The sequence below is a fragment of the Anarhichas minor genome, unplaced genomic scaffold, assembly GCF_050575085.1.
Source record: "Anarhichas minor isolate MPS153535 unplaced genomic scaffold, ASM5057508v1 ptg000073l, whole genome shotgun sequence".
Taxonomy (NCBI): domain Eukaryota; kingdom Metazoa; phylum Chordata; class Actinopteri; order Perciformes; family Anarhichadidae; genus Anarhichas; species Anarhichas minor.
The window spans coordinates 4773459-4895354 of NW_027466519.1; the positions used below are offsets into that span (position 1 = coordinate 4773459).

The following is a 121896-nucleotide window of genomic DNA, read 5'->3' on the forward strand; positions in this document are numbered from 1 at the left end:
AGACGGTCGATACATATCAGAGGGAAAAAGTGAGATTGCATTTATATTACATGTATAGGTGACAGCCGGTGTTGCTGAGTGTCTTGGTGATCGACAGTAAAGCGGAGTGTTACTGAGAGCCCGGTGAGAGTTTCTGCAGAGCTGTAACATGGACAAGTGTCTGTCACGCTGGGCTCTCTCAGCTTAACTCCCACCCTGCGTCTTCTTAAACAGCCTCTCTCCCACAGCTCCGGGCCAATTCAATATGACAGTCCATTGTGTGGCCAGTGTGGCCCCGAGGTTTAGTGCGTTAAGGCCCTTTGTGATTCGTGTTTACAGACGCTTTACGTTCCCGGCAGAATTCAAAAAGCTCTCGCTCGCCCCACACCTTTTGCACAAAACCAAACGGCCTAATTCGCCTAATGCCCCGGCTATTATCCGTTAGAATGAACGGAGGCGCGCTGCTTTATCAAATGATCCCGTCACGTATTTCACACACAGTCGGTTCCATTTCGGGGAAGTCGTGGTTTTTACACAGCGAGCATGGATTGACTCCTGTCTGTGTGAGGAAAGAGTTGCTCTGCATCAGTATTTTCTCTAAGTGTCAGACGTCAAATATCCTCCGTCTGACTTGATGGTAAAATGAGTAGTCAGAGACAGTCAGACAGACAGATACAGTGATCAACAACACTTTTCCCCATTTTTAATCATATCATTGGAAATTGAACATCTTTATCTCGTTTGTCAAGCAATTTGAAGATGCCGCCTTGGGCTCTGCGGAAAAGTGATGTTATTTGATGGACTAAACACATGATCAACTGATCATAAAGACAATCAAGGCATTAATCAACAAAGAAATGATTTGGATTCTGAAGCTGTTCAGTCTGACAACATGAGAACACGCGGTTCAAATACTTATACGTCACACTATGACCATTATAATTGTAATATATATTTTATTATATACTCCATTCAATAGGTAAAAAATATCCTGTAAAGAATGAATGTATTCATTTACAAATATAATTCATCTATTAACAAAAACTACTTGAATACACAGAATACACACGTTATGTTACTCTGTATATAACGTAATATATATTCTTGACCTGTATGTATAAATAGAGAGGTCTACTTTCCAGCTTTTCTGAGCTTTCAACTGAATATTACGGTCTTCTTGATCAAATGGATATTATATGTAATATGCAGTATATTGCAAATATTTTATATATTTACTCATTCAAATATGGAATGTTTGCTTATATGTGCATTCTGCTAGCGTTTATAAATTATTATAATAATATGCATCTTCATTATTATTCAATTATTCTTCTATTGTCATTAATTAGGCATACTAGATAGTTTTTGAATATTAATGATAATCATTATATTATTAATATAAAGGTCCATTTTGTGGAGCTTTGAATCCTGTCATGTGATTTTCATCAGCAGGAATTTTGTCAGGTTGGAAGTTTGTCATTGATTCATACATGTTGAAAGCTCGTTTACGTACCTGCAAGTTGATTATTAATTACAGTTGGTATAATATTGGGTAGAAAACATCCTTGACCGGCAGGTCACCCCACTGCGCCCAGAAAAAGTACCAGATGCAATAACAAAAGTCAGCACATAGTTTTCTGTAACATGACACCTTTCAGGTTGCCCTGATGGAGCACATGCAGTCTGCAGCTTTTATCGGTACAGTTCTGTTCAGAGTTCAGCCTAACTGCCAGCTACCAGTATCACCCTCCCTCCTCCTTCCCTTTCCTTCCCTCTCCCACAGTCCCTCTAATTTGCTCTCCGTACACAACCTTTGCTGTTTATTGAGATGCTAACTCTCTTTATGAGCACCTAATCCCGGGGCAGGGGGGATAATTTATGAAGCATTTACATGAAGAAGCCCAGCTAATTGGAAGCATGTGTCTGGGTAAGCCTCTCCAACGCAGACACACCGCAGATGAGCAGGCCAGGATTCTCGCCGCCAGTAACGTAACGTCTTAATCACCGCTTCATCTCAAAATCGAAATTATTCCGAGACCGCGCTAGCCGGCCTGGTCCTGAAGCGCGTGTTACAGAGGCGCCATATGTCAAAGAAGCCAAGCTACCGGCGCAGAGGGTCTGGAAAGCTGTCTTTTGTTTGCCTGGACACGTACGGAGGCAGCATTTTTCTCAGGCTAACTGACCCATCAGCAGAGAAGCGAGCCGGTCAGAGAAGCACTCTGTGCTGCCTCTGGAGGCCTGACCCCCAGTCCGCTGCGTCCAGGGGGAGAGGTCAGAGGTCAGGGAGGGCAGGTCTTTGCCAGCCAGCCAAGAGGGCACTGGCCATTTTGATGGCGGATGACACCTTGGTTATTTATTTACTGCACCCCAGCATGCGTGGGCCTATTCTCTCCGAAAACCCCGCCTCCCTCAAAACACCCCCATCCTCATTTACATCAGGTCGTTTGTTATGACTTTATGATTATATATGGGGCTTTGTCTGGCTGTGCATGTACCTTCACCACTCCCAGCTGGTCCCCATTAATAACAGGGCCCCGGTGTAGACGGAGCTGGAGAGACGGAGGAGCTTGTTAGCGTCATAGCCGAGCGCAGGGGCTCAGCATGTGAGAGTGGAAGGGCCGACAGAACAGGAGGGAGATATACAGTACACACACACACACACACACACACACACACAGTCACCTGGAGTATCCTCTCACACTCCAACCACAAATTTGAAGTACATGACATGGTGTCCGGCATTTGTCCTAGCAATTGCACAAAGCCATCATGGCGTATTTATGTGAAACTACATGTGTAAATATGTCAGTCTGCTGCTGTTTGTGTGTGTGTGTGTGTGTGTGTGTGTGTGTGTGTGTGTGTGTGTGTGTGTGTGTGTGTGTGTTTGTGGGCCACTGGGCATGTGTTGGGGTGAAAGCATAATGAGGCCGACTGGACGGAGTGGGCTGCCATGCAGACGGGCTCCATTGTGGGCCCCAAACGGTGGCAGAAGCCCCTAAAAATCTGCGTCCCGTGATCTGCGCTCCAGGAGTCGGTTTGGGAATAAAGGCGTGGAAATAGGATTTATTTAGCACGCCTCATCAAAAGGGAATTAGCAGGGGTTTGGGGAGGGAAGACGGGGCTCTGTGTAGAGCTAGGATGAATGGCAGGATCATCTCTGTAATCCTCCCCCCCCACCCACCCACCCCCCCACCTCCTCTCCCCCTGCACCCAAGAAAAAGAAGAGAATCACCCACATTAGCTCTAAAGGTGCCTTCTGTAGCCGCACCCCGAAACCTCAAACCAGTGATCCTAAAAAGAGAATCAGTTTTGTAAGATCTTAGCAGGTGAGCACCTGGATCCTTTCTTCCTCTCCCCCACCCATCTCCATCTTTTAATTCCTTCCCCTCCCTTCAAAACATGGCCGCGGAGCTGTCAGACTCGATGATGGCGAAGCTGACGGCAGAGAGCTGGCGCGTCAACATGCAACAAACAACGAGCGAGCGTGTAAACTAAAGCAAACAAAGCCCCTCTCCGCTCCTCCAAAGGCAGGATCCCTCCCACCTGCCACCCCGCGCCGCTGATGAAACATACAGTAACACAGAACAGCCATTAAATGGGCGAGCGGTAAAAGCGAGTTGTACAATGTGAGGGGGGGTGCTTGTTGTGGCACATCCCGCTCTCAGCCACACACACACACACAAGCTTGTTCATTATCATCCCTGCTCGTGTTTGTGTTTTCCGACTCCTCAGCCCCAGACATGGCGGCTGGGTGCATCGTGGGGGATTTGTTACCTGAGGAAACGGTGACAGGCTAAAGGGCGCTTGACTGGCAAATCTCTGTCAAATGAGGCAATAAGAAAAAGTTTTGCTCAAGTTCCAGCAAATCTCATCAACATTCCTCCCGGCATTTATATAATCCGATTTGGTTGTGTGGGGGGGGGGGGGAGGGAATCAATAATTGACAGGGAGCTCACTTTTGGAACAAAATAAGGTGTAACTATCCATTTTTGAAATGTCACAGAAGAAAAAGCAGCAACTGAAGTCATTTTTCCGTACGTGTTTTCTGGTCAATCTCTCAATTTCTCCTGTTAAAAAAAACTACCAAGCCGCCAAGGCTTAAATGAGGCTAAAGTCCACACATTTAGACAAATGAAGTTTTAATTGTGCTAAAATATGCAACGGTATTAATCTACATTTTCTGCTCCCATGGGCTCATCTCGCTCCTGCTCTGCATCTCCCTCCTCCTCCTCCTCCTCCTCTTCGTCTCAGGAGCAGGGCTGATATAATGGGCTTGGCCAGAATAAGCAATTCTGCCGTGCCCGTATATACATCTCAGCGGCCGGGTAATTCCAGCTCAGTTTATGTGTCCTGGAGGCTGCGCCGGGCCCCGGCAGACCCATAGCTCCTTTATGTAACACCCAGGAGAATCTGCCCCCCCCTGCACAGGTACAGGCCTGGGAGAAACAAACACCATCAGTAACCTGTCTGCTGTACACAAGGATGCTGGGCCCACCTTCACCCCTCCTCCTCCTCCTCCTCCTCCAATACATCCATCCCCTTCTTTTCTCTTCTCTCTCTCTCTCTGCACCCCGCAACCTAATCATCGCCGGCCCCCATTCCCATGATTTATCGTCTCCCGCGCTGCTGAAAACCAATAGATCAGGCTTGCGGCGGGGGGCCCGTGAGGCAGAGAGGTACATAGGATGGGAATGGTGGCGGAGGGGGGGGCGGATGGGAGGGGAGGGGACCTGGAGAAAAACCCACCTATGATGAAGTGCTCTGTGACGCAGAGGAAAAGCAACAGCAACATTACAGCTCGCAGTCGGCGTTCTGCTGTCCCCCTGAGCGCATTCCTCTTCCTGCCTTTACTCCATCTCTCTGCAGCCCTCCCTCCAGTGTCCTGCTCTGTGTCTCTGTTGCTCTCATCTCTTTTCTTTATGAATAGCCTCCTCCCTTGTTGCAGCTTTTCCCCGTTACTTCACGAGGACTGAATTTCAACATTAGCACAGTGATCATTTCCACAATTAGCTTGGATCAGCTGGCCTGTGCTCGGTGAATCGTTGAAATGGAACAGGGCCGTAGCCGGGATTTGAGAAGCCATGAGTATAAGTTCCCCCGATCACTCTCGTCTGTCGGGAGCAAAGGAGGACGTAGTTTGACGTTGTAGGAGGGAGGAGGCCGGGGTAGTTTGACGGGTCAGCAAAACGTCGACCACTAATCACCGTAGACAACTGTTGACTTCCTGTTTCCTACAGTGAAACCTAGAATGAAACCTTCCTTCTTTTAACCACTACCACCACCGTTTCCTTACCTCAACCAAGTCCTTTCATGTGCCCAATCCTAACCAAACCTCAACCATACTGGTGTCAGATCAGACAACGGTGTAGTTGCACTGCAGCAAGTTAACAACGGTCATTGTTGTCAGGAGGACAAACAACGTATGTTGGAAGACATGTTGGACCATCGTCTGGAAACTTTGCTAACTTTAGACTTCATAATATTAAGGGTATGTTTTTAACTTAACACTGATTGAGCAGATACATTTTGTTAGATTTTGTTAAGTGCCTCTCAGCCAAAACTTTGGACATTTGGAAAAAAATTGGAAATGTCATAAACTAGGTTCTACGTTTAAATCAAATTGCTATGGAAACACACTTTGCGAATAAATTATGGCACAAGCGAAGCATGTGAATTAAATGACCACTGAGACTTCCGTTTCCTCTGAGGAGACGAGGAATGTTGGCAGACAAAAGCCTCCATGAAACAAACAGAAATGTGTTAATTTACTCGCTTTCTCTTCGGGGTTTCACGCCATTTGAGGTTTGGCTGTCACTCTTTTTATAAACATCACATCGTGGCACCTTGTTCTTCTGAAATGGTTGAAAGGCACTCAACTGGAGAATTGACAGCACCAGCTTTTTAGCAGCTCAATGTGTCCAGCTCTTAATATTTGCATTACAGTAGTGGTTGGAAACTCATGTTCATTTTCTTTTGATTGATGTTTAAATTGTAGAAGCTAAAACCCCAGTATTTGGACCTATTTATTGAGATTAGCTGTTCGATGTAAACCTTCACCGTCGAGCTGTGTGACCATTGACCCGGACACAAGCTCACCAAGTAACTTTCAATGAGAAAACAAAGACATTGCGTCCACAGAATATTGTGTACAGAACAAGTCAGTCACAACATTAATTGTAAATGTGTTAATTAACAATATATTGCATGACGGGAATGTGACCGTGTGCATTGGAGGTTGAATGATTCAAAGAAAATTGGAATCCCACAAGGTTCATATTCATGTTTGCATACATTAGATGCACATGGCACATTTAATTACCCTCCCAGCGATCACATTGGCCATCCATTAACACTGTCAAAAGCCCTTCTCCAGAAATGTAAATCAGTTTGCATGAAGATGCTTAAATTGCCCTCTGTTACTGCGAGCAAGTTCAGACCTTTATGATGATTCTATTATTTGAATTTTGGACCAAGAATGGTGTAAAAGTACGACCAACAGTCCAAAAATCCCAATTTATTGAATTCACAGTGAGTCAAAAAAAAAACTTCACACTTCAGGTGCTACAACTAGTTAATGATTGGCATTGTTGCTTGAAAAATGACTTAAAGTATTAATGAATTATGTTGAATTAAGGTGAAAAAACGTCTGCATGCTGTCATCATTAGGTTATTGTTGTTACATTTATTTCCAACATTTCAGATTGAATGACTTTCATTCGGTAAAGACGCTGGGTAAACTATCCAATCAGACACAGCGTCAGACAAAGTTTTATCAATATTCATCACAATGGTTGTTTCCTTTAAATCAACTCATTGATTCACAGACTAATTGTTTCAACGCGACCGTAACTTTAAACTGCAGTTTTTGCCGATTTTGCGCCACAATAAGACTAAATAATGTTGGCCTATTATAGACCATCACAGGTTGTTTTCATTCCAACTTTGTCAAAAATACGATGTTTGTGTGTGTGTGCGTATTGACCTGTTGTCTCCACAGCAGACCTCTGCATCCAAAGGTGGAGGTGCAGCACAACAGAATAATCCCCGGCTTTGGAGAAGCGCTCGGACTGGTGCAGGTACGGCCCAACACTTGACCTACTGGCCACCTGGTCTCATGCGCTCTACGACGGCCACATGGAGCCGGTCCTCAGAGAGAACACTTCATTACAAACATAGATTGGATTATGTCTTCCCAAACAGACTGACCGTGTCCAATCACTCTAGTGCGCCTTTGAATGAAGAATATTCACCTTATGTCTGGACTGGTGGGTTGGGGAAGGTTGACTCATACGCACACACACACACACACACACTGTGAGCGTGGCCCTCCTGGGGACTGGTACATGGGGCTGACGGGGAACAGAGGGGCATAAAAGGGGAGGGGGGGGTGAGCGAAGGAGCGAGCGAGAAAGAGAAATGTCTTATAAATGACATCCCCATTGTGAGCCCGAGCAGGACGATGGCACTTTGCAAAACTGCTAACAATGAGCACAGGAGAAATCCCTTATCCTACAGGGGCCCGGCAGCATGCTCCCCATTACCATAGTCATTTAAATACAGTAATCTCATTTTCTGCCTCAGCCGAGGGGGCATGCTAAATTTCCCAGTGTGACGGGAGGAGGGAGGGAGGCAGGGAAGGGAGCGCACGGCGGCGTCCAGGGCATGCAGGATTAGTGACTTCTGTCAATCTGTGTTCGTGGCTGAGTTTGTGGGCTGTAGTGGTGGCACACTGCAGAAACAATATCCATTTTAACAAGTGATTCCTGTCTCGTATTAGAATCGAATCCTGCTTTATTACAATTTTTGTACTTATGGCCATCATGCTTTGGTTATAATTGTACTCGCATAATGAATTGCTAAGATATGGGAATGCAATGACACAACTGAAAAGGAATCCGACGGGTTCTAAAGAGATTTCTAGTCAAACTTTTAAGGGAGAGAAAATGAAGGCTAACTTATTTTTAGTTAAATACTACTTTCCATGCAATGAGATACTATTTCTGGTGTGCTCTCTTTCAGTTTTACGTCCAAATGGCTGCCATGTTTCTTGCCCAGTCACTTTTTTCCCAACATTTCAACAATCGACGGAGTGATTACGGTGCTGTCATGACAAACACAAAAGATGGACAAAGCCTACAAAATGAGTCCAGACTTGTCATAAACCAGAATAATCCTTTAAATCAAGAGACCAAAACATCGTTCAGTCTATAAAAAATAAGTTACCTCAGCCCCCGGTGGCCTTCCTCACATGTCTCGTCTTGTCCAACCAAAGACCCACAACCCAAAGATACTCAATTTACAACCATGTAGACCAGAGAAAAGCAGCAAATCCTCACAGTGGGGAAGCTAGATCCACTGTTGTCAAATAAAGAACCACTACAGCGGTTCACAACATGGCTTTTAGTCTCGAGGATGGATCAAACTCCAAAAACCACGGATATCCCGTAATGCAACGCAATAGTATCTTTTCATGAGACAATCTCTTTTCTTTTTTTAGTCTCTCTTGATGTGAAATATTGTTGAAGTTCCCCATTAATATTGTGATGATTGAATGTTGCATTAATCATTTCAGCACCGACATCAAGCGTTAAGTATCGAGTGTCTTGTTTCAACAGACTCAAACACACAGAGTCTGGGAACAAGTTGATGTGCACCGGCAGATTTGTTCAAGAAAACACAACTTTTAGCAGTGTCTATGCATGTGCAAAAGTGTGTGTGTATGTGTGTGTGTGTGTGTGTGTGTGTGTGTGTGTGTGTGTGGGCGCGTGGGTTGGGGTTGCAGCAGCAGCTTTGGGGATATCATTTCAGATCGAACAACAGAAAAGAGGAGCGGGGGAGAAAAAGCTGTTTCCACATAAGCTGTTTTCATTCTTCTCCGCTTCCGGTCCAGTGGAACAGTTGATGAAGTTTAAATGAAGCAGAATTAGGAGATCAAGCAGACACAGGAGCCGGTGCTGATGGTATCCGCGAGGGCCCCCCGTGCGTGGCGAAATCGAAACCGGGGGGGGGGGGGGGGGACAGCTGACCTGGATGAAATCAAGGGAAAGAGAACTGCGGAGAGAGAGAAAAAAGAAAGAGTGAAGGCGAGGGAGGCGGGGGGGCTGAGTGAGATAAGGGGATGAAGTATCCCCTAAATGTGATAATCTCCAATCACCTCTAACATCAATTCTGCCAAGGCCGGGGTTAATGAGCTCACAGCCGATCAAGCGTTATGCACCGGCACCCCCACCGTGCCCCTCCCCCCCCTCGATTCTCCCTTTCTCCCCCCTCGCTGTCGCTCTCATCATCATTGTTGTTCTTTTGATTTAATCCCTCTTACTTCAGCTGATTTGAGCAAGATGGGAGAGAGGGATGGAGGGAAGGGGAAAGCCTATTACCCAAGCTCCTCTGCTCTCAACTATCTAAATGCTAACGATGTGAGGGGGCGAGAGGGAGAGGAGGGGAAGGATACGAGAAGGAGGAAAATGATGATGGGAGGAAGACAACCGGGGGGAAATGGGAAAAGAGAGCGCGAGCGTGTTGGCAGGAGAGGACGAGATGCAGCGGAGGGGGGCTAATCTGTTGCTGCTCGGGGTCTCCGGGAGCAGTTTGGTTATTTTGAAAGCAGGTTAGCCGAGGAGAAAGCCCGGCGTCCCGTGCGCTGACCCTCCGTCCCCGGGGGTCAAAGCACCTGCTCTTGCCTCTTTACTTCCGCTCGAGCAGTCATGACACACCAACACAAGCATCTCCTGTCCTTGTCCGTGCTTATTCTCTCCTTTTTTTTTAAACCTGCTTTCACTTCTCTATTGATCAAAACACGAGGCGTGCGCGTCCGCCTGCTGCAAAGAATTAGGTGTTGTGGATGTGATTCGGCCTGGCTGGTGTAGTCGGTCGGAAGAGACTGGGGTAAAAGCTGCGGGTCACCTTGAACTGAGAGTAATGTCTGTTTCGATCTGGTTTCTCGGCGGCAGCGCCGAGAGGCCCGGGGATTGTTTCGTTATGAGTTCTCGCTCTGCCTCCTGAACAATTGTTTTCTTAGTTAGGCTTCTAGATACAGTACCCAGAGGCCCTAAAAACAACTGAGTAAATATTTGGCAATTGCTCGAGCTGAAAATGATGATTATGAGCCACGGTTTGGCACGACCACGGGATGCCGTGTCTGCGCCACCACAATTCAAACCCGCCGCTTTAATTGGAACTACAAACTCTCCGAAGAGAGCAGGCGCGATCCATTGTTTCCCCTTGTTTAATTTAGCTCTTTTGTGAACTTTGCAATTACGCGGCGGTAGGTAGCGAGGCACCTGTGTGTGTCGCGGATTAATTGCCTCGCAAGTTCACACGGCGGCTCGGCTGATTTACATGGCGATATGAGGGAGGGGAACACGCTCGCGATGTGCCACTCTTTCAACTGCAACAATCATTTTGATTTGTTTTTTTTTTTACTTTCACCGCCTGGCACTCAGCATTTCAATTCATCTTGAATAACACAAGAACAATGAGGGGGAATTTGCTCGAAAACACGCACGCACGCGTTTGGGCTCGTTCGCGTCCGCCCCGGGAAGCACAGTCACTTATTCTTGTGCATAACAACTCTACCCCTCAGATTCTCCTCTTTCAAGAGTCCCATTTGATTTCATATTGGCCAATGAAACAGTGGAGGGTGAGAGGCAAGTGAACAATCAATCTTTGTAATGTGATCCACGGATTGAGCGCGGCGAGTAAATGTTTGCACAGGCAGCCATCCAAGCCTGCAGTCAAACGAATTCTGCAGAAAAAGGAATCTATCCAGGGCAGGCCTCTCTCTTTATCTCTCGCCTGCCCGACGGCAGCAGGGTATCAAGCACATTATATTCCAGCGCTCTGTGCATTTTTCATATAGGCTCGCCTTTTATGTTTTATGTACGCCAGCTCAGGGGAGAACAGCTGTGTGGGCGCCGCATCCTCTGCAAGTTTAGAGGGAGAGGGAGAACTCATTTCAGTGGGAGAAGTGGAGCAGAATGCCAAACGCAGCGAGCGCGGTACCTGCGAACAAACAGGAGCTGCAGACCAAGGCCTGCCTCAGCTATCACATTACCATAATACACGGAAACAACACCTCGCATGCTGTTACCGCAGTAATTTGAAAACAGATTGACAGGATTTACAAGTTCTCAGCTTGTCTTCGCTGTGACCTCTGTGACCTCAATCTTCACTGTCAACTTTTGGAGTAAAATCATACGTCGGAAGCTTATTCGCAGTTGTTGCAGACGTTTCCAGGATAATCTGGTATTATATATAATAATGGAAATTGATTTTTCTTTTTTTTTTCACGTTGCATTTGGTTTTTGTGGAACTGTGTTTCGATCAAAATGGAAAAGAATATATATATATATTTATATATATATATATATATATATATATATATAGTGTGATTTTATAATTGACCCTACTTGCTCCTTCATACAGAGTTGATAAATCCCTCAGGCCTGTTGGATTATAAAACAGCGTATATGGAAGATACTGTGAACAGATCAACAGCAACATTGTGAATTATAAGTATGTGCCATCTATATGTTGAAACCTTTGCTTGTTGCTGCTGATGCCTTCAGTAAAAACACATGAATACAAAAGTAACAGACACAAAGTCGAGTTAGATTTAAGGATCAAATGTTAAAATGTGAAAGTGTTTGCTGCGGATGCAGTTTAAATGAATTCAAACTGTTTTTTTTTGGTTGTACAACATCAGATTATATTTAGATAACAAAATCTAGAAAGTGCAGAATATGAACTCTTTCAGGACGAAAGATTTAGTCGATATGACCGTATTTTAAATTAATTAACTAGACCCGCTGTAGCTTTATAAAAAGAATATCTATATTTCATACAGAATGAGTGCATCCCTTACAAATATTACCAAATCATTTAGATTAAAGCTAAACAAAACAATATAGTGCCTGACTTTAAATGTTGTTTGTACAGTAATCATTATGGCCTCAGGCATTTATTTAAAAATGCATAGCACTTTATTTTATTTCTTGCACCTGTCTGAGTCTACATGGCAAGTTTATGTAGATGCATACTTCCTATTTGATTGATAAAAGTAAACGATAATACCCAGTGCTTTAGGTATAGAGGTGAAGTCATTTTTAGGAGTAATCTATTAATCTTTAGCTGATCACACCGCCTCAGAGACTCACTCCTCACAGACTGAGCTCCTCTGCTGGAGGTGAAAGATTTCTGTTGAGAGGGACACACTGCCACCCAGTGTTACAGGCTGAGAGGCAGGAAGAGCTGAACTTTGACTAAAGCGTGTCCACTTGACACCAGCCACTTCTCCTCACCTTCCTCAGCATTAATGATCCTGTCTGATATTGGTGTAGTCCAGAGAATCGGATGCTGAGAAGCACCCACCGCTGTGAGCGATACATCTACAGTGAAATAAAATACACTGCTCAGGGAGCTTCTTTTCCTCAACAGCCGTATGACCCCAGGCCCCCAGTCCATATAATAAGCCTATCAGGCATATACAGTCCGGACCAACATAGCCAGAGGATCCATATTGGCCTGTGATACACTTATGTGCAGCGCTACTGTCTGCCACCGTGTCTTTTACAAACTAGCAGTGGGGAGCGCTCAGGAGGAACATGGGGAGGAAGTTCACCAGTATGCAGCAATCGTGATTGTTTAAAATAGTCTTTTTCTTCATAATAGAGAGGAACAACGTGGCTCTGTAGTTACTGAAGTATCTAGAATGGAGTGATTGTTTCCATCCATTACAGTTTTATTTTCATCCTGATTATCCAGAGAGAGCGAATTACTTTTTAAAGAACAACTTAAAGAAAGAGTTTGACATTTTGGGAAAAGGAATTTTAATTAAATGAGAATATTATTATGTCTGTCAACTGGATTATATGCGTCTATGGATTAAACAAATGAGATTCTGAGAGACCAGTCTCCAGTCTTTATGCTAAGCTAAGCTAACTGCGTGCCGGTTCTAGCTGCATTCAAGCGTACGCACATGAAAAAAAAAGATAAAATCAAAAATGAATTAATGATATCATGTTCATAATACATTGTGTAAATAATCCAGCGCCTCTTAAATCACACTTTTGTACAGTGATGTACAGTTTACAGACTTTCTCTCCATATACGCTCTTATTTTTTAGTGAAATTCGTTTGTCAAAAAGAGACAAAATGCACAATGAACAAAGTTAAAGATGAATTTTATTTACAGCATTGTTATTTTTTTGGGTCACACTTTCTATAGATCTCACGATAATATCGTTATCAGGATTTTTAGTATCGTGACAGCAAGTTTTGAAATGTATGCAGAAGATAATGTTGTATGTCTGGTGGAAGAACCACTAAGACTAATATTATCCCTAAATAACTATATTAGAAATAATATGATCTGTTTATATATGGGACGCTTTCATACTTGAGCTCAGTTTCCCATGTTGGGAATCCTTCTCTCATAAAATACTACAAGTAATTTTTATGTGTTTCTTAATCTTCTTAAATATGACTAATACTATCTCAATAATTGCTATCCTGCTATCTTATCTGAGTAAGAGATATAAAAATCTGAGAAAAGAAAGTTTGTACTATTTTTGTGTGGATCTGATTGCTGATGTCAGTGAGACATACAGTGGGTCCTGAAGGCTACAGTCAGATGTTTGCCCCCTTCAACAGGCATCCAACCTGCCTACCACAATGAAACCGTGACCGTCTCAGAGCAGGTGTGTCACAGGTGCTAAATGTCTCCCGTGAAGCCTGATTGGCTCCGGTACAGCCTTCCATCTGTTAGTCGAGATTCCTCTAGTTGTATTTTGACAGACTTTTGAAATTGTTTGGCTGCTTTACAGCCGGCATTTTCACATGTTCTGTGATTTATCCAACAGGTCATAACTTCGGTACATTGCGCACAATAGCTCACGATAAACGATCATTACAACACATGGAAGTTACACTATGTGGTCAAAGTCATTGTTCCACCGTGCATGTGCCATTTATATATATACATATATATATATATATATATATATATATATATATATATATAAATAAATAAATATACAGCATTCAAACATTCAGAATGGCAACTGTTGGCTCTGCAGGGGAAATAAACAGCTGGGAACAAGGTGATGTACTTTATGCGGATTGTCTTGGACAGTTGTTGTTCATGGAGAAATTATGAATTCATATGTCAACCCCCATCTAGTCACACTAGCGAATCCACAAACCCTTTCACTGCACCAACTGCAGAAAGGATATCTGACACCATTTGTTTATTAATATTATTTGAATACATTATGAATACATAATATTGCTGGGGTGATAGTTGAATGAAACCCAGAGCAATGACCCTGGACTCTGTATGAAACAAACAGCAGTGTTCCTGCTCCCAGTCTGTTCCTGTTTTCCATAGAGTTCTATTTGTTGACTCCTTATAGGCTCTGATATAACACACTAGACTACTCAATGTTCATAAAGGAAATTATTTTTTCAATATAGTAAAAGCAATGCTCTTTTTTTCATTCTTAGATTAGACTAGATCGGTTCAATTGACTCATTGGCCACTGCTGTAGTCTGCTGATAGTTGCACTATGAAACTCACTGGAACCACCCCAGTGACCCCCAGTGGTCACTTAACCGATCACTTTTCAAACATCTATAGGGCCGAGATATGGCTCAGTTCTTTAAGCAAATCTGTGAATACAAAATATGTCCAGTGGTGTGTCTCCATTTACCTAAAATCCTCCTGAAGATACAGCAAAAACATCTGGGATGTAAAGATATTTTTAAACAATTACTGTAAATGAAATATATCATTTGCACTGCATTGATTCATTTTTTCACGTGCTACTTTGCATGTAGACCTGAAGCACTATAATAATTGTAATCGATTGCATGACTTTCTTTGTGTCGTGAAACATTAAACCAGCTGGTGTAATCCCTATCTGTACATGTTCAAAGATCTGAGTGGGCAGCGCAGACTATTTGGCCGTTAATCGATTCTTTTGTTCACCTCAATCCTCATCAGCATGAGGCTGAGCCTCCATTATTGACCACGAAAAGAAGGAGGGATGGAGAAATGGACAGACAGAGCATGAAGAGAGATAGTTAGGGATGGAGAGAGATAACGAGGAGGGCAAAGTACCCTGTAGGATTAGCAAAAAGGGTGGATAATAGGGAGCAAGTGTGACTGCAGATACAGTGGCCTATCAAGTGAGAGGGAAAAGGGGGGGGGGGGGGGGGGGGATGAGCGAATCATACGCTGTAACTTATCCTCCCAGTTCACCAGAGACCAAAGACACTTTGGTTTATGGAGGCAGGGAGGCCAGACTCCAGGTAGCCGCTGGGAAATAAGAGGGCATTTGTTCACGCCTGAGAGGGTCTTCCCTCTACCTAACTGGCCACACTGGCCACCAGACCTGTACACTGGTCCCAGCTTGGTGCTTTGTCAATGTGCTGTGACTAATCCAGGAGGGGTCCCGCGTTTTCTCTCACCCTAATTAAAAGAGGATTAGATGGGATGGAGCTCTGGGCCACTCCAACATGCACGAACCACCATCACTTCACTTTCCCAGGATAATCACACTTGCTGGAATTGCCTGGATTTTCTGTGCAGGCCACCACCTGAACTCCGCCTCTGAAATAGTAGCTGAGACTAAATGAGGCTTACCGATATGGATTGGTCCACAAAAAAGGGCACTGAAGCAATTCCCAAATACACACTGCAAATCTGCTTTATTGCATAGCTTGTGATTATAAGATTTAATGCTGATGGTCATAATATCTGCATATGCTGTGAGGATATATAAAGGGCTTTTAATTACAGTGAGCCGCTTATTTTATTTTTGAAAAAAATGTGCACCAGTCTACTAATTCATTGTAATTTAGGGCAACTCTTCGCAGTTAATTTAATTGAACAGCAACGTCAGCTCCATTAGAAAATAGTGTAAACTTAAGGAATCAATACAAAGTGAACTGAAGAACCACATCACTTGAGGATTAACTGAATAAACAGACTAATCAACCTGCAGGCATGACTCCAGCATCATGTTACAAAAGGCCTGGCTTGTGTGTTCATGGGCAGTGTTTGCCCAGCACACAGACCTATAGGCAGCTCGAGCTGGACCAGTCCTCAGGCAGGCACATAAGGACTATACTGACACCAGTGGTCACTATAGCTGGATTTCCATCCAAATAATACTTACTGACCTCATTCTCAACTATGTGTTCATTTACGATGAGTCGAAAGAAACTCAAAAGGAAAAAGCTAATATTCTTAAAGGTTTCTCAAACTAATTGTGGTGTTGTGTTTTTCATAAACACGGAAATTACACAATAACGAAGATAAATGGGATAGTAATGGAAATGTAGGTTTGAAATTGATAATGACAACAACACACACATATACCACCAGGAAAGGTCATGCCCATTGTCACTCCCATGACTATATGCTCATTGTGTTGCTCTTAAGGTTATTTGTTTTATGTCAAAGTGTGTGTTTGCTTTTGTTATCCACCGACAACATATGTAAGCAGTCATCTTCATTTTTCTTCTTCCCCATTTGTTATGTAGCCACTATAGATGTTTTTATTCACTTATCCCCTTATATGCTTGATCTGGTGACTTGGATTTATTTCTCAAACTTGCTCTGCAGCTCTATAGAAACAGGCATGGCTAACGGTTGCAGGCACCCTGTGCCCGTAGACATGTCTGATTTGCATTGCAATAGGTTTGCACTTATGGACAGCATTTCACACGATTAATCTTCGTATAACTGGAGTGACAATAACCATCTTCATTGTTGAATCCTACCACTGACAGTTAGTTTGGAAAGGTTATTATTGGGAGCTGCTTTCAGCTGTTAAGTCATTCTGCACAGTGGCCTATAAATAGCTATCTCATATTAGCCAGTTTAAAGTGCTGGTGCATTTAGATCCCAGCTGCCACAGAGAATACGGCCCCGCTGGTATGTGGGTGGACCTCTGAGGCCCAGACCTCATCCCAGAACATTGTGTTAGTGCCTGATATTTGGACGTCACCTATTTCCAGCTCAAACTAAACTGTAAACTTAACTGTTGCTTTTTGATTGGCGAATCAAGATGTTTTGGAAATGTAGCCTACACAGAAGAAAAGTAACAGTACCAGGATGGTTTAATTAAGACTGCATTTGATGTAAGACTTAGTACGACTTTACTGCTTCTGCAGCAAAGACGGACCATTCAAATGAATTGTGTGTATGAATGTGGTCTGCTCTGTTGAAGGCTGAACCGCCTGCAGAACGTGCCTCCCTTTCTGCGTCACTGCACCTACAAGTCACCCATAAGGGGAAAAAACCCAAATAAGAGGGCACCACCCCCCCCTCAGCAGCAGCTCACAGGGACACGGCCACTCCGTGTAAACACAGGGCTGCAACCGCTCGCCTGCACCGTTACATATTATATCTGTCGTATGTTATGGATACCGACAACGAAGAAGTTGCAATGAAAGACTCCAGAAGACGAGAACGTCAATCGGGTAACGCTCGCTTAACGTTACTTCTTAAATGTGCTATTTCGGAAAGCTTGGCCTCAGAGGCCATCGCAGCTAGCGTTGAATGCAGACACTTAACGTTAACGGCTGTGCAGCCATTGTCTTTGTTCTTAAGGAATGATGTTATTCCGTGAAGATAGCTGGGTTAAACCCCTGACACCCACTGTAGCATGTGTAGCTTGTGCAGCTAGCCTAGTTAGCTTAATCAACCTAAATGACTCTTCGTCACAGGGTGGGTTCAGCTGGTGAAGCCTCGCGCTAATCACTATTGATTATGTCAGTGACGTAACGTCAGGGATGATCCGCAGCATCAGCACCCGGGCCGCTCATTGACATGTATTGTTCTCACACCATGCATCCGTTATTCAGCCGTGCCTCACCAGTGCAACGTTACTGTGAGTCGTGCAATGGCGTTCTGACTTATCACTTTGTCTGTAGGTCACATCACTTTACATGACGTTCAAGGTAGGGATCGCATTCATCGCATGTCCGTATCTCACTTTGACTGATCTAGTGGAATGCTGCAGACAGGGTGGTGTGTGTGTGTGTGTGTGTGTGTGTGTCTCTGTGTCTCTGTGTGTGCGCGCGTGCGCATAGCTGATGAGACTAACCATAACACATTTACAATAAGCGGGTGTTTAGAGATGGATGAAAGCTGCTCTGAGGCATGATTGGATTAGAAGTGTGTGCTTTTAGTAAGAGCTCACATCTGAATGAACTTGCTTCTCTTTAACAGCTGTTTGCACATGCATCAGATTGGGTGTATATTAAGATATTCCCACGCATGCGTTTGTCTTCTTTCCCCCTCAGCTTTGGAGAATTCAGACTATGACATCGGCTTGTGTGGCTGGCTGTTGGTGGCGCTCTCCATTCTCCTCATGCTGGTCACTCTGCCCATCTCCGTATGGATGTGCCTTAAGGTCAGCTGCTGGTCAACTCCAGTTCAATTTCCACTTTACAAGCAAAGCTAGCTGGTATTATATATCTATATTATATCTGTTTTTATTACATTTAAATTTTATATTATGTGTATTTATTTAGGTCATCAGAGCTGGTGAATCATTGTTTAGCATTGACTTTACTAAAAGTATCCCCAGTGAGCAGTGTGATTTGTGCTTTTTATTAAAATGAGTACCTATCAGCATCTCTCACTCACTAACTACATGTAGAATGTCAAATAAGAGAAGGAACAGACTGTATACAAGCCTGTGGTTTGTCTCTGTACACAGATTGTGAAGGAGTACGAGCGAGCCATTATCTTTCGCCTGGGGCGCATTTTGCGAGGAGGAGCCAAAGGTCCAGGTCAGTCCTTTTTTTTTAATTATTTTTTTTTATACACACCAGCAAATCAAATATTGTGATATTTTTGACCAAATACCTCTGTCAATACTGTGATGATAGTGAAGGGTTGGCACATATTTACACAATGAGATTTTGAATCATCAGTAACATGGATATAATGACCATTAAAATAATAGAACAGTCCAGTAAGGTCAGAATCATAATAAGGCCTTAAAAACCAAAGACAACACTGAGGTAATATCTCCTCTGATATCACGATATGATATGATATTGACGTATTGCCCTGTCCTACTTCAAACATGGTTCACGTGTCTGTGTGTCCCCTCTGGATTATGTTACACTAAGATGCTTTTTTTTAGCGCTGATGGCCGACTAAGATCTAAACCAGGCAGCACAAACCACAATAAACAATATGACGGAGCCCAGATATGATGCCAGAGCTGTAGACAGTGTAGAGTTCCTGTTTGTTTATGGGGTACAGTGCATCAGTCACTCAGGGTCCACAGCAAGCTGATGTCACAGAAGTGAGCAAATGATCACATGATCAAATATTCTGCTCATCTTGTTGGTCCTTTTTCTACAGTCCATTCACGTAGGCCCTGGTCAGACCACCTCCTGCTCAACCGACGTGTGTCACGCTGAATGTGATCCACAGCACCTTGTGTAGCTGAGGTTTACGTTGTGCCTATAGCCTACTTCATGGTAGTCTAGACTAGAGCTCATCCCTGGTGCTCTGAAGCTCTTGTGCGCTGCCGTCGCTTCACAAAAGTGCTGTGTCGGTGGAACGGAGGTCCTCGGGGACCACCGGAAGACAATAACTCTATTATATCTATCTAAATACGTAAACTTCTGTTCTTTGACAGCAAGTTTCGGGGCTTTTTCCTCAGGAAGAACATGTTCACTTCAGCCTGATGGATGCTGTGTTTTTAAGGCTGATACCGATAACCAATATTTTGTATTATCCGATATTTGTCGTCGTCTGTGACTCTTGATTGTCACCAGCCCTAAAATCTCATAGTGTAACCTTTAAACCCCAAATTATAGTGGTTGGTGCTTGCAAGTAATCCCCAAAAGTTTCATACATAATGTTTCACATATCAATGCTCATCAGATATTGTTTGTATACAATCCAAATTCTGTTACCGTCTGTATTTTCAGTATGCAGTTCTATTTCATGAAAGACATGTTTGCTTTATGAAAGAGTAAAACAAGACTTAAGAGTCTCCCACCATGCGAGCAGCTCTGTGAGGCTGTACTATAATGCACTGCAAGGCCTAACATCAGCACGTGAAGCAGTTGTGACCATGTACACATTCTTAGTGTGACACTTAACTCTAACAACAGCTGAGACTAATGAAAACGTTGTTAGTTCTGCAGGTGTTTGAGCTTTAATCGAGCTATTGGGCAAATAAAAACCTAATGACGGAGCAAGAGGAACAGTCGGGGAATCGCCAGAATCTTTACAATTCAACCAGAGGGAGACATGAATGTCTGCACTACACGTCATCCATTCAGTAGCAGTTGAGACATTTCACTCAGAACCACAAATGTCAAGCTGCTGGTGGACATTTTCATCCCGAGAGCCAGGCGGCTAAAAAGGCTGAAAGACTCCGAGCATGGGAAGAATCACACTCGAGAGGGGGGGTTACAAAACACAAGTCAAATACAGATTACAATTACAAATTAAAAACGGAGAAATATGAAGGCCTAATAATAACAACAAGCAGAAGCTCCACCTCAAAGTTCTCCACAAGTTTAGAAGGGCTCCCGGTCCACAGAGCCTTATTTCTGCTGCTGCATACGTTTCTGTTCACGGTCTGAGTGATTTAATCTATTCTCAGCGACGTGACTTCTGTTGTGAGAGCCGCTGGATTTGTTTAAGTAAAACAAAAAATAAATAAAAAATACAGACTCCCACGAGGAATAATTTGCATGCATCTCATAACTGGCTGTCTTTTCATCTTTGATTTCTTGTTTTACGGGATCTAAAAAACCCAGGCAAGTGTCCTCTCAAAATGCTGAAATGTGACTCCTCGGAGTGCCAGGGGACCCCTGTTTATGACAGTGTGGAGTAATTATAGCTCTCCGCCAGCAAACTTCACGTTCCTGAGGAGCTGGAGGAACCGATGCCGGAGCTGAAATCAGCATTTAGTTCCCCGTAATGCCCCTCGCCCTCCCGCTCATAATCTGGCTCCCTCTCTCCCATCTACAACGCCTCTTATACAATTGTGACTTGGAGCGCTTCCCTGAATATTTACTGCAGTTTAAAGCAGGCTTGCTGGGATAGTTTGTCATGAAATGAAAAGGCTGTGTTTGTGGAACATTTTGCATCTGTATATCCACTTCCCCTCTGCCATAAACAGAGGTGTTTATTGGAAACGGGGTTTTTTTCCAGGATGCTTATTTGTGGAATTTTCCACTGCACCACAAGATGGTTTACAGGAGTCTCTCGTGTGAGGGCAACCGAGGCCTCTCCTCTCGTCTGACGGGAACCGTGATCGTCGAGAATGCTGGAAACGCCACGAGGAGACTGCCGTTGTCTTCCTCTCCCGCTCCTGAACAGATGGCTGTGATCTCACCATTTAAAAACACAATATCCTGACGGGAACCGCCCCCCCCCCCCGCTAGTATTTTTTACCGGTGTGGCGTTAATGTTTGCTAAATGATCGCACACCTAGCACATGTCTGTTCCACTCAGGCACATGCCACGTGTTGTCTAATGCACTAATTCAATCATTTGCGACTTGAAAACCCGGCTCATGAAAGCTGCGAGTATCTGCAGCTTTGCCTCGCTGTCGGCACAGCTGCAGTCTTACAAAGAGAAGCTCGACGTGGCCTCCTGCCAGAATTCCATTCATCCCGGTGTTTTCAAACATTTGTGAAGACGCTTCCTCATTATTGTGTTTACCGGGGCTTTAGTCTTTGTTAAAAACTGTTTGCGTTCTCGTGATTCCGCAGGGCTGTTCTTCATCTTGCCGTGCACTGACAGCTTCATCAATGTGGACATGCGCACCATCACCTTCGACATCCCCCCCCAGGAGGTATGACTCGCACACTTCCAATTACATGAAACAAACACTTTGTCACACTCGCAGACACTCAAAGGACATCAAATTCATTGTGATCACTAAACAATTTCTCCCTTTTTATTGCCTAACGTGCGTGTTGAATCCCCGCCCCGCTCTCAGGTTCTGACCAAAGACTCTGTGACGGTGAGTGTGGACGGCGTGGTGTACTACCGGGTCCAGAATGCCACTCTGGCTGTGGCCAATATCACTAATGCGGATGCCGCTACCCGGCTGTTGGCCCAGACCACCCTGAGGAACGTCCTGGGCACTAAGAACCTGGCGGAGATCCTGTCCGACCGGGAAGAAATCGCACACAGCATGCAGGTAGAGTCCAGTAGCTGTTAGCGTTGTGATCCAACACAACACGCTAGTGCTCACATGCTGCCGTAGCTGTGGGGAGGAAGACATGTGTGTGAGTTGGGGAGTTTGTTGAGCATTAACCTCAGAGCCAAAGACTTACAAATTTATTTTCACTCGTTTTAATTAGTTCAAACTTGACTTTTTGAAAAACGTGACGGATCGAATATGTATATTTGTTGGTAGTTTTGGTAATTAAACCTTTTAAATACTGTATGCTGGTAAAAGTAGTTTATCTAATCTGCCATATAAGGCGTTTTCTCCTTTTTGGTCAGCTCTTGTGTGACCCTTAGACATTTGGCTTCACCCGCGTTGTCCACATTCAGCCTCCTCTCTTATGTTGCTTGCTGCTTTTCCTCCAGTCGACACTTCTTAGGACACTCTCTGTGTTCATGTCAACATCGGAATGCAGAAAAAGAAAATAATTCATTATGATGGGAAAGCTGCACTGATGAATATTCTTTGCAATAATGCACCCTGAACGTGTTCATATAAACATGTTACGTAGTCAGTAAAAATAGATGCGACACTATGAGCCTCCTGACTGGCTGGTGGAGAAAACAGAATGCAGGATTACGGTGGCACCTTGCCTTGGAGCCAGTTTGCCTGAACTCGGTGTCAGTTAAACTAACAAACTGCAGTTAAAGTGTGTATCCGCTGTAAACCAGGAAAACCTGAGGTAATCCTGTGCTCCGTGTCGAGCACAGCTGTTAGTTTGCCTTCTGACTTCAATTATTTATTGATTCATGAAACTTTTACTTCCAGTTTATGTCGAGCTTCTGTCACTGATTTAATATTTATTGCTGATGCACGCACACTCGGACGGTTTGTCAGCAATCAGTCGGTAGTTCATTTACATTACAATACAATATCATTTAAAATACTGACGGTTTTAGTTTTGCTGCGTTTTCAGCCCATGTACATAGTTTACAAAGCGCTCTAATGTGACTCTAAACGGCATAACTGTGTGAGACACTGATAAGGTCACAGTTATAAATGACACAGGCAGGGATGTACAGTCTGCAGCTTACAGCAGGACAATATAAACACTCTGCAGTCTGAGGTTTACTCTCGTCACTCTTATTCCCTTCCTCCCTTCCTTCCTTCCTTCCTTCCTTCCTTCCTCCGTCAACATCCTCTTCGGCCTCTTCTCCTCTGCCATGATGGCCGTACTGAGAATATGGAGCTAGCTTCTTCTTCTAGTCTCTTCTCCCGGGAGATTGTACCAGCTCACCATTCTCCCTGTATTAAGTTGATTATGTGTCAAATGGGGGGTTCTCCAAACCAGCACTCCCAGTTCACCGTCCCCGCTGAAGACCGGTTCTCCTCTTCCTCCTCCTCCTCTAGTATACTGTGCTGGGGGTTTGCCGCCATCGTCTGGCACAGGATTGAATTAATAAACCATTTAGACGTCAACATCTGTTTGAAGATGTAATCACACAGATGAAGTCTCTGGTTCAGTGTTCAGACGACTATGAGCGTGTAATGTAGTGATGATTGCTTAAATCGAAGCAGAAGCTGTGAACTAAGAGTGAATCTGCTGCTGCTGCTTTAAGAGCCTTGAATCACTGTTCACTAAATAACATTTAAACACAGTGGTCTTCATAGAGCGGTAGCTTTAGACCTTATAATAATGTTTTCACAGTAGGAGTCTTTGTCTGATTTTTAATTAAATACAACAAGAACGAAGCTCCTTTCTCCAGCAGCTCCACTGTACAGACACCAGACTGTCTTTATGGTTTCAAGGCTCCCAATATACAGGTGCTCATCTGCATGAAATACTTGATGCATAAAAGGGAAAATAAGTAAACAGTAGTTGCAACAGTTTTGCATGTGTCGTTTTAGCTGTGCGCTAATTTCTGTCTGCAGGAGAGCAACATGTGCTCAGGGGGAGCTCCATCTGCTGGACAAATTGAAAAGAGCCCGATGGTTGGCTTTGAAAGAGGAGAGAGTTTTGGGCGGATCTTGGTCTTTGATCTTTAACTTTTTTTTTTTTTTCCTCTAATCGCACAAGAAAGTGTTGACATGTAGCCAGTGTTTGTCAAATGCTGACAAAATGAGATATTCCGACAGACGCTCCGGAAACTTAAGCAAACGCGTTGAACGCTCTGTCTCCTCAGTCCACTCTGGATGACGCCACAGACGACTGGGGGATCAAGGTGGAGCGGGTGGAGATCAAAGACGTCAAGCTGCCCCTCCAGCTCCAGAGAGCCATGGCGGCTGAAGCTGAGGCCAGCCGTGAGGCCAGAGCCAAGGTAAGGTGGTTCTGTTCAAACCGGTTTCTATATTCACACCAGTATTCATTCATCATTTGTAAATATCGGTTTTGATTTCGTGCATGCAGGCATCCCTCACCCTCTGTGTTGTTTTTCCCTCTCAAAGGTGATCGCAGCGGAGGGAGAGATGAACGCGTCGCGGGCGCTGAAGGAGGCCTCCCTGGTGATTGCAGAGTCTCCGTCAGCCCTGCAGCTGCGCTACCTTCAGACCCTCAGCACCATCGCCGCCGAGAAGAACTCCACCATCATCTTCCCGCTGCCCCTGGAGATGATGCAGGGCTTCATGAAACGCTGAGGAGGGAGTCTCGAAACACTACTGTTCACATTAGCGATGTCAGTTTCGGTTCATTTTGCTTTCGATAGGCCGAGTAACTAACCGGTTCATTTTTAAGAAAAACAAACCCGACATGAATTACTAAAGGTGCTGTCCTTTTACTCCGACGCTCTGTTGACTCAAAGAGCTTTGTCGCCGCATTTCAAAGCGCTACATCCGATTTTAATGTTTTGTATTGTAAATGCCTTTTATTCCATCTGCTGTTGGCTTTGCAGACGTTTATTATTATTCAGGACACAGATGCTCCGATCGATCGTTATGAGCTGATATTCATTCTATACAGTTTGATCGGTGGCCTCTATAAAAGCTAACCGTTCACATGCACACACACACAACATGCATCACTTACGCACACATATTTAGGCCTCTGTGTCTATTAAGCATGTCTCTTTGAACCAGCAGTGCTAAGATGAAGTTGTGTTTGTGGCTCCTGATGCACCAAGACCGTTTGGCAAATAACAACCCAATGTTAGTTGCCACAACAGCTCACCCTTCAAAGACCACAGCTGACAGCCGGGCGCGTGAGAGGAAGTAACTCTACACCAGGAGGGAGCAGCAGTCTGCCCATTGAAAGTTTTTTTTTTTTTTTTACTGAATTTTAGGATAAAACTCATTCTAACCTCGGCACCAAACACGGGCATGCTGGCATGAAGATCTGCTGTTGCTCTTCTAGAGGCACCGGATGGATCCACGCAAAAGCTACAGTGGCGTAATCCTGGTGGATTGCCTTTTGTTTGCTGTATCACAATACTAACCTACACGAGAGGTTGGCACTTATCTTAAAGTAGCCCCTTCAGAGAGCAGGGTTTGGACAAAGTGACATGCAAATAATAACACAGACACACACTACACCTTTTCTCCAGTTGCCAATACTTTTGTAGCAGATTACATAAAACTTGGCAGTCAGGCTGGATATTACATATGTTTACAGTATGCTTTCTATTCATACGTAGTATACAATATATTTAGAAGGGTGGACGAAATGTTAGGAACGCATCAGATAACCGTAGAGTTGTCTATGGCTAAAGTGAACACGTATCAGCTGTACAGGTGGTACTGTGTGTTTTGTAGGTTCCTATTATTTCGTCCACCAGACGGTTTCACTGCTTAGGAGAAGCCGTTCTCCAACCGTTCTGCCTAAAGCCTTAACTTACTGCCATCGATTCATTTTACAGCCTAATATCACGTTTCTATGCACTACGTAATTAACAGTAAGGGACAGTATTTTATCACACGAGCTCTTTCTAGGTGCAAACAAGCCAAATAGTTCAACCTCTTTGTATTTATCTCATTTAAAACTGACATGTAGTTGTTCCATTTGTCCTCCTTTTGACATAGAAAGGACAAAGTGTAAATGTACGTTTAGAGTATTTATTTAGTGTCTGTCTGACTCGGTAGTGTTAATATGTACGTGTATCTATACAGAATAAGTAGAACTGCAGTCGTGAGAAGTTTGCTGTAGTTTTGCTGTGACTAGACCGGGTTTCAGGTTTAAAGTAGGCGCTGTAGATTTATTCTTTTTTGTAAAATACAAAGGCTGTTACATCATTATAACTCCTGTTTATTTGAGAAGCCACAACAGAGCGAGAGTAGTATTATTGCGACAGCTTGATAGCAGAGAATCTGGAGTAAAGATGGTGACATACATACGACCACATCGTGCTGCTGATCGCCGAGCAGCCACTCGGTCGTGTTGCATCATTCTTGTGTCTTTTAGCTCTTATGATTTGGCTTTCACTTTCAGAAGAAACCCTGTTCATTGTAGCATGTTATGTTAATGTTCAACACATCACTTTTATTTTTTTAAGTTTTATTCAGAATTTATGGTTGTGTTTCTGCAGCTAACACTATTTGTTTTGTACAGTTTGCTAATGTTTGATATAGTTTTACCCTGACACAATACGAATATACAAAGACTAAATAAAGACATGCTCAAAAAACATTTTTTGTTTCTGGATTTTATTCTTTTCAGATCAGTGTACGTGTTTGTACAAGCAGAGCCATCAAACACTTAACACGTTTTATTGAAACTATAACAAGGGAAACCTTTAGAAAGGGTCACAGAAGACGTATCTGATTGTGAAGCAGCAAAGCGTTGGTTTCCAATTTAAAGTTGGCTACTGTAGCATCACACAAGCTTTCCTGGACATGAATCCAGTTATATCTAAAAAATAATAAATATGGTAAGAGGCATCTTAACTGAAGGTGCAAACAACTTCTCTATAAAGGCGTCCTTAAACTGGAACAGTGCCTTTAAAAAAAAAAAAAAAAGCAGGTTTTCTGTAAACTAGAGGAAGAAATATTTAAGGCATCGGTTGCATTTTCTTGGCAGGTGTCTTTTTTGATGTTGCAGCACACCAAGACTTTGTTTTTATTACATTTCACGAGTGGATAGGTTCTGTTATCAATATATAAAACAAATGTGAAAAAGTTGGCTTTAATAAAAGAAGCATACTGTGTTTAGTGCAAAACCTACAGGAAGCCTGAGTATCTGTTAAAGCTCTATTGCTATTGGTTGAGACAAAGTGAATTAAAACATCATCGACCAGCATCCCGCTCAAAAACAACCAAAAGTTAAGAGTTTTCTGGGTGCATTGGCGGCTAAAAGAAGTCTCATGATTGGAGCTCAGTGCTTGCGGCGGAGCAGGGGGGGGGGGGGTCAAAGGTCAGGGCTGATGGGGTTGGTGAGATCTCACAGGGCCAGTTCGGCCATGGCGCGCTCCAGGGGGTCGCTGGTCCAGTACTCGTGGTCCCAGCCCAGGAACCAGCCGGTGAAGGTGGGCGGCTCGAAGCTCTGCTTGATCTTGACGATGGGCGTCCTGCGGTCCCTGTTGGCCGGATCCGTCTCGATGTAACGGACAGCTGAGCAAGATGAGGAAAAGCCAGAATTAGCGCTTGAATCACAAACGCACGCCAGAATAATGTGTGTTTGCTGAACGAGCAGAATCAAAATAGGATTGTATCAAAAATGTTCTTACCGGATGCCATCGCCTCAGTCTTCTCCTCCTCTTGGGCCTCGTTTCCGATCCAGACGAACACCTAAAAATGGGAGAGTTTTATATATATTTGTTCCTTTCATTGCGGTGACTCTGCTCTGCATCTGTATGGCACATTTAAAAGCTATTTACCTGGTCCCAGGAGTCCAAGATCATGACATCATCAGTGGCGAGGTCCTCCTGGGTCATCTCCCCGGGTACCTCCTCAATCTGAGAGGAGGAGAAGGATTCAGTGGAGCTGTATATTATTTCTCCTTTAAAAGGCGTGCAGCAGCACTCACAGCTCACACCAAAGACTTACGATGAAGTTTCCAGTCTTATTGGAGCAGGCGAAGAGTCGGGGTGGGTGAGCGTCCATCTTGTCCTTGAGTCTGGTAGAAGTGCGGTATTCCGTCTTTCCTCCCAGAGCCTCCCAGAACTGATCTGTAAAGAGGACAAACACACTTCAAGTTATTATAGTTTTTATATTAACTAGGGATGGGCAGATCGATACTCGCAAGCCCTGTGTCACATGACTGTAGAAACCATGTGACATCAGAAACTTGCAGGAAGTCACACACATTCACAGCAGACGTGAGAGAAAGGAAAAAAGGAAACGTCTGTGTGGCTGCTCTTCACCAGATAAGAAATACAGCAAGACGCACTATTTGTGACAAGAAAGTGACACACAGCAGCAACAAAAGTAACTTCTTCAAACTTTAAAAATATGATAATATATATTTTTTAAATAATGTATTGTTTATTTATTCATAACTTTATATAATTTCTGTAAAATATGTTTTACATATATTAGCACAGTAATGTGCCCTACGTGTCATGTGATTTGTTTTTAAGGGCTTAATTGCGCTGCTTTTTTTCCCCTCTTTTCTAAAAATGACCATTATTTTGAAAAATGAAATACCCATTTAACAAATGACTAAAGGGACAGCAGAACTAACTGAAACTGACAAAGTGCCACCTTGTTAAGTTGTTACAGCTAACTCACTAGCATACGGTTGCCTATTTACACGGCAGCAACGCAGCAGCATTTTTTTGGAGTCACGTCTGATGAATATACTATAATACTAATATAATACTATATTCACTCTTCTGTTAGCTCTGGTTTAAACCCCTGAGAAAACTGTCTCTTTAGCCGCTAAATGCTGGACTCTATGTTCACTAGCTGGTAGCTAACTGTGTCTGGCTGGTAGTGTACTAAAAACCCCTGTGACCTAAAAGATGCTGAAGTCTCTTTGTCACTACGAGCAACTCCTTTCACACTACATCATGTGATCCATTGTTGATGTATTACATATTGATAAGTGCAGCTTTAAAGATGTACAAAGAAAGTTATTATTATGAATTTTGATTTCTGATGTTTAAAAGTGCCAATAATAATCATTATAATACACACTTTGCCTGTGACAAATCCAACATTTTTTTCGGTCCCAGTTAAAAAAATGTACTCTGTTGTGTTTTAGCCTCAGGTCTTCTGTTTCAAATTGTGAGCAGAGAATCCAGTTTCTTCTTGAGCTGATAACATCTAAAGGAGTGATGCAACCAAGCCTCCTTTGTTTTAATATAGATGAACACAAGCACCTACTTTAGCTGAGATACAAAAAGAAAACTATCGAGCGGCACACTAAAGCGCTATTTTAACAGCTCGAGCGCAGTTTGTAACTGACACAGGAGTATATTAACTGGTAGTGGGTTTCAAAAGGAGAGAACTTGTTATTCCGTGTTCATCGCTCTTCCTCACCAGCCTCTCCTCCCTCAGACAGCTCAGAGGTCGACACTCCCAGGATGTCACACAGCTGCTGGGCTCCCTGCTTCTCGGTGTCACTGGCACCCACGCCCACCCACAGGAAGGAGCCTCCGGCGGTCACCAGAATAAAAGCGTCGTTGGAGTTCAGGTTGGATGACACTGCGTCAAGCTGCAGGGAATGTTGAGATATCATTGGGTTAACATGCAGAACAAATGCAGCTTTTAATTTCCAAATTCTTGCACTTGTATTGTAAGTCTGTTAAATAGACTGTTAGTTAGGCAGCAACTAGATTTGATTGTGGACCTTTATATGGTTGTAATGGTAAAAAGAAAATCTACTTATGGAGTGAGATGAAGTTTTTCTATATTTTCCTTATTGTTAGAATTATCCCATTTCTAAAAATAATTCAATAAAGGCTCATTGATTTCCTAGAACAGCTGGTTGCTGTTGACTTTAGCAAAAGTTACTGAAACAGGAATAAACAATGCCTTTGTTGCGGACTATTTTTCTAAGCTGCGGATTAAACTAGTGAGTATTTCAAGCAGCAGGAAGGTGCTTGTTGGAATGAGTTAAAACTACAGTGTGTGTGTGTGTGTGTGTGTGTGTGTGTTCATCATAATGAAGGAACATGTGGCTCACTGATGTGATTTTAATAGTCGCTGGACAACAAAGGAGCTCGATGGCACAGAGGAAGAAGATCTAATCATGACGTGTGTCCTCTTACCTCCACAGCTCTGGTGTGTCCTGCGGAGTTGGAGCGCACCTGGAACAGTCGCGTCTCTGCAGGAATGGACTGACCTCCGTCTCTGGACGTTCCTCCCTTGTACACCACCATGGGCTGTCCTCCAAACAGACTCATCAGATGAGCCGGCTCCTTGCCCTGCACCACCCTCACCTGGTGCACAAACGGCAAAGTTAAAACACAAGAATGATAAGATGCTTTTCAAACAGTACGTCATGCGTTTTGACGAACCACATCACATCAGACAGATCGTCCCTTGTTGTGTCTCGTGAAGTACGTGTCAACAATATGTCAGACGTGTCTGCTGCAGTCCCGACTACGGACACAAGATGGCAGCATGGGGCTGAGCCACAGTCTGTGCCACGAGATGGTGAGAGTTTGTGGAATCAGGACACAGCGATGACGCAGGTTGTGTCTAACACAGTATTATACACAGTATAGTCTCTCTGGTCTGCAGCTTCTCTCAGAAATATCTGTGGCTGCCAGCTCTCCTCCCTAACAAATCAGCGAAATATACTTATCCTGAGAGAATGGAGAAATGATCAAATAATCATAGATGATTCTTCCAAACTACACGCTCTTTGTGCATCCTCTGGTATGATATGAAGCTGTCTCTCAGTCAGCAGGATTTATTGTCAGGCAGTTTTTCTCATCTCTAAATAGCACAAAAGTTGTATTTTAGTTTTGTTATCTTACTTTAAATTTCCGACAACTTGTTTTGGTTGCTAAAAGTCGGCGACCATTCGCATTCCCCCACAAAGCCACAAAACACATTGTGCCTTTACCACAAAAAAAAATGTCAAATTCCAAAAGTTAAAGTTCGAGCGAAGGGAAACATCTGCAACACGCAAAGGTGACATCTGCAGATGTTTCCACGCTGGATGTACTCTGTATAAGAACATGCTTCAAAGTTTGACTGAACACACACACAGTCGTGCCACAGCACGCACACACACACACACAACATGAACATGAAGGTTGTGCGTGCAGAGTTAAGACACACATAAGAAGTGAAGTGCGAATGCAGACCACAGAAATGAATGAAGACTCACATGAGTACAGAGCCAGGGCTAAATAGCTCAAAGCTAACCCAATGATCCCCACAGTGCTTCCCACATTCTTAACATGAGCTCTCATCGACAGGTTAAGTCACGATGCTGCACTGAGATCACGTCAGGGCAGAGTTTGGAAACAGGGCTGTTATTTATGTGGATTCGACAGAGTTGGCGACAGAGGAGGGGGGGGGGGTAAACTCCTGCTAACATCCACATCGGAATGTCCTGTTTGTGTTTGACCGAGATGGTTTCACTGTAAATCCGATTGGACTCATGATCACATTAATTAAGTCAGAAAACTGAGGACAACAGGCCCTTTTTTACTTGTGAGGAAAAGAAGAAAATATGAACTGGCTCTGGACAAAATCATATGAGTCCTTTTGTGAAGATGAGGAGCAGGGAAGGGAGGAAGAATACCTGAGTGGTTATAGGAGCACCAACAACCTGGAGACAGAAAAGGTCGGAAACCAAGGAGGAAGCAGCAGTGGGGGGGGGGGGGGGACGGTTAGAGGATGTAAAGATCAGAATAGATTGAATAGAATAGACTAGAATAGACTGAGCTGAGTAAGCCAGAGGACGACAGAGACTGTAATAACATGACGGATGAGATGAAGATTAAAAGCCTCTAAAGGAGCCGCGTGTTTCACCTGCACAGGACCACCGCCGAGCTCGTCATCCAGCTGGGCCCCGAGGATCGCAGAGGCCCCGATTTCATCGTGACTGGAGTCCGCCCCCTGCCTGTGAGACATTTTAAACATATCGTCATCACACCGAAGAGAATAAGAGGCTCAAACTGGCCTCTGTTCACAGCTCTTGTTTGGTTCAGGCAAACTTGTATTTTGTTCTTATAATTCGAAGACACCCTACTTTGTAATTCGGCCAGTTACGACAGGCTTTACTTTTCTACAGATAAAGCTTGCCTATAATGCAGCTTTATCTGAACCGTTTCTCTTTCGTATTCTCACCACATGTAGATAATGTGTCCCTGCCGGCCCCCATGACTGTAGTTATAAAGGATGATGTAGCTGTCTCCCCCGTAGAACTGTCCGTGTGTGGACGGATCCACCGCCACCTTGTCGGACGCCTCAATACGCCAGATCTGTCAAGAGAAAACTAGAATTACTGCCTCCGCCAACCAGTCCAGTTGCAGTTTACATACATGTCTGTCCAAAAATGTCATCACTTCATTTTATCTTATTCCACAATTTTTTGCAATTGTCAAAATTAGCACATGAATTCTTGAAAGTTGAAAACTTGAGCCCCCCCACAGGATGGGAAAGTAAAAGCAGTCCTCTCACCTGCTTCTCTCCGCTGCCGTCATCCACCATGCCGTGCTGGGCGGCCATGGCGGGCGAGTCGTGCAGGCCGGCAGCGTCGAAGGGCACCTTCTCGATCCTGGCGATGCTGTTGGCGATGTAGGCCTGGCCCAGGCCCACCGTCTGCTCCTTGTCCCGCCAGTTTTTGAAGAACTGCTTGAAGAGCGGCGTCTCGCCCATCTCCGGCAGGATCTGGACTTGTGTGTGTTTGGGGTAGCCCATCTTCTTGATGAACTCGTCCGCTGCTTTCATCGATTCCTTTCGCTCGTCCATGTTGGCGTCTTTGCCTGTAAGAAAAGATAGCGGAGGTAAGGATTGTTGAATCAAGTGAGAGTATATGTAAAAGAAATTAGTAATTACATTTTAAATGTCAGCAAGAATAGTCTCTAAGTTGTATGACAAGCTAACTTTGGGAGTGACTTCTATGACTGTAAATAAGCAGCAATATCTAATTTTTCTCATGAATGAAGTGGAGTTAAAATGAATGGGGATATTTCGATACCCCTCTGATATCTGTATGGTAAATATGAAGCTACAGCCAGCAGCTGGTTAGCTTAGCTTAGCATAAACACTGGAAGCAGTGGGAAACAGCTGGCCTGTCTCTCTTCAAAGGTGAATAAAATCTGCCTAACAGCACTTATTAGCACAGCTGTATCTTGTTTGTTTAATCTGTACAAAAACCTTTTACAAAGTGTAAAAAAAAAAAGAAGACTTTTTTGCAATTAGTCCACATTTAACAGAAAATATACTTGGACTGAAACTCTTTACATGTCCAATGTGCTACACTACAGCTCAAATCCTAAATTAGAGTTTTTCAGAGACCTGGCTATGAGATCTAATTCAATGACTGCTCAGAATTGACTACCCAATAAGTTCTTTAATGGAGGCATGATCTGCACTGCACCGACCTTTCCAGACGAAGATCTTGCCATCGGAGCCGTGGTCCAGAATGAAGCAGTCGCCGGACTCCAGGGCGCTCTGGGCGAACGGGTTCTCCGCTGCCACCAGCGCGATGGTCATGCCTCCACTGGCATTGGACACCTGCATCGGGGCAAAAGAAGAGCGAGGTTGATTCGAGGCACCAGGTGTCCGAGCAGGTTGTCCTGGGCTTTTCAACCTGGTAAATATCAGCTGCCATGAAATCACTGACAATGATCAATAAGTGGAGATGTGAAGTTCTGCCATGTTTTGTATTTCGAGACTATGTTTCATAGTTTGTCAGTAAAATGATAAAGTTGAATTGAACAGATTTTTGGCCTGATCTGATATTCAAAACAAAACCACACACATTTACTGACTTAAAATAGAGAATGAGAGAAATGAAAGAGAAAAAGACAGCGTGTGTGTCTGGGTTGTTGCCACACTCGTCTCACCTTGTAGAGTTTGGCCATCTTCCTGTTTGAAGCGTCGGCTTTGATGTCATCAGAGGCTCCGGGAGGCAGATCTGGTTTTGCTCCCAACACCTGAGGACAGAAGCGGCTCGAGTTTGAACTCAGACCTCGGTTTGAGACTTCATTTGTTCTGGCGACTCACTGATCTCACCTCTACCATCTTCTCTCTCTCCATCCCCTCGTCGCAGACATAAACCCGGGCCCTCCCGCTGCGCTCGTTGTCACGGATACCCTTGGCAACCTGCGTAGCCTTCAGCTTCTCGAAGCGGTTGCTCTGGGAGCCGCACCACTGGTAGAGCTCCTGTAGAGCGACAAGGAGAGCAGATTGCAAAGACGGTGAAGAGAGCTGAACTGCAGAAACCACTTTTCCCACAACCCTCAAACAAACACGCCATGTGTACTTTCGGCCATGTAGTGAATGTCTACTAGTGACAATAGCACCGTATGATTATGTATCCCTAAGATCGATCTGCTGTGTGTGACTCACAGCTCCCAGGTCCAGGATGAAGCAGTCTCCCTGGTTGAAGCTGTCCCAGCTGACCGCCACCTCCGTTGCCCGGACAGAACGGCGACCTTTGACCTGGAGCAGCCGCTGCATGACCACCTCGTTGGTGACCACGTGCTTGAAGCCAGACGCCACGCCGCCTTTCTGTAAGATAAGAGTTGCATTTCAAAACAAAATACTCGCCTTTTAAGAAAAGTGGCTCCAAGTTCAATTTTAAAAATGCTTTGTATACATTTTTGGACGGATAATGGCAAAATTTATGAAATAATAGTGTCATAACAGACTGGCTCTTTTATCTTTTATGGATACTAACTGATAAAATGCAGTTTAGGTGTAAAATATGACAAAATATAACCTTACAAATGTCAGTAAACAGATCACACTTCCCATATAACTTTATGTTTCGGTTTAAAATGCACCAAAACAAAAGAAAACAAATCCCACAAACCATCTTATTCCATGAATGCGGATGTTTTGCAGCTACAAACATGCCATCTTACCATGTATTTGATTCCAGACTTGAAGTAGCCAAGAAAGGTTTTGGACTCGTGTCCCTGGACCTCGCGGTACTGGATGGGTTTCCCCCCCAGGAAGTCGTCCATTTGGACAGTAAAGATGGCCGCCGAGCCGCGCTCATCCTGGGAGCAGAAATCCCCTGAACCAGAAGAACCACAGACGTGCCCCACGTTAATCCCCCCGTCCTCATTCTGTCTCAGCAGACATATACCCAGAGAGCTACATTATGTGTTTGACGGATTCCCTCACTGAGGACTCAGTGAGTCAGGAGATCGATGTGTGGGAGCAGCAGCAGACACATTAATACATGCAACATTATTCTATTTCTGGTCGCACACAGTAGCTCAGCCGCATGTGGGAATGTTGCATCAAATCCGGTTTATTGGTAAATGCTGTTTCCATGATCAATGAAGCTAAATAACAGGACATGAAATCAATAAAAAAAGACACGACTCAGCTTCTCGCTTTCCTGTTTGCTTTAAGTGAAATCCTCAAAAAACAACCCAGTCAGGCAAACTGTCTTCTTCCAATACTCAGCTACAGGACCAGTCTGTAGGTTCCGGCTGCTCTAAATACCAGTCTGACCAATTTGGATTTTATTTTGAAAGTGACAATGACATTTATGCTGATCGTCAAACATTTATATGATCCTTCGTACAGCTGGATGTCGCTTTTATGGTTCTAAACTTTGCGTTTTACTGATATATTTTATATTTTTGTCTGTCCAGTGAAAACCATGTATGATAACATGGCTGAAAGATTAAATTCACGTTAATGATCCTACTTCTTAGGTAATAAAAACAAAACACATCTCACTGAAGTTTACCTTATCTCTTATTGCATTATAAAGGGGCCATTCTGTATGAGTAGTTGTACTTTTTTATACCATTTTGCAGATAACATGTCATTTTAAGTTAAATATTGATTCCAGAACTTTAACTTGTTGCTTTTACTTAAAGATCTGAATACTTAATCCACAAATGACAATTTGTTTGTGTATGCCGAATGGTGCCAAATGTTCCGGACAGAACCCCTTGTACCGACACAAACGCATCATTTAGATCGTTGGAATAAAAAATGTCTGCTATGAAATTCCGCTGCGTCCTTGTCGGCCTTTCAAGTTCGATCACAAAGCACATCTGTCCCAGGAAATAAGGCTTGTCACAATTACAGACGCTGATCTAAAGCGGGAACATGAAAACACAACGGCAGCAGTAAACACAGCTTTGTCTGTTAATGACAGTGCCGTCTGTTATTCTAAATTAAAGGACGGAAGGCGACGGAAGGCTTTTGCCAACATGTTTTTCAGTTCTCATCCCACCAGATTCAACACGTCACATGCAAAACATTCTTGCTTCAAACATAGATTTGTTTTGTGCTGCCTTGAAGTAGACATTTTTTTCATTCTCCCAAGGATCTTATCTGTGTTTTTCATTGTTTGGTGGAGATGACATAAGTGAATTCCCTATTTACTTAGAGTTCACTTTTTAGAGTACAGTCGTCATTTGATTTTACAAAAAGACGATAATCACAGAAGGAAAAATGCTGCAAATTCAATCTAATGTCCTCTTTTAGAAAAACAAATGCATATTTAATGTTTCCTTTCCCTCTGCTTGTTTCTCTGTAGTAACGCATCATAACGTCCGTCTCACTGCACTCACCCAACCAGAAGTGGAGGTCGTACTGCAGGTTCCCGGAGCGTTGTTTGATGGTGTTGAGGATGAGGTAGGCGTCTCCCGTGTAAAATCCCCCGTACAGGTTCTCGGGGACGGGCACCAGGTCGAAGTTCTCCACCCTCCACACCTGGAGGCCCGGCTTCTGTCCGGCCAGCTCGAACTGTGGGTGGTGCGCTGCCATCCTGCCTGCAGGGGGAAATAAACACACACCTGATGTTTATTGCTTTTCTGCTGACCGGGCCTAAACATACAAGTGTTCCCGTAGCAACACGCTGTGACTTTACCCTCCGGATCAGCACTCAAAGACGAGACGGATGAGAGTCGTGGAGCTTTGGAATAAACTTTTAAAAAAGGGAGACTGGGACTTCCCATTTGTGAGATGTTTGCTCTGGAAAGCCGCTCCCCTTAAGGCTGAGTTGTTTCCATGGATACAAAGATAAAGTTTATGGTTATAGTTAGATATTAGTGGTACAGCAGGGTGAGTCACTGTTTTCCTCCAGAACAGGAAGAGGAAGTCCTGGCAGTTATGACTCAGATGTAGTCATAACTGGCGAAAGAAACCCTGTGTATGATTATAGATAGGAGACTGGTGTGTAACCAGACATTTTACTCTTCAACCCGTCATAACTTTGTCCCCCATGTCACATAGCACAGCCCTAATGAACACATCAGCGGTCAGACATTGGTCCAATCGCAACCAAATTCATAAACATTTATGCACACACACACCACACACTTCAGCTGTGTCTGAGAGCATTTCTAGGACATGAAGCGCCCCAATCAAGAGTTCAGTGTGGGCGTCTGACTGTGCTGCATTGGCTTACAACCCGCTGGCCTCTCAGTAGCATGTGTGGATGTTTAGGATTGTTAAAATGGGAGTTGAGCAACCTGTTAATTCCTCTAGTTATGGGAGCGTCTGGGAGCTGTTTGCAGAACAACAGTTTATGAATCGACAACGAGGCCATCAGCTGATTCTGTTGGTTTGGACGTGTTTCACACGGCGATCTTAGATCGTTGACAAAGAAGTGATTGTTTGACATGAGTTTCAAAAATGTGTGTTACGCTTCATATTTGCACAATTTCTATTAAAGACAGCATAATAAAGAAAGTTTCAGTGGTGAAAAGGAACTCCGGACTCTGAACCACACTGACCCCACACCGCGTATTAATTGCTCGCACAGCAAACAGAGAGAGAGAGAGCAAACAGTTTCTCTGAAGTGAAGCAGTGTTCCCAAATCAGAACCCGACCTGAAAAGGGCTTCTGTGGTGCATTTCTATCCTTTATTTCACTCGTGTATTTTGAATGACGACGTTGTTTATAAGACATTCAACCCCTCAATGTTCTTAACTTAAGGAGGTCGTGCAGTTCAGAATGAACACAGCACCCAGTTTTCCACAGGAATGCAGTTTGGACCGGCTGCCTTTCAATCTGCATGACTAACGGCCACACTGGAGCAAGAATTGCTCATTCTTCTATGGCGTCCGTCTGCCCACAAACATGGCAGGAGTGGCTCAGCATTCATGGAACCAGCCCAACAAATGTGGGGTTCCTTTTTCCCTGCTATTTTGGCTCTCCTCTTATGTAACAGACTCACTGCGCAGTGCTTTGTCAGCCATGGAATGTTTCAGCCTGGAAAAATGAAGTGGATCCTTTCGGAAAGAACCATTTTCCCAGTTGGCTTTCCTGATTTTTAGAACGGCACGTGGGGACAGCTGGCTGGAGGATTTGAAGATGAATTATTTGGATAGACATTTGACTTTGTAAGGAAAGGAAAGAAATGCATTCAGGTGTCGGACTATAGAGTTTATGCTTTCTGCGTCCGTGAGGGACAGGTACCCCACATCGTGTTACAACAACAACTTACTTATTCCAGGCACAGGAGCTCCTCATCATCAACATCCAAGGCCATTAAAAGTAAGAAAAGGATGATAAAACCACAATGGGCCACAGTGCTATGTATGCCTGGCGTGCATGAGAGGTGCCCACACCGGTCTGCACAGAACGCACAGCCACAGGAGTTTAAATCAGTTGGCAGTGCACTCAGTCAAAACAGCAAATAAAAGTAGCCAAAACAAATGGGTACCCTTGAGTCATGCGAGGTCATGCACCGGTTGAACCACGCGTCACGCGTCCAGGTTTGGCCAGACAGAGAGAAACTGAGGCAGCGGGGCGATTCCACTGGGATCATCGTATAACCTGACGGATGATGTGGAAAGCTGAGTTTTCCTACAGTGGCTCTAAAGAAGTCTGGTGGAGTTTCCAGACTGGAGAAGCAAATCTGCAGCCTCTGTGGCCACACAGCAAGGTTTAACTAAGCCTTAAGCGAGCTCTAAAAATGTGCGATCCCGAACTTGTCAAGCCTGAAAACAAGGATGCCAACAGATAAATAGCAGTTTTAAGGGAAGTAGGTTTACACTCATAAATTCAAAGGATTTTCACAAGGAAAACACTGAGCGCTGATGTGGAAACTTTGAACACCGACACATACAGTTTTCAACTGTGGATCATCTGGCTTAAATGAGATCAATCTAAAGAATCAGCAAAAGTTCCTGTCGGTTATTGGACATAGTGGACTGGATGATCAAGATGCGATGGTTCAGCCCTTTAGGTAACCAGAATCTGTGTGTTTAACGCTGAAGTTCGCAATGCTACACCGGAGCACTTCATCGTAGGTTGCTCAACGTAGGTGTGGAGTCTGTTGAAGAAAACGCGCCCCGTTATCGCCATTTTTAAATTCAGGTAAAGAGTTTAAGATTTGGGAGAGTTGGATGAGAAGATTGAGACCACTCTGAGCTGTCAGTGCTGGAGCCAGGAAGCGATTAGCCTAGCTTAGCATCAAGCCTGAAAGCCGGGGGAAATGGTTTGAACATCTCAAATGCTGAAACGCTTCTAAAGTGGGACAGCTAACCGCATCCCCCAAACTGCTACTTCCTCAATATCTGAGGAACCATCTGAAACGACAGCGGCGAGAAGAGACAATAACTTCATGTTCCCTGACAACCGGAAAAAAGATCAGTAACTTCTGCTTGAGTTGATATACAGCCGTCCATTAACTTAAACTGACACACCCAGCTATATGAGAACAGCTTGCGTGCAGAGATCTGAGCTGAGCATGGGGATCCTCATTGATGCTTCAGTTTGAAACCCTGAAGTTGACATCGGGCGTATTAACGCCTGAAACTTTACTCATGACGCAAACATACAGTACGGGAAAACCTGTCGCAAACAGATCCTGAAAGCAGATCCTAAAAAGTTGACTGATTTAAGAAGTCTATTTCATGCAGCAGCAGCCAAACACCTTTTACTCAGAAGCATTTCACACATTGAACGATATCGCTTCATATTCTGGAGGCCTTTGTTTCTGTGGCACTAAATAAATATGACCGCCTTTGACTGTGATCTTCTCGTCTGATGGAGAGGAATGTTCCGTCAGCCTTTGCGCATCAAAGCCGCCTTTTTCTCCCACAGTTAGATGCCCCCACTTCATAACGCAAACATCAGAGGGGATACGCAGCATCCCGTTCACCTCACACGCTGAAAAATCAAAGCCCATATTTAAAAATGTGATAACAACTGTGACAAAAGGTAGATAACAAGAAAAAACAATCTATCAGGAGTGAGGGAGAAGGTTAGAGGATGATTTTTTTTATTGTTTTTTACAAATTAAATCATTTTGTGCAAAGTTTTATTGAATGAATAAAGCAGCATTTGGCGAAAACAAGCAAACATTAACTGTTAAATGTTCGAGGTTGGATTAAGTGACTCAGGGAGGGGCGGTTTGTTTGACTCAACACACACACACACAGCTTAAATAGAACTGGTCACATGACCACTGGATAGTGCTTCTTCTCTGGCATGCTGGGAAAAGCAGATGGTGTCTGCAGGCCGCCCTGCTGCACCTCTGCCGAGCCGGAGCTATTCGTCCAGTTCCGGCCCCCTTCACTGCAGTCTCTTTGCCCCCCCCCCAGACAAACACGGAGTGAGTGTGTCATTCCAACCTCAGTTACTCGCTCCCCTCCCCCATATTCACCAGCCTCTCTCTGTGTGTCTGCCTTCCCCTGAGGCTTCGGCACTTGAACCGTGGAGTCATATGATAATGATATCTAAGCCCTTAGGATTTGTCTGCTTCAAACAAACAAAACAAACAAGCACATGTGAGTTTTATCTGTGAAATCTGCGTCTCATGGGCCCTCGTTTGTGCATCCATTTTCTTTGTGGTGTTATCTGTCCCAGTTTGTACTCGTATATTAAACTTTTTACTTGCTGCCCATCCTGACCCTGCCTCCCTGACGGAGGAGATCACAATGGGAACTTTTTGGTCAAGAAAAAGGATACATTTTCTGAGTTTCTACCGCCCCCCCCAAAAAAAGAGATTCCTCCTGGAGGAGCAGGAATTCTTGATGACTCATTTTCTCCACGTATGCTACTCTCAGCCTCTCGGGGGCTGAGCAGCTGTCCTCTACCTCGCTCAGGACCGATTGCGCTCTGCTTCCCTTTCATCTGTTTACACAGTGTCAGGCTAAGACAATCAAAATGGCTGCTTATGGCTTAGTAAATAACCGACCTGATATATGGACGGTTATTAAAGGAGAGGGTTGATTAGGGGAGGATTTATCTGAAACCAGCATATAAACTCGTATTTTTCAACAAAACATCAGTGTTTGATTTAAATGTACGATACGATAGACTCTTATTAACAGAAATGTATGCGTATAACAATTTGCAAAGTGGTACAATTAATAGGATACAAAGTTTCTACCGTTGCCCTACACGTATAAACCCAAAGCAGCTAGCAGTAGATGTGTGTTTTGAGTGAGAGGCGTGGCCTTTTTCTTCCTCGGCTGGAAAAACATTGACTATTGAAGTCAATGGGAGAAACCCACAACTTCCGTCCTTAATTACGGTGTCTGTAAATATTTTCCACAACAACTCATGGTCTCGGTCGCTAACTTCATCTATTTTTGAAAACTGCTGTCTCATGTAGAAGGGAATGTCTGAGCCACGTAACTGTCCAACACATGACTCCTATGAGTGCCACCCTGATGGTTAACATCTGACATCAATTGAAACTATGTGGGTAAGGTGTGTCATGTGCTATGTTTCAATATGTAGTTATGACGTGATATACACTAAAATACAGTGATTTAAATGCTGGAACACAGTTAAAGGTAACCTCGACAGCCCCAGTTTTAAACCAATCTTTACTGGGTGTGTAAGCCAAAACATCCACCCGACCTCCTCCCTGATGCTTTTCCAGTCACGCCACCTCCACCTTTGCTACCGAGAGAGGAAATGGAGCACTGTCATCGCATGACAGCATAAGCCGCACGAGGCTGCCTGTCAAGAGATGTAAATATAACGTGTTTACAATTAAATATAGTTTAAAGACCTATGCTGTCATTTTCCGTGTGAGGACAGTCTCACAAATTTGGATTTTCTGGCTCCAGCAGCTGACAAACAAAACGGTGAGCGGGAGCCTTAAAGCGCAGGCTTCAAAATTTCCCCATTACGTTACGATGTTTTTCTAATTTCATTTGAGACCTAAAGGTAAATATGGAGAATATGTTCACACACAAACACTCAAACCCTTGGACAGAAAGCGTGCACACGGCTGTTTGAGGCTCATATCTAAATCTGAAGAGGGGTGCGGTACAGTCGGTGTGTTCGGGCCTCCTGTAATCGCTGTCCGGCTGAGTGTGGATGTGACACAAACTTTCTGATTGGCCAACAAAGATCTGCCTGTATCTCTAACACACACACTCGTCACAGCTGCTTTAACTCATAACCACATAGGGGATGTACTGACTAACTTCCTCAGTGGACAGTTCTGCTGTTTGGTTGTGTGTTTCTATGGCAACCACAGATGTCCCGAAATAGAGAGGAGCATGTTTACAGCTGCTGAGGAAAATCTTAGTTTTTAACTGAGATTTTTTTTTTCTACTGTAATGCAGCAAAACACAGGATGCTGCATTGGGTTTGGGGGTCACCTCATGTCCGCATGAACTCACTCCAAACTGTCCAGGAAGAGTGTTGCCAAGCCTGAGGCCACAAGTGCAAGTGGAGGCACACACACAGCATTTTTGAGTCATCATGCAGGGTTTTCCACTGCCTGTCCATATATGGCAGCAGCTGCGTTGCACTTTTGACAATAAAAGCTGTTTACACTTCTTTGAATGAGCGCGAGACCCCAAGTAAAGCGTTTTACATGGAGAGAGAAGCGCAGCATTTCACCATTACAGTCTATTATTCAAACCTTTGCTCCAGTCCGGATAGAAAGTAACGGTACATTTCGTTGCTGATTAAGGCATCACATTACCGCCCCGCAATCTGTGCAACAGCTCATTGTCTCATTGAAGAGAGCGGCTTTTAACGTACCTGAACGCGTAGTAGCTTGTGATAGGTGACGGACGGACGGACGGGTGTACGGTAGACCTGGCTGAGCCGCGGTAGGCGCTTCGAGCTGCAGCGGGAGCAGAGAGGCGTCGAGTCGGCGGGGCGGCGGAGTGCGGAGAGCTGCTGTTTATGCTTCTGGCCCGGGACACTCCCCGTTTGTGACACTCCTCCTCCGGTCCGGCTGCTGCACCACGCGCAGCGGAGGAGCGGCCGACGCATGGGCGCGCACACGCACACTGATGTCTATATTAATTTAATCTAATCTAATCCATTTTCAAACTTTTTAAACAACGACCGGTAAACCTGCCGGTGTTCATCTTTTGATGCAATGATCATCATTTTTAGATGGATTTACAAAAGGGAGCGTGTTGTTCTCTGTACTGGATTGGATGCCAACGTGTTCATGTTGGATATTTAATAAAGGAAATTAAAATAAACTAACAAATTAGAGATTTAGCTGAGATTGTCTGTCTCAATAAATACAATTATACATGGTGTTTTTTCTTTCAGAGTCGATACTTCCGGTTTTTAACAGAGCGTGCATCCAGACCAACACCGCCCCTGCCTGGTCCTGGTAGCACTAGATGCTTACAAGGCACACCTCGTTAGCACACTACTGTAATGCAGACTGTACACGTTATTTTCCATGATCTCGCAGAGGGTCAAAGGTTGGATGTCCTTATCAATGGGCAAAGTGTGTGAGATTCAAACTTGTTTAAGAAAAGGAGATTACTACACACTGTGAAGACATTTACTGATTACATCATGAGAAATTATTTTTGCAAGTTCATAATCTGTTTCCTTTTTTCTGTTTAATTTAACACTATTTAACAATAAATTGCCAGAGAGCAGAAAAGGCTAGTAGTATAAATTCTGAGTACTTTTTACAAATATTACAGAGATGCTAAGCTTATTCAAGCTGTCATCTTTGTTCCACATTTATGTGCAAAGCAAATTCACTTATTGTGCTTGTGATTATGCATAATACCAGCCAACAAAATCAGGAAGTGACGTGTGCATGTCATTTCGACAGAAATACTCTGAAAGCATATTGCAAACACTCGTTTTTTAGGCCTTGAAACACATCCAATGATTACCAAAGTTAAGAAGGAAACAGTGTGTATGGACTTTGTAAGAACATGTTAATTATCATTTTAAGATGTTTTTCCGTCTTCTAAAAACAAAGATGTGTCTTTTTGAAAACCTGCCCAGTAGGAAACCCAGCACTGGCTTAAATGTCTTTAAACTGGCCAAAGCTGTCAAGCAGACTCTGGTTTCATCTTGTTAATGTTCCATTTCATTGTCCATGTGCTTACTGCTTACAGTAATGACACAATTTGTGATAGTTAAGGTCTACATGCAGTCCAAATGAACAGCATTTAAGTTAATTGTATCAAGATGTCTGAGAACTGAGCCAGACATTGAGGATGCTGGTTGGCCCTGAGTGGTATTACAGTAATACGTGACATATAGTCATATTTTGACCGTTTTACCAGGTTTGCAAGGTCACATTCAAATATTTCTAAGCGCATTTAGAATTTCCCTGGACATTACATTTGTTTAGCCGACACTTTTATCCAAAGTCACTTACAATAAGTGTCACGGGACATAATGAGGACTCAAATGCAGATAGTCAGAGTAGTGAATAAAAAGGGTTTTAATAACTCACGAAACAAAAACAGGTAATCCAAGGACGAGACAAGGGGGGAAATCCGGCAGGACAAGGCAGGGCAAAAACAGGGCAGACAGACTGGGAAACCGGGAACAGGAAGAGCAAAACGGGCGGTAGGTAGGAAACAAAAGCAATGATCTGGCAGTGAGTGAGTGAAAGACAGGGGTTTAAATAGTGACTAGAACAGGTGAGGAGAGTTGTGCTGATGAGGGAGAGTGACTGGCAGGTGCACTGAATGAACTGATTAGGGAGAGGTGAAGGAAGTGAGGAGCTACAGAAAACCACACACAAAACACCCAAGGCAAAGCCTGATTGTGACAATAAGTGCATTCAGCCGTTTGGATACAAGCCAAAAAATGCAGGTATCATTCATCAACGTATGAAACATGCAGAACTGCTTCTAGTGCTACTTTTAGAAACATAACAGAGAAAGAGGTTATTTTTTTTAATGGGCCATGGTGCGGTCCGAACATGAGTTTTCACGACCTGCATATCTGACAACAGAAACCCACCAGTGCTCCCACTGGTCTCGCAGGTTGATCTGAATTGGTTTAGTTCGGTTTGTTTTTTACAGTGAATTGATTTGTAAATCACATTTTTAATCCATCATTGTGATATTCAACATAACAGAACATCTATTGCATAACGATTTGCCAATCACAAATTCAGACATCATCCTTAAATTGTGTTCTTTTTATGTTTTTTTTAGATGAAAATAATATACTAACATTTAAAGTATGACAGGGAGGGGAATTGATTGACCCCCAACATTGTCCAGGTGGCGCACACCTTACTGTAAACTGTAAACACACATTTTTAAATCTTGGTGGCCCTCTGGTGGACAATAATAAAAACAGAATAACAGAGGAGAATGTGTGTTCATCCTCACTGGCACATTTACTGGACAAATATGAGATCATTGACAAGACAAGTAAAACAAGGTTACATTATCAGCTTATTGCTATAATGTAACTTAACAGGATGTAGAAAAGTAGCAATCAACTGTCAGTGGCGTTTCCCCTTTTACGTCCTCTATGTTATTAACCTACCATTAAACCATATAAATGTATGTCGTGGTAACGAGCAGCTGTAAAGAAGGTAGAATGTTCTCCTAACTATATCTGATCACGGTGCATGATAACATGTTGCCTCAGGGCGCAGCAGAGACACTTTTTTACTCCCCATGAGAGCAAAATGTTGATAACATCAGATTTAAGGATATCACATGTTGCCTCGCTGTTACAGATGTCAAACTGCTCTCACTCATGAACATCGTCCAGGTCATTCAGTTTCTAAAAATGAGGAGCTGTAATTTATGCACACATTGAAAGGCTTCAGTCATGGATGAACACATCATAACAAGAAAGTCTTGTTTTTTGGGGCCTCGCTGTTTCAGACAGCAACACAAGCTGCATTCAGCCTGGCAGGAAGTCCGGCGAGCCTCAATAGGCCGAGCTGTACTCTTGAGATTCGAGCATTGGACATGAGTTGGACAGCTCAACCAAATAAAAAAAAAAAAAACATATTTTCCCAAGAACGCAGATTGGGAGCCTTGAGGATAGTCTTATCTTTATTTGGCAGAACACCATTAGCCAGCCCACAGCAGCGTTATAATTCGTTTGTAAGCTTTGCAACAGCCTGTTACTTTTTTCTAATAATTGATGCTTTCTTCTTTGTTGTTGGCCATGCTAGCAGCGTTGCTGTGGGGATGGCAGTGTCGGTCAGACCAGAACAACTAGATTGATTGCCATGACATTATATTCATGGTCCCCAGAGGATACAGATTTAGATTTATTGTCCCAGAGGGAGATCTGTTTCCCAGCCAGTGCAACACAGAAACAGATATAGACGATGCATAAAGTCTACATGAATGCTTTCATGATCCTTCCAGTATCCCAGCTCACAACAGTGTCAGCGAGGCAGTTTGTTCAGGGCTGCTATGGCAGAGGGCAGAGACGGGGACTTACATTACAATACACTCTAAATTATTTCACCGTAAATTAACAGTAACTTACTGGCAGCAGGGACGCCAGTAAGTTACTGTTTTTTTACGGTACACTACCGTAATTTACTTTTACTGTATCATACCGTATACTGGATTACGGTACGTGATAGTAGGATAATTGGGTTTTACCGTGATTTTACGGTATATGCCAGAATGTTACCGTTTATTTACAAAGGGTAATACAACCCGCTACTTTTGCATTTAATTCCCAAAAATTGAAAGAACAACAATAGACATTCAATACATAATAGTTGCAGTTTATTACATGTTCTCAAATAATAAAGGGACATTTGTATTACATCACAAAACTCACAATGTACTGCATGTTTAGAAGAAAACTGTTATGGTCGGTTTATCCTGGACCCAAACGCAGACACCGGGACAGCAGAGTAGGTGAAAAAAGAGTTTTATTTTGCTTGTCTGTGGAGCTGGTGGAACATGCAGGTGAAGCATGCAGGTGGAGCAGCGAGGCGGTGTGTGCGGTGGCGTCTGGGCGGCGACGTGGCACGGGACTTGCTGAGGCAGAGGGAAAACACAAGTTAGTTAAAAATGTCAAAAAGGCCAACTTTCACTAAGAGAAGACTTAAACTCAAAGGGGCCGAGGTGTAGCTACCACTGAGTTGAAGGAACAATCTGACGATGAGACTGCAGGAAGCCGGGGTATTTAAGCTGAAGGTGATGATGGTGTAATTGTTGTCAGGTGAGGAGATGAGCCCAGGTGCCGGATGATTGCAGCCACACTCAAGCCACACACACACACACACACAGACAGACAGACAGAGAGACAACAGAGGGGAGACAAGCTGAGGTCACAGCGGAGCCGTGACAAAAACTAATAAACCAATAAAATCGTTAATGACCAGCTTAACTGAACTCATTAGCATCAACAGTATAACATTGAATTAAAATAGTATCAAGAACAGTGTAATAGAACTGCTTCACAGTCTAGCTTGATAACAAGTCTTATACACATTTATAGTTAATTTGAACAGCATGAACTCACATGAATGAAACAATAAGGAGAGAGAACACCTTAAAGAGGACTTGACTGCAGCGTCTGGCTGGTTTCCTCAATCTCTGATGACGAGTGACTGTAAACAAACAAAATAAAAACTTTAGAAACACAATGTTCTGAACTTCTGGAAAGTTCTATGACATCCAGGATAAACAAAAGAAGCTTTGGGTGTGCAGCTGTGGGTTTGCCTGTGCCTCACACATGTTAACATATCAATGTAAGTCTTTGTAAAAAGCTAATAGGCCTACAAGAATAGCATACAGTTTAAATGAACAGACTATGTGATGAGCTGATTACGTTAGGTGAAGTAATAAAGCTAAGACAATGGACCACAATGGACTAACGTTCAACACTAAAATGAGTTTGATCTGGTGTTAATGTTGCTCCTGGAATAACACACACACGGGTAACGTTACTGTTAGCGTTACCTCAACTGTTCATCGTCTTGAACACGTCGGTGATTTCTGTTCTCTCCCTTTTGATAATCGTCCTGTTTGCGGTCCTACAGTTCAATAAGAGCACAAGTAAACACAAGTTAGGTTACTAACGTTACATCTTAACACTGTAATTGGTGATTCACTTTATTTATGTTAACTTAACTTGCTATGCTGTTAGCTAGCTAACCTTTCTAAGGCTAATTGAGCTTGAGCTAGCTAACGTCACAGAGCTAACGTTAGCTCCACCAACATTAGCAACCTAATGTAATGAAACAGACCAAGTGAAACATTATCTGAGATGTCAACAATTCAATAATCATGAAGACAAAACAATACTAGAGACTTTGAATTTGAATTTCGGATGATAAGTTACCTCGGCTCCTCGGTTGATCTCCACATGGCTGTCGCTCAGAAGGATGAACTGAAGCTGTTGTGTCCAAAGTCACGTTCAGGAGCAGTCGGTCACGTCTTGTCACTCAAAAATGACTTTTAGGCAATGAGCAGTTTGAATAATAAAAATATTCTATCGTCATTACAGACACATTAACCTACAATAGACAGTACGATGTAGATGGATCGTGATTCACTCAACTTGTATAGAGAAGCGTGTATCCACCTCTTCACAAAAAATACTGTATCATGCTGTTAAATTACGGTAGTCTGCTATTATTGTTAATTGACGGCATTAACTGTTAATTTACAGCATTGACTGTTAATTTACATGTGAGGATGAACATTTAACTGTATGTTACAGTTATTATGAAATACTGTAAGATACCGTTGAAAATCCACCGTAAATTTACAGTAATTCGTTACAGTGTAGATTATAAATTGGAGACCCACTGTAAACAAGGTTGCACTCTCACTGTTGTTGAAAAATAAGTTCTGGTAATTATTACATGCCTTATAATGTTAGCTATATTTTCCTGTTACTCTGAGTAACGTTAGTCCAGATCGATTTTTGGCGGCAAAATACAGTTATTTACTTTCAAGGAAAGTTTTCAGCTTTTCTTTTTTTTAATTGATAAAGGAGTGATGATACAGTGCATGCTTTGAATTCCTTATAGCTTTGCAGTCTTCTAAGCAGACCGGGTGGCATGCAGCAGATGACAGAAAGTACATTACAACTGTGAGAGACTTAAGACTTGACTTTGGACTTGCAAAAAATGACTTGTGAGCATCTCTGGCAGAAGGGACAAGACTCCCGCTGAAGCGAGCCCTTCTCCATTTTAACCTCTCATACCTCCGACCAGGTGATAGTAATGTAAAGTCTTAAGGGGGGTGAATACCTATCTGTTCTCTTTTCAGCAGGTTAACATTTTTGCCTATTAGTGACATTTAGTGACAATGCCAACAGATGGGCAACATCTTCACTTATCTTGAAATGAAATGAACTATCATAATATCTCCTCAATGGATTAGCAACACATTTTATACATTCATGGTTACCAGATAGCAAACCCTAGTGACTGTGATCTTGACCTTTCCTCTTGTGCCAACATGAGGTTGACATGTGTGGGATTTTGAGTGAAATGTGTGCCACGACATTTGGTCCAAACATTCACATCCTCCGCAGGATGAATTGTTATGGTGATTCCTTAACTTTTCATCTGGTGCTGTCATCAGGTCAAAAAATACTTCGGTTTATGACAAAATACCTGCAAGAACTAATGACATCCCCATCAGCCACAACTGTGCTTTAGCACTGAGTAGCAAAATGTTAGCATGCTAACACGCTAATCTAAGATGGTGACCATGGTACCTGCTAAACGTCAGCATGTTAGCATTGTCATGATGGTGTGCTAGCGCTGGCATTTAGCCCAAAGCATGACTGTGCCTACTAAGTGGAATTTGATTTGTGAATCTAAAAGCATTTAAAAAAAAGACATTTAATTAAAGAAAGACTGTGTTTTTCAGGAATAATCCACAGACCTCCCTGTGAACAACTGTCTTTACAAAACTAACAAAGACATATAGCAGCCCCAGTGAAAACCGCTGACAGCAAGCTTTGTGGCTCATCCTTCAGGATGGATGCATGAAACTCAGGCTGCCAGCTGGTCGTCACAACATCTGAGCCTTTTGACGGGGGGGGGGGGTGCCCATTACCCCCCCCGCATTCCTTTTATTTCTTTAGCTGGAAGTATTTTGTGCTGTCCCAGCAGAGGGGCCCACTGCTGCTGGTGTTTGAAGAAGACTTGGGGGGGGGGTGGGTCTTGTCTTTGGAAACGTCAATTACAGGATGCCAAATCATTGACAGGTGAAGTGGGTCAGAAAGGATTGGCAGTGAATTGACAGCTTCACTGAGTCTAATCAGATATTGCAGTTGGCAGTTTTGAAAGTTCCCCTCCAACTGCACAAGCTCCTGGCAAAGGAAATATTCATCCTCTTTTCTTTTGGGCTTGTCATTTATTCCTCACATTTTTCCTTTTTTTACAGCAAGGAATGCTGGATTTCTCTTTACTTCAGTGGGCTGACTTCTTCTGAACGAGATGAAGGATCTGAAGTGTCCACGTGGGCGGTGCAACTATCACTTGCACATCTGAAGGCCTCCGTATTTGTGGTGCTGGGACATATTGCAAGCTCTTAAATCCCCCCCCCCCCCAGAGGCCACCAACAGACTAATGTGAGGACGTGAGAGATATCTTGTTTGGAAATTCTGACAGCCAATTATAGACAGAGCAGAGATCCATTTTGGATTGCAATAGTCATGCATATATACACCGCTATTATATGACAGGCATGCACAATGAGTGATGTGTCAGATAACTTTATTATCAGATTTTAGTTCAAGTGTGCAGCCACAGCCTTGCAATGTGTAATTTCTCCTCTTTTTCTAGCTTTAGGTCAATAGTCTTGCTACAAAGCTATTGTTGCAAAAATGATAAGCTGGATCTCACTTTTGGGGAAAAGCATGAAGCCAACAATTCACATTTTATGTTTTTTTGTATTGTCATTTACTGCAAGTACAAAAATGTTTAGTTAGAATGGAGTCATTCTCTTATTGCTCTGCTTTCCCTTGAAACTTTAAAGGTAACGTTCCTTGGAAGGCCTCATTTATACAAATGTCATTATGGCTCAGAATCGATACGGGACTTCCAGCGTGTGATTTTAGTAGGTGTGGAGAAGAAGAAGAAGATAAGGATGATGATTAAGAATGGGCTCATGTTTGTGTATCGCGGATGAAAAGTAACTGACTGCATACACTAATTTTGCTGAGTATGTTTTTTCCTGGATTTATACTGTTTCAGTTACAATCTGACATCAGGTAATCTCTTTAGTTATTCAAGTCAAGAAGATTCTCGTTTTTTTAAATTGTTTTAATACTGTGCTCTTTCCTGTTATGAGGAAATATTTCAGAACCAGGGTAAACTGACGTGTGTTGGCACATGCAAGGAATTTCTCTCACATTTTAAAGAGCATGCAAACGCAGATTTACAGCGATGATAACAACATTTCATTTGTTAAATATAAAGAAATAAGTTGGGCAAACATACATAAAGGCCAGTATATACTATAGTGTTATGGTAGTGCAAGAGTGCATGGCGGTGCAAAGGAAACGAATAAATATGTATAGTTAGTTACTGTATAGACAGAGGTGATTTATGTGCACACATTAGTGGAGAGAGTATAAGTGCCATATACAGTCTGCTTAGCCGTAATATATTCATTCATTTTGAGAAAGCTTTCGTACGAAAAATACGACCACAACTTTAGAAAGCATCCCTGAATTGGAGAAGGTTGGTTGATAAGTTGTAGTGTTAGTCTCATTTAAATAGATACTTAGAGATGCCACATCGGTCCTTTCACTGTGACCAAATGTGCAACAAATACGTACTACATTGTATTTTGTCTTGAGTGCTTTTCATCACAAGAAATATGAATACTTCCGTAAAAACGTTGCTCAAGCGGCAGTATTAGGCTACTGCTTCAGTAGGACAGTCTGACACACTCCATCCGTTCTAGCTAAGTGTTTCTTCATCTACGTGCACGCGCGTGCCTGTAAATCTGCCATTATGTGTGCGCGTGCATTCTAAAAACCCTTTGGTTCACGTGCGGAAGGAGAGGGGTGGGGAAGAAGTGACTTGTGGGATGCGGCAAGAGAGAGAGAGGGAGAGAGTGTGTGTGTGTGTGTGTGTGTGTGTGTGTGAGAGACTGACACATAGAGTGAAACAACAGCGAGGGGAGCGGGAAAGAGAAGGAGGAGAGCAATAAAATAAATCGTTTGCCGTTAATTTAGCGCCTGACATTCAGGTTTGCGCAGACAAACGGCGGAAGAAAAAGTTCAGACCCCACTAACCAGCGCGTGGGAGTGGGAAGCAGGATCGTGACTGACTGAGACAAGCTCCACTGTCTGTCTCGTCATGGCAGGTAATTCATTCTACCAGTACACACACAAACACACGTAAACACCACGAACAGGGCGGTGTTTTTACAACAATTTGCTCCAACGAGCTCTCTGTCCGGACGGCTGCAAGATTTCGCTAACCCAGCCTAGTGTTAGTTAAGCTAACGGTTGCTAGCTAACACAATTTAGCAGCTAGTGCTAATGTTAGCCAGTCAGGAAACTCGAGTGTCATCGCCCATATATCTGGCCTGTCTTTGCCGGCTACAGCTAGCTAGCTAGCTAGCTAGCTAGCTAGCCAGCTGCTGCTAGCTAACGATAGCTTGTTTACCACCGGCCCGGGACCAGTCTAGGGCCAGCCCTAAACAGCTAACTTGTGTTTCTCAGACATGTACACGGGCTTTACAAACTACTATTAAGTATCCTGATCTGCTGTTGATGTTGACGCAAATAGCTCTGCGGTTTTACGCTCCAGTCCACACATTTCTCAGACATGCCATGACTGGTTTGACAAGCCAGGCTAGCTAACGTTAGCTCAAACTTTGACATTGCCCACATGCAGGCTAGTTCTCCAGGCCTGCTGCAGACTGAACGAGCTGTTAAATATTCTGTGCAATGTCTGACTAAAGGGACGGAAGAGTCAAGTGAGCCACTATTGGGGGCATAAATATGCATAAGTGGAAATGTTCTCCTCTCAAGTAAGATTCAGATAGTCGAGATTTTTGGTTGCCTAACATAACGTTAGCATTTCAAATTTCATTCATCAGCTGATACTTGTGCAGTGAGTGTAGAGTTGTTAAAAATGATATGCGGTTTAACTCCACTGTATCCAATTGAGATTGTTGGCTATTTATTAATTCAGCAAATAACTGGTCACTACTGACGTGCATTTGGTACATTTGGGCGGGGAAATGACACTGGTTTTAGGGCAGAGGCATTGCACATCATCCTTTTGTTGAAACTGACTGACTGGGATGATTTGAACATTAACACATCTGTTTACTGTGTGCATTTTCTTCTGCAAGGAATGCAGGCAATCTATGAGAGTGCTACATTCAGTCCCGACCAGCACCAACCCTGTCCTGGCTGTTTGCTTTAACATCATGATTCATCTCAGAATACTGTGTATGATGAAGCCACGGTGACTCATAAATGCCCTTGATTATTCTGCAGAGCTGTTCCACTATGTGTTATCGACAAACCAGACCAGTTTACATTGTTATAACAAATGATCACGTGTTAAAAAAATAAAAAAAAATGCTGAATTTATCTAGGTATGTTGTGCAATGAGCTGTGTTGTGGGATAACCTGTTGATGCTAATGATGGAGGTCATCAAACAAGCCAGCATGTTTATTCTTGTTGATGTATTTTTATCTTAAGAGTCTGGTGTAAGAGCATCTCCTGCCGGTATAACAGTGGCCCAGCCTTAAAATGAGAGCTGTTTCAAGACTGCCTTCACCTTTTATTACTATGATCTGGAGCCAAGTACATGATTTGCAATCAACTTGTCTCTCAAAGCGATAAAACCACCGTGCTAAGGCTCAAATTTAGTTTCTCATATAGTAGATGCATTCATTCTTATTAAGTTAAAGATCTTTGACATCCAAGTTGCATGTTTCTTAATATTATAAATGGTCTTTTGTCTCTTGATGTGCCCATAGCATAGCTGGCCTTGCAGGTATCATGTGTGGAACACTTGAGGAAATATCTACATCTTGAGTTTAGTTTGAGAGAGAGAGAGTGCGCACATATATACGACCGCACATATTTCACAACAGGTCTACCATCTCTCCGCAGTTCCAACATCATTTCAATGATCCCATACTTATAGATGTGCAACTATTTACAAGTATCAATGAGGTAAAACATTGTGTAGTTAATTACTGCCGAGCCACTCTGTTCCATACATTGCGCGCTAGCGGGAGTCTCGCGATGTCACAAGATCACGTGAGAATTGCAGGATCACATATCCCATATGAATGTTTATTTATTTTGTGTCTCTGCAGGACCTGGAGGTGACATGCAGTGGTGCTTCTCTCAGGTGAAAGGAGCCATCGATGATGACGTAGCTGAAGGTATGAGCTTTGCCAAGAGCTAGTATTTGTAAAGCACGGACAGGCAGAGTGTGTAACAGCAGCTCAACGTCTTCCACATTTGTTCCTTTCTCACCGGCTAGATGTCGCTCAATTTACCTGTGACGAGCCGTGATGCAACGCACTTCAACTGTGCACTCCCTGCTTTTATTGACTGGCTCGCCATGTGCTGTCATCATGTAGATGACTAGAGAGTAGGTGCCTTTTTTTTAAAAAAAAGGCTCATTATGTTAAACTCCCACGTAACATAATTCTCTGTGGTGCCACTTCTGTCTTTACTCGTATCATACAGCAACCTTTTTTTATTGGAGCTGTGTGTGTTCAAGTAGTGTTATGGCAAACCGATCTCCTCTTCCTGCTTCACATTAACAACTTTACCACTGGAAGGTTCTTATTTCTACAGGAAGTGCAGCCTTGTTTATTACTGCGGTTAGTGACCAACTGCTAAGTCTTTTGTCGATCAATTTGGAATCAAACGGCAAAATATGGACTTTTTTTTTTCTTTTTCTTTTTCAGAGGATGCTTTAGTATTTCAGGAATGAATGGTGAAAGAGTCAGCAGCCACAGTGAGCTGGGTAGATGAAGAGCATCAGATGACAGGTGCCACTTTGGCTTTTCCTGCATGATGGACTCTTTCCCGACTACAAGGAAGTTCTGCAGCAGAGCCGTCAGCAGGCCAGATGGCTGCTGACGGACAGAGGTTCAGAGATTCTGAATAATATGTCCATGAGTGTGAAGGCTTATTAGACACAGTGGGTAATAATCCTAATAGACGGCAGCAATGATTTCCCACTTCTTCTCTTAATTCAAGGTAAACGGTAGAATTGTTATTAAACACAACACTTCACTGTATTTTACCTCCAATGTGTGCGTACACACGTATCTGGCCAGTGCTGTGTGTTTCCTGATAATGTTGCACTGAGTTGCCAATTTGTTATTTTGCCTACCCTCGTTGATGTAAATGGGGTGGACAAAGTGATACAAACACCACAAACAACTGCCTCCAAAACGCAGCGCTGTTGTTGGTCTTTCTGCGTAACTGTGGGCCCCCCCCCGAAACCCGTTTCCAAACGAGAACTGGTTCTAAATTAGTAAAACCCGGCGTATTGATATGATCCGGGGTTAAGGGTTCTGCTTTCGGTATTTTAGAAGTTACAAAATGAGAAAATAGCAGCGTCGCCAACCTCCCCGCTCTCTCTGTGCCTGTCTTTGCACAAGGGGCGGAGCTGTGCTTTACTCTGAGACACACACACACACACACACCCCGAATCCGGCTCACTACAGCGCGAGACACACATCATGGCAGCGAGACCAAAAATATCCAAAGTGTGGCTAGCAGGGAGGTAAGAGAGGTAACACCAGCAGTTTATCAAAACATTTGGCCAACAAGCGGAACATAAATGTGCAGAAATGCTCAGTTTGTCGAGCAGCCGTCCATCCTCGTCCACTGCAGGTAACGTTGGCGATGCCATGCGGAGTTTGCAGATAAGAACAGGTTAATGAATGAAAGCTAATCGCTTAGCTAATTTTTTAACCGTGAAAGATTTTGGAACTTTTTGTGTTGCTGCTCAAAAAAGACTAATTGTTTACGTACAAGAATAATAAAGCATGTTGATTCTTTTGTTAATTGTCTATTTTTTTTTTTCACTAAATAATAAGAGTATCGAAAAGAAACCGAACCGATGAGCAGTATCAGTAAGCGTACAGGGATAGGATACCCATCCCTACTGACAGTAGAGGGACAGTAAAATGGTACATTATCCGTGGCCAACATTTTCACTCTCACTGTTCTTGATTTATGCAGCGTCCACATACAAAGAGGGACTTCCTCTATCATTAATATGTAATGCATCTTAGTGATGCGGGCAGTTGCTTTGCTGTGGCTGCGAGTTTTGTTTTTTTTAAACTTGTGATGGACATTCCTCTTCAATAATAATAATAATAATAATAATAATAATGTATTTGCTTCCCTAGTAGAAGAGCAGTTTTAAGTATGTATAGTCTAAATATATTGCCCCCTATGTTTGGCCTCAGGGTACAACGTTCACAAAGACCTCCTCCTACAACCTTTTGCAGCATTGTCCTTCTGCTCCAGCGGGTAACAAAGGGTCAAATAAGTGTGTACGTGTGTGTGAGCAAGGTTCTGTTTACAAAGCAACATACTACTGCTGGGGGAAGCGTGTGATGCTGGGTGGGGAAGTAGGTTACTGATCATTTTCCGTCTGCTCTACATGCTCTGGCACCTCTGGCCTACACACTTGTCTATCTAGTGCACTCAGATTCTAGCAGAGATGCATCCCGGGTTAGTTGGCACTAAGTGAGTGGCTCCTCATTGTCTTAAGTATTTGCTCCCTCTTCACCAATTTAAAGGTCCATATTATAGGTGCAAGTTTAAATGTCCATGTTTTCTTTTGTTGTTTTTTACAGCGGACATCATATCAACAGTGGAGTTTAACCACACAGGGGAGCTGCTAGCCACAGGAGACAAGGGTGGCCGTGTAGTCATCTTCCAGCAGGAAATAGAGGTACAAGTTTGTCTTTTGTTGAGTTTTATTCCCACACATGATTCATTTTAGAAAAGCTCAGCCCCTGACAAACAAAAAGATTATTCTAGAAACTATTCTGAAAGCAAAAACTGACAGAGGGACTTCATTTTCTGCTCAGGGAGACATTACTTCACTAGATCTTTACACAGGAGATAGTTGTTGGTTGCTATATTAGTGTTACGAATGCTAAATACAGCTACTTTAAATTAGTTGCATGCCTTTTGTCCGAAAGTAGTGGTCAGTTCTTATTTAAAAGATGGTTATGTCTTTTTCAAATGCAAAATAAAAAAGCAAGAGAGAGTTGTGTTTAAGACGAGGACGCTGTGTCGGCGTATCTCTACTGTCGTAGACTATATGAATGGAAACACATCCAACATCTGCAACAAACAATCGGCCCAGATGTGCAGATCACCCGGATGAGGAAAAAACGAACCCTGAGCCAAACTCCTTATCCTCGCTGCTTTCTTAGTGAAACATCTTTGTCCCCATTTTCCCCCTTGATGAGTTTGCATGCCTGAATTTAGAACAGAAGTGGTCATCACTGGCTTCTTCTTGTCGAACGTCTGCTCCTTTCATCTTTTTGTCTGATATTTTGCCCATCTCTCTCTCTCTCTCGGGCAGAATAAGAATCAGCCTCAGTTCCGGAGCGAATACAACGTTTACAGCACTTTCCAGAGCCATGAGCCAGAGTTTGACTACTTGAAGAGTTTGGAAATAGAAGAGAAGATCAACAAGATTCGTTGGCTTCCTCAGAAGAATGCTGCTCAGTTCCTGTTGTCAACTAACGGTACGTTAGTCATTTCTAATTGAGCACACGTGCCCACATATTTAACGGCAATCTGTCGCGACTTTTCATTTCAAATTCATACCGGTGACATTAAAACCATGATTAACAGAGAAACTAAAAATAGCCCCTTTCACACTTGACAGTCAAATGTGAGCAACAACTAGAATTATGTCGTAAGGAGAGTTTTCTCTGCAAGACGGCACAGAATTCCCGGGAATCTTCCTGGTAGTTTTGAGTATTGATGAGTAGTGTTTTCTGCCGTCTACCTCAAACACAATATCCAGGCTCTCTCCTCTCTTTTTCCATCACATCACAGTGACGCAGTCATCTCATAGAGGACACGTTACTGGTTCTGTGTGTGGCAGCGGCTTATGGGCAGATCTAATGGCTTTATATCGTCTGTGGCTGTAGACCAGCTACTCGAAGACCTTAAGTGCCATTTTTATTTTATTTTTAAATCAATGCCAAAAAGCACTAATTAACCAACAGCTCTCAATTGTCACTGGAGATTCAAAGTTCTCAGAAATATGCAAACTAAAAACATCACGTCCTGAAAAATTCCTTTTAACTGTTCTAGGCAAAGAGTGTTCATCTGTCCTGGGTGCTATATTGTTATTTATATTTATTCTTGTCTTTGACAGATAAGACAATCAAGTTGTGGAAAATCAGTGAACGAGACAAGAGACCAGAGGGTTACAATCTCAAAGAGGAGGATGGACGCTACAAAGACCCCAACGCTATCACGGGACTGCGGGTCAGTCCCTGAACCAAACACAGCCAGACCAGCTTCCACCTAGAACTGAAAATAATCTCTGCACAATGTATTGGATGCTTGGTATATTGAGAGAGCGGTGCTGCCCAATTTAGAAGGTTTGCTTCGGGAGGTAATGCAGACTGCATTTCATCAAGCGTCAGTATAACCACGTGGGCGGGGTCATCTGAGCAAACAGGTTATGTGGTTACGGTTATTCTGGCTCTTTTGTAGGCTCAACCTGGGTGCTGGCAGTTTGCTGAGATTACCAAATTATAGATTTCAAAGAATCTTATAGGAGTACGTTTTCCTGTCTTAACTGGAACAGGTGTGACAAAAAGGAACTGAGTCATCTAATAGGACAAGCTAACTGTTACCCAAGCGCCGTCTTTATGCTGACATTCCTGAGATCAGCCGAAATACCAATAACTCAACACCTTTTGTGGGTGTGACATGGGTGTGTGGTGGCTTTAACTGTGGCTACCTATCAACGTGCATCTACACAGGTAATAGTTTAGTAGGATCTACAAAATATTAATGGTTGGGCCGCTAACTTGGAAGGTAAGCTAAATTTACACTGACTCTGCAGCCAGTGAGTGCAGCACATCTGTAATCTTCTTATGACCTGCTGTGGAAGCAAATCTCTTCATCAGACTTAAGATTAGAGCGTGTGTCAGTGCTATCTTAGTTAATTAAATACATAGACTACTGCGTGACACACTACATGCTCTGGTAATGAAAGTCTATGAAGAGCTTTGAGACGGACTAGAAGTTTGTGCCACAAGGAGCTTTAAGGGCTTCACAACGTCTTCCTGTCTTTATTACGGGTTTCAGATCATGTGCCGTCTGTTCTCTCAGGTACCGGTTTTAATACCCATGGACCTCATGGTGGAGGCCAGTCCTCGGAGGGTGTTCGCCAACGCTCACACCTACCATATCAACTCTATCTCGGTCAACAGTGACGAGGAGACTTACCTGTCTGCAGACGACCTCCGCATCAACCTCTGGAACCTCGAGATCACAGACCGCAGCTTCAGTATCCTTTAAATACTCGTCGCCCTTTTTAATCCGTGAAACTCTTCTCTGAATTTGAGATTGTCTAACGCCGGGCTGATCTAGGCACCGTCCCAACCACCCAACAGGTTTCTTCCCTAACCCCGCGCTCTTTTAAGACATTGTTGACATCAAACCGGCCAACATGGAGGAGCTGACGGAGGTGATCACAGCAGCGGAGTTCCATCCTCTCCAGTGCAACACCTTCGTCTACAGCAGCAGCAAAGGAACCATCCGTCTGTGTGACATGAGGGCGTCAGCGCTGTGCGACAAGCACTCCAAGTGTGAGTGCCCACTTTGGTCCCTTTTTAAATCACCATTCCTCGACAGGTGGCTTAAGTGTGGGATGTGGCTCTCTGGAGTACATGAAAACTAGACATGAAACCGCTGGTCTGTGGAGTCAGACCTGCGGGTTGTTGCCCCTCTCTCCCCTCACCATCATCATCATCATCAGGCCCACATGCCCATTGACATGTTTGTCATTGTACTCAACTATAAGCCCCATTTTATTTTGTGGATATTACATATCAAACTGATCAGCAAAGTATTGATCACAGAGCCTCACAAACATTTGGACAACTGTCATTGCTAGTTTCAAGCCCAGTGCCCACATTGTGCAATTAGTTAATATACTTGCACCCATGAGGGTGTTTGTTTTAAGATGAGGTGTGATCGGCTGCATCGCCATCTTGAAACGGCAGAATGAATTGTGCCATTGACCAAACAATACCTGGTCTAAGTTCAATGGTCTGGGATTTTCCTGCTATTTAAATGCTGCAAAATCCTCTGTCACACATTCAGAGGCTTCCCCCACATGGTTTTTTTCTGATAAATTGTGTCATGAGTGCTGTTTTTACACCTTCTCCCCCTAAAGTGCAGCGTTTTAAGGCTGATCTCTTCAGAAATCATGCTCTGCCTCTACGGCATCGCCCGGCTGAATCCCACGTGTAACGCAGCCTCCGGATTCAGCGCCGGCTTGTTCGTGTTTAGCCTTTTCAAAAACAACATTTTCTGCCAGGAGCAGGCCCACATGATAATGCACTGTGGAGAAACCTGTCTATGCTGCATTCAGACTGCATTTCATCTTCATGTTTGTGTCGTGTTCCTTCCTCTTGTCCAGTATTTGAGGAGCCGGAAGATCCCAGCAATCGTTCCTTCTTCTCCGAGATCATATCCTCCATCTCGGATGTAAAGTTCAGCCACAACGGACGCTACATGATGACCAGGGACTACTTGTCCGTTAAGATCTGGGATCTGAACATGGAGAGCAGGCCGGTGGAGACCTATCAGGTAAGACTGACAGAAGCACAGTAACTATGTGTCGGGTGAGCAATTGATCGTTAGCACTTAGCTCTGCTCTTTGAGAGTCTGGTCAGTGATACTGTAATAACAGCAGCATTAGAGACCGGTTCTTTATTTTTAGTGCTGCACAACAAATGTTGTTACCACACCGATAAAGATGTGAGTTTAAAGTCAGCGTCATGCATCACTTGAATTGAACCTACACAAAATGTGATACAAATAATTTCACTTAATATATTTATCTAAAATTCACCTGGGCTTGTAATGTTTTCTTAAAGTTTTAACAGAAACTACACTAAGTTAGTATTTATTATGAATTGTCTATGTGATTGTTACACACTGAACATAATGTTATTCTTATTTCAAATGTAATGACCAATGTGTATTTATAATGTATAAACATTATACATTATAAATACACATTGGTCATTTTTGGTCATTTTTCCCCTCTTTACAAATAGTGGCCACACCTTGTTTTTTTTAATCTTACTTGTAATTCCACATAGTGACCACTTGGTGGCACCATAAATTCATGGTGTTGCTGCTCTCTGGGCTTTGCACAGACTGCAGTCTGTTCCGATGTGATAAGCTTCTAGATTATGCGATAAGCACATTGATGTCTAACGTGCACAGCGCGATGCTCACAGCGATGTGCGAGTCTCTTGGTGGCCCCTTCACACCTGCCTCTGATCCCTCCAGGTCCATGAGTACCTGAGGAGCAAGCTGTGCTCGCTGTACGAGAATGACTGCATCTTTGACAAGTTTGAGTGCTGCTGGAATGGCAATGACAGGTGAGGACGTGCAGGAGGGCAGACCAACCAACGCCTCATAAAAAAGGCTTTTAGGAATATCTTTGAAGTTGGACTGTGTTTCTTTGCTTTGTTGGTGCTGTGTTTGAAATATGTCACAATTTTTATTTTTATTTTTACAGACTGTGCCTGCAAATTAGTCATAGTCTTGTAACTATTAACTGAGAGTTAAATGTGCTGCTTGCAAGACCTACTTTTAGTAGTCTGTCTGAGTTAAAAAAAAAAAAAAAAAATCTGTCTCATGCCTCCTCCCCATCAGTGTGGTGATGACCGGCTCGTACAACAACTTCTTCCGGATGTTCGACCGCGGCCAGCGGCGGGATGTGACCTTGGAGGCCTCGCGAGAAAACAGCAAGCCCATGCAGGTCCTAAAGCCCCGCAAAGTGTGCGCGGGCGGCAAGCGCAAGAAGGACGAAATCAGCGTGGACAGTTTGGACTTCAACAAGAAGATCCTTCACACTGCCTGGCACCCCCAGGACAACATCATCGCAGTGGCGACGACCAACAACCTCTACATATTCCAGGACAAAGTGAACTAACGACGCGGTGAGCTGAACGTGAGATCTGGCGCGGGTAACGTCATGTGTACCCCCACCCCCCCCACCCCTCCCAGCCTCATCCAGGGTGATCTGCTGTAACGTCAACAACCAGCATCCCTGTCCGTCACTACTGGGTAACCAGCCTTTGCCACTTTGTTCTAGATGTGGACAGAGGAAGCCTCGCTCTTGCCCATCATCAGCTTGTTCGTGGCAGAGTAACACCTGCCTTGTTGTTTAAGTGATGTTGTGCCAATTCCCCCCCCCCTCCCCACTTTGGTATGGCTTTTTTTGGGGGCCAGCCCACCTGCCCTTTTCTTCCCCTGGGGTAACATGGGTAAACAAGTTTAAGTTCCGTAAAATTCTGAATACAGACACCTTTATTTTTATAACTTTCCCCCCATGGCCCTGTGGTAGAAAATGAAAAATACTTAATTAGTATGTCTCCTTCTTGTCCTGTGCCATTGTAGTGTTTATTTTTCTAAGAAAAAAGATGCCACTTTTTTTTTTTTTTTTTTTTTTTTTTGTATACATCTTTTTATTAATTCATCTGTTGTACTGTCATAGTATTCTTTAAGTCTCTTCACATGTCTCCCCTCATTCATTAAACCATGCGTACTCAACAGTCACAGTCCCTGACTCACTCGCCGCTCTCACTGACGGGACAGCGACACCTCAGCGGTGGCCACCGGGAGTCTGAGAAGCACAGTGCACTCATCCGTATTCACAGATTGAGGAGTCGTCCCGCTCACCGCTGCTGTGCCTCGGGCTCTGGGTCGGTCAAATAGGTCCAGACTCAAGAAGACACTTTTTTTTCTTTTTCTTTTTGAATTGGCTCTGTGTCTCGTCATCTTCGTGCATTGGTTCCTCTTCCTCCTTTTGTTTGTGTTCGACAATAGTCAGGTATAAGAGATGGCCTATTCAAAGATAATTATTATGATTGTCATATTTATATTAAAGAGAAAAAAAAGTTAAAATGTCACCAGATTTGTTCCGTCCCATTTTGTGAAATGAAACTGGACCGTACACGTGTTTTTGAGTGATCTTGAGTATTGTCTTCCCATGGTGCACCACAGCTCCGAAGCAGTACTTCGCGACAGGGAAAACCTTTTGATTTGACACTGGACTCTGGCTGCACCAATTTAAGTACTTGGATGTGTTGGAAAATTTAAAAGAAAACATTTGAGGCATTAAGTCACTTAAAAGTGTTTGTTTAAACTACTGCAGACGTTATTACTGCTACTGTGTGTACTGGTACAAGAAGCTGCACATGGATTTGCAGCAGTTGATGTCTCCGCACGTATTTAAAATGTGGACAGGTCAGACTATGATGATGCCTCTGCTAATGTATAACTACAATTTTAAACTATGACAGTGAAGATAATAAAGGAACTACTTTTTGCACCCTTGTGATTGCCTGATCGTTGATGACATCTCATCTCTGTTCTCGAGCTTTGTCCAATGTGTTCTCCATGTTGATGCCTCTCAGGTCCATAACCCATGGAAACAAACAAGATTTAATTGATTAGAACACCTTCAGCTGTAAAAGAGATGAGGGTTTTAAACAAGGAGTGCCATGCTTCTCCATTCGGGTTCCTGCTGGTTTTCAATCATTAAGAATTGCGAGCACCTGGTCCGTTTCCACCTGGATTGGTGTGAACCCAGCTTGTGGTCTGTCCCTCATCCGACTACTGGACCAAAATGAAAACCACCCGCGCTGGTACCTAACGACCACTGGGGGATTACTGCAAACAGCTGATGTGGTGTCTGGTTGGCTGCAAAAATGTGCCACATTCTCCCCCCCCCTGTCTCCCCCCCCCTCTGTCTCCACTGGCACGAGCCGTGTACGTGGTCGCACACACGCCTCCTCATATATAAGCATCAGCTCATGTCTTGTTTGATGTACTTTCGATCAATGATCGATGCTAATAGGTCATGCACGCTGTAGCCCGAGCGGGTGTGCGTGTTTTTTTCCCTAACACGTTATGCAACTCCTCTCCCTCTTTTGTTATCGCCGGGACAGTGTGACGTCATCACTCAGCTCCGGGAAGGTCTGAGCGGCTCGCGGGCGCTGCTGCTGCTCCCAGACCAGCAAACGACTGGAAAACAAACCCCCGCGGAGCGTTAGCTTAGCTAGACACTCTGAAAAAACATAAAAAAGTGGGACTTGCGCACGTCTGAATGTGTGCAGATAAGGTTGTGCGCGTTTTGCACTGACTTGAGCCTTTTTTTATGCAACCCGCCCTGCTCAGCAGCCGCTACGATGTCCGACGCTGCTAACGCGGTTACTTCTACAGACAATAACGGAGACTCCACCGGGCTTCACGGTAAGATTAATCACCACATTACTGGACTGGACCAGCCTGTCAAGTGTGTTTTCTGTCAGGAACGGGTCGGGGTTTCACGTGTATGTGTTTAAAACACGTTTTTGAGTGTTCTTAATTATTAAATATAGTTTATTCTCCCAGTTTTGTCTTTTTTTTGGCCGCGAAGCTACACTGACAGGGGGGCAAAGTGAGAACGCTATGTTCCGTGTTTATTGACAGTGGCGGAGCCAATGGCGTTCCGGCAAGGCTTGACTGACGGTCAAATGAGCCAATCAGCGACTCACGCGAGGAGGTCGAGGTGGGTTTAAACTCTGTCAACAAGCCGAGGGAGTAACAAAAAAAAAATGGGTGAAGAGAAATTTCGACCATTTAACACGTAGTCGCTGCATTTTACAGTCGGTGATATCTAAAGAAATAGCAGAAACATGACCAGATATCAAACGTTTGTTCCCTCATTAGTCTTTTCATCTTTAAAAAATATCCCTTTTAAAAGTAGTTTATCTAAATAAATCACTGACTAAATTATCATTTGGCAAATAGCATGTTTCCCACAGTGCGCTCACTGCATCACATGACTATTCAAATAGAACAAGCTACGTGCCATATACCTCGGCTTGCTTCAGCCATTAGACACGTAAACAAAGGCCTGTTGATGAACCCTGCTGCACTGAGTCAGGGGTTCACTCAGTAAAGTTTTACAACACTCAGTGGGTCCGTGACTAGACATGCTATTTATGGCCACAGTGACAAGGGGACAGGCGGTTTGGACATGAGGGAGAGGGGGGGGGGGGGGGGGAGGAGGAGGAGTGTTACAGCACTTATTTCAAGAGATGTATGGATTATTTTTTTAATAGGATCGGATAGCCAGTGATTCATAGTTGTGGAGAAAGCAAGTTGCCAGTAATACGCTGGTGGATGGAAATAGTATTCTACCCTCAACAGCATGTTAGCTCATATGAGGTGGAAAGAAAGCAACAAGTGTCATTATGTTCAAGTCTGGTATTCCTCTTGTATATCTTTAAAACAGCCCAACATCATTGTTTTCCCTGCTATATCTACCTCTGGGGCCCCATAATCCCTTGCTGACTGAGCCAGGAATAACCTAAGTTATGAAGTATATGATTCCCTTTAGATTGTATTGACAGCGTCATGCACCAGGACATATTAGGCCATAGCGGTGCATGCTGAGACACCGCTTTAGGGACAATGAGACCATGCACAGATCCGGTGGAGAGGCCTGCAGCGTGATCTGATATGTGAGACTGTGTTATTTCTGGCATTTCCTGGAGCTCTCGCATCATGTTTGTCTGACACTTGGGAACTTCGGGCAATAGGGCAGCCTCGGCCCACCTCCCGAGCCTCCGAATCAGTAGATCAAAGAGGTCACAGCGTGTCCGCTTCCTCTAAACCCACCCAACAGCTGATAACCGGCCCTGTGGCCAGAATGTTCGGATGCTCCAGCGCCACGGCGATGTGGTTTTGGAGACAATGGCCTGTCGCCAGCGGCTTGGCTCGCAGTGCGCTGGGTAATCCGCACGATGAGTGCAAGTGCTGAGTCGAGGCCGGTTTTATGGGGAGGGGGCGGGGGGGGCATCGTTTGGGTAGTGGGGTATAACTGGCCGGGTGCCTGAACTGTGAAACTCAGTCCCCTGAAAGCTCATGTGGACATGGTGTTTACTAACCGTTATGGGGTCATGTGACCTGCAGGAGGCCTTCCTCTTTTTTATTTTAGTGAGGACAGAAAGAAAAGAGGATTTTGATGAGGTATATTAGCCCCCTCCGCCTCCAAATACTTGCCCTTGCTGCCCTCCTCTGTAGTTGTAACTTATAACCCGCCTCTGACAAGCCGTGCCTCCTCAGCTGCCTCCATGCCCGAGTTCACGTACAAACAGGGTGGGCGTCGTATATCACAGTCGAGGTCCACAAGACACCACAGCTCACACGCAGACAGGCATTTACTGCCCTTTCACCACACAGCATTATATAGAGCTTTACTCGTGGACTCCTCTGACTGCCAGGCTCAGGCTGTCGTCTCTTTCCCAGATGAGGACAGGAAATCATTTTGACACCTTTCCTCTCTTTCTCATCCAGCCTTCACCTTGGTACACCTGGCAATACTTTAAAGACCCCAACTGTAACGTTCTCTCCCCTCACTGACAGATTTCTGACATATTGTCTGGACTATCACTCTGCAGAAAGGAAGAAAATAAGACTAATACTGTCACTACACAAATAATTTAAAGTTTATTTTTCTGAGTAATATATAAGAATGTAGAGTTTGGGTCTTTTTTCCACAATTTACATCGAAACACAAATGCAAAAGCAGCAAAAGCGTATGTGCAATTAATATAATGATGGTCATATCTGCTTTATTTGTGTCGGTTTAGGGCTCAACTGTTCAGGTTTGCTCACTGGGACACTTAACTGTAACCCTCAGCTTATTGGAAGCTCCTCCCTCGCCCAAAGCTTCTGATTTGCATATATAATCAAAGGTGAACCTTGTGAAAAACAAATATCAGTGGCGGTCCCAAAACATAAGATTAGGTAGGCAGTGCAAATATCCCCTGCTGTAGAGGCACAGGCGGGCTGTTCTGCCAAAAGGCTGGTTAGACGCACCAGAATGAAAAAGAGGACACAGTTAAATGATGCAGCTCATTTGCACACTTCTGGTTTTCGGGGCCAAGGTAAGCAAATGGACTGCTCCTCGGGGCATACCGGATCTTGCGCTGAGCAGGATATTGGCTTTTTTTTTTTTTAACATGACTTTACACTGCCACAACATTGAACATTCGTAGCACTGCTGTTATATGAACGAAGGTTTGATGTTTGTCTGTGTTTCCCCCACAGGGTCCTGGGTGGAGTTGGAGATGAACAGAGGCACAGCCGGAGCAGCCCAGTCGTCCTCCACGGACCCGGGTCTGCTGCCCCTCCCTCAGGTGGAGGAAGAGGAGGCCATGGTGGGGGGGCTGGAGCACGTCCCGTCCTCGTCCTCGATCCACAACGGGGACATGGAGAAGATCCTGCTGGACGCCCAGCACGAGTCAAGCCGCAGCAACTCCTCCTGCGACAGGTAGTGTTGGTGGGGAGTGCTGCTGCATATGTGTAGAAAAGTTGTACAAAGACTTTTGTGGCTCCAGAGGAAGCTGTGTGAAGTCTGATGAAGTTTAATTAGAGGGGTGTAATTAGAGAGAAGTGGCTCAAGGGTACATTAACCGCGACCGGCACAACACACCCACATCTCCAACCGAACTGTCAGTGGTCAAATAGTTACACTATGGGTGATGTAGGCACCAACTTTTTAATAAGGAAGAAGAATATGTGGAAGGAAAAAAAGAATATCTCGGGTTCTGCTTCATAGATTTTGATCCTTAAAAAGTTTTTGTTAACAATGAATCCAGCAATAGTGCAATGCTAAATCACTGGAGTACTCTCCATTGTACTGAACCAGACCTCTGGCCTCCTTCTAGTTGTACCTGTTATTGAAAAAAAGAATTTAAATGCAATTTTAAGAAATTAGAGTGCATAAATAACAGAACAAAAGTTTTGAATGTTTATTTAAAAGTGTAATAAACCATATGTAGATATCAAACTCTTTCTTTATCTCTGGGATGCACAAAATAATGGCTGTTAGTCTTCCCTTTCTTCCTAACATTAAATCCAGACGAGGGCACAGGAATCTTCACCCTTCTGTAAAAGTTCAGAGAAAGTCACGAGTTCCTGGGTTCATACCAGTCTGTGTGGAAGACTTGGAGCACGTGGTGAAGTTGGTTTCTCCGTTCTCATGTTCCTCTTAACTTTCCCTCAGTGTAGAGCATTCTACTTCAGAAGTTACATTCTATTTCAAAGCCGAATCACTTCCACGCTGTATACTGAGACATACGCCTTGATTTGATATAAAGCTCGAGGATCTTTGGAAACTTTTTTTCCACAAACTGTTGTCTCCACTTGTTAACGATGCCTGTATAAAGGTGTGAGAAATTAATTCATGGAATTTGAATGAAGGGATTAGCATATATATTAATATATTAGCAGCTTTTACAGGTCAAGATCGGTGTCAGACGTCTACAATACATTTTGACATAAAGGGCTGTTTTTCACCTGCTCGTCTCACACAACCCATACACTCATTTTAATCTATATAGATGTCTGCACTGGCTTTGCACAGGTAGCGTCTCTGCTCCGTCTCACGGGTGTAACTGTGACTTGAGGTGTTTATTTTGGCTTCAAGTCTATTTAAGTCTAAATTAGCCATGGACAGAGACAGAGCTGCACACACACACACGGCCGATCCCATTATCTCCTGGCGGAGATGATAATAATAATTTAAAAAAATACCATTTTGCACTACAGCCACCCTGTTGTTGAACATCATCTTGATCCAATCTTGCTCAAAAATCCGTATTGAAACAGTTGTTGTAGTTCAAATGAGAGGACAGCATTCATGAGCGGCGTAAATTTAAACTGAACTTTCCATCCTCAGCGTAGCTGCCCAGAGGGCTGCTCATCTGTTAACCACCCCATAAAAGCTCACGGGGGAAAGTGAAACTTAATAGCCTCTTTTCATGAGAGGCGTTTAATATTGGTCACATAGCTTCTAAAAACCCTCAACTTTCCGTAATATGTGGGAAATCGGCCCATTAATCAGGAGTGGCTTCTCTTTCGTAATCGCCCTCTCAGCGTGTTGAGTCAGCGCTGACTCTCACTTGACAGCTGCTCAGGAGTCTTTTTCACAGCTTGCCTCCCGATTTACTGAGGACGTGAGAAAAAAACAAACATCCCGACCCTTCAAACTGCCGGCCACATCATTGTGCTCGTGTGTAATAATCCGGGAGGGTTGAGATACAGCAGAGCCTATCAAGAGAGCCGAGCAGTCAGCTGTCAGCGGGTCACCTGAGGATGTTTTTGAGCACTCGAGAACACAAGACCTCTGCATCAACAAGCTGCCCTGAAATAAGCAGGAACGCCAACATCAACACGGTGCCGTGTGAATACTTTTAGAACAACCAAAGTGTCGTATTACACAGATTTAATTGGGAACATGTTGTCTTTACTTGTCCTGCCAAGACACACACACACACACACACACACACACACACACTTCCTCAGAGGTCAGAGTACGGGAGCAGCAGCACTTCACTGCTGGGTCAACGTTCCGTATTGTCCTCGTCGAGGTGTTGTAACGTCACGCTGTAGTGACGACTCAAGTGTTGAACAACAATATTTCATCTTACAGGCTTAAAGGAAACTTATTGGCTCCACTTCCTGGCAGAATACATGAAACTCAGGATGAGATTTGTAATCATTGATACCTGTGAGTCATCAATGATTACAGGTTTTTTAATGAATTTTTTATTTGATTGACCTTTTTTGTTATTAAGTGAGTCATTTCTCAATTTCCAGAGCCACTATGTCGTTGTATGTTTTGTCTGAGCAACCACCAAAAATCTTGGTGCAAAATGATCCGAAATGATGAAAGACCATCTAAAGACCATTATTTGATCATCAGAATAGCCGATTCATTTGACATTCATTGATTAAGTGACTGGTCTTCGCTATTACACCAAAGCCAGTCGGCAAGTGTCTCAAGTACATAATGTAGCCGGAAGTATTGATGAGTAAAATGTTGGTTATTAAAAATGGTATTGTTTACTTTTACAAGGAGTCATGAGTTCAGGACTTTGCAAATAAACGAGGCCTCTGATTTGTTGTTTTTTAAACTTTTTGCACACAGCCCCCCGCGGCCCCACAGCCCCCAGGATGACGGACAGATCATCTTTGACGTGGACGTGAGCGGCAGAAGAGACAGCCAAGTAAGAGCTCGTGTGCCTCCATCAGTCTGTTCTCATGGCAACCCCAACCACTGGCCCTGAAGTGGTGTGTGTGTGTGTGTGTGTCTATGTACATGAGAATGACAACTGCCGTCTGCCTTTTAGTTTCCATGGAGATGGCTGGCGCGCCCGATGTGGGTTCCTCTTTGTTTGGCCCCAGCATGTGTTGTCACTATTAGTTTCACTCTCTCTGTCTCTTGATCTCTGCCAGGAAAGATCACACACACACACACACACACACACACACACACACACACACACGCCATTTAGCAAACTCTGCCTCCAGGCTTTATATCTATGATGACAAGACACGGTCTGTATGTTGATGTGTGTGTGTGTGTGTGTGTGTGTGTGTGTGTGTGTGTGTGTGTGTGTGTGTGTGTGTCTTCAGTCAGAAGAGGACGTCTTGGACAAGGAGAGGGACATGGACATCCTGATGAAGGACGCAGACTGGGTTGCTGACTGGTCCAGTCGACCGGAAAACGTTCCCCCCAAGTGAGTCTCGAACTCGGTAAACAGCAGCGATATGTTTCCACGGCAACTGAACACACACAGCTGCTCGTTAGTCATTATCACGATGAAGTTTGATCTCCAGCACAAATGTAAAACCAGCTGCGGGAAAATGTGCACCAAACGGTTACTCGATGTACAAAGTGAAGCCGTAGTCGTCTGAAGATAGAATGCCCATAGAATGATGTACACAACAACAATAGATGTGTTCGGGGCGTGCTTTGCCGTGTTGTGTCTAAAGCGACTGAACATTTTGCAGGGAGTTTCATTTCCGTCACCCTCGACGCTCCGTGACACTCAGCATGAGGAAGACCGGGGCCATGAAGAAAGGAGGAATCTTCTCCGCCGACTTCCTCAAGGTCTTCATCCCCTCGCTGCTGCTATCGCACATCCTCGCTCTGGGGCTGGGGTAAGAAGATAAACAATCTGACAGCAGTTTAGTCAAATGTAGAGAACTGATTTAACCAACAATCCACATCAATTATGTTCCTTTTATTCTATTTCTTCTCATCACTTGACCTCCCCCCCGTTAGAAGTTCTAATGTGTTTTATTTTGAATACAATATTTAGTTGTACGTAAAGGCCACTAAGGGGAGCTGTAGAACCGCAGACTGTGTCCTCCCTCCGTTCATAACAGTGTATATATATATATATCCAGTTGCAAAATTAACATCATTTTATTTGATTTGCATCGTAAGGAATGTAAACGGCAGCAACAAAAACCCAACCTGTGAACATGCACGGTGATGTGTAACCTGCTCCCGGTCCTCTCCACAGAGTGTACATCGGAAAGAGGCTGACCACGCCCACCGCCAGCTCCTTCTGAACCTGGAACTGAAGAGCAGTGCCTGAGGAGTGGCCACGAGTCGTCGAGGACGTTTTGCTGTCGCGAGAAGAACGGCCGTCTCTTCTCCCTCTGTCCCGCCTGCCCCCCCGCCCCCCCTCGTCCCTGAGATATGACATGTTCTCAGGAGAGATGCATCTGCCTTTCTCCCTCTCCCTCTCTCTTTCTCCTCTCCTACCCCCCCCTCCCCCCTGACTTTTTTTGTTCTCTAACTGTCTGTAGATACCCCCCCCCCCCCCTCTTCCGCCTTATATCCTTCACTCATTTGCGTGCGCTTTTTTGAAAGAATGAATAAGGTCATGTTTCACTTTCCCCAGCGATTGGGTGCGATGTTTATCAACGGGTGGGTTTCCAGGGAGAGTCGCTGCATCAAACCAAACTCTTCCACTACACACTGCCCCTTGATCATGTGACAACAGGGGAGGACTGTCCAGTTTTACAACTGACCACAGACTGGGCCACCTACGCCAGTAGCCCAGCCCTCGATTCTGAAAAGGGTTCGACCAAATCCCGCGTCGGCCACGCAAAACCGAAAATGTGAGCATGCCTTTTTTGAAAGTAGCCATTTTCTTTTTAGCTTTTTAATTTATTTTTACTAAAGTGGTGGTTTATTGAGCGGGTGCAATGATGGAAGTTACCACAGTGGCCATGTTAAACCAACGAGCTCTAATGAAGTGCACTGGGGAAGTCTCTGGCTCTGTCTGCCAGACGGGACAGTAACTGGAAGTAAGGGTGTAGATGTGTGTCGTGTCCCAGTATTTCTAACAGTATTTCTTCACGGTTGGGTCCTTCGGTTGCGGCGCTGCGCGTTCCACAAAGGTCCAGGCGTCTGTCCAAACGGTGTCCACGTTGTCCTTCCAGCGAGCTTCCTGGTTTGTCTGCAACATATCGTGGAGCTGGTTTGGTCCCAACAGATCAGTTCTCACTTATCTTTATGATGCTGTGGTCATTGTTTCATGTCCAAAGTCATCAAAAAGCATTCGGTACCTAAAGCTTTCTTTATTTCCATTTGTTTTGGGGATTTTTGAGTAGTTTTATTTAGTCTTTCCTGAAAGATGAGTTAAATATCAAACTGGAATCAGTTGACTTTTACTTTCCACATACTGGTTGGGTGAGGAGAATTGATTTATCTTTGTATAGGAATGTGCAGTGGTGGCCGGCCCTGCTTTCTAATACTCCAACGCGTTTGCCAACATGTCCACAGAAATACTGGCATCAAGCTGCAGATGAAGGGAACTGACTCCAGGGTTTTGGCATTTGTCGCGGTGACACTCCAGATGTTCAGCCACTTCCAATCGACTGGGGGGAAGTTTGTGTTTTACTTAAACGGGCTCTACTTTATGTGTAAACACACGTACTTGTCTCGTTCAGTGAGGCCCACGGCATGACGGAAAAGCTTCATCAGACTTCCGCTTCTCGGCAGTATCTGAGGTTGGACTTCCACAGTGAGACCTGGGTCAAATATTATTTGATGTAGAAGTTTAGATCTCCTTGAACACCCATCCAGAGGATAAGAACTCCTAGAGATCAGATGTTTTAGTTACTCAGGAGTAAATTAACTTTTTTTCCCTTCCTCTTGATGGTTCGTTTGACGACTGCTTTGATAGATGTACAGGTTTTGACTGATATGAAGCAGTGCTTTTCAGTTTAAAAGGTGAACATTATACTACCTGACGTTGCTTTGGTTGCCTTTTCAAAAAAGACTGCTGAATGATTTTTATGATTGCTGCATTTCAGTGTTACATTTCACGGAGCAGACAAAGAGGAATAACTTCTATGAGCTCTGACACTTTTTATAAATCAAGCGTTGAGTGTCATAGATGTGAAAGTATCTGAAAACAACACTACTTCACTTTTTTTCTGCTATCGACAGCTACAATTACAAAAGTCCAATTAGCTGCTCTTTGATATCATTTTGCTTGCAAATACTATTTGACCCGGCAGGTCGACTCAGGTCCCGTTATCTTTTTTTGTTTTCATCACATCCAGACGATAAATAAAAGGTGCCGGACAGAAAAGCATGTAAAAGACGGTAAAATAGAGTCCGCGAGCGAGATGATGCTCCAAAGAACTTTTAATCGATGACCAAAAGTTAACGTTTTGCTCTTCTTTGAACCGTCACTGGTGGTAATCAAACACATGTTCACGGATTATCGAGTGTGCAGACTCTATTTCTTCTGTCTTCTCTTTTAGTTTGAACTCTTATGACAGACTCATTAACTACCAACGACGATCTCCATTTCAAGCACACGGGTACTTTGGTGCGACACACATGGTTACCTGTTTGTCAGCAGTATTGTGGATCCTTCTCTCCTGTTTTAAGTGTCCGTTTTGTTGTGTTTTTTTTCCTGATGTTGCAGAAAGATTGTGAGTGCACAGAGAAGGAGTCGAGTTTAAAAGATGTGAAAACAGAGCCCGCATTGTTGATGGCGGAGCCTACTGTGAATAGGAAAGGTGTGGTAAGAGACTTCCCTCAGACTGCGATGGTCTAACATTAGTTGTAATGATGCGTTTGCTTTGATTTTCTTTTTCCCACCACATTGGAAGATTTAATCAAGATTTTGTCATTAAAAATGATCTGAATGCAGCTTTTCCCTGAGGGCGCCTTTTTTGTTTTTAATGTATGACAGTTCTGAATAAATCACTGTAAAGCTGTTTATGACTTCAGCCTTTTTAAAGATTTATTACTGAATATCTTAATACGATTAGAAACAAACTGCGGAATTTAACCATGCTGCTAATTCCCAGGGTGTGTAAAATCTAATTTTGCTAAATGCTGCTTTGAATTCCTAAATTAAATTACCTGTTTAATAGAAAATCATTTCCCCCTTTTGTTGGTGCTTGAATGTGTTCAAACTATTTATAATTTTCATGTTTTATTCAGTCGTTTTTCAGCTTCTACTTTGAAATAATGATAGTTATAAATTATATAAGTTATCAGAACTCAAAGTGATCAATGTCCTAAAAATGATGGTTTTCTTTGACCAGCAGCCCAAAAATATCTACAATATTCAATTCACCATATATGGAACTATAAGAAGCATCGCAATCTCAAAGTTATCTCAACAATACAGCCACAAAAGTCCTTAAAGAGGACAGACATCAACATTTAGAAGAGTTTTGGTAAAGAGGTAAAAGCGAAACGCCCAAGCATGGTTCACATCGTTAATTACGTGGGTTTCTTTTGCGTCTCCTCGGGCGCACACTCAACCATTGTCTTGGTCGTGATTCAAGTCCACGGCGGCAGGAGCTTCGTTCAGCCGGTTAGCACATGGATGAGACCTGAGGCATCGGGCTAATCAGGAAATCACAAGTTGTTTCCCAACTCGCTGGAAACTCCTACGAACTCTACTTGACGCTTCATATGAAGAAGATACTCGACTCGGTCTATAGGGTGAAAAGAAGCAGAGCTTGTCCTTTTAAGAAATGTATTTACTAGACAATGGAGAGCCAAAACAATAACATTAAGGCTGGAATGTTGCCAGATGATGCATTTCAATTCTTACGAATGGTCCAGTTGTCCAGAGAACACCCCTTGATGGCTTTGAGATAGTTTCTCGCCTCTTGTTTAGCATCTGTGCGTGTCCTCAGTCGCCCTGCTGTTGCAAACCTGTTTGTTCGTCCTGTCAAATACAATACTTCGACAAGTGTCAAGTTGTTCTTCGCAGAAACCTTTAACCTTGACCTGGATGTTTTAGCTGCTTGAAACCAGAGCAAGAAGACCTTTTAGGAAGATGGAGTGCTGACATTGAACTATTTGAAGCTGAGACGCTAAATGTCTCCCAGCGGTGAATCTGCTGGCTGAGGAGGCACTGCACTCCAGTGGCAGACGCTCTGCAGTGTCCTTAAAAATGTTTCCCCAACAATAACCACGGACGCCGTAAGGTATTCAAAGATTATCAGTCTATTAATCTGTTTTTTTTGTTGCTTTCTCTTTGACATGTTACACAAGACAGGTGCATCTATCACAAAGTCTAATTGAAACATGATTAGAAGACGTATTGTGGATGTAACTTGTTCTGCATCAGGGCCTTACAGGCTTTTTAGATGTTTAGTTTTCCTTCTCGCTCAATAACGCACAATCTGCACCCGTCTTTCCTCCAGAAAGTGACTTTAGCGCCGCCATATGAAGAACATCCGCTCAAGTAATGTGGGCCACTTTTCCCTTGTCCTCCGGCTTTATGAAGCTTGAAGTTCTATGTTTTCATCACCACACTGGGCCTTCACCTCTCTGTTATTACTCAATGTCTTCACTGGGATTTGTTTGCAGGCTTCCCTCTCAACCAGCAGTCGGATATTAAAGCTGCGTCGCTGCTCGGCCCCTCCACCTCCACACTGTCACCGCTGTTAAGACCCCATCTAACCCTCAACAGGAAAAAAGAGAAATGCTTCCCAAAATGTTTCCTTTAAGATTTAGAAGTATCATTTTTAACAGGTTGAATGATCGTCTTTTATAAAAAAAAAACAGCTCCAGAGGCAGGTTAAGCTTTTGTTATTGACATTTGAACGTGAATGTGGGTACAATATAGATAATGGGTTGAGTCAAATATAGCAGACAGACTAAATGAATGGAATAAATCATAAAGGAACGTGCAAAACTGCTAGAGAACGTTTCAAACCTAAAAGAAAGGGCAGATAAAGCTCTGAATATGTCAATGATCTGAGCGTACACACACACACACACACACTTAGCCCTACCTCATCCTCAACAATGCCTCCTCTGGTCCTCCTCCATCTTCCCTATATGGAACCTCAGAACACCTGTTCCCAGGCCAATCCGGACACAGTGTGAGACGTAGCTCCTCCCACTGCAGCTGATACGGCGTTACCATGGGTTACAGGGTGGTGGCCAGCTCGGTCTCCATCCCTCTGGTGAGGAGACTTTTTCCTCCTCATCTCCTCAGGCTTCAGCAGCACCACACTGCTGCAGCTGCTTTACATCAGCTGCAGTCAGAGTGCTGACAGTCCGTCAATAATTAGTAATAATTCAGTGTGCTCGGAGTGCTCATGTGCATGATGAGCTCTGAATGCCGTGTCTGCACATCTAGACAGCTGTTGCAAATGTGAAACATCAACTGTGTTCATGCTTTATTTATAAAGTCAACTGATCAAACAGCTAACACAAATTGCAGACACAAGAAGCCATGAAATATAGAAAAATCAATTTACATTTATTTATAAAACAAAGTCAGAGGCATACAGTGCATGACAGAAATGTCTTCCTGTTGGCAGGCGGGTTTGTCCTGTTTGTCTTTCCTCTCCTCACTCACTTCCACCTGTCTCCTACAAGGAAGAAATGTGAGTTTTTACAGATAAAGATCTGTGTCAAAGTGATGAGATCAACTTTAATATTATTCTTTAATAATGAAAGAGAGGAACAAGTCTTTGAGTAAATATTAGAAAAGCTCCTTTCTCTCTGGGTGGGCGGGCGGGTGTACATGTTTGATTGACAGCACAATGCAAACAAACATGTAACTGTATTTTACAAGTCAAGAGCAGTCGTGTTGAGGTGTGAGGACGACAACATTTAGCATCTAAACTGAGCGACTTGTTCACTGTGCTACAGCTCACCGGCTAATTATCCATCTAGCAGTGGACTCTTCCTCTGTTGGATGTTGGTTTTGGTCGCTCATTTGTTCATTTAGTAAATTGTGGTCCGTTTGGAGTAAAATAGACCATAAAGCAGGGCATGCTTCAGTACGGGGCTGCCTTGTGATTGACAGGTCTCTACCCGAGGTTGCCCAGTCTGGGAGTTGTCCGTGCTTTCTTCTTAACTTTAACCCTTTCACAATGTGTTTTCAGTTCAGGAAAGTTAATCGTAACTTTTTGGTCGGCTAAAAAAAGTCCAATTCAGCGTTCGGTTGTGCTTAGCTCCACCATCGCGTTACTTCTAGTTGCATATTAAACAAGATGGCGACGGCCAAAAGGCTGAATTCGAGGCTTCAAAACGACAGTCCACGAACGAATGTGTGAAGCCCACTTCTTATTTATTGTCTATGGCAGCTGCCCCAGAGCCTCAAACAACCAGGGGCCCTGTAGTAAAGTCACAAAAGTGAATGCTGCTTCTATTCTCTTCTGTTTTATTCTATTCTCTCAAATCTTCACTTTTCTAGGCCTTGGCTTCTTTTGAAACATCAGCCCCGGCTTCATTGTGAACGCTGATTCATTTCAATTTCCTCCACGTTTGGATCTATTCTCCTGCAAATACCAGCAAATAATAAATTGTCTTCATTCAGATTGACAAACCGCTGTGTAAACTGAACTGGACAGAAGCAATAATCTAATCTAATAAGCAGCTCCACTTTGTTTTCATTGGGAGCGGCCCATTAGACTCCACTCATGCTGCTGATCTCACAATGTGTCCTACATCTGTTCCTGGATGCCAGGACCGTGCCCTTCCTGTGCAGAGACCAGACTCTCTCTCTCTCTGCCTCTTCCAACTGTATATCGGGCACGCTGCCAACTTTCCCCTCTAATCGTCAACCCCCCACCGCCCCGTCTCGGCGGGAGACCTTTGTTTTGCGGAGCTGTCTCAGCCTTTGGGCGTGGCTGCACCCTCAACATTTTTACTTTTCAGTATCCACCTCTGACATTCGGACATCAGACTGTTGGCTTCTCCTGCAGAGATGACCACCCACCCACCCACCCACACACACACACACACACACACACACACACACACACACACAAACCGGCCCTCACAGCCCCCTGGGAGAGGAAATAGCAGCAGCAAAGCAATTTGCTGCCCACCACGTTGTTATGGCAACTGTGTGGACATGGACTCAGTGCTGAAATGTTTTTAATGGACGTTTGTGCAGAAGAGCTTTTGTCTGCTGCTATGTGAGTCAGTATTAACATATTTGAAGCTGTTCCTGCCGGCTCTCATTGATCATCGTGCACCACTGATTTATTTCCACCACGAAGGCTCAACTGAAAATGTTATGTTCATTACAAACCATCATTAATACAGATACATATTTATCAAACGACAATCTATAACTTTTAATCCACATATGTAGGATATTATTAGTTGTCATGGCTCTTTTATATGTGACTTTAGTTATTACTTATAATATACACAAATGCAGCACTCCAATAAGAATGTATATAAGTAATAGCTAAAGTCACACACATATATATATAAAAAAGATACATTATTGCTTATGGGAACATTGTTGTGATATCCCTATGATGTTACTCTAATGTATTCTAAGGTACAAATAAATACGATAATCAGACTCCAGTAACAGTCAACCGACACATCCGCGTCAGATTTAATACTTTTCGATCCGGCCTATGATTGCATTGATAAAGTTCTCACCATGTCTGATGACTTGAAGGTCGTTACAAACAATGATTACAGGAGCGTTACAGTAGCAGTAAGAATGACAAGCCTTGAGAATGCTATCGCAATTGATTTGTGGCTGAGAACAGAGTTGTGTGCAGAAATTATTATGCATCTGGTATGCTTTTAACAAATGTTTCGGAGAATTTGGACTACTGATTTTCTGTTGTGAATCTGTGTCAGTAACTTAGCAATCTTATCTTTTATCTTCTTGGATGCAGAACATGTGATAGACTTTTACTAACCCCAAGTATGATAAATGTCCAGCTCGTGTTGCTGACATATTGATGGAGTTGAATGTGTATTTCTCATAGTAAAATATCAATGCAACCCATTACACTGGTAAAAGGGTTTAAAGAGGGGCAGCTTCCTGAATACATTGAATACATTGTATACTGTAGCCACAGTGTGGTATACTGTGTGGTGTATATAGTAAGTGACATTACTCTGCTATGCGACAGCAGAGAGTCAAAAGCATGAAAATAATTCGAACATTGTGGAGAGAAGAAATTCTGATGCTGGAAAAAGTGTCAAGTTTGCAAAGCCCGAAAACAGTTGACAAAGCAGATGTTTCCAGTGCAGGAGTTTGCTGAGGTATAGTCAATATAACAGTGGGCGTGTATTACTGGATATAGTAACAGATTCTATTTACTTTCAGTGGCCGTGCTTTTGGTTGTAAAACTCAAAATAAGGTGGAAATTAAACTAAGAATATGATGTTGAAATGATGGGCAGTCATGGCCCCAAACAGACTTGTATCCCCCTCTAGAGGAAGCCTGTCGGAACAGAGGTTTCCAGGCAAAATATTCCACTATATTATATTCTACCTAAAGGTCTGTTGACTACTACAGTGAGTACCCCAGCCATAAAGTTGGATGACTGACATGAAACAAATTTAAGAAAGAAAATAGTCAAAATAGAGCCAGAAATGCTGAGATATGTCTTTTAGTCCCCAATATATAGGGTCAATCTCCATAAACACTGGCTACAATTCCCATAATGCAACTTATAGGATAATTCAATGTGACTGTCCCTGCATCCGTTTTTCTTTCATGTCCAAGCTCAAACACAGATAACCCTGATGACGTCATCGGGGTTGATAAGCTCCCCCCTACACAACATGTCACTGTTACATGTCTTGGTTTAATGTTTACTCTTGGATATTACACTTTTTGTTTGAAAACTGCGCACTTTGCTACCATTTTTTTGCGGGTTGTTTTCTGTCCATCACACTCACCTGTCATCACTACATATAATCTGTTGATGATTCAGAGTCTTCTATACCTGTCCTATACCTGTCTCCCTCCAGCACCACACACGGCTGAGACAATCAGGCCGCGTGTGGTGCTGAAGGGACAGCTCCCTTCAATGCTGGACTGGGTGTGACTTTTGGGGGAGCTCTCCGTGGTGCTGAACGCATCTTGACCTTCAACTTTGTGCCAGAAACGCCCCTCTGAGACACACAATAGACACAGAGACCCAACTGTATGACATGCTTCACTTGTTCGATTACTCAGCTTTTGGACTCACTGACATCGAACAGGTTTGTAGCGTGGGACAATAAATGACCGATCACTTCCGGACGCTCGGGTCAGATGCGCTCCCGTCACCACCGGTCTGTGGACGAGTTCACACAGGCTACAGGTAATCCCTCATCCTCCTCCTCATAGCCCATTGGATCTTTAATAGAGTAGGTCTCTCTCTCATATGCTGAGACTCGTGAAATCGCACGAGCATATGCTGGAGGCTAGCAGGGCTAATCTAGACTCATGAGTAAGCAAATCAAAACGGTGTGCCGATCACAGACCGGGAGAACGGCGGAGGATTTTCTCACATCTTGCCCTGATATCTAAGAATATATCGCGGTGCATATCTCTCTCCCTACAGTGGGAGTGTTTTCACGGAGCAGTATAGCTGAACAGATCTTTTGTCACAGTGCGACCACCTGCGCGTGAATACCGGCAAAAAGGCGGTGGCTGTCCAAGTCCGCGGAGCTGAAAAAAAAAAAAAACAGAACAAGAAAAGAAAAAGAAGCAGCGGAGAGACTCTGAGCGTCTGTGCCGCTATACTTCCCCCCCAGAAACCTACACAGTCCCACACCCCCCACCTGCAAGACATGTCGACCGCCGGGGAAGTACCAGACTTCTTCAAGAGCATGGGCTCCGACAGCCCGTCCAGGCCCAGGCAGAAATTCTGTGGCGTGTTCTGCCCGGTGGAAGGCTCCTCGGACAGCAAGACGCTGGACTTTGGCGCTCTCTCGGGGTGCAGGGGCAAGAGTGACGGGCGAGTCATTGACCGGCAGACCGACATCTCCCAGCCGAGGAAGGTGGAGATCAGGGAGAGCACGGGGAAAGAAGCTCTACAGAACCTGGACGATAAAAGGGTAATTTTCTCTTATTTGTCCATGCTTATTGCGCATGTTTTTTTTTTGCGCCCCTCTTTCTCTTTTATTTTGTCTGTCTTTCTCTCCACCTTCTCCATCTTCGCACAAAACGGCGCCATTTACATTTAAAGGTATTTCAATTTACAGCCTCCAATAATTTGAGTTTGTGTAAGCTTGCAGTTCAATGTATGCTAGACAACTTGCCCCGACTACATTTCCCAGAAGGCAATGCGATGCAACGGAGTCGATGGAGGGGCCCACCATGCAGAGCAACCAGAGGGAGTGGCTCCTGTTAGTTGAAGCTTGTGTTGATTTTGCTACACAGTGCAGCTGATGGTACAACACTTGTACTGTTCATGAACTGTCCTTGAGCAAAACGCCTATTGGAGGTCTGAATGAGAAAAATCAGAGAAAACCTGGTTCTGAATGGGACACAGATGATGTTGTGTGGTTGCTGCATTATTGTGCTCGTGCATTAAGTTATTCTCCACCAGCGTTGAGGGTGTGGGCCTGATGGACAAGAGATGGCAGCTTTGACTTGCATGACTTGGAAGAAAAATCCGTCAACTTTTTCTGCTGCTGGTTCAAACTCACCATCCAGCTTCTGCTGCTGGGTGGTGAACCGTGGTGCTGACATTACCAGCGCTTCTTTTACTTAATACTCAGCACTCAGGGTGCTGTTAAGAGCTTCATATAGTGTTGCCGAGCCTCATGTTACATATTGATTGGAAGCATTAGCCATGCATACTGCTCTTTACCTCCTCTCTCTTAAATCTCTTTAACTCTTATACGTGTAGTAGTTCGCTCTGCTCTTCTCTGATGAACGAATATATTTGAAATTAATTGATTTGTTCTTGCAGATTATTGATAAGACGGACACAATAAAACGATGGGATGTTTAAAGGCAAGCCTACATCTTAGCATCCGGCTTGATCATCACATCAGCAGACTGCAGTGGTGGAAAGTAACTGAGTACATTTACTCAACTGTACTTACAGTACAATGGTAATTTACTTGAGTATTTACATTTCTACTCCACTTCTTGTCAGATGCAAATATTGCACTTTCTTACTCCACATTTATTGAGGAATTAGTTACTTTGCAGATTCAGATTCATAATACAAAATATAATCAACAACTCATTTATGAAATAATTATAATGAAATATCGGACATTATTGATCCCATGGTAAAATTCAAAAGCTGCTGCACCTGTATATAAAGATATTAAACACATTAAATAATTAAACATCTTTACACATTAACGCATCACTATAAATATTTATGACGCTTAAACTTTCACACTTTTCTACAAAGATATATATATATATATATATATATACATTAAAAAAGAATATTAAGTAGTACTGAGTTGGCAGAGTGGTGCAGTGGTTATCACTGCAGCCTCAGTTAGAAAGTTTGTGTGTTCGATCCCCGGTCTTTCTGTGTCATAAACAGACTGTATATAAGAGGGTGTAGCTGACCAGCTGAAAGCAGAAAAAGAATAAAATATTGAATGAAAGATCTTCTTCCACCACTGACAGACGGAAAAGCTCCATATTCTAAATAAAGATTGAACTTTGGATAATGCCTCAGACTTTTGCAGCCTTTTTAAAATAAAACCCTTATAGCGAGTCTGTGGCTCTTTAAATTAAAGTCATGTTATTTAAAAAGAAGAAACAACACTTCCTCTCTCTTATAAATGAAAAGTTGAATACATAAGAAATAAAAATGCATTTTCTCAATTAGATAAAACCAAGGGGTTAGCTGTCGCAGCTTCACTTGGCTGGTGGTCAGCTCATACTAACAAACTGTCTGTTGCTCTATAACTGCTGAGTCAGTTTACTGAATCTTCTCTACTAATGTTCTATGAGCAAAGAAAGAAGTAAGCAGACGTCCATATTCCCACATTAAAAAGAAAAAAAACATTGCAGTTGTCCACAATTCTTCAAACCCCATCGTGTCCTATATGTGCTGTCTCCTCTGGTCCCAACAAGTGTCCCTTCCTGTCTCTAGTCACATCTTAAAACTATCTTTGGACTTAAAAAAAAATCACCAATAAGTAGTGATTCAAGAAAATGGCTGAAACGAGCTCATCAGAGCTAGAAACAGGTGAAGTGGTCTGAGCACCGACTGAGATTTGATTCATTCTCATAAAAAACAGGTTTTTAAAACGCAACACATGAAGAAGAGTCAAGATGGCTGCTGGCTGCTCCTTCATCTGTTCAGCTGGTGCACTCCCTGCCTTCACTAATCCGAAGGAGAGCAAATTGATGGCATTAGTGGCTCTTTCCTGTCAATGGAGCAGGGCGAGGCTCTGCGCATGCTCCGTGGTGCCCTTTCATTGGGACGAGGCTCGCGAGCGGTCCCTCCCCTCCCCTCTCTCTCGTCTCACTCCGTCTGGGAAGGAAAAAAAAAAAGAAGGTTTGGTGCATCGGCGGAGACCGGGCGGCTGCCAGGACGCGATCCGGAGTTGAGAGACAACTTTCTTTCCATCTGTGGCCTTCCGAGGATCAGCTGAGTTCTCCTCCTTCTTCTGCTTCATCGTTTCAACCACGCGAGCACCGGTAATCCGTAACATCCCGTCGCATTGATTGCGGTCCAAGGCGCAGCGCGAGACGAACCACCGGCGAACATGTCTGGCTACCAGGGAAAGAAGAACATCCCCCGCATCACAGTGAGTGTTTTGTGTGTGTGTGTGCTTTTTTCATTAACGTCGAAGTAGCTGAGAGTGTAAGCTCTCGGGTGTCCCGGTCGGGTGGGCCTGCTGCTGCGGATGGTGTGCGCGCCGCGCCGGGTGCAGGATGTCACCGGCATGGTGCCGCTCCCCTCGATTACAACCGGAGCTCGGAGCTGCTGAAGGGCACGGCCGCTGGGATGCTTTTTTGCAGACGCCCCCCGGTTTATTTTTGATGATGAAATCTGCTTCACGGAAACTGAAACCGCACGTTAGGATCGATTATTCAATGTGGCCGCCGATAGCGTGGTGGTGGTGGTGGTGGGGCTGGAAAATGTCTTCTTTTTTTTTGCAGCATCTTTTGCGACAATTGCTCGGCTCCGTCTGCTGAATAAAATGCTCATAAAATATATCACCGCTGCGGATTCACGCTCGTGTCTGCCGGTCTCTCTCCGGGGTATTCATGACAGTGGAGCTTTTCACGCCGGTGGTCTTTGTTACGCTGGGGCTCTGGGAGCCGGCTATCTGTGCGCACCCACTGGTGAGGCCGATGCTTCCCCTGCTGTAATCTCTCCTTCTCACTGTGGCACATTGGTGGATGTTTCTGTGGGCCAGGTTATTTCCCTGAATTCATAGCGGTATCGCAGGGATGGCTGGTGGTGGTTCAATGGAAAGTAGAGAATAGGGGAGGGGGGCGGATCCTATTTCCTTCCATGTTTCTCTCTCTCAGTTGTGTAACGAAGATGAAGGGGAAGATGCACGTGCAGGCTGAGTCGATCATGGAGGAGGAGTAGTGAAATGACTGGGCTGAATTATTAAAGGTGGGTCCGAACATGCAGAACAAAAGCCACATGGGGGGGAGATGTGCGTCTCATTGTGGGCTCTCGATACCAGTATGAGTCGATGCTTTGGTGCAGATACTAAATGAATCACTTGGTTTATACTCTAACCAGGAGGGAGGGGGGGGGGGGCGAAGTCCTTTTGATCAAATCAAATCCCCTTACCACAATAATCAGGACATTGGCATGATGAGGGTGGGGTGGTGGCTGCTAGGAGGGACGACGGGCCTTTTTAAAAGCGTCCATTCCCAGGGGCCCATCGTCTGCTGTATGCTCTATTAGCAGAGGCCCTAACCTGGCCGGACGCCAGACAGTGCAGCCAAGGTGACCACCGCCAATGTGTCCCCGCTCATGCACATGTTCCGAAGTTGGAATCGTTGTACTGCAAAGATGCACGCGAACGTCTCTGTGGAGCCGCGCGGAGAGGGGTGTTGTGGGTAACTGTATCTCCAAAGGTGTCCCAAAGGCACTCTTAGTCAGATAGTCTTAGTCTATACATGCTGCTAGGAGAAGAAACACAAACTGACATTTGTCTAATTACATGCAAAATAGTGGAGAAGATTAATCTCACCTTTTATGTTCCACTCGTTAACTTTAAGCTTAAATGTATTGCTTATATTGATTGTTTGTAAAGACAGAGGACGTTGAGACGACTCGTCTTACTAGTTACTAGCTGATATCATGGCGTCCTCAGAGAACACAGCAGCCAGCCTCTCAGGTGAATCATTGTCCTCCTGGACTCTCTTGCAGAGTGCTTGCAGCTAGTTGGCGGAGAGCTCAGAGGATTAGTAAAGGTTCTAGTCCCAGTAGTGATTAAGTCAGACCTAAATGGATCCAAAGCCTATTCCTGAACAGTGCATGGAAGAAAAAGAAGGTCAGTGGCAGAATTCCAAATGTTGTTTTTTTTCCTTCTCTCTCTTAAGAGCCGAGCATTGATGAATGTGTTGCGTGAGACTGCGGCCCGCTGAACAGGGGAGTCCCTTAGTGCACTTTGTGGACGTCGTGTTTCCAGCCGGTCCCGGCTCAGAACCACCTGCGTCACCACTGGGCTTCTCCGAGAGTGAAGAAGTGGATGAAGCTTGTTAAACCAGACAGAGAGCGGAGAGGAAATGAGGTTGAAGCTAAATAGGAAAGGCTGCAGCAGTGACAAAGGAACCCTGTGTGTTCGTGGCCAATCAAATATCAGTTTTCATCATAATGCTGAATTTGAACGTCTCCTCCATCCATCCTCAATCATTAGGGGTGGAGCGTCCTGGTTTGTCTAGGACAGATGGAGTCGGGTCAGCGTCGCGGGCAGAGACGTACTTAAGGCGGATCTCATCAAATATGAATGAACCTCCACAAGTTCACCACCTGGGTTTAGCATACAGCTAAACAGTGCAAAGTAGTGCAAATACTAAGGTTTTTTTTAGGGTTTGGTCTTTTAAAATGTAAATAAATTGCCCATTGCTAGTTCCAGAGCACAGCAGGATAAATATAAATAACCTAATCGATCGATAGATTATCAAAACTGGTGTCAATTGGCAGATCGTTTCAGCACAAGAGTCGAGCCAAAGTCATTTTTGCCCCAAGTAAGTGCAGCATAAAGAGAAGGATATGCATATAGGTGAAAACAAAGCCAGCGTTTCAGTGCAGTACATGCAGCTCTACCGTCCACGTTAACGGAAGGTAAAAATAGACTGCGGCTATAAGGAGACGGTCCCGGATTACAGGCCCTGGGACTACAATCCTCAGCTGATGAGAGATCACCAGGCGGTCTGCTAGCGTACCTGTAGTACAGCAGCAGTTGTCCCCGGTGGCAGCACATTGCTCAGCAGCCCGCTGTCTGCTCTCACATCACACACAGCGGGCTGCTCTCCAGATCACACACACACACACACACACACACACACACACACACACACACACACACACACACACACACACACACACACACACACACACACCAGCTCAATGGGACTCTGAATTCACCCATTCATTTGTTTTTATTAATCGGCACCTGAACAGAGGAGAATACTGTCGAGTAGAATCTGTAACGGCATCGCGGTGCCTCCAGCTGCACTATGTTCCCGATTAAACTGCACAAAGAGGTCAATGAGGGTGATGATGGTTGTTTCAGTTGAAGAGATAATTAATGTGAGTATTTCGTTGTCAAAGAGAGAATTCAAGTGAAATATCATAGAGGGAAATTTAGGCACGTTATCAACGTCTTGAAGAGAATTCAAGACATTTTTTTTTTTGTCAGGCAAAGACAGCATTTATGTGAATATCTTATCATCTAAGACAACTTAAGCTTTTTAAGTGAAGTTCATCTCAAGAGAATTTCAAAGTGAATAATTCAGTGAAAGACGGACTCGAATGAATGAGTCCAGTTTCTGTGAGAAGTCGTGCAGGTGCTTCATCCTCTGAATTCTATGAAACGAAGGACATACTCTATCAATACAAATCTCCGAATATCACTTTAAGAATCACACACACACACACACACACACACACACACACACACACAAATCACTGTCATTTTCCAAGGTGTTCAGTTACACATTTATCCCTCTGGGAATTTGTCTTTGTTGTTCCTGTTGAGCTGGTTATTTTGAAGCAGCAGGTCTTATTAAAGGTCAGTGTGTGTTTTTAAAGCAGTGGTCTGAACATGCACTCGGATGATTCTGGTAGCTGCCTTTTTGAGTAATCCAGGACACTCGTAAATCAACGTGCTGACTGTCTGACCTGGCAGCGTTTCTCCACCTGACTTCACAAATGTTCCCCGGATAGTTTCCAGTCGGACAACAACACAACACGCCGCGTTGCCGGGTTACGGCTCGACACTGGCAGACCTTTCCACAGCAGCCGAGTGGATTTCATCCTGATATCGTGAAAGTTTTTGTCCCCTGTTGAGGGTTCTAGCTTTCACCTGTGTGGCTTTGTTTATACAAAACACATGTTTAATGATCATATCTTAAAGATTGGAGCCTGGAGGAGGGCGGGCTCCTGTTAGCTGTAGCAACTAGCATTCAGCCAGCATGAATGCCACTGCTCTTCATGGCACTACCCGCCCTGTGCAGCATTTCAAGCGCAACAACAGCCAGGATGTTAAAGTTATTGCCTTAAACCAAAAAAATAAGCAGTGAATGATTAAACACTGTGCAAGTAGCTTCACAGAAGTGGTTTTTCTCAAGTCATGCTAGACCAATTCTATGTTTGTGCTATGACATTAGCATTAGCGGGGTAGTGTGGCATGAAAACACAGCGGCCCAGCAACAGTGCGCCCATTGAGCTTCATCCACATCCTGTTTGTGAGCTTGTGAGCGGTTCCCATGAGGGAAAGGTCACTGTCATGTTTGGCTCCGAGCCAGTACAATCAGACACACTCTCTCTCTCCCAGCCCCTGTGCGCTCCAAAACAATCAGAGGATTATACAGTCTAGTTTCAGGGAGAGGCATTGTTCTGCAAATTCTTTTTTTTCCCCCGTCTTTTTTCTGCGTTCGGCAGCTGAAGCTAAAGGACAAAAAGAAAAGACCTCTTTAGTGAGACTCTCAAACTATCTGCCTCTCAAAACCCCCAAAACGAGCCCATCACTATGGATCCAAAATGAGTAATTGCTTCTGCAAAGACGGTTTTGCTGAGCAGCTTCGTGTCCGTGTGAAAATATGAGCGTCGACTCGAGAGCCGAGGTCTCTTGGCGAGCTCCACTAAGCACTGGGATCGTGGCAGTCGGTCGTGACGAGGCTCATGATGTAACGACATATTTCAGAGCCAAGTTGTCGCGGTTTGAAAAGCGTTGCCAGCGTTGGGCTGGCGCGAGGCCTGCCGCTCTGCCATAGATCCAAGATCACCACGTGATGTGTTCACGTCAGTTCCATCAGCGGTGTCGGAGCGTCACCACGCCTTTCAGTTGACCACTGCTCAGTGTTTTCCAGACCTGCTGCAGTCAGCAGGCGTGTGTGTGTGTGTGTGTGTGTGTGTGTGTACTGTTGGGTTGTGCACTGTTTGTGTGCATGTCTTCCTCCCTTTATTCAAAAGTGCTCGGCAGCCAAAGAAGTTAAAGAAGAGTTTCTTTCCAAAAGCAAAGAGGATATGTCTTAATCAAACTTGTACGCCATTCATGATTTAAAAAAGATACACTTTGTTGATCAGCGTTTTCAAAAACATTGAAACATTTAAGCACAAACTGGTTCCTACAAATACACCTAGAGTTGTTTTTTTGTTTCATAAACAGATGTTTCTGAGCTTTGGATGGATATGATTTATACATATCTATTCGCATGATGTATTTGAATCCTTGTGTGGCTCCAGAGGGAGCTACGTATGTGAAGTCTGATATGTTTCCTAAAGTGTCAAGGACCGAACACCAGAAGTTTAAAAAAAAGGAAACAAAAATCTGGGGGTGTGCAGTGCGGAGAAAGAAGTGAGCTCGCCAGACCACTGCACCTCTGACTGAACTGTTGGCGGTCAAGTTGCATTGTGGGTAATGTAGGCCCCAGGTTTTGACAAGGAAGAAGAATGCTGGGAATAAAATAAAAAATAGCTCTTCTTCAGCTGCATCCATCATTAGTCGGACAGTGTTGTGTTCTTCAAAGATTACTTTTGCAGCTAAAAATGATTTTCATTATTGATTAATCCGTCAGAAAAATAGTGAAATATCACAATTTCCTAGAGCCCAATGGTGAGAACTCCCCCCCCTAGATTTAGTTTGATCTGTGGCCGAGCAGCCTGATCGGGAGTCTCGAAAGTATCCTGTAATATTTGACAAAGCGGAGTCCTGCGGTGCTCAGCTGTGTGTGCTGGTTCACATGCAGGGCGGGGTCCCAGACCGGGAGCCTTTGCAGAGTGGCAGCAGTTGTGTTTCGGGGCCAGAGCTGCTGGCCGGCTCGGAACAGAGCAGCCTTTGTTAGCCGGGGGATGCTGGAGGCCTTGTGACCAGAGCTGCCACTCCCTTTTTGGACAGAGCGACTCCAGGGAGGAACGGTGGTAAGGGGGCTCAGAGTGGGAGCCTGTGGAGGTGGCAGACCCCCCCCTGCAGAGAAACACAAGTGGCACAGCAGCAGGCGTGGAGGCGTGGATGATTGATTACACAGTCTGTGCCCTGATTGGTTCTCACGTGTCCGTTCCCGTGAGCCACATGAAGGGGACGGAGGAGTGTGTCTGGAGGGCGGGCTCCTGTCCTCATTGTTGCACCAGTGAATACTTTACACCCCTCATTCTGTCGCTCAAGCAGAGCGGGGATGAAGAATCACTCATAGTCATCGTTCAAACATCCACGCAGAAACCCGGAGCGGATCCAAACATCACAGCTCTGCTCTGTGTCTGCGCCCCCCCCTCTCTCCCTCCCTCCACCCATTGGATTAGTAGTAAGACTGGGTTTATGGGTATCTGTGTGTGGAGATGAAGAGAGCCAGTATCTGCACAGCCATGTGTTCCTTATCAGAATGCATCCTAAAAAAAAAGGCTAAGCAAAGCCTGCTATATAAATTCGGCAGGTTTGGCGTGTTTATTTTTTATTGTGGCATTTCTGAAAATGCCTTTCATCAAATGCACTCAATCCAGCATGAAATGGAGCCAAAATCAGATACTCGCTGCTCATAAAGGGTATTTTTATAGGCGTCTATAAAACCCCAGACCGTGTTCTGGTCTGCAGTGTCTGGTTCCTATACAGCTCGACGTGAGCTTTTCCCCACAAACTATTTAATGCAGCGCTTACGTGTAATGTGCGGCGACTGAATCCTTTTTATTTGTTTTCCAGAGTGACCGTCTCCTCATCAAAGGAGGGAAGATTGTGAACGATGACCAGTCCTTCTGCGCTGACGTCTATATGGAGGATGGAGTCATCAAGTGAGTTTACTGGGATTTATTTTCTTACGCTGCTGAGAGAAAAACCCACAGCTCATCACCTCTACAAAGTGATAATGGATCTCTGTGTCTCTCTTTTTAGTACAATTGTAACAAAATAAAATCTGGCACATTTACATGATGGAAGTGCTCATGTGTTAATTCATGTGCATTGCACCTTCTTAAAGGGACAGTGTGTAGGATTTGGTGGCCTCCAGTGTTGAGGTTGCAGATTACAACCAACTGAATACTCCTCCGCTCACCCCTCCCCTTCCAAGACTACGGCAACGTGAGCTGCAGAGTTCAAAACAGTGGTGACGCCGTTGGCCTCGCTCAGAGGCTTTTACCAGAATAACAATGCATACGGTACCGCTATTTTGCCCTCTGCTGCTCACATTACCTCAGTTTGACGGAGAACTACAGCGAAAGGCTCTCTGGAGCCAGCGTTTAGTTTGTCCGTTCTGGGCTGCCGTAGAAAACATGGCGGTGCAACATGGTGGACTCTGTGACTCCTGCTCCCTATGTAGATATGAAGGGCTCATTCTAAACACAATATATATTATACTCTGATGAAAACATAGTTATGAGAACTGTATACCATTATTGCTATTAGATCATGTGAAGTGTTTATAACAGATGTGAAGCTGTAATTTGTGTAATTTCCTTGTTTTTTCATTTCTCCGTTTTGTGCGTTCTTGTCAACAGACAAATCGGGGAGAATCTCATCGTGCCCGGCGGGGTGAAAACCATCGACGCCCACGGCCGCATGTTGATGCCGGGCGGCATCGACGTGCACACGCGCTTCCAGATGCCCGATCGAGGCATGGTGTCCGCCGACGACTTCTACCAGGGCACCAAGGCTGCGCTGGGCGGAGGCACCACCATGATCAGTGAGTAAGATCTGGGCCTTAATACCTCGGTCTCCTTCCGGGTCCTTCCTGTGAGGGAATCAAAGCTGACCGAGGTGTCTGCAGAGCGTCTTTCCCTCTGCAGTGGCTCTTCACTCCCCGTTTGGGCTTTAATTGAACACGTCTTAACGAGACCAGGAAGTGTGCCAAGCCTGTTCATGACCGAGCCAAAATGTAAAACTGTCCATCTGCTCCGAGGACTCTGAGCACTCAGTTCACACTCAGCCAGGAAGACAGTTGATTTCCCTTTGGACACATTCTGATTCTAGTTTTTTACACACCTCTGTGGATGCTTTTCTTAATATACTGTAGGCTTCTCATTCTTGGTTTTATTTTCGTTTACATAAAGTTTAATATAGATCTCTGGCCTGTTTTTTCCCTTGAATTGTTTGGCAGAAACTCTGACTTATTTTTCCAAACACAGGATTATCAGTATTCGTGCACAATTTAGCATTTATTAGCATATTAATTGTTTTTTCTTCCTTTTATTAATATCCTTTAGCACTTTTTTTTGTTAAGCCCTCGAACTATTTCAGCCTACAGTTGCTGGGGTTCGGTTCTGATCCATTTTTTTTACTAGATGTTAGTTATATACTGTCGGTCCCCTACTAGGCTTCGATAAAATAGAGCTAACGTCATGTGTAAAAAGATAACACAAGTAGACGGACCCCCCCCCCCCCCCCCGCTGACTCAGCAGCTGAACTCTCCTCTCCCTCGCCTGGGAACAAACACTCCCAGGCGACTTGTGTGTCGTTGGCACCTCGGGGCGAAACGCTGACTGCTGCAGGTCTGGAGCTGGGAGGTAATGCACGGCTGCCTGCTGACTGGAATGTCAGTGGAGGGCGAACGTCACGAGGGAACAGACGTGACCGCACCACAGACGCTGAGGATTTTGACTCGGATTGAGATTTCATGCTTCAGATGAACGCGTTTACAATCTGCTCTGCAAACATTGAGATTAAACTGCCAGACTTCAGTATATCATCATATCTTATACTATAATATTGTTTGAATCATTCTTTCCTGACTGCACTGAAGGACCACACATCAGTAGATGTGAGCCGTTTTATTCACTCATTTGGGTCTGAAAGCTCAAAAACCATCTTGAGCCCATATATTGGAAGTTTGACTCTGTGTGGTAGAAACCATGAGCAGATGGAGCACATGCCGGTTTTGTATTTGGAGCTCTGGTTCGTACAGAGACGGGAGTCCTGAATCTGGTAATCCTCAAAGATCAGTGACACGGTCACTTGAGACAAAATCTGGAACGTATTTGTCCGCCAGGTGTGAACTACAATCTGTCTGGACACAGGTGATATGACAACTGGGTCTGAGAGTCATTGTGTCCCCGTGTGTGTGTGTGTGTGTGTGTGTGTGTGTGTGTTCCCAGTCGACCACGTGGTTCCCGAGCCTGGCGTCAGCCTCATCACGGCCTTCGAGCAGTGGCGCGAATGGGCCGACAGCAAGTCCTGCTGCGACTACTCGCTGCACGTCGACATCACCGAGTGGCACAAGGGCATCCAGGAAGACATGGAGGCGCTGGTGAAGGATCACGGTACGGGCCACGCCCCAACTTATTCCATCAAGTCACCCTGTGTCACAGAAGGGGCTGCACGGTTATATACCATTTCATGTCCCGATCATTCATTGATTTTAGGAGCAACATTTCCTGCAAATTAACAAATTCTTGCATCAAACAAGACTTAAAATAATGTTCTTCTTCAACTGAATTCAGTACATTTTCATTTTAATATATCTATATTAATAATATGTATATATATATATATTAATATACTGCAGCCACAACATTCAGGAATGTTTTTCACAGGCTGCCGCGTGAAGCCGAAACATCTGGATCGCCCCTGGTTAGTTTAGGAGGCGCTTGATTTGATATGCAGCAGAGTTTTCTGTGAGCAGAGCACGCATTATAAAAAAACCAAACGTCACAGTCGATCACGTTCATTTAATCGTGGGAAGCCAAAATCGTGATGGCGGATTTAATATTGGAATAATTGTGCAGCTCTAGTGCACAATTAACCAAATACCACACTGTCTCTGTTTGTAGAAATGTTACACTTTACTCAACCTCTTGTAACACCCAGGATGTATTTGTTTCTGATAAGTGTCTCTGTTATCACACTTTCACACTCCGAGTGGTCTGAGATGTTCTTCTGTGTCAGTCCTCCGTTCCCCTCCTGGTTTTCACGCTGACATCTTGTCTTTTCTTTTAGGCGTCAACTCTTTCCTGGTCTACCTGGCTTATAAGGATGTTTTCCAGCTAAGTGACGCTCAGGTTGGGCTTCCTCTCTTCTCCCTGTCTCTTCTTTCTTCTTTCATGCCGTGTGTTGCCGAGAAACTGAAGACTATAATGCGTTTTCTCACATTTTCAGAGATGATGCATGCTATGTCAAAGGTCAAAGGAGAATCGGATATGATATGTTGGATTACTATGAAACCTGGAGGGAGCTCGGCATGCTGTGGCGCTGTATTCTGTTAACAATGACACTGATTGGCCTTGTTGAGATGCAGCCTCTTCCTACACTGAATCTAATTAAACCGGAATTATCCTTCAACACAAAATTCGCTGCCGCGCACGAATCCCAATCTGATTACAGTCGATCCTAATTGCCATCAGTGTTGCATGAAATATGAGATGCGAGCCACGGACAAAGATGATGCTGTTTACAGGAGAAGCAACGGTTGGTTTAACTAAAACCAGTCAGTCTGCCAACAAGGTAGCCTTCATCCTGCAGTGAGAGTTACAGTGCGAGTCTGTTTGTCTGGGCGTCATCTCGTAGCAACTGTTTCTCTTATGAGACTGAATGGATAATAAAAAAAAAAACAGTTCCTCGTCCAAGTCTCTCTCTCCGACTCGTGGTTAAAATGTTTTGGAAACAGATCAGCGTCGGCCTTTTCTGCACCTGTGCGAGGAAGGAGTTTTCTCTCTCAGGTCAAACTTTGACGGCTCTGTACTGTTGCATTTGTTTTTTTTTGCCGTCCGGGAAGGTGACGACTCACCGAACACGCCGGATTTCCCCACAGTCTGTGAAGTTATCGCTTAACGAACAAGCAGAGAGCGTGACGGACAAACTCGGGGTCCGTGTTTCATTTCAGCGCTAAAGTATGCACATTGGTAAAATACTTGACTAAGAAAATCCCTATCCCTCAAGAAGAAAACACACCATACATGCTTTCTCGTGAAATAGCCATGGGCCATACTCTCATGTCTATCCAACGGGTCAAATAGTAATCCATGTAGCGGTAACACTCCATGGACTCGTGTGCTTGTGGCTTGTATTGTGTACCTTGTGGATATGGTTTTGTGACCGCTGATCGTCAATTGATCTCATGTATGTGTAAATAAATGATTTATTCATCCATCATGGCGTGCATTAGTGAACACACGGTGAAGAGGTGATTGCATTTGTGCGTCAGAGATCATACCTGTGTCCCGCTCTTTGCTGCAGGTGTACGAGGTGTTCAGTGTGATCCGCGATCTGGGAGCCATCGCCCAGGTTCACGCTGAGAATGGAGACATCATAGCCGAGGTACGCCGCTCCACTCCAGTACGAGAGCCGGGATCTGGCGCGTCCAGATGCGGGATTTTCTGATGTTAAATGGAACATTTTGCCATTGTCGCCATCACTGCCAAGGCTGGTCGTGACTCAACATCTTCCATTTTTAACGGTGGTTTGTTTGTGTCTGTCTATCTGTCTGTGTGTGTGTGTATGTGTGTGTGTGTGTGTAGGAGCAACACAGGATCCTGGAGCAGGGGATCACTGGGCCTGAGGGACACGTGTTAAGCCGGCCCGAGGAGGTAAGACAGAGTTTCAGCCCACTGGACACCGACTGACCGACCTGTCTGGGTCTTTGGGGCGAAAAGCTGGTTTGGCTTCGGGAAGCGAGTTCACCTCCGTCTTGTATTTGCAGAAGTCCCTTTTTTTTGCTCTGCAAGCGGTTTTGACCTTTCCAACCTCCACGGCGGTCGGTGTTTCGTTGTTTGACAGTGTTACATTGAAGCCGTGGGCGTTTGGCTGCCTCGGGAGATACTTGCACAGCCTCATCAGATTCACCTTCACGGGCTTCACGTAGTAACCCCACAGGTGTTACAGATAGCAGCACGTCCTCTCCATAAATCATTGTCGTTCACCGTGAACATCCAGATGTGGGAACAGAGTAGAGTATGACTTATGGCAGCTGTTTTTATTGCTAAAACTTCTGTTTTTCTCCTTAAAAAACTCCCTTTAATCGTATTCCTAAGGCAAGGGCAGACAAAACGTCCTCTGTGGCGATTACAAGCTTCATTTAAGGTAAAGCACTGAGTGATCTCTCACTGCCCTGCGGGAATTGCTTCGGCAATGCCGTTGCTGCTCCGATGACTCAAATCTTGATTGTAATTCAAACTGTTATTTTTGTAGTGATTTGTAGAATGGTTATTAAAAACCTCAGACAGAAGGAGAAAAGAGAGAAAAATGTAAAAAAATAAGCCGGTCTGATCCAAAAGAAGACGAGATGAAGAGTCCGCAGTGTTCTCTCCTCTTGGAACACTTTGTTGGTGTTAAGTCATTGAAATATCGCAATCCTAGCACCTCACTTGTCAAAATAGACTGCCAAGGCATTAGCGTTGGTGCCAAATCCCCCATAAATCTACGTTACGATCATATGAAATGGGGAAATGATGGACCTTTTAGTGTTCAGTAGTGGAGTGTGGGAGAAGAGAGAGAGTCACCCCACCGCTTTCTGTTGTCCCGTCTCTTCTCCAGGTGGAGGCGGAGGCTGTGAACCGCTCTGTGACTGTGGCCAATCAGACCAACTGCCCTCTCTATATCACGAAGGTGATGAGCAAGAGTGCTGCTGATGTCATCGCCCAGGCCAGGAAGAAGGGTGAGACTCTAACACATTCTCTAAATACAATCGATCTCAAGATTTAAAAAAAAAAACACACAAGACTCCTTTGACGAAAACAGTAACTTTACTTCACACAACACATAAGTTGCTGCCTCGATCTGTTTGTGTGATTATGTTGTTGTGTTACTCTGGTGAGTCCGAGCCCACCCTTTAAAACACCAAAGGTGGTTCAATTATTGATTTTATCAAGTTTTTTTTATCAGGTTATTACAAACTGAAGAAACTTATTATTATTATATTCCATTTTCTTTTGCCAATAGATCCCCTAAATGCTTCACACCGGCCCTTTTAAACTGATATTTTTAGGCGGCTACAATAAGTCTTGCTTCTGCCCCTGTCCCGTACATTGATTGTCTTTCGTGCTAGTACCCGTGTCTGTTTCTCCAAACTGGAGGCGTGTCGACTGCCATCTACTGTAATACACTCTCTGTGGATAATCGCCTCATACAAACCCACTTCACTTTAAAAAATCTGAACCATCCCTTTAATGTCTTTTTGTTTCCAAAACTAGAAACTGGAGAGATGAGTGTTTAAACAAAACCACAGTCCGCTACCACTGAGACAAATACTTCATTTATTTTATTTAGGTTTTGGACTAGAATACCCATACTTACTTGAGATTACTTCAGCTCCAATCGAGTATATTCATGCAGTCGTTTTTCCAGAAAACACAGATAGTAAAACAGACACAAACTAGTACAAACGGGAACCACTGCAACGGTCCACATGACGTGCGTGAAACAAACTCCAGGAGCGTAGTATCTGGAGGTATAATTGGGATCGGACTTTTCAGGCACCGTGGTCTACGGAGAGCCGATCACCGCAAGCCTGGGAACAGACGGTTCTCACTATTGGAGCAAGAACTGGGCCAAGGCAGCCGCCTACGTCACCTCCCCTCCCCTGAGCCCCGACCCCACCACACCAGACTATCTCAACTCCCTGCTCTCCTGGTAAGAGGAAGACTCAAGCTGGGGACACACGGTGAAAGATATCTTTATGTCCAATTGGATTGTACATTTTGTCAACAATGAACACAATATTCCCTCTTTCCTCCTCCTCTTCACACCTTCTGCGTAGTGGTGACCTGCAGGTGACAGGAAGCGCCCACTGTCCCTTCAACACCGCCCAGCGTGCCGTGGGCAAAGACGACTTCAGCTTGATCCCCGAAGGCGTCCATGGTACCGAGGAGAGGATGTCTATCATCTGGGACAAGTGTGTGGTATGTATGGCGAGCTAGGGGCGGGACATATGGATACATATCACATTATATGTAACCGTATACAGTTATATCTATAGGTATCATGATATATTACATTTTCTTTCAAATCAATTGATTTAATGCCTAAAATAACCTGATAAATGTCACGTCAGCATGTTAGCATTCTCACTCTGAGCATGTTAGCGTGCTAACATTTACCTGATGCTAATGTATACACTTACATACATGCATATAAAGTATAGAGACGTGATGCACCAGTAGCAGAACAAAGGGAAACATGTAACAAAAAAAAACATGCACACATAGAGAATGCACATCCATAACAACACACATAAGCACACACTAAAGTCCACATTGAGACAGAATGATTGAATAAAAAAAAAAAAAGGGATGGCACAGAGAATATCAGGACAAACTGGAGTAGGAGAGTGACCCCCTGTGCTGTTCTCAATCTCGCCTCCGCTTCGCTTCAGGTGACCGGTAAGATGGACGAAAACCAGTTTGTGGCGGTGACCAGCACCAACGCCGCCAAGATCTTCAACCTGTACCCCCGCAAGGGTCGCATCGCCGTGGGTTCGGACGCCGACCTGGTGCTGTGGGACCCAGACGTCACGAAGATCATCTCTGCCAAGAGCCACAACTCGGTACCAGCTTCACGCATTACTTCATAGCGGATCATGGGAGAGGGGAGGCGTCTCAACGTCAAATGTTAAAGCCTCCATGTGTGTAGTTTCCATGTATGTGATTGATGTTTGTCACATTGTTTTTTCAAATTTCAAATTCTACACATGGTGGCTTTAAGATCCTGTTGAAGGGTACTCGAGTTACTGTTGTTGTGAATGCAGACGGTAAAAGCTCTAACAATGAGTGAAATGAAAATATTAATAACTTCACTTATTTAGCACCTTTTATCTCAAACTGCTTCATAGAACATCATTTAAATGAGGAAAAAGGTTCAGCAGAATACTAGAGAATTAACAACAATACTAAATAAAATGTTTTCTATAAATCACAAGTTAATATCCACACATTTAAGACCATGCAGTTGAAATATGTCCATCTTATCACATCATTTCTGTCTATAACCGAGTCTTGAAAACTTAATTTAGACACGTGAAAACGATTTGGTTTCTAGTAATGAAATGTGTCTTTAAAGAGATAAGAAACAGGCCGGATGTTGAACAAAAATACACAGAAGGAAAGACCTGGCTTTGAGCTCGGGTTTGTTTATATTGAAACAGGAAAGGGGTCCTTCTGGAACAGCTGCCACAGAGTTGGAATCTTGCTGTTTAAAATATCCTTGTATGCTGCAGAAACTAAGGGGCCTGAACTAGCCGCACACCACTAGGTACAAAACGTTTGTGAACAGGGGTTTCCACATACTTCTGCCATATAGTGTAAACATGGCAGTTAACATTACTCCAAATTAAAAAGAGTGTTTTTTAAAAGCACCAAGTGAGCGAGTGATTCCACATGAAATACATCCCCTAAAAATATAAAACTCTACTGTGTGATAATGATTAATGATGAGAATAATTCAGTTAATGTAATTGGTGGCATTGATGTCAGAGCGACTGCTTCATTAGTCCGCTCGCTCTGTTTGGCCGTCTCACGGTTGAACAGGGTGTGGGCCTCACACAGCGTCACGGGAGTGATGTCATCCCTAAAATCTGCCAGAGAACTGGAACACATCGTGTGTGTGTGTGTGTGTGTGTGCGTGTGCGTGTGTGTGTGAGACACGAGAGACGAGAGACAGAGCTGTGTATGTTCTTGGACTCTTATTTGCTTAAAAACACGTCATGTTCTTCGGTTTCTTTTTTTATTCCGCTTGGTCAGAAATATGACGGAACTACTGTTCATGGGAGAAACTGCTCATTTGGAGTGTGTGTGTGTGTGTGTGTGTGTGTCTGCCATGACCTCATCTCTGGTAGCTTTTAGGAAAGAGCAGTCATACAGCAGCTTCCACCCCCCCCCCCCTGTTCTCTCTCTCACACACACACACACACACACACACACACACACACACACACACACACACACACACACAATCCACACAGGCGACCCTGTTTCTTCTTCCTCTTCGTCCTCCTCTGACCTTAAACCTGAGGCCTCTGTACCACATCAGTGGTAGGATTAGCTTTGCTCTCTGTATTAGCATTAGCAGCCAGAGGGGACACTTTCATCTCTGCGTGAGTTAAATCAGTTAAGCTCCTTACACAAATGCACTTCAATCCATAAACATCCCGCTGATTTTACACGCTGGCGTTGTGTGCGAACGCAACCCGCCCTGGCATGTCTCCAGAGAAAGACTTTCATAAATCTGTGAATTCTAGCAGCAACATTCCAAGATAAGGTTACATCATCCTTATGATGGGGGGGGGGGGGGTAGCTGGAGAACATGAATCACAGTGTCTCTGCCCTGAAGGTATCTCTGTGATGATTCGATATATCTAGTAGGAGGAACGAGCAGCTGTGCCTCAAATAGTTTCTGGTAACTAAATAAATAAATAGTCTAGTAATAGTAATAAATTAATATTTAAAGGACGTAATTGTGTATCACGAATTCTCGACACGCTTCAATTAAACATTACCATTCTGTCCTGTCAATTCAAGAACGTTTTTGCCGTGTTCACAAAAATCCAGCCAAGAGAATAAACCTCCTTTCAACTGCAAAATCATTAAAAAAAAGAATCCATAATTTAGAACCCTTCTGTTCTGTGTCGTCCTCCTTTTCCAACTGACTGCTGTTAAACATGAGTGAGTTTACAGCTGGAGACGTAAGTCAGAAACAGAAAGCCTGAGATGAATAATAAACCTTTCCATCAAGAAATAACGTCACGCATTGTGTGCCAGAGCCTCGATTTACTCTTGAAAACAGGGGGATTGATTTACTTATATTTGCATGTATTTGCGGACGTATTGACAGACGTTCATACCTCACCTCCCTTTCTTTTTTTTTTTTTCCTTTTTGCTTCCCTCCGCAGACTGTGGAGTACAACATCTTTGAGGGCATGGAGGTGCGCGGCGGGCCTCTGGTGGTGATCAGCCAGGGCAAGATCGTCTTGGAGGAAGGGAACCTCCACACCACTGAGGGCTCGGGACGCTTCGTGGCCCGCAAACCCTTCCCCGACTACGTCTACAAGAGGATAAAAGCTCGCAGCAGGGTACGTTCTGCTGGCGTCTGCGTTACGCGCCTGCATACCCGTTAAGAGGATGGGATGTTTCTCCTTCATTCTAGCTGACGTGAGTGTCTGTGTCTTCTTTCCTAAAATGCAGCTGGCTGAGCTGAGGGGCGTGCCCAGAGGACTGTACGACGGGCCGGTCTGCGAGGTGTCGGTCACCCCCAAAACCATGACTCCCTCCTCCTCCGCCAAGACCTCGCCTGCCAAGCAGCCCAACCAGCCCGTCCGTAACCTGCACCAGTCTGGTTTCAGCCTATCCGGTGAGTGCAGACGTAGCGCCAACTTCTGACGAAAACTACGCCGTGCATAGCCTAGTTTATACACATTAAAGGGATGCTCTGATCTCGATGCACAGAAACAAACGATTCATTTCTCTGCATGCAGTGTGATCGTCTGCCAAACGGTGAGCTTTTATTATCACTGTTTGATTAGATGATTTAAATGGAGCTACGGTCACCAATCACAATAGTTGTTAAGACCCAGAGAAAGTGTTATTTAACATTTGTTAGCAGTTTTATAGATGTTTTCTTCTATGGGGGCGGACTGTGTGGAAAATGTTTTTGGGGTCCCAGTGGATCATTTTGTTGCAGTACCACAGTTGGCCACTGGGTCAAATTACACTACGGATGGGAAGTAGCTCTGTTTATACCATGCACTGTATACAAGACGTGGTTTTCTTACAGTACTAGTAGATAACCTAGCCAGGAAAATTAGCCATCGTCTTTTGCGTGATGCTTACCCTTCCGGGCTGTTGTGGTCCCTCGAGATCAAACTCATACATCCGTGATCTGAGTAGAGTAGACGTTTTTAAAGTGCAGAGTCCATAATAGTTCTAGCCAACTTTCCATTCTGGTTGTCACAGGCGCTCAGGCTGACGACAACATTCCTCGCCGGAACACCCAGCGCATCGTGGCGCCACCGGGCGGCAGGGCCAACATCACCAACCTGGGTTAGAGCCGTCCCCGTCCCCGTCCCCGTCCCCCCCCCCCACGGGCCGCTAAGGAGGAAACGAAAGAGATCGGAGGACGGACGGTCGACGGGAGCTGAGGGGTCGAGAGAACCACTCCACGACGCCGGGAGCTGAAAACCCATCGCAGCACCTGACCGGGCCCATCTGTCAGCCTCAATCTCCCACCTCCTCCTTCGCTGGCTTTCACGGGCCCACTCTCCCCCCCCCCCTCCGATCCTAGAGGACACCGTTAGAAACGACAACAAGAAAAAAGGTCTGCCTCATATGATGACAAAAGAGAAAAAAAATGAAAACACTCATTTGAGCACTTTTGACTGCATTATTTCATTTTTTTTTTTTTACACTGTATTTTCTCCCTGCCATGTGTCCTTTTGATGTTTGATTGACTGTTGTTTTAATAGAGGGGTCAAGTGAGACTAAACTGAATTAACACCGCTAAGAGAAGAGGAACATTTTCATGCAGGATGTGCATTGTGTTTCCACTCTTCCCTTGTCATTTGGGAGAGGAGTCTGAATGGCGCACCGGTACAAAGACCAGTATTGTTTTGATCTTTTCTTGCTTTCCTTGGACAGACCAAACAGTAGCTTTGTTTGGAATCTGAACAGTCTTACAGTTCATTCAGCCGACACGCTGTCGACTTATTTGTGATTTGTATTATTATCGTTGCACTTCTGTTGCTTCACTTTACACTGCATCCCCACCCGTCACAACATCAATACCCAATTGATTATTAGCCAGGAGGACGGCCTTAAGGTTTGAACACGGCGATCTTTCTATTATAGGCTCTGGCTGCACTGACTCATCTCATGTTTTCCCACCTGTGGCTTTGTGTAGGAACACAAGTAGAAAACCATATTCCACATTTGGCAGCTGCCTTAGAGCTTTTTTTTTTTTTTTTTTTTTAGCTGAGGACAGCTCCTCAGCTAAGGCAGGTAGTAAATGGAGGATGATGATAAGTGGGAGAACGGAGGGAAAGATCTCGGGAGGAAAGAGAAAGTTGTACTCGCTTGTCGCTTCAGACGCAACCTTTCCTTTCGGTCTCTCAATGTCGTCCTGTTGAGCGAACCTTCAGAGAATCCTAACCGTCCATGGAGGTTTTGATTAACAGCCGTTGAGGCTCCTGATCCCCGTCCATCACCATCCAGAGCATTTGCATACAGAATGTTTCTCCTCCTCAAAATGTGACTGTTTTATACTCATCAAACCCCTCTTTTCTTTTCTACTCTTGATGTGCCTGAACCCACAGAAGTTGTACTGATAGTTTTTTTTCTTCTTCTTCCTGTTTTGTTATTCTTATTGAAGGTTAGTGAAGGATGTAAGATAAAGAGGAAAAAAAAAGAAAGATGTAAGATAGCCAGGATAAAACCGATTCTAAGGTGCCAGATTTTGTGCTTTCACGGGGCCCGCCCTTGTCGGCGGAGCCCCCGTAAAGACGGAAAAACGTTCGATATCGAGAAATGTTCTAATGTTTTAGGGTTTTTAACTTTGTCGTCAAACTGCTTTTTAGTGTCATTCTGTAACTAGGCGCCTGAGGGCCGAGCACTTTTGATTTACGCTTGAAAGTAGACGAGCTGATGTACTTCTGACTAGTGTGCGGTGTTGATGTGTGGGGGATGTACACCACTTCTTTACTGGTGTGGACGTGACTTTGCTCCGGGCTGTGCTGAGCTCTCGACGTTCCTTATTTATTTTTTTGTTGCATGATCTGGTTTTCATTTAGCCAAGCGACTGGTTTCCTGTGTTGGTCCTTATGCCAACAAGGTCTTGGAAACCAGTCACCATCTCTCTCTGCAGACCCTTTTTCTTCCCAGTGACTCAACACAGAGCAACAAGCTCACCCTGGCTCCGCGCCAGGGACCAGTTCAATACATGTGGATCAAGACCAGTCTCTGCTTTAGACTGGTTTTGCATTCTTTAGACTAATCTGATGAAGACCTTCTCCTGAATTAATGTCCTACTAGTCGCTATAGCAGCGCATAAATAGCTTGTGTCACTCACACGCATACATATATGATGTGCGTGTATATATACACGAACTACACCAACTCTGTTTGTGCTTTCAACCCTAGTTTTCCAGGCTTCCTCTCATCTAACTGGAAGCCTACAGAAGGCAAGGTCAGCGTTACGGATGGTATGTGTGTTTTTTTTGTTTTATTTTTCAAGGATCCAAAGCGGGGGGAATGAAGCTCGTGTCTGAAGCCATCAAAGATGAGACATGATAGGAATCTCCACGGCAACTTGTGCATCACACAACGAGGTTTCTGTAAGTCAGGAAGTAGGAATAAGACCCCGTGTGTCTGACTGCTGTTGCCTCTTTTCCTTTTTTTAATCCTCCTAATTAATGAGAACACTAAAAACACTTAAAATGAGAAACACTCCTAACACTCTCTTCTTCTAGCTCTACACTATGTCACTTCCTGCTCCACTACTTCGGTGGGACGAAGAGACACTTCTAGAGCGTAGCTCTTGTGAGAGTAACAGCACGCTCCTTGTATTTTTCTATTTTCTGCGTCACTCCTTCCTTTCAGCTTGTCTTTATCCGTCTTTTTCCTCTTTTCATTCCTTCCCTCCTTCCCTCCCTCCCTTCCTGGCTCCGTCGTTGTTTCTGGCTGTTGCCGAGGCGACAGACCCCTCCGCTCTCACACGGGGCTCTGCTTTTTTGTTTGTCATGGCAACGCTTGTCAGATCGGAGGTTGCTCGTAGCAACTCGTCTCCTGACCTGGTGCTACTAGAACAGCTCTGCACACACACACACACGTTTTTATAATTATTCCGGGACAGTTCTGCACCATTTCTACATAATCCGGTGCCGAGTTGCGTGGAATCCAGATTCCCCTGCTGCTTAAAAACAGAAATCTTATTCATTGAAAGCACACACACAACAAACGGCCGTTGCTGTGATGCAGCACCCATGGCCTGAAAGAATTGACTTGGACATTAAAAACCGTCTGTCAATGCTGGCACCCCCCCCCCCCCCCCCCCCCCCCCCCCCCGGTCACACACACACACTGAAACACAACTATACTCTTTAATGCTCTGTCAGCTTGGATGCTTTTTCTATGCCATATTATGCTAATGATATATGAGTGATATGTATGTACGCAACGTGCTGCAGGCCGAGAGGAGCTTTCCTTCCGTTGAACACCCTCTCGCCCCCCCGTCTCCCTCTCTTGTAACCCCCCCCCCCCCCGTGCAAGTGAAAACTGTGTGATGGTATATGTCTTGGTGGCTGTGGGGTTTCTGGGATGCTTGCTCATTATGAAAGAAAATAATCAAATCCCATGGATGGTGATGTTAAAAAAAAAAAAAAAAGAACAAGGACTTCAGAGAATAAAAAGAGAGAAAAAAAAAAGATATTCAATCTGTTTCTTTTATTTCTGACATTCTAAGATAGAAGTTGTGTGGAAGTCGTGAACTATAGACACCGAAGGAAAGAAGCACACAGAACATGGAAGAACATACCTACATTTGTAACTTTTAAGATGAATTTTTGTTGGTTTTCCTGTTTTGGCCCCCGGAGGGTACAGTCGGACCACTTACTTGCATAAATGGACGGTCCCGACCATCTTTACTGCCATTTCCACATCACCTTATATTAACTTGGATAGGTTAACCAGCCATTTAGAAGAGATAAATACTTTATAAATGAGACCAAATAGATGCTTCATGTAGGTGGAGTTAACAGGCCTCTCATTCATTTCATGTTGGATTCAATGATGGCTGCAATTATTGGAGCAATACGGACGTTCAGGCTCCCTCGTGTGGCTCAAAGCAGTTAATAAGAAAGACAAAGAAATTCTGCGAATTGATTCGGCGACTCTAATAAAATCTCCTGCGACCCACCTGTGGGTCCCGACCCAGTGTTTGGGAATGACTGGTGTAGAGTTTGGAGATGTTCTGAGTGTGCTGAGTCCTCAATCAGTAGAAGAGAAGAGGAGCTCCACTTTCTGGTGACTGACAACACACTGATGGTTGCCAACCTTCTGAACGGTGCTTATGTAGGGTCAAGGCCTTAGTGTGCTTCACATGAACACGGTGTGCGTGTGGTCCGGACCGTGTGTGACAGCAGAAGTACTAACACTTGTTTTCAGACAACAAGCATCCTCCTTTGTGACCATGGCAACCACAGAAACCAGAGGAGGGAAAGAAAACGGGAGCTGATTTTTACTGCAATCAATATTTATGATGTGAGCTGAACATGCTACATTAATGGTGAGGCATTGCTGACTATCTCCTCTATTTAAGGTACAATCCGCTCTGTTAAGCTGCGGGAGGACATTATATTGGGTCAACAGCAGCAGCCTGTGTTAGAAATGGACTCAAAGCGGGCAAGTAACAACAAAAACAGCTCATATCGGGGAGTACTCTCTCTCTCTGCAGGGATTCTTGATGGTGCACGAGGCTGCAACACATTAAAAGTGGCAAAAAATAGTTCATGCGAGGAACCAAAAAGGCCACATGAGAGACGTTCTAACCCTGCCTCCGTTCCCACCGCCGCACGCACCTGGCCAGTTATAACAAGCACACCAACAAATATGCCAAGGCCTTTATATTTGTGCTCCGAACTGAATGAAACGGTTCAAAGTGGCGACAGAGAGCTTTCACTACGGCGCCGGAGACGGTTTCCGTGTACAGTTGGGTGTGTTCTCCCAGTGTTCAAGTGTGTTTCCTTTGAAAGTGACCTGGAAGGGCTAAATTGCATGTAGGTGAGAATGTGTTAGCCCTGTGATAGACCAGGGTCTTCCCTGCCTTCATGCCTCAGTGCATGCTGGGATAGTCTCCAGCTGGACGGGACAACAAACAAGGTCACAAAAGATGAATCATTCCATCTGTGTGTGGATCTGTGCCTGCCTCAACAAACAAGCACAGCAGGGGTGGTACCGCCACATGAACTATGTCACAAACATACTGTGTGCAGCAGATCTCTACCAGGAGAAAGCGTTTTATGTTTCTCCTCTAGGTGGCAGTGCTGTCATCTTGTTCACTCACCACTCCCAGCTGTCTCTGGCCCTTGTCCTCTGGGGGTTTTCTTTTATTTTTCTTCAGCTCATGAATGAAAAATGATATCGGTGGTAAAATGGTGACATGGGCACATCTTCAGTTGATGCGAAATTAACCGGAATGTTAATGTGGAATGGTTAAAAGGTAACCCACCTATCAACCTAGCCAGGCCTGTTCCCAAGAGCCCTGAAGTGAAAACCCGTTATTTTCCTGCACTGTAATGAATTGACACCGTTTCCTACATAAAAGCGTTCTTTGACATCAGAGGCACTTTCATGTGCCTTCCTCAGAGGCACACGGGGGGAAAAAAAATGGGAGAAAAGATGACAAATTATACACCGAATGAATGTGAATGTTTGAGAGTCACATGAAAAGTACAACTTTTCCTTCTGCAAGGATTTTTCTCTTTGGGTTTAATCCGTGGCTTGCATTTCAAAAGGAAAGCGCCTAAAGGCCAAACTCCAGTCCACCTGTATTCTCATCAAGGGAGAGAAAGAGATCAGCCTAATAATCTCATCCATGAGATTATTTGATGTATTATATATGAGCCAGAATATGCACTGAATGCACTGCTTTCGTTCCATTGGATTTTGGACCATTGCAGAAAATAAACTCTGTGGCAAACACAACTTTATGATGTTTTGTTCAGCGTGATAATCTTCACTAATGAAACACCACTTCAATAAATGAATATATAAACAAACAAACAAACAAACTGTGAAGTAAATGACTGCCCTTTGACTTTGGGGCAAACGAAACGAAAGCTGTACAGTGTTTACTAAATTAACAAGGGATCTGATTTGGTTTGAATTAGTAAACATAAGTCAAGGTGAGGCTTTTAAATTCCTGTACGCGTCTGATAATGCACGAAGCTGAGGAAAGTTTCTTCAATTCAGTCCAAGCCTCCCACGCTGACCTTAACCTTAGGCGTTTCTGGGCCCTCCACTGTGAATTGTTCGGTACCGCTCTGTGTGCAAGGTCATGCTATTTTGCCAATTTGATTTCTTCTTTCTCCCCCGGTTTTCTGATGGATGAAAATATCTGCAATTAAGTACTTTTGCCGAGTTTGACGCGAGCTGTATACACAAACCTGCTACCCTGCCCTGTTTTGCTCTGTGTTTTATTTAACTGCAACACTTAAGCTGTCCTGATTCTGTGCGTATCAGACGAGACGGGACCACTGACCGCACCAGTGTGCTGACCTTTTCAGCTCAGTCTGCCTTTTTTTAGAAATGAGTCCAAACATGGCTTGTGCTCGTTTGCTGCCCGGAGTCAAACTGTGGCTACGATTCAGCCCACAGCATCACATCTACCTCCATCAGCGTTTCTGATTGGACGTTTGCTGCTGAAGGAACTCGAGACCTTACGAAACTGCTTAAATCACTCGGCTCAGTTACTGTGAAATGGTGCTATTTAGAATTTGACAACCGCAAAATTGGAGGCAAAATAACGTGATATCCGGGCACCATTTGGATTGCTGAGGTGTAAAAGGTGTTTTGATGAAGTCGAGAGCAACTTGAATGAACAAAGGAAAGAGAACTCAATGTGCCAGATGGCAGCTGAGGGCTGTTAAGACAAATGTTCAGTGACATGAGTACTACAGTAAATACATCTTACATGGCATTTGCTCCCTCTCACACGCCGAGGATTAAAGTCTTTTGTAATTATTCATTCACATTCACGGTTGTCGACATTCAAATCAGTTATTTCAAGTCCACGCTGCTTTAATAGCTTTAATATTTACAAGTGACAGCACTGGAAGTTGTTAGGAAGAGGCTAACTAATTGGATCATGTGTGGACCGTTCCAACGGCATTGCATTGTTTACTTCCTGTCAGCTGATTTTACTCAAATACACTGCAACATGGTATATATAGAGTGAGGGAAGGGTCATTCTGGGACTCACATTGGTGGCAAGCCGGTGACATATACATGCATTTGATTGTAATAGAGCATCTTTGTTCAAATTCATTCCAACCATTAAACGACAATGATATTTAATAATAATCCGGTGGGCAATTGTTAGCCAGCTCTCTCTTTTATTGTCTGGCGCCAATCGCTAAACTTTATAACGTTATGTCCCCATAAATCTGGACCTTTTACACCGGTACTTGTTTTGTTTTTTGTCAGTTAAGCTAATGGTAGCAATGTCTCTGTTCATAAATCCTACATTCATTTTGAGATAAAACCATTAACGTTGGGGACAAATCATCCTTGTTGAGGTGTAAAAAGACAGGAGGCTGCAGTGTTTGTGAGTGATAGTGAATTTTACAGCCGCTGCCATGACTTATGTGTATGCTAGCAAATAATATAGCATCACGTAATGTTTTCTTTTTTTTTTTTTTATTGTGTGGAAGCATTTTTCATTCAAAGGTGACACAACACAGATTATGATGGGTTACAGTGGGACTTGCCAAGCCCGCCTCATTCACATCAATAGAACTGGCACCAATGGCATGATTGGAACGCTGTCACGAAGACGTAATGCCCTCTCCTTCTTTTATAGGTTCCCTAACTGCAACAGAAAAATAAACTGGGACAGTAGTAACAAAGCAACGAGAGAAAGCAACCGTTCCATTTTCTAGAGCTTCTGCAATTAAATCACTGCATTCCATTGCAATGCTGAAATACATTGATCAAAAGAGCTTGTTTGTTTCCCCTGTTCAGTCTCTGTATGCTCCTTGCACTTAGCGTCCTCATTAGGATCTTCAAGGACCTTCGGCTGGTGTGATCCCATCGCAAGATGATCTCTAGTTTACTAATTGTGGCTGATTAGACTTCTGTTAGTTAAGTTTGTGACCTACACACAAGTCTTATCAGGGAAAATAAGTGGAAACACCTGTTTGGGTGTAACTGTTTTGCATAATGTCAGTGTATGTTCACAAATGGAGTGGTGCAGGCATGACGTGTTTTTGTAGGCCAAACTGGAAGTTGGCATCGCACAGGTTTCCTCAACAAAAAAATAAATTCCATTGGATTTTGGACTATTGCAGAAAGTAAACTCTGTGGCAAACACAACTTTATGATACGTAGATGTTTTGTTCAGCACGATAATCTTCACTAAAGAAACACCACTTTATTAAGGATTTTGACGTTGTGTCACCACCTCAAAGCTAATCAGACGGACTTGTGTTCTATGGGTTCATCACTGAGTGTCCAGTTCTTTGAGTCATTAAATAATAATGATGAATGCTACTGCCATGAGTATCCGTGGCTAAAAATAAATGCCCGAGATTGAAGGGCATTACGTGGCGTAAGGGACAAAAAAAAAGAAACTTCAGAGTTATAACCCACATTTATTTTTGTCATATTACAATTTTCAATGTAACTGCTCTCCAATCTATCCTACTGAGTAAATGTTAAAATGAAGAAAACATTTGGTCATTGCCCAAAAACGTTAGAAGCACTTGGAACCGATAAATGAGGAAGCCCAAAATAAAAAAATAAAAAATGTAATTTCTGCTGGCAGACAATAAATCAGTCACCCCTTGTGTCACATCGAGTCATCTAAACGTAAATGACACAGATAATTATTAACAGAAAGGACACAGTGGGGAGTTTTTTGGCAACTTTAACCACGACACTTAATGCCAGGAGCTGCATTTGCCAGCCGGCTATACTCATTTTTAGCACATTTGCAGCAACATCAATGCAGAGACATCGTGATGTAACAACTGAGGAGATTTTGCATATGAGAGAGTTTCATTAAGCAGCACTTAAGCAGTGGGTGGATTTGGTGTAGTTGCTTTCCCGTAGCTTTCCCACATACACAAGTTATGTCTTCTGAGAGTGTCAATAGAATTCCAACTCACTTGGAAGAACTCGAGAAGAGAAGACTGTCAGAAGAAGTTTCGTGAAAGTCTTCCTGTTTGACGCATAACACAAACGATACTTTCCTCATCGGAAATAATGATGCTCCTTTGGCTCCCTGACGCACTTACAATTCCTGTCATCTGCTTCGCTCGCTGCTTAACGTCGTTATTAATCATGATCGCCGATTTGTAATGAAACAGTTCTTTGTTAAGGCGACTGATTAGGTTAAACGGCACACGCTTGTCTTTGCAGTAATGGAAGCCTGGATCCATTCATCACAACAACGTTTGCCTTAATATGACAGCTGCTGCAACACTGTTTGAATGAGGTGCTGACAACGAGAGATGCATGTTTAGTAGGAATCTGATGCATTTATTTCCATAAATGATATTTGAGCTGGAACAACACCATTCGACTGCTCATCACACAAACACACACACACACACACGTTCGTGTTTTCACGACTTTTGGGGACATTACATTGACTGAGGCCCAATCCCAATCGCCACACTAACGGACTTTGAGGCGTGCTCCTGTAAGGGTCCGTGAGGGTTTAGGGGCTATTTTCAGATATTTTGACCCCTTTCTGAACACTTTCCGTAAGTCTGCGGTTTTGCAGACTTTGCCAAAGGGAATTACCCATAGTTCGTAACAAAGGTAAACAAAGAGGACGGCACATGGGTGTTCAGCCTGGCAAATTACATTTACTCAGAAACATTAAGGGTTAAAGATGGAACATCAAAACACATGAAATCAGAGGAATGGAAGCAGAGATTATATTACACAGATTTATTTATCAAACATTTCATTTTGTCACTGAAGCTGTTCTGACAAAAACGAGTAAATAGATTAATTAAAATGACCTCTCACCTTGTGAGGAAAGAGCCTGGAAGATGTTCAAATCAGGCGTTAAAAAAAAATAAATGTACCCACAATTGTACATTATATTTTTTGATGTGAAGTCAGTAAGTCCCTGAGGGTTCAGGGTTTAAGGCCTTAGGGGGGGGGGGACATTGGGATCGGGCCTTACATTAACTTCCTGGAATTACCTTAAATGTCTAGCCACTACCAGCCTAATCCTCACCCACAGTCTAATCTTACCCTAAATTTAGCTGGACCCTAACCGTAAACCATGTCTTCACTCTCTAAAACGATTTACATTATGGGGATGTGTGATTGTTCCCAATTTGTCCCCCTGAATAAGATGAGTCCTCACAATGTCACTGTTCTCACAAGATGGGTAGATGGTTCTTGATGAATCTCCATCTACTAGTGTCCCTGTAGTACTGTCATCCCCTCATGCATCATTATTTTTTCTAAGCTTTTCTCTTTGAAGGCAGCGTCTGCTGTGCAATGCTGTGAATTTCAGCCAAACAGAAAAAAAAGGCGAGGATGAATTGTGTTATGTTGCTTTGACATTCAAACATGAGGAAAATTCATTTTCCATGTTTATACTTTCAGACTGAAGCGGATTTTAAGTAATGTATAAAAAATGCGTTAGAATTCCAAGCGTGAAATGTCATTGTATTTACTAATATATTTATTCAGCCAGGCCTCTCTAATGAAAAGTCAAAGCATCTCTTTCTGCTGTACTTGTCGCCTAATGCAGTGTAACATTGAGTCCCTGGCCGCATAATGTCAGAAAACGAGAGCTGCATGTTTATTAGTTGTCCGAGACAGTTACAGTCATGTAAAGTGTGGGAGTTTACAAGAGTTTAAACAGAGGCGGTATCCTCCTGAACGTTTGCACAATGCCATAATGTTACAACAATGCAGAATGAAGGTTACTCTTCTTCCGACCTTACCGCAGGTGATTGTGAAATGACAAAATCATCCATCTTCTAGAAACCCTTTTCAACACCCTGCATTTCCCAGATAAGCATTCTCAGGCTTTCATCACTGATATGATGTCTGGAGGGTACAAAAGAAATGTCTTTAATCAAAGCACAGCAGAGAACAACAGGCAAAGGATTTATAGCGAAGAACAAAACGTGTGACAACTTCTTAAAGCAGATCAGACAACCTAAATATGTTTATTTTAAAAGCTATTAATCAATTTTCATGACATGTTTCTTCATGAAATGCTCACGTTGTCTGGACACTGGACCACACAATGTTTGTTTATGAATCTGTGTGATATAGTGGGCTTTTTTTTTGTTAATTGATGAAATTCCAACAAAGACAAGGTGGGCTGAAACACCAGAGACATGCACAAAGTGTGATGCAATCCTATACAATCGCCTTGCAATAATGGTCTCTCAGAGAGATTTAAATTCGTTGGGAGTCTTCATTGTTGATGAAGGGCTTCCTGTGTCATGATACTCATACACCCTTTTATTAAAGGTTGTAGTGATTTATTTTTATAGCCTCTATTGCAGCAGTGATTTGGTTTATTCAAATGAATTAACCTACCCTTTCATGATGTGAACCGAATGCCAACAACCTCGCAGCAATGTCCTTCCATCACAAGGCCACAGGTGCAAATTTATTTCTGGCCTCGGATACTAGCGTACAAGCAAGATTTAAAGATCCATTTATCAACATTTTATAAATCGACAATAATTCAGAATGTATAATGTGGAAGGGGTCACTCGTATGATGAACCCACTAACTCTGCAACGCCTCAGTGGTTTTTGGCCTCTTTTAGGTTTGAGCCTAAGTCCACCCACTGCATCATTTTGGCAAGGGGCTAAGACCCACTTCTTTATGACGAAAGCCTCGACGCAGCGTCAACAAACAGGCACTGAATTTGATGGATTTACTGAATTACACCCGCTGCTGGAAGCCTACTTTGCCGGCAGGAGAGCGAGTGCCAGCTGTAGTCCCCTAGTGGCGGGTAGCAGGGAACCACCAACTCGCTGTTCTGTTTATTTTCTGTTACCAATTTAGCATTAAAACATGGTGGAATTAGCAGGCTAACGTTAGCAAGCTAACTAGGCAGCCGCTAAATGAGTAAAATCAAAAAAAGCGAGTGCTTCATCTACACACTCTTGTCACCGCGCAGGAAAGCACATTGCTAATGCTAGATAATCATCAACACGGATTCACCGGATGTTGCAATGTGCTGATAGCTTGATTTCCAGTCCAAAGACAGGAGAGAACAGGCTTGTGCTGTGCTGTAATGCAACACAGTGGTTACTGAAAAAGTTGAAACGATAGTACGTATGTGTTTCATCGCAGTACAGTGAATATCATTTAGTTTAAAGTTTAACTACTGAATTACTCATGAACCAGTTTTAAACACCAGAAAATGATACAGTACTTTCCCGTGTTTGCACGGGGAAAACACAACTCCGGAGAACTGCACCAACAGGACAGCAGTATTCAAAAATAGAGAAAACCATCTGACACCTGTTCATTTATTCAACAGCACCACAAGCTACCATGTCAAATATTAAAAGTCGATTCAACACGTCTTTGATGCAGCCTCAACAAAAACAAAAACCTGTCCATTGAAAGCTTCAGAGGGGTTTTGTTTGTTTGAGACTGCACTGTTATTTATCCCACAGCCACATAACAACTGATATCTCTTCCCTCCAACCATTTCCAACTGTTCTCGTGTGCGCAGGTATCTGATTTTAAAATAACTGTCACGGATTGTTTTTTAAAGTGTAAAACAGCCACTCTTACACCAGATTCCACTTTCTCAGAGCTGTCAGTGAATGCTAATTGTGCCGGGATTTAAGAGTATCTCGCCCTTCAGGGCTTATGTGCAATCTGCAGAAATACCACTAATGTTTAAAGAAATCAGATCTCTGGAGTTCTTTTACAATGCCATTTCAATGAGATTCTGTTATCTGTTTTATTCCCTTTCAAGTGCAGATAGAGATTCCTACAAGCCGTGTGTCCATACTTCCACCCAATGTACCTTTTAACCAAAGACGGTTATAATATATTGCAAAAGTCACATGCCGTGCGCTCAAACTCCACAGTGTTCTTCCTGTTGATCACTAAGTAGCTCCTATTGAACACGTTGACACGTAGTGCTCGGTGTCTATTCAAGTGCAGCTGAGTGCTGGCTGTTGAGTGTAGGCAAAATATTCCTCATTCACTTTCCCAACTCATATTTTTTTGACACTTCAGGCATTTACACTGGCATAAAGCCTGTAGGCAACAAAGTAATCGTCTGCCCGCTCTGGAGGCAAGTCTCACTGCCCGCTGGCGCTGCACTCTGACGCCTTTGAGGGATTTATATATGCATGCAAAAGTTGTTACGCAAGAGTTTCCACGAAGCACAAGGCTGGATGCTTTAAAATTCCACCGTCGATGCCGATCAAACAGCCTCTCCTGCAACGCCGAGAGAAAGGCGTAAGACCTTGGCCGATCTGAGACCGGAGGGGTTCTCCGGTACTGATGTTCCACTTGCCGAGAGACACCACGCCTTCAGCAGACTCTTACTCTGGATTTGAGCCTGATCCGGACCACAGACCGATGACGAGGAGGACGACAGTGGCCCGCAGCAACCCCACGAGGAAGCAGTGACGCGGTTTTGGGCTGAGACGTCAGAGGTATTGGACGTGCGACCAGGACTGGAGGAGTGGGTGGCGATGTGTCCTTGTGGTTTGGCAGCCAGCACCCCAGTTCTCAGGCAGCGTCCACGGAGCACGTTGTGGAAGGCCTTTTTGAACTCCCGGCTGAAGCATGGGTAGATAATGGGGTTGATGCAGCTGTTGAGGTATCCCAGCCAGAAGGTTATCTTAAAGATGGTTTCAGAAGGCTTACAGGACGGGAAGATCGATCCTAAAGAGCACACACAGACAACGACAAATCAAAATATGAATGGAAACAGACACAGTATTTTAGTAAACTAATTGTCTCAGTTCGTCTCTCTGTCCCTCCTCTCCAGCCACATTCCCTATTCCCCAGGCCCCTTCATTGACATTGTCCATCCGTCCACCAGATGCCCTCTGACTTTCCCTCCTTTCCCCATCACCTGCCCCGCCCATCTACACACCTGTTCCCACATTCCTCATCTGATCTGCAATTACTAGGCCTTCCCCACTCACCCCCTGACCTGCATCTCATTTACTCATCAGCCTCTCAGTTCATGTACCGGTCCCAGTTCCATTCATTACAAGCCACTTCTTCAAGGGTTGTAATGTTTTTTCTTCCGAGCTTCTGTAACCTGATCCAGACCCTGAACCTGGAACCCGTACCCGCCTGTCTGTAAGTCTAGATATATACCTTCCATCAGCATTAAATCCCTGAACTCACCTGCTTTGTCTGCATTTGGGTCCAAAACTGCATTTCCTGTGTTGTGACAATACTAACAAAAGGATTTTTAACTGGAGAAAATCTAAAACCGTATGTGAGTATTAGGAATTTTGTAAAGATGAATTGTAAGTTGACCACTGAGTTCCGCTATATGGCCAAATGTTTGTGGACGCGCCACTCCACATACTATTGTGTACCTTTTCGACTGGGGCTGTTTTTCAAGATTTGGGCCCATTAGTTCCAATTAAAAGTAATCTTGATGCTAGAACATACATGATATTTTAGTTTAGTGCGTTTCCAATCTGACTCCCCGGGTGTAGACTGTGGGTAGAAGCCTGACATTTGCCATGTATCTCACGCAGCATTTTTTTCCTTTTCCGCTATCTGTGCTATCTATTTTAACAAGTGCACCGTTGCTGCATTCTGTGCTTTGCGCTGCCCAAGATGATTGTGATTGGTTCAAAGAAATACTAACAAGTTAGAGCATCGCCCTTCCCCCCCATAGCAGAATGGTAACGTGTGGGACCTTTTGACACATAGCTCTGTGGAGATAGGTCTGGCTATGCGAGACTAGTGTGTCTCCAACTTTGTGGCACCAGTTTGGGTTTGGCCTCCTTCCTGTTTAAACCCACCGTGCACAAAGCCAGGTGCATGAAGAAGTGGTATTCCTAGTTTGTTGAGAAAGAACTTAATTGAGCCCTGAACTCAACTCCATCCAACCCCTTTGGGATAATTTCCATTAACCAATGTGCAAGACCAATTTTTCACAAATGCAACGCTTCACAGTGGCTTTACATGGTGTCATTGATGAGCAGCAGTCCCCTCCTTTTATGAGCTCTGTAAGCATACTGTGCAAGTGATTGGCCGGCGTGGTTGCGGCGACCACCGTGTGCTGCAGCTCAAAACAGGCCCTCCATCTGAAGTACTCAGGAAAAACACAAAGTGAGAAATTCTGTAGTTTTTCAAACACCTCTCTCTGGGAATCTCAGACTATCAGTGCCTCAGAGCGCTGCGCTGTGAGCCGTGAAGGTCTGTCTCAATTGAAATGCGTAGCTATTCTCCGATGACTGGCTGCCTTGGGAGACTACAGGGTGACTGAGGATGCCTCCAGGCATTACAACCCATTAAGCCTCGCGCTTGCTATCTGTAATAGCTTTCATATGAGGGAGCAATAGTTTGGTTCATTCCATTTCATCTCACAGTCGAAGCCTATTCTGCTCCAGCGTGGTGTTTTATTTGCTCTCTTTGGCCGCTTGTAATTGAATTTCTTGATGTCCCTTCTGAGAAAAAGCGAGCAGCAGTAGAGTCGAGGGACAGCGGGGAAAGAGGCAGGTCCTGCCTGGTGTTGTGTTCATAGAGGAAAACGTATCATCAAGCGTCATTATACCAATGATTCAGGCCTCAACAGCTATTGCATCACAATAGCTACAATAGTAACCCACAGGGGGGGGTTGCTGTCAGAGCTACATCATAAAAAAAGGCTCCGTCTGTATTTTTAGCCGTGATAGCGGCACGGCTCTATGGATGGCGATGTTGTTCTGTCAGTCACATACATGGTCAGCTGGTTAGTCCACCACTTTGGTCCAGACTGAAATAGCTCAACAACTATTAGATAGATTGCAATGAAATCAGATATTCATGGTTTCCTTAAGGTGGAATCCGGACTTTGGTGATCACCTGACCTTTCCTCTGGACACAAGAGCAGCTACACATTCATAATAATATAGGACAATGATAATGCTCGTCTGCCTTAATGATACCGCAGTCTACACATCTTCATAACTGATGTATTAAATCAGAGTTCTATTGAGTGAAACATGATGCAGATTCCTCAGTAATATATAAAAAGTGTCTTTGCTGGGTATTTCATTGTCTGATAACCAATGATATATGACATGAAAGAATTACTCGTAAGTCAGTGACACATTCTCAGCTTAGATGCCTTGACGCGTGCTTACTTCTCATTGGAATTTTTACAGCTAAGTGAAATATCCTCAGCAAAATCCATTACAGTACCATAAACCTTTCCGAGAATGATATGACTATAGCATTGACTAAAATTCTACAAAAATTCCACTGAATAAATCTTGACAAAAAAGAAAGAAGAAAAGTGTGACGAACTACAATTTCCAGTAAGTCTAATTTACACTGTCGCAACACTTTTTGATTGAAATGTCTTAACATCTACTGGATGAATTGACAAAGAACTTTGTACATGCATATATAGTTTCTAGATGATGAATCCAAATGACTTTGATCCCTAGACTTTCCCCGTTGCGCCACCAGGAGTTGGACATTTGTGGTCTTAACATTGTCATTGCGGGCACGTTAGCAATAGCATTTAGCTCAAAACACCACTATGCAAGTGCAGCCTCACAGGGCCGCTAGTAGACTCTTTGTGTTGTTAAAATACATTGTAGGCATTTCCACATGTAGTTTGAGTAGACCTGATCTCTCCTGTGTTTAGTTATATCACTAATGTAAATTAGGGTGGAATGTAGAGATATTGACAGTATAAATATAGTATTTACACCTGTGTTTCTCCTACTGTGTGACATGTCAAAACGTCTTCTGACAAAAAGCCCTTTTAGCGAAATGTTTCAAGAATAATGACATAACCATGAAAGTTAAACTAAAGTCAAACCTTAATAACTTGGTTATTGTGTAGTCTTAATCCCTGTGTCAAAAGACCTGGTTATCAATTCAGGACAGACAGCAGCTCCCGCTTTTTGGTAGAGCGACCCTTTTGTTTACACTGTTTACAAATTGGGTCCTTTAATGTGGCTGGTTGTGAATAGACACACTGGCAAAAAAAAAGAGAGCGTAAAAGATAAAACATATTATTATTTGTCCAGAGGATTTGTTTCATCCACGTCCACCTCCATCCGGTATAATAGATTGTGCCTTCCTTTCAATAAGATTACAGCTGTGTAACAAAATACACTTTTCAGAAATAATCTCACCATCTGTGACCTGGGAGGTAACTGCTGACAGACTATCACCCTTAAATACACACCGGACCACACTGACAATCACTTATCTCAGTCATGAGCGTTATTTCAGAGGCAATTAAGATTTTAGATTAGGCTTCACAATGGTTGGGCTCTGTCCTCTCTTACGCCTGCGATAACATCGCTGTTATCTCCTTCTTTGACAGAGTCTGACAAAAATGTAGGTGTAATTAATTGAATATGAAGTCGAGAATATCTGGCTCAGTGGATGTAGCAACTCATAATGTAATAACTTGTTACATAATGCACAAAACTGTTATTTCGTTATGCGCTCATGGCTTTCTTACACAATGTGTTTTATATATATACATCATGGGGTTTTATCACTTTTAAATGATTGCATTATGAGTTGCTAGAAGTGGACATTTACCTTTTCCTGAGCTCCTGATAGCTCATATCTACAGTAATGTTTGACATCGACAGCAGACTAATCCTTAATTAGTTAATTTCTATTCAGTCTTGCCTTTGCATGACTGCATAATTTTTTTATTAACATTTTAATAATTTTTCAGAATAAAGCAGGCCTCTTCAAGAAAATTAATCGAATTAATCATTTGAGTTCTCATTATGACAGTAATTCATTTCTAAATCATTTAAATTCCTTTCTTTTAGATTCAGATAATACAGCAGATCCATCATTTAAAGTTCCTTTTTTGTCATTTTTCGCTGGAGTTACACCCCATTTCGTGCCTCTCCTTATTGCATTGCATTCAAGTCACAGAGCCACCGTAAAGACTTGTATTTCTGAAAGATACTGTAAATCTATGACAGTCTTTCAAAAGCCCAGTAATTTGTTTGAATTGAAACTGTTTTTTGGAAGTATTTCCAAAATCCTCAAAGACTCTTATTATATTGTATTACAGACGCTGCACCATATAAAAGTTCGTTTATCCTAAATTGCAACTCACAAGATGTTTTATCATAGGTACATTTATCTAAAAGAAAAGCAGTTTATAACAGTCCTTTTCTGGTATAGTTTCAAGTCGGTTGCAACTGTAGCTCCACCCATCAGTGATGTCATGGTGTACTGACACACCCTCAAGTACTCTTCTACATCACTGCAGAAGCTAAACAGCTGGAGGTCAGCTAAAAAAACTAAAACATTTTTGTTGTGTATATAAACATAAAATAATTGCAGTGTTGATGTTTGTTGATGTGTTCTACAAAAGAAAACATTGCTTTGGTAAAGATGGACTGAAGAGTCTTTGAGGATTCCAGTAAAGCGTTCAAACCGGCAGTGAGTGTGGTTAAATGACCTTCTGGGTTCTTGAAGGATTTCTTTTAGATATACAGACCCTTTGCTTTGTGAATGTAATAAAAACAAATGAAAAGGCACACAACAGGATTCAGGCAGACGTTTAGGAGGTACCTACCGATGGGTAACACCAGGAAAAACGGGAGCCAGCACAGAATGAAGCACCCGACAACAATGCCAAGAGTCTTGGCTGCCTTCTCTTCTCTTGAAAACTTCAGCAGCCTCGGCAGCGAAAAGGTGGTGCGTTTATGTGTCGCGGCCCCCTCGTCGCCCACCCCGGGCTTCCCTGTCGGAGCAGCGTTCCCTCTGTGTACCCTCAGCATCACCCCCTCAGTCTCAACGATTTTTCCCTCACTGCTCTTCCTGAGCGTCTTCGTCTCTCTCTTCGCCACAGTATACACGCGGCAGTACATGGCCAGGATGATGGCCAGAGGTATGTAGAAGGACCCCAGTGCTGAGAACAAAGCGTAGCCGGGCTCCTCCGTGATGCTGCACACCGTCTCGTCTTCTGGGTCGGGCTCCCTCCAGCCAAACAGGGGGCCCACGGATATGGCTGCCGAAAGTACCCAGAGCGCCACCACCGCGGTCAGGCCTCGCCGCCCCGTCGCCATGGCAGGGTAGCGCAGAGGGTAGCTGACAGCCAGGTAGCTGTCGATGGAGATCACACACAGGCTGAGGATGGAGGCGGTGCAGCAGAGGACGTCCAGAGCGGCCCAGACGCTGCAGAAGGACCGGCCAAACACCCATCTGCCGAGAGCTTCCGAGGTGGCGGAGAAGGGCAGGACGGCGGAGCTGAGCAGCAGGTCCGCCGCAGCCAGGTTGGCAATGAAGTAATGAGTCACGGAGCGCCAGTGCCGGTGGAGCAACACCGACAGGATGACCAGGATGTTGCCAAGGACCCCGAACACAACAAACACCACCAGCACCACCCCCAAAACCACCGCCTTGGCTACATCCATCCCTGGGTGGGCAGAGGAGCTGCAGTTGGTACAGCGACCTGCCGCGGGGAAAACACTGGTGTTCTCAACAGCAGCCATTGCTATCTGTTGATTGCATTGAGTTGTGCAAGTGTCTTGCAGATTGATACCATTCATGCCACATCTGTTACTCAATTACAGCTGCCTTGTTCTGCTCCTCCTAATGCAGCGGATAAAAGCTTTTGTTGCTGCACAAACTGCTCCGCCAGTTCATTTGGAGATGCAGGGACTGTTGCCAACACGCCATCGATCACGTGGTCTCTGGCAGGGTTCCTTGGCACGATGTCATATTCTGAAAGAGAAACAATGCCACGGTTTCGTTGTATTTAGTCCACAATAGCTTGACAGAAACGACAAA

The 121896-nt window shown here is 44.0% G+C and overlaps 6 protein-coding genes and 2 long non-coding RNA genes across 10 annotated transcripts; 5 read left to right on the forward strand and 3 right to left on the reverse strand.

The window, feature by feature from the left end:
• Nucleotides 1–17313: 17313 nt before the first annotated feature.
• stom (stomatin) lies at nt 17314–27018 on the forward strand. Of its 2 annotated transcripts, XM_076079619.1 has the most exons (8): nt 17316–17466; nt 17920–17946; nt 18292–18401; nt 18711–18783; nt 21742–21824; nt 21972–22175; nt 24329–24463; nt 24591–27018. In XM_076079619.1, exons 1-8 carry the CDS (start codon nt 17406–17408, stop codon nt 24777–24779), a joined length of 882 nt encoding a protein of 293 aa, XP_075935734.1. In that variant the 5' UTR covers nt 17316–17405; the 3' UTR covers nt 24780–27018. The 2 variants fall into 2 exon arrangements, with proteins under 2 accessions (XP_075935735.1, XP_075935734.1); XM_076079620.1 differs by lacking the exon at nt 17920–17946 and having other exon boundaries at nt 17314–17466.
• gsna (gelsolin a) lies at nt 26825–43295 on the reverse strand. 2 transcript variants are annotated; one of them, XM_076079618.1, is made up of 16 exons: nt 43137–43295; nt 36746–36946; nt 35069–35223; nt 34551–34712; nt 34215–34364; nt 34046–34135; nt 33581–33713; nt 32655–32959; nt 32322–32455; nt 32004–32094; nt 30284–30454; nt 29553–29727; nt 28116–28237; nt 27947–28024; nt 27797–27857; nt 26825–27680 (listed from the first exon to the last, which is right to left on the reverse strand). In XM_076079618.1, exons 2-16 carry the CDS (start codon nt 36939–36941, stop codon nt 27511–27513), a joined length of 2193 nt encoding a protein of 730 aa, XP_075935733.1. In that variant the 5' UTR covers nt 36942–36946; nt 43137–43295; the 3' UTR covers nt 26825–27510. The 2 variants fall into 2 exon arrangements, with proteins under 2 accessions (XP_075935733.1, XP_075935731.1); XM_076079616.1 differs by lacking the exon at nt 43137–43295 and adding an exon at nt 37045–37188.
• A 3777-nt stretch (nt 43296–47072) lies between these two features.
• LOC142935482 (uncharacterized) lies at nt 47073–48329 on the reverse strand. Its single transcript, XR_012947859.1, has 3 exons — nt 48275–48329; nt 47445–47922; nt 47073–47347 (listed from the first exon to the last, which is right to left on the reverse strand). It is a non-coding gene; the product is annotated as an uncharacterized LOC142935482 (long non-coding RNA).
• Nucleotides 48330–52365: 4036 nt separating this feature from the next.
• On the forward strand, nt 52366–63905 carry ppp2r2ab (protein phosphatase 2, regulatory subunit B, alpha b). The gene is made up of 10 exons (XM_076079991.1): nt 52366–52651; nt 54633–54701; nt 57147–57244; nt 57887–58052; nt 58694–58806; nt 59662–59839; nt 59976–60140; nt 60977–61146; nt 61858–61949; nt 62227–63905. Exons 1-10 carry the CDS (start codon nt 52645–52647, stop codon nt 62504–62506), a joined length of 1338 nt encoding a protein of 445 aa, XP_075936106.1. The 5' UTR covers nt 52366–52644; the 3' UTR covers nt 62507–63905.
• LOC142935563 (uncharacterized) lies at nt 54708–56346 on the forward strand. Its single transcript, XR_012947871.1, has 2 exons — nt 54708–55148; nt 55236–56346. It is a non-coding gene; the product is annotated as an uncharacterized LOC142935563 (long non-coding RNA).
• A 500-nt stretch (nt 63906–64405) lies between the features above and the next one.
• Nucleotides 64406–74667, forward strand: bnip3lb (BCL2 interacting protein 3 like b). The gene is made up of 6 exons (XM_076079992.1): nt 64406–64830; nt 67678–67900; nt 70562–70640; nt 71050–71153; nt 71428–71577; nt 71946–74667. Exons 1-6 carry the CDS (start codon nt 64767–64769, stop codon nt 71992–71994), a joined length of 669 nt encoding a protein of 222 aa, XP_075936107.1. The 5' UTR covers nt 64406–64766; the 3' UTR covers nt 71995–74667.
• Nucleotides 74668–77483: 2816 nt separating this feature from the next.
• On the forward strand, nt 77484–105219 carry dpysl2b (dihydropyrimidinase like 2b). The gene is made up of 14 exons (XM_076079871.1): nt 77484–81739; nt 90995–91083; nt 91786–91970; nt 93379–93543; nt 94220–94281; nt 95456–95536; nt 95737–95805; nt 96752–96872; nt 97690–97846; nt 97974–98115; nt 98589–98759; nt 101100–101279; nt 101392–101557; nt 102160–105219. The coding sequence occupies exons 1-14, from the start codon at nt 81473–81475 to the stop codon at nt 102249–102251; spliced, it is 1947 nt and encodes a 648-aa protein (XP_075935986.1). The 5' UTR covers nt 77484–81472; the 3' UTR covers nt 102252–105219.
• A 10135-nt stretch (nt 105220–115354) lies between these two features.
• On the reverse strand, nt 115355–121634 carry adra1ab (adrenoceptor alpha 1Ab). Its single transcript, XM_076079852.1, has 2 exons — nt 120680–121634; nt 115355–115821 (listed from the first exon to the last, which is right to left on the reverse strand). Exons 1-2 carry the CDS (start codon nt 121596–121598, stop codon nt 115355–115357), a joined length of 1386 nt encoding a protein of 461 aa, XP_075935967.1. The 5' UTR covers nt 121599–121634.
• Nucleotides 121635–121896: the final 262 nt, after the last annotated feature.

Excerpts from the sequence above, each read along its gene's own strand:
- stom (XM_076079619.1), top strand. The coding sequence starts at position 17,406 with ATGGATACCGACAACGAAGAAGTTGCAATGAAAGACTCCAGAAGACGA. Across the intron at positions 17,467-17,919 it reads AAGACGAGAACGTCAATCGG|GTCACATCACTTTACATGAC; the intron begins GTAACGCTCGCT and ends CTTTGTCTGTAG. Across the intron at positions 22,176-24,328 it reads AAATCGCACACAGCATGCAG|TCCACTCTGGATGACGCCAC; the intron begins GTAGAGTCCAGT and ends CTGTCTCCTCAG.
- gsna (XM_076079616.1), bottom strand. The coding sequence starts at position 37,132 with ATGGGAAGTCCCAGTCTCCCTTTTTTAAAAGTTTATTCCAAAGCTCCA. Across the intron at positions 36,947-37,044 it reads TTTGAGTGCTGATCCGGAGG|GCAGGATGGCAGCGCACCAC; the intron begins GTAAAGTCACAG and ends TTCCCCCTGCAG. Across the intron at positions 34,713-35,068 it reads AGTCTGGAATCAAATACATG|AAAGGCGGCGTGGCGTCTGG; the intron begins GTAAGATGGCAT and ends CTTATCTTACAG.
- ppp2r2ab (XM_076079991.1), top strand. Across the intron at positions 54,702-57,146 it reads CGATGATGACGTAGCTGAAG|CGGACATCATATCAACAGTG; the intron begins GTATGAGCTTTG and ends TGTTTTTTACAG. Across the intron at positions 57,245-57,886 it reads TCTTCCAGCAGGAAATAGAG|AATAAGAATCAGCCTCAGTT; the intron begins GTACAAGTTTGT and ends TCTCTCGGGCAG.
- bnip3lb (XM_076079992.1), top strand. The coding sequence starts at position 64,767 with ATGTCCGACGCTGCTAACGCGGTTACTTCTACAGACAATAACGGAGAC. Across the intron at positions 67,901-70,561 it reads AGCAACTCCTCCTGCGACAG|CCCCCCGCGGCCCCACAGCC; the intron begins GTAGTGTTGGTG and ends TTTTGCACACAG. Across the intron at positions 70,641-71,049 it reads GCGGCAGAAGAGACAGCCAA|TCAGAAGAGGACGTCTTGGA; the intron begins GTAAGAGCTCGT and ends GTGTGTCTTCAG.
- dpysl2b (XM_076079871.1), top strand. The coding sequence starts at position 81,473 with ATGTCGACCGCCGGGGAAGTACCAGACTTCTTCAAGAGCATGGGCTCC. Across the intron at positions 96,873-97,689 it reads CGCCCAGGCCAGGAAGAAGG|GCACCGTGGTCTACGGAGAG; the intron begins GTGAGACTCTAA and ends CGGACTTTTCAG. Across the intron at positions 101,280-101,391 it reads GGATAAAAGCTCGCAGCAGG|CTGGCTGAGCTGAGGGGCGT; the intron begins GTACGTTCTGCT and ends CCTAAAATGCAG.
- adra1ab (XM_076079852.1), bottom strand. The coding sequence starts at position 121,598 with ATGGCTGCTGTTGAGAACACCAGTGTTTTCCCCGCGGCAGGTCGCTGT. Across the intron at positions 115,822-120,679 it reads TTTCCTGGTGTTACCCATCG|GATCGATCTTCCCGTCCTGT; the intron begins GTAGGTACCTCC and ends TGTGCTCTTTAG.